Consider the following 142,466-nt stretch of genomic DNA (forward strand, 5'->3'; position numbering starts at 1 on the left):
TTTGTACCTGGCCGGACACAACAATATAGGGAAGGCCTTTTTTTCTTAATTATTTCATGAAATAATTAAAAAAAAAATACATGGGGCTTCGCCCTGTTTTTGTGTCCAGCCAGGTACAACTAGGCAGCTGGGGGGCTGGAATCCACAGCGCAGGGAGGCCCAAGCTTTCTGTCCCCCCCCCCCCCCCCCCCCGCTGAAAATTGCAGTCCGCAGCCACCCCGGAAAATGGCGCATTCATAGAAGCGCCATCTTCTGGCGCTGTACCCAACTCATCCAGGGCCCTGATGCGGTGGCTCACTGGGTAATAAAGGGGTTAGGGCCAGCTTGGCATTATCAGCTGGCCCTAAGCCCAAAATTCATGGGGTCACGCCAGTATTAGACATGACCACCATGAATTTCTAGTAAAGTATTTAAAAAAAAACACAACACCCAGAATAAAGTCCTTTAATTGAAATAAAGACACAATTCTTTATTGTTCTAAATTAAACCATACTTACCGTCACGCCCATTCCAGCTGAAGCCAACGATCTCCTGAAATAAAAGAAAAATAATAAAGCAACCTCATCCTTACCTTTCCATGGTTCCCATGACAGCTTCAGCTCTGCTACATCGAGATAACAGGCTGGACCGCAGCAGAACGCTGCCATCCAGCCTGTCATCCCGCAGACACTGAGAAGCGCAGGCATGCTTGTGCTCCTCAGTGTCTCGCTGTGACGGCATCCAGATGAGCCGAGGTCATGTCCAATGAACTCAGCTCACCTTATGCACCTCACTGACAGCGTGGGAAAATTCTCCTGCACTCAGCGCTTCAGCGTGAGAATTTTCCCACGCTGTCGGTGACGTGCATGAGGTGAGCCGAGTTCATTGGACATTAATTCGGCTCATCTTTATGCCGTCACAGAGAGACGCTGGAGCGCAAGCATGCCTGCTCTTCTCAGTGTCTGCGGGATGACAGCGTTCTGCTGCGGTCCAGCCTGTCATCTCGATGTAGCAGAGCTGGAGCTGTCCTGGGAACCATGGAAAGGTAAGGATGAGGTTGGTTTATTATTTTACTTTTATTGCAGGAGATCGTTGGCTTCAGCTGGAATGGGCGTGACGGTAAGTATGGTTTAATTTAGAACAATAAAGAATTGTGTCTTTATTTCAATTAAAGGACTTTATTCTGGTTGTTTGTTTTTTTCACTTTGACTATGGGGTTAGTAATGGGGGTGTCTTATAGACGCCTCTCCATTACTAACCTGGGCTTGATGTCAGCTGGCATTATAAGCTGACATCAACCCCAGCCCTATTACCCCACTGCCACCGCACCAGGGCAGCGTGGAAGAGCGAGGCTAAGTGCCAGAATTGGCGCATCCTATGGATGCGCCATTTCTGGGGTGGCTGACGGCTGGTGTTTCTAGCCTGGGAGGGGGCCAATATTCATGGCACCCTTCCTGGGCTATTAATATCAGCCCCCAGCTGTCTGCCTAGCCTTTGCTAGCTATTAAATTAGGGGGGACCCCACATCAATTTTTTTGGGGGGTCCCCCATTTTAATAGCTAGTAAAGGCTATGTATTCAGCTGGGGGCTGATATTAGTAGCCTGGGAAGCTCCGTGGGTATTACCCCCTTCCCAGGCTTCAAACATCTGCCCCAGCCGTCTGCTTAACCTCCGCTAGAGACTAAGATTATGGGGAACCCCACGCCAATTTTTATTTTAATAAATCCTTTATTTTAACACTAAATGACAAGTACAGTAATCAACACTGTCACTGTACTTCATATATATGTGACTGACATGTTTCTATCTATCTAATCTATGTGTGAAGCTCTATTCTGTCTGTTATAAATTGTCGGGTACCGATGCTGAATTGCCGGCCGGCTTTTTTAAAGAGACGGTGCATGAAAACACTAATATTTTTTTTATTAAATCCTTTACACTAAATGACAAGTGCAGTAACCAACACTGTCACTGTACTTCATATATATGTGACTGACATGTTTCTATCTAATCTATGTGTGATGCTCTATTCCTTCTTGTCTAAATTGTCGGGTACCGGTGTATGCCGCTGCTGAATTTGCCGGCCGGCTTTTTTAAAGAGAGTGTCTTCTGAGCAGTTTGTCAGCTTTTGGACACCTTTGCAGGTGTTTTCTATGTGTTTCTATGTGTTTTTGTTTGCCTGCCATTGGTTTTAACGGTGTTCGAAGGTGTTCTACGAACAGTTCGACGAACATCCCGGTGTTCGACGAACCGAACCGAACCCGAACACTACGGGGGTGGCTCAACACTAATCAAGACACCTCAGCCATTAAAATTTGTACTTTGTCAGTCGCTGAGATTCTTACATTTCCCCGGTTTTCCAGCTTGAACACTGTTTGCTGACAGATAAATCTGGCATCAAAGTCACCAGAAAACCAACGCCTTCATGTCAGCCAGCAGTGGTTGGCATATTATGGTCAAATGGTGCACAGGTTACAGCACCGTACAGGAGCATAACATGAAGCTCATGGGCCCCAATGTAAGAGCACCAACGGGGCCCCCAAATACTGCAGGTCTAATAGTATTAGGTCTTTTCATATAGGCCAAAGGGACTTACTGGTCCCCTTAGGCTCCAGGGGCAATTGTAACCCCTGCACCTATTGTAGTTCCATCTCAGGGGTGTAAGGTCAACCTTGTTGGGTGCAGGTCGTGGAGACCTCAGAATCTCCAGCCTTCTGACCCCACTATAATCCCACCTTGTGGATATCTCACCTCCTGGTGCAGGAGCGCATCCCAGAGCCAGAACCACAGATCCCAGCAGAATCAGAGACGACACAAGATCCATCCTGAGAAGAAAAGGAAAAGAGACCAAGGATGTTCAGTAACATCCAGAGAAAAAGATATCTTACTGATCCTGTGCAGACAATAGAGTCAACTCTCCCCTCATCTAGAATGGCTGATAACAGGGAGTAATAGATTGTAGGACAGGCAAGTACAGCTCTCCCCAGGTGCGATAGACATATGAAGGGCTCATGCTCCATTCAGGAAACCCACAGTCAGTGCTACACAAAGCAAAGCTAGAAATACTCTGCAGTCCAGCATGGCTGATAACAGGGTACAGTAGCTTGCATTTACCTTTTAGCAGTATAAGTGACTTGCTTGCACTCTCTTCACAGCTGCTACCACCACCTGCAGATCAGCAGCCTCACAGCTGGGTATTTATATGTTATTACTCACAGCCACGCCCCTCCTGTTCATAGCTCCTCCCCATGCCCCCCCCCCTCCCCCCTGAGCTCACTGACTGATGGTGTCCCAGCCTCCCTCCCCCCTTGGTGGGGTGCAGCTGGTGACCACCATTAGTCCTCATGTCTCGGTTCGGGGCTGCCTGTGTCTGCTATTCTCTGTGCTCCTCGCACTTCTCTCTTCCTGAGAATCTGTGTAAGGCTCAGTTCACACTATGAGTATCTGGCAAGTTTTTGATGTTGCAGGTTTTCTATATCTATTAGCTATATTTGATTGCTTGTGTTTCTTCTTTGTGTTTTTATCTCTTTTTGATGTGTTGCTTTTATAAAGCCGCTTTGTTTTTGATGCCTCCTGGTCTTTGGCGTTGTTCCTTCAGCCCTGTGCAGATTACGCTGTTTGTCTGCAGATTTTCTTCATTTCATTTAAGTCTATGGGGAAAATTTGCAAAAAAAAAACCCAGCACATTTACCGCAAGAAATATTGAGCTGTTGCAGATAACATGAATGATCTGCAGATTACACCGAGTGCAAGAAGCTCAGACGGCAGCGGATCTCCAGGGATCCATCCTCACTGCTGGAACTGTAAGGCTATGTTCACACATCATGTTTTTTTCTGAAGCAAAACCTGATCTCTTGCCAGGAGGTTGTTCAGGATTTTTGTTGAAGTTTTCTTGCTTTTTTTTGGTGCTCTATCTTGCAAAAAAAACAACCAAGGCACAAAATCCTGAACAAGAGAAAAAACAAGATGTGTGAACTAAGAATTCTGGAATCTCATAGACTTTGCTGGTTCTCTAAAACGCAGCGGAAAATATACATAAAAAACGCATCAAAAAACGCTGGAAAACCAAGATCTGTGAACATAGCCCTAATTAGACACAATGAAAATCCACAGCAACAAAATATCATGGCGCTCACTGCACCATCACTGCAAACGAGCAGAAAGGCAGTGTATAAAGGCAGGCAGCGTATATAGACAGGCAGGGTATATAGGCAGGCAGTGTATATAGGCAGGCAGGGTATATAGGCAGGCAGCGTATATAGACAGGCAGGGTATATAGGCAGGCAGTGTATATAGGCAGGCAGGGTGTATAGGCAGGCAGGGTATATAGGCAGGCAGTGTATATAGCAGACTGCAGTGCACATAGCACAAGAGGCTCCATTCCAGTTCTGTCTGCTGCAGCTCAGAATCGGAAGAGTCTCTTGGTGCTGGGAGTGTGCGCTGCTGTAGGTGTAGCGCCCCGAGGGCTCGGCTGCTACAGGGGTATTGCACCTCTGCCAGAGGTGTGATATTCCACTCCCGGGTAAGGATGGTCTGTGGACCAGGGCTCGGTAGGCTGCATGCATCACACACACCCCATTTCCGGGGGACAGCTCAACGGTGCTCCCACTATACAGTAATGCAGGCACAACAGCATCTGTCCCTGGCTGGAGTGGGGAGGGGGGAGGAAAACCCAGTGATGTAGGAGCAGGAGGGGACGGTTTCTGGGCATAGGTAGGAGCCCATTGGTTGCAAGTCACCTGGGCTCATACACAGAGAGGGAGGTATATAAGATGGGCACCATCTTAGAACAGTGTTCAATCTGAGAGAGGAAGTGACAGAGCAGGGCCTCTGTGGCGGGCCTAGCCTGTGAGGCCCAGCCAGCACTGGAAGAAGAGTAGAAGGAGTGCAGCCAAAGAGGGCTGACAGGGAGCTGCGGCTCAGTCTGGGCCCAGCTCCAAGAGGCAGGCCTGGAGAGAAGGAACAGAACACGAAGAGAGGCCCAGAGACACGAAGGCAGAAGGAACCCCAAAGGCCCAGGAGATTGCGGGTGACGGGTTGGCAGAACAGGGTACCGGATCCCAAGTTGGTAGAGGCGACTAATCCTTAACCAAGAACCGGAGGTCGTGATCATATCTTGGTGCAACCCCTCGCTACACCTACTAGAAAGGCACACCACATAGGGTCAGGGAGGTGAGCACAAAGCCCTCCCAAGAGAAGGCCCGTGGGAGCTGGACAGACGTAGTGTCACAGGTGGGGCACGGCCAGAGAAAGGAATAGAACGGAGTCCTGTGACACACTCTGGAATTGCCTGGGGGTTGACCGAGCCCCTTGCTTGGTGGACGCAGCACGGCTTGGGCAGTCACTACCGGTACCGAAGTGATTTGGAACATAAAGAACTGTGAGTAAAGCATTTGAACTGCAACCCCACGTCTCTGTGCTTCATCGCCGTACCAGCACTATTAGTGCTGGGACGCCCGCACCATCACCCCCACCATCTACTACACTGCCCTGGGGCTGCGCTCTTCCCGTGGGGAGTCACACTATCTTTGCTGCATACACCATCAGCCCCAGCGGTCTGCCCTTGCAGAGGCGGTTCGCACTGACCGCAATCCACGGGTGGCGTAGTCGGACATAAAACCATAAAATCCCATAAATAGACTGCCACTGGTTTGACCACCCTGAGCCACTGGACCAGGTCGCCGCCACGGAGACTACAAACCCCAGAGACCCGGTTCCGGGTAACCCACTACACGTGTACGCTAGGCCCAGGGGGCGAGTCATAGGAGCTGGGAAGGAGGGAAAAATATCTCCAGGACTTTTTCATCTGACCCCTTCCCAGCTACAGAGAGGTGAGCCTGGGACTGGCTTCCGGGGCTGGGCCCCCGGCTCCCAGCTCTCTGTCCATGCCGGCGGGGGGTGGGAGGGCTCCGAATCCGGCTAGGGTGACCACCAGGTCAGGCCAGTGCTCCGGTGCGAGGACCTGCAAGACCCCTGAGGCCATGGCCGCAGCGGCTCCTTCCCTGGGGGGGGGGGATACAAGCAGGGGTGCCGTAGCCGTGCCCCTTGACTGGGGCACTAAGGTGGTGGAGGAGTCTATTGTCAGATATGGCTCCCGCATACATGCGCACCTCTGCGAGTATGAGGAAACCTATAAACAGCTAAGGACCCTCTGGGGGGAGTTGACGGTATCGAGGGATAGAGCCAACAGGTACTCTAACAACAAGAGGGCCGCAATCCTGGTTAGGAAGCTGAAGAGGTCCATCCAGGCATTGGAGGCCAAAAGATGTGACATCCTCGCTGGCAGTGGCCCCTTTCGGGAAAAGTTGGAGAACGGCGACCGGTTCAGAGCCATGACCGGTGGGGCTCCTGGGGGTGTCAGGGAGCCCCGTCCAGGTGGAGGAGGAGAACAGCGAGCTGGAGTATGAGGAAGAGGACGCACCCTATCAACCTGGTGGCCTGGAAAGAGTTCTCCAGGCGTCTCATAGCGGGATAGCCCCCCAGCAAGTGGCTCTCCCGCCAGATTCCAGCCCCTCTGAGGGTAGCGGGAGCAAGGGGGAGGAGGAGGATAGTGGCAGCAGCAGTGAGGGGGGCTATCCAGCAGATCGAGTCCCTGGTATATTTTGAGAAGCTTATGTTCGGGGATGAGGTCTGCATGGATGAGGCGACCAGGAAGGGGACAAAGAGGTAAAAAAAAGGCACAAAAAGAGTAAAACATCGGCGGTTGAAAAACTTGTGTATGTCCCCCTTCCTGGGGCCCCCCGGTCCCACGGTGCAGCACCCGCTGCCCTCCCCGGCTTGGGCTCTGTGGTGGGTCCGCATCAAGGGAGTGGGGAGAGTGTTGGCTATCAGGTGCGGGGCGCCGTCTCTGCTTGTGTGGCACCCCAGGGGTCTGGTTGCCACAGTAATAGAAATATTATGTTTGAGAGCAAGTGGGAGGTTTCTCTGGTCAGGAGCCCTTAAGCATGCAACACCACCCGCCCAGACCTTGGAGGGGAGGAATCTGCCCTTAAAAACTGGGTCTGGGGCGGGATTAGAGAGTGAAGTCCCAGACAGAGACGCAGTCTGGTCTGGAGGACAGCAGACACAGGGAAAGGAAGACCTAGGAGCTCTGTAGGAGCAGCAGCGAGTGCCAGGGGCTGGAAGCTAGATAGCTTGTCCTGGCTGAGGACACTAAGACCGGACACGGAGTCCGAGGCTGTGGGGACATCCAGGTCCAGCAGCAGAATCCAACAGGCAGGGGATTCCAGGTCCTCTGGCCATAGAAGTCCGGAGGCACGGTCACAAGCAAGGGACCAGCACCGCCATCGTGGAGCGGAGGCTAACAGAAGGCCCCAAGTCACCGGCCATACGGGTGAGCACCACACGGTATACTCAGGGACGTGGGCTACTTCTACCCACATACAGCAAGGTAGCCAGGAAGAGTGCAGATAGACGGGGAGGCCTACAACTCCACCTGGCCAGGGGAGATCCTGCTTGCTCACAGACTGACCAGGCCCCTACTGCTAGCCAGTACTCTTTGGAGGGTCTGCTTTATAACACCAGTAAAGACCCTGAACTGCACTGCACGGACTCTGAGTTATTCCTGCTGCGCTCGTGCACCATCACTCCCATCATTCACACTAACTGCCCTGAGGCTATACTTCTTCCGTGGGGAGTCATCCCATTCTTAGCTGCACACACAACACCAGCCTCAGCGGTCTGCCTTGCAGCGGCGGTCCCCACTGACCGCAATCCACGGGTGGCGTAGTCGGACAATTATAATACTACTAAGACTGCAAATGGTTTGACCACCCTGGGCACGGACCGGGTCATCGCCACGGAGACTACAACCCCCAGTGATCCGGCTCCGGGTATTCCCCGCATACACGTGCACGCACGACACAGGCCCAGGGGGCGAGTCAACTTTGGCATAGTCGGCAGGATTCAAACCAGCCCGCTAACACCGGGTACTGCGTGCCTTCAGAGACTGAGATACTTACTGTGGTGAAGTTTCCCGCCATTGGACGTCATCTTGGGTCGTTTCCCGCCGTCTTCTGCCATCTTCCCGCCATCCGAAGCCGCTTCCCGCCATCAGACGCCATCTTTGGGACGCCGCGCGGGAAGAAGAGGGGCGTGGACGCCGAAAGCACGCGAGATCCGAAGCTCTGCCCCATGCACTGACGCTGCGTAAGATCCTGGTAGGATGAAGGAGCGACACTGACGTCACAGGAGCGCGACGCAAGGTCCTCAACCCCGACGATCGACTGCGGAGCCGCGGCCTACGGAGGAAGATCATCGCAAGGTAGGCCACGGTCCACTAGGGGGGAAGGAGGATATCGGATACAGAGGGGAGCTCCACCACCACAGCCACCGCCAGCGCAACCGCTGCTGCGGTCATGCCGTTCACCATGCCCTATATCCCGGGGGCAACCTGGCTACCCCAGTACTCAGGGGAGTCACATACCCTAAGTGACTTTAGGGAAAGACTGGACAGCCTCTTCCATTTATACCCCCTCACGGAAGAGCAAAAAGTAAGCATCTTCGTGGCCCAGTTAATTGGGGCAGCCCAAAGGGAGGTAAAGTCCTGGCCATCTGGGAAGAAGAGGACTGTCAGAGAGATACTAGCCCGTCTGAAATACACATTTGACACCCGCACCTCAGCTGAAATAAAACTCAGATTTTACGGGTGCAAACAGCGGGCACATGAAAGTATAAGGGACTATGCTCTAAACTTACAAGAGGCCCTGAGAGCCATTAAACAGGCAGACCCTGACAGCGTGAGGAATGAGGACGAACTGTTGACCGAGCAATTCATAGAGGGTCTGTTGTCCAACTCCCACCGAACCCAGTTACGTGCAATGGCCTTGCAGAACCCTGACCTAGACTTTGCAAAGTTCAAAGACAGGGCCATTTGGGTGCTCCGAGAACCGGCACCGGATAGCGCTGTAACCCACCGGCGCCCTGCTATTACCTATCCTCAGGAGGCGGTGCCCTTGTCTACGGAGGCTGTGGGAACTGGTGTGCAAGCTTTGGATACCAACCCGGCAACTGACCTGCACCATCAGGTCCAAGAGCTAACCAAAAGCGTAGCCGCGCTAACCAGAACCGTGCAGTCTTTACAGGTCTCTTCTCCAGGAAAGATCCAGCTGGCATCTGGACCTGAGGACGTCCCGTGGCACCGACAGAGGAAGACCCCACCGGCCAGAGGAAGACCCAGCGACAGATACAACGAGGACGGACGACCCATCTGCCGCCGCTGCAATCAACCCGGACACATGGCAAGGTACTGTCATTTAAACGGGCACAACCTGGGGTAGAGGGCCAACCCCCAGGCCTAAGATCATCAGGCCCATCGAACTGGCGTGACAAATACGTAGGGGGACGTCCGGTCTTGCCTGTGGTACTGGATGGTATTCCTATGAGCGCCCTACTGGACACTGGGTCGCAGGTCACCACCATCCCGTACGTGCTCTTCAAGCGGTACTGGAATGACTCGGACATAGCCTGCTACCCCGATGACGACCTGAGTATTATCGCCAGCAATGGTCAGCCCGTGCCGCAGATAGGATTTAAAGAGGTGACCATCAAGGTCGGTAAAGTTGAACTGCCGGCACAAGGACTGATCATTGTGGACATTGACCGTCGCGAGAGTCACCCAAAAATAACCCTAGGTACTAACGTAATTGAAAACTGTCTTGCAGAGGTGATTCTTATTTTGGTTGCCATGAACGCCAGTTCCAGCCAGCAGCGTGTGCTCCAAAAGGAGATCCGGGCACTGATGAAGCGGCAACAAGTGGAATTATCTGGTGGTGAGATAGGTAGCGTGAGAATGTGTGACCCGTTCCCTATTGCCATGCCCCCGAAGAGTGAGATGATGATTTGGTGCCGGGCAGCTATTGGTCTGAGAGGTAGAGACTACCAAGCAATGGTAGAACCCATCTACTCAGACAGTAGGCCCACCATTTTGACAGCGCGGGGAGTGGTAGATGTACGCCATGGGAGGGTACCAGTCCGCATCATAAACATCGGGGAGAGAGAAGTACACCTGCCCCGGTATGCCACGCTAGCCAAATTGTTCACCATAAACCAGAACTCTGTACAGGCCGTGGAACCCTTGCCTCCATCTCAACCAGATGAAGAAACAAATGGGGGACTGGTGCCAGCAACTGCATTTGGGTACTGACTCCACTCCCTCACACCAAAAACAGGGAGTCTACCGGGTGGTTCAGGAGTACGAGAGAGTGTTTAGCAAACACCCGCTAGACTTTGGGCAAGTAAAGGGGGTAGAACATCACATCCCCACGGGAGACCATCCTCCCATAAAGGAGAGATACCGACCCGTACCCCCTGCACACTATCAGCACGCCAAGGGGATGTTAAAAGACATGAAGGAGGCTGGGGTAATTAGGGACAGCTGTAGCCCCTGGGCAGCTCCACTAGTCCTAATGAAAAAGAAAGACAACACCATGAGAATGTGTGTAGACTACAGGAAGGTCAACCGTATCACACACAAAGATGCGTACCCATTACCAAGGATAGAAGAGTCCTTAGCCGCATTAAAATCCACTAACTTCTTCTCTACTTTAGATCTCACTAGCGGGTACTGGCAGGTTCCTGTAGCAGAGGCGGACCGGGAGAAGACCGCATTCACCCCCCCGATGGGTCTCAGCGAATTTAACTGTATGCCGTTCGGGCTCTGCAACGCACCAGGAACCTTCCAACGGTTGATGGAATGCTGTCTGGGACACCGGAATTTAGAGACGGTCCTGTTATACCTGGACGATGTCATCGTCTATTCCAAGACCTACGAGGACCAGCTGAAACACCTGGCCGAAGTGTTTGAAGCCCTGGCAAACTACGGCCTAAAGGTGAAACCATTAAAGTGTCATCTACTGAAACCAAAGGTGCAGTACATGGGACACGTGGTGAGTGCTGACGGAGTGGCTCCCGACCCTGATAAGATCACTGTGATTAAGGACTGGCCAAGACCCTCCAGCATAAGGGAAGTGCGGCAGTTCCTCGGGTTGGTAGGCTACTACCGAAGATTCATTCCCGGTTTCACCAGAAAGGCAGCTCCTATGCAGGACCTCCTGATAGGCCAGTCCAGGAAGGCCAAAAACCAGAAGCCGCCCTTCAAGTGGGAAAAGCTAGAAGAGGAGTCCTTCAGCCAGCTGAAGATGGCCCTCACGGGGGATGAAATCCTGGTGTACCCTGATTACAGCCAGCCCTTTATCCTCCACACGGACGCAAGCAACATCGGGCTAGGAGCCGTACTGTCCCAGATCCAGCAGGGGAGAGAACGGGTAATTGCTTACGCCAGCCGAAAACTGCGAGCCACAGAAAGAAACCCTGAGAATTACAGCTCATTCAAGCTAGAGTTCCTGGCAGTGGTGTGGGCAGTAACCGAACGTTTTTAGCTTTACCTTGCCTCTTCCAGGTTCACCGTGTACACGGACAACAACCCGTTGACACACCTGGACACTGCAAGGCTTGGTGCCCTGTAGCAGAGATGGATGGCCCGCCTGTCCAACTATGAATTCACGATCAAATACCGGGCAGGACGCTCCAATACCAACGCGGACGCCCTGTCCAGAATGCCAAACCTACTGGAAGAAGGGGAAGATCCAGAGGAATTGGAAGAGATCAAACTCCCTGCGATTCACCGTCATGGGATTACCCAGTATTCCCACCGTGTAAGGGGCAAGCGATCCGCTACGTTCAACCCCTTACCCCATTACAGCTGGGCGGAGACGCAAGACAGTGACCCCGCAGTCCGTCTGGTGAAGGAGATGCTGACCCAGGCCGATGCTTGCCTTGACCCAGATGCTCCGGAGGAGACCAAGCAACTATGGAAGGAGAAAAGTAGACTGTTTCTCTACAAGGAGAAGTTGTGCCGCAGAATGGTCAATTCCCAGACACATGAGCTGATCTGGCAAGTGGTGGTACCGAGACGAGATGCGGCTATGGTTCTGGAGGCATACCACAACGGAGCAGGACACTTCGGATGGAAGAAGCTGGAGTTCTTGATGTGCGAACGGTTCTACTGGATAGGCATGAGAGGAGCCATTGAGAGGTGGTGTAGAGACTGTGGCCCATGCAACCTAAGAAGAAAGGACCATGCCAGCCAGAGGAGCCCCCTGCAACCCATCGTCACCAGGCAGCCACTGGAACTGGTAGCCCTAGACCATGTGAAACTGGCTCCAAGCAAATCTGGGTACGTCTACGCTCTTACCATCGTGGATCATTACTCCTGGTTCCTGGTGGTGGTCCCGGTCAAGGACTTAACGGCTCAGACAGCAGCTAGAGCCTTCCAGCAGCACTTCTGCTGCCCACACGGGTACCTGGACCAAGTGCTGACGGACCAAGGACCAGCCTTCGAAGCGGAGGTCTTCCAGGAATTCTGCAATCTGTATGGCTGCAGGAAGATAAGGACAACGCCCTATCACCCCCAAACCAATGGACTCTGCGAGAAGATGCATCAGGTGGTGATAGATCTGCTAAAAACATTGCCCCTGGAAGAACGCAGTCTGTGGCCTGAGAAACTGCCCGATCTGGTGGACCTGTATAACCACATCCCTATAGGTTCCACCAACTGTACCCCGGCTTACCTAATGAGAGCAAGACCTGGTAAGCTGCCTATTGACCTGGATATGGGAGTCCTGACACCTGAGGACACCTCGCCAGAGGCAGACTGGGATACAGAACGGCAGCAGCAGTATCGGAAAGTACAGGAGAGCATCGAGCGAAGTCTGTCTCAGGCAAGAGAAGGCTTATAACCAGTATGCTCCCACTGTTCCCCTGGTACCTGGAGAGCAGGTCTTGAAAAGAAAGAGATGGCTCCACAAGTTGGACGACCAGTGGCAGAAGGACCCGTACACCGTACTGCCCTCAAGCCACAATAATCCAAAGGTGTACGTCATCAGCAGGGATGGAGGAGAGACCACAGCCACTGTCTCCAGAGACCACCTGAAAAAGTGCCCCGAGAAGTTGCAAAGCACGGATGAAGATCAGGAAGACCCTCAACCCGTAGAGGAAAAGGAGGAAATGATCAGCACCGTACTCGGAGACTTTCCCCGGTCCTGGACACAAGTAAACAACGCTATTGTGGTGCCCGTCCTCACCTTTCTCCAGCCAGCCCCTCGAGTGCCTACAGAAGACCAGGTAGAGCTGGAAGAGCAGCCGGCTCAGGAGGTAGAAGAGTCCACACCAGCAGTTCAGGAGGATCAACCCTCTGCTAGTAGTGAGCCTGCCGTGCCCCTAGTGAGCCAAAGAGTGCGCAGACAGCTGCTCAGCTTACCTATAGCATCTCCTACACCCTGTAGTGCAGAACAAGTTAGTGAGCTCCGCAGGTCCATTAGAGTCACTAGAGGTCAGATGCCCGCTCGCTGGAGAATATAAAGTAATGCACTGTAAATTTACCTGTTTATTGAGAAATGTTGATGGTTTTTGTTGTTGCCTGTTATTAATTATGTTTCTCAGTTACCCTGCAGGGTTCTTTGGACTAACAGGTTATGGACGCTGGATAACCGGAACAATTTTGTAGATAGTTGCACATTGTGCCTCTTGCGAAGACGGCCGCGGAAGAGAAAACCTGTCTGGCATGGCCTCCTTGCGGCCCAAAGTAGCTAGCTTCAGCCTTGCAGCCACGCCCAAGGCCAATGCAAGGGGTTTTCTTTGGACAGGTCCCCTACCTCGCTTAAAACTTCACCTTGGGTGACATGGACAACCTCTTGTTTCACAAACTTCGCCTTGGGTGATATGGACACCCGGTTACGGAAATGCCGTGACCACAAAGTGTACTTTTTCATGGTGTCTTGTTATTGTTATACCCTGCATTTATGTTTCTTTAAAAAAATGTGTTTAGTCCCGGGGTACTAAAATTTACTAGGGAGGAATGTGGCACCCCAGGGGTCTGGTTGCCACAGTAATAGAAATATTGTGTCTGAGAGCAAGTGGGAGGTTTCCCTGGTCAGGAGTCCTTAAGCATGCAACTCCGCCCACCCAGACCTTGGAGGGGAGGAATCTGCCCTTAAAAACTGGGTCTGGGGCGGGATTAGAGAGTGAAGTCCCAGACAGAGACGCAGTCTGGTCTGGAGGACAGCAGACACAGGGAAAGGAAGACCTAGGAGCTCTGTAGGAGCAGCAGCGAGTGCCAGGGGCTGGAAGCTAGATAGCTCGCCCTGGCTGAGGACACTAAGACCGGGCACGGAGTCCGAGGCTGTGGGGACATCCAGGTCCAGCAGCAGAATCCAACCGGCAGGGGATTCCAGGTCCTCTGGCCATAGAAGTCCGGAGGCACGGTCACAAGCAAGGGACCAGCACCGCCATCGTGGAACGGAGGCTAACAGAAGGCCCCAAGTCACCGGCCATACGGGTGAGCACCACAGGGTATACTCAGGGACGTGGGCTACTTCTACCCGCATACAGCAAGGTAGCCAGGAAGAGTGCAGATAGACGGGGAGGCCTACAACTCCACCTGGCTATAACACCAGTAAAGACCCTGAATTGCACTGCACGGACTCTGAGTTATTCCTGCTGTGCTCGTGCACCATCACTCCCATCATCCACACTAACTGCCCTGAGGCTATACTTCTCCCGTGGGTAGACATCCCATTCTTAGCTGCACACACAACACCGGCCTCAGCGGTCTGCCTTGCAGCGGCGGTCCCCACTGACCGCAATCCACGGGTGGCGTAGTCGGACAATTATAATACTACTAAGACTGCAAATGGTTTGACCACCCTGGGCACGGACCGGGTCATCGCCACGGAGACTACAACCCCCAGTGATCTGGCTCCGGGTATTCCCCGCATACACGTGCACGCACGACACAGGCCCAGGGGGCGAGTCACTGGCAGTAGAAGAGAGGGTGGTGGCAGGCACAGAAATATGGCAGAGGATTCTGGTAGCGATATGGAGTGCGGCTCGGGTAGTACAGGTGTTAACAACTTTGTGTCTGCTGGCGTGCAGGGGTCGGCGTGCGTGACTGTCACTGCCTCCTGTACTGCCGGCGGGGCACAGACAGCTGGGGCCGCATCTCTGGCGGTGAGTGCTGGGGTGTCTGGGTCCCCCACTCATGGAACCGCTAAAAAGGCTGAATCACCTTTGGGGACCCAGGCACCGAAGAAAAGCAAGGGAGCGGAGCCTGCTGCTAAGGCTGGGGTCGCTCCCCTGGCAGGGTCCGCGGCCGGTTCGGGGGCCCCCTGTGCGCAGATCCAGTGCTGGGTCGGCGCCGGGGACTCCACCGCCAGTGTACGCCGAGGGGAGTGGCCCAGCCTAGGGCCGGCTGCAACTGCGGCAGTGTCTGGCTCCCGCATGGAGGAGGCCAGGTCCCTGGCGGCCGGTGCGGCGGCCCCTGCACGCAGATCCAGTTCTGGGTCGGCGTCGGGGGCCCTGGGGCGGCTGCCGGTGGGGGGTGAGGCCTCAGAGCAGTCCGTCCGGGTGGGCGTGACTGCCTCTGTGGGGCCAGTGTCGGTTGCTGCGGTGGCGGCTGGCCCGCAGGCAAAGAATGGAGCCGTGTCCTCTGCGGTTGGTGCGGCTGCATCAGGGTCCCCCAGGCGCAGATCCAGCTCTGGGTCAGCATCAGGGGCCCTGGCGCTGCAGACTGCAGGGGGCATGGCCTCTGTGCAGTCCGCCTCGGTGGCCGTGACTTTCGAAAATGCTGACGGCGGCCGCTATGGATGTGTCCCCGCCTGCTTCAGCGGCAGGGAACGAAGATGGAGCCGGGCTGCTGGGGTCCCCTGCATCTGTGTGCTTACCTGTGTCGGTGGCTGCAGGGGCCCCAGCAGCTGAAGATACTGCGGTGATGGCAGAGGGAGGAGCAGGAGCTGCGTCCCTAGCAGGGGGCGTGCTGCTGAAGAAGTGCGGCGTCTCCCTTAAAGGGACAGCAGCGCTCAGGACCAGTAGTGGGAGTATGAATGGGGTGAGTGGAGTGGGTGCTGGCGGCTTGGATGAGGGTGGTATGGAAGTGTGTAGTGGTGGTGGTGTAGGGGAGGGGGCTGGCCCATCTGCCCTCCCAGCCGTAAGACCCTGGAACTTTTCGAAGGTTGTGGCTGGGGCTCTGGGGGGTTCTCGGGGGCTTCCTTGTCTCTGGACTCGACTCCGGGGACGGCGTTTTGCACTGTCGTCTCCTGGAGGCCCTGAGGAAAGGAGAGAGGTCAATCAATGTAGAGGGCAGGGAGGTGGATCTATCCTTCTGGACAGACAGGCATGGCCTGGCCGCCTTCCAAGAGAAAAGAGGGGGGGAAACCATATGGTCCCTCTCGACAGCGGGCCGGGGGTAGCTAGGAGGAATGTGGTCTGTCTTCGGTGGAGGGGCAGTGAAGCGTGCCCTCCAAGAGCTAGGGTGGTGGAGCTCCTCCTGAAGATGGACTTCAGGGCAGCTGACATCTTTGCCCTGATACATCCTTTTGGCACCCCATTTTTCGACATCAGCTTTGTTCGGCCAGAGGGCTTGGAGCTCTTCTGGTCAGACTATGAGCCGGCGAAGGGAGAACCCGGCTGGCGAGATTTTGCCATGCAGGCGATATCTCGCCAGAATGGTATCAAGAAGGTAACAGTTCTAACAAGCAACGAGTCACTTTCTGGGGTTGACATCTTGACGTGGTTTTCCCGGTATGGGGAAGTCACGGAGGTCCCCCAAAAAAAAACAGGACGAGTTTGGCATTTGGTCAGGGGGCTGGACCTTCATGATAAAACTGAAGTGTTCAGGTGGTACGGTCACCCACATCCCTTCCTCAATGTTCCTGGGGAGGGATAGGATCCTGATCTTCTACCAGGGGCAGCCGAAGGTCTGCCACAGGTGCGGTGATCCCCGCCACTTCAGCGTGGGCTGCAAGGTGCAGAAATGTGCCTTATGTGGCGGGGTGGGTCATCTCGCTGCGTCCTGTGGTGACATTTTGTGTCACCTGTGTGGTGAATTAGGTCACCCGTACATCCGCTGCCCCCGTTCCTTTTCCAACGCCGCCTCTGGCCAGGTGGGGGTGAACCATGGGGAGGCAACCCCCGCTGGTGTGTCCTCTGCTGAAGCTGGGGGTGGGGGCGGGAGAGGAGCTGAGAGGCCAGTGAGGAGTGGCATGGCTAGGAACACCAATCACCAGTGGCAGAAGGTATGGCGCTGCAGGGGCAGGGGGCAGAAAGAGCCTCGGGAAACTGGGGTGATGTCTGTCCCCCCTCCAGTGGCTGTGGCCTGTGTCTCTGAGGCCCCGGGGGAGGAATCGGTGTGCGAGGAGATCAGGAGGATGGAGAAGGAGGAGTCGGCTGTCTCCAAGGTTTCCTCTCAAGGTGACAGTTTGGGTAAGGAGGTTGTGGAGCAGCCTTAAAACACACAGGTTTCAAAAAGGGGGTTGAGAAATCTCCCCCCTTCCCTGGTCGTTGAGGTGCCTACGGAAGTGCTTACCGGCTCCCCTCTGATCTCCCTCTCCAACCGGTTCAAGGCCCTCGACGACTCTGCTAAGACGGAGGTCGGGGGTGGAGGGACAGGGGTAACACGTCGGGGGCTTTTGGGGATGGCGGGGTCTGTCCTCCAGGGGTCGTTAAGTCCTCTGGTGGAGGAACCTGTCGGGAGTCCAGAGACGAGGAATCCAACATGGATATGTTTGTATCCCTAAAAAGGAAGGGAAGAAGGTTGGCCTCTTCTGGGGCAGACAAGGATGGGAAGATTAAAAAGAAGGGGGGGGGGGAAGGCCGTCTATCTTAATCACTCATGATGGCGGAATCTACCCCTTTGACTTTGGCGTCAATTAACGTCGCCAGTATCAAGTCAGATGCGGCTAGATTTGCGGCCTTTGATTTTTTTCACCCGAGTTGAGGCTGATATTTTATTTTTGAAGGAGACCAGACTAACGGACATGGGGTCCGTCTACAAAGCAAAGAGGGAGTGGAGGTGTAGGCCCTCTTACTGGTCTCTTGCGGCCGAGCTGTATACCAGGGTAGCGGTCCTTTTTAAGGCCGCTTCGGTGGAATGCCGATGGGTGATTGAGGTAGAAATGGGGAGGTGCTTGGTCCTAGACATCTTCATGAGGGGACAGTAGCTTTGGCTCATTAATATCTATGGTCCACAATCCAAGTGGGACCGCAAATGTCTCTTAATGAAGGTTAAGCCCTATCTTTTTACAAGCCGGCTGGTGGTCTTCGGCGGAAACTTTGACACCATAACAAGATCCCGTAATAGGGGAGACCCCGAAGATCGGCTGGCTTGCGATAGCGTAGCCTTGAACAGCATAGCAAGTGAAGCTCGACTGGTCGATGTCCACGTCCGGCACACCCCAGGTCACGGGGGTTTCACCTTTCATAGAGGTAGCAGTAGGTCTAGAATAGATAGGTTTTTTTTTTCAAAGGAGGAAGCTATCTCTTCGGCAGTGTCCGCTGTTGAGGTAGAGTTCTCCAATCACTGTTTTATTTTCTTTACTTTGAGTGTTGCAGAGACTCCCTGGATGGGCAGAGGCCTTTGGAAGTTAAATTTGTCCCTGTTGGAAGAAGCGGAAGTAAGACAATCTTTTAAGGAATTCCTTCAGAGCCAGGTACCGCTCTTGAGTCTCTGTAGTAATAAGTCTGAGTGGTGGGAGATCTTCAAGAAAAGGGTGGCAAGCTTCTTCCGTCAGCTCTCGAGCCTTAGGGGCCTGAACAGGGATTGCCTGTATCGGGAGCTAGGGAGGAAACTCGAGCAGCTCGTCTTGACTGGGGGTGACCGTGAGGAGATCTCCAGGGTGAAGTCCTTACTCAAGGGGTGTCAGTATGATAGGCACACATCCTTGGTTTTTGAGAGGGATTTCGGGAGGTACTGCTCGCCCGACCCTTACAGGAACTATAGGATGTCAGTGAGTTGTAAGGTGGTAACAGGACTGATTGACGGTACAGGTTCCTTGAACCGATCCAAATCAGGAATCCTGGAAGTGGTCAGATCCTTATACTCACACCTCTTTGGTGGGAGGGATCCTGATCGGGATGAGATGTCGGCTTTCCTGGCTGAAACTATCCCTGTGCCAGGAGATGACCCCTCTCTTCATGTTTTGGCAGAGGTAATCAGGGAAGAGGAAGTGAGACTGGCAATTGATGAGCTCCGGCCCAAAAAGTCGCAAGGTCCGGATGGCTTAACATCCAAATTTTACAAGACTTTTATGGACTCCTTGGTCCCCCTCTTGACTGAGGTTTTTAATGAGTGTCTCTGTCTCGCCCAGAGGGATATAGGGGACTCAGTACCCTGGCCTTTTACCTTGCTTAGGATGTCACGGCAGTCGGCTCCCGGGCCCGTACTCTGAGGTCTCTCTTGAAAAGGGGGGGAGGGGTTTGGTTAATAACAGTTTTTGTCTCGTGACGCCACCTGTGGTTTCAGGTAATGGGTACCAGTGCTGCTGCAGACCTCTGGGGCAGTTTTTAGGGCAGCTGGGTTGGTGCAGCTCTCCACAGGTAGAGCACAGCCCCAGGGCAGTGTAGGTGCAGATGGTGATGCTGGGCGTTGTAGTGCAGAAGAGATGGCGCAGCAGGTGTAACTGACAGAGACAGGAGATTCACTTCAGTACCTTTACTGGTGTGGATGTCAGGTACGGTCCAGGGTATTCAGTAGGAAGGGTGCACTTCTGGACTCTCCCCAGTGAACGGGTATAAGGCCTCCTGGTCCGTTTCTCCCTCTCTCTAAGCTCCTGGCCAGACTGCAACTGGGCCTAGCTTCTATGCTGTTTCGTTCTCTCACCTGTCGCTTGGTAGTAGGACCTTGCTCTGGCAACCACTATCCCTGGACGCTGGGGCCTTCGTGATTCCTAGTCCTGTAAAGGGTTTAGCTTCAGGTTGACCAGGGATCTGTAATCCTCCTGGTAGACCGGTAATCCCTACTGGGTGTAGAGGACCCTGTAGGCGCGGACCCGGTGTCCGGTTTGTATTCTGGGGTGAGCCTGAAATGCTCCTCTGCCCCCTTAACTCCTCTCTCCTCTCCTCTTTGCCTCCGGCCACACTCGGGGCCCTCAACTCAGCAGCAGACGTGCTGCTCCTTCACTGGTCTCAGCGCCAGCACGCTCTCAGACTTTCTCTGACTGCCTAACTCCACCCTCCAGTTTATACATCCCTATCAGGGCTCCCTCTGGTGGTATGAGGTGGAAGGGTGGAGGTGTCTGCATGTAGTGAGGGCCTCTTGTGGAGAAGTCCGTCCATGCACCCTTTTGGGTCCTGTGGTACCTGTGAACAGCAGGGTGCCACATTCCCCCTAGTACAATTCAGTACTCCTGGACTGAAGCATTTTGTAACAGGTTACAACAATAACAATAATAAGTAATTAAAATAACAATAACAAAGTTACAGTAAGTCCCGTAACCAGGTGTCCATTTTACTGATGATGGTGTAACAAGAGTAACATGAGGGACCCGCCTGAAAACCCTCAACGTAGACCCAAACGAGTTTTTGTTCTGTGGTCTTTTTATAAAACAAATAAGGGGGCACTTTGATAAGTGCAACTATTTACAAGGGAAAGTTTTTGGCTGCTCACATTCCTCAGCCTACAAGTCTTTATACCCTCACGGGTAACTGGGCAACACACATATATAACTTTTTCAGTTCACACAATAAATACAGTAGGCAATACCCAACTGGGTAACTATTTATACTTTAGGCATTTTGTATTTTAATCCCTAAACCTGGCAGGGATTTGGCCTTGTGTGCTGAGTGTGGATCTTCGTAGCACTGGGGTGATACTGGTGTTTGTGTATACACTATCCGCTAACCTATCAGGTCTACGTGTAGGTAAGTCACTGCCTCAATCTCTCTATAGGGCTGGCAAGTACATTGATTACTGGGCCTTCAGGCTCTGCTTCAAAGGGTGATCCTCCTCTTACTGGGGACTCTTCCTGTTCCTGAGCAGGTTCTTCTAGGGCGCTTACAGGTTCTACTGGTGGTGGAGGTTCTTCTGGTTGCTGATAGAAGTGTATCACTGGTATGATAACTGCTCCATCAAGTTGAGGCCAGTCCACAGGGAAGTCTCCTACAACTGTATGAATTACATCTTCCTTGGGCTCTTCCGGTGCTATAAGAGGTACTTCTTCCTCCCGTGTCTTCAGTAGACCTGGGCACAATTTCAAGTGGTCTCTTGAGACTGTTGCGGTTGTCTTACCTCCATCCTTACTGATCAGGCAGGTTTTACTGTTGTCAAATCTGGAGTTTAACACGGTGTAGGGCTCTCTTTCGCACTGGTCATCGAGCTTGTGACCTCTTCTCTTCCGCTTTAGCACTATTTCTCCAGGTGCCAAGGGTTCTGCTGGTGCATGCTTATTGTACTGTTCTTCTGGCCTTTCCCTTACTCTGTTTAGACTGTCTTCGACACAGGCCTGTACTTTCCTGTACTGCTCTTGCCGACTCGTGTCCCAGTCTTCAGTGGACATATCTGCAGTAGGTTTTACCACTCCGAGTTCCAGGTCCATGGGCAATTTTCCAGGTCTTGCTCTCATGAGGTACGCTGGGGTACAATTAGTAGACCTCACGGGTATGTGGTTATACAGGTCCACCAGGTCAGGTAGCTTATCTGGCCACTGGTTCCTCTCTTCCAAAGGTAAGGTTTTCAGCAGGTCTATGATGATGTTGTTCATTTTCTCACACATACCGTTGGTTTGAGGATGATACGGCGTAGTCCAGATCTTTTTGCATCCATACAGGTGACAGAATTATTTAAATAGCTCGGCTTCAAAGGCAGGGCCTTGATCTGTGAGCACCTTGTCCGGATATCCATGGGGTCTGCAGAAGTAGGCTTGGAACGTTCTTGCTGCAGTTTCTGCTGTCAGATCCTTGACAGGGACTACCACCAGGAACCGGGAATAGTGATCCACCATGGTCAGGGCATAGGAGTAGCCTGATCTGCTGGGTGACAGTTTGACGTCATCCAGAGCAACAATCTCCAGGGGTTGGGTTGTTTTGATGGACTGCAAGGGTGCTTTCTGGCTGCCGTAGTCTTTCCTTCTGAGGCTACAGGGCCCACAATTCCGGCACCACCTTTCTATGGAGCTCCGCATTCCAACCCAATAGAACCGGTCCTTCAGCAGGGTTTCCAGCTTCTTCCAGCCAAAATTACCTGCTTGGTCATGGTAGGCCTCTAACACCATCTGGATATCCGTCCTGGGTACAACAATCTGCCACACCATTTCATGGGTCTTGGGGTTGACATACCTTCTGCACAGCTTCTCTCTGTAGATGAACAGCCGGTTTCTCTCATTCCACAGGTGTTTGGCTTGTGGAGGAGCATCCTTCTCCAGGTGAGAACCTTCTTGGGTTATCAGTCTTTTGATGAGGCTGACAACTGGGTCACTGTCCTGGGTCTCCTTCCAGCTGTGATGAGGTAGAGGGTTTGGCGTCCTACCATGACATCTTCTGGAGGCGTGCTGCTCGTGGACCATTCCATTTCTGTGGAAAGCAGGTAGTTCAACTTCTTCGAGATTATCTACTTCATCCTCGGTGTCCGACTGGTGGGGCATTCTTGACAAGGCATCAGCATTGGTATTCTTGTGACCTGCCCAGTACTTGATGGTGAACTGATAATTCAACAGTCTGGCCACCCAACGCTGTTCCATGGCTCCCAACCTGGCTGTCTCCAGGTGTGTCAAGGGGTTGTTATCAGTAAAGGCTGTAAATTTAGTCGAGGCTAGGTAATGCTTGAATCTTTCAGTGATAGCCCAGACCAAGGCCAGGAACTCCAGCTTGAAGGAACTGTAATTCTCCGGGTTTCTCTCAGTAGGGCGAAGCTTCCTACTGGCATACGCAATTACCTTTTCTCTGCCGTTTTGCTTCTGGGACAACACAGCTCCCAGTCCCTCGTTGCTGGCGTCGGTGTACAGCAGGAAAGGCTGGCTGTAGTCCGGGTAAGCCAGGATTTCTTCACCAGTTAGGACTTCCTTCATTACTGCAAAGGATTCAGCCTGTTCCTTACTCCACTGGAATGGGGGACTTTTACCTCTCTTGGACAGTCCTACCAGGAGATCTTGTAAAGGTGCTGCCTTTTTGGTGTAGTCCTTAATGAATCTCCTGTAGTTCCCGACCAGTCCCAGGTACTGACGTACTTCCTTGATGTTTCTCGGTTCAGGCCACTTCTGGATGGCATAGACCTTCTCCAGGTCATGTGCTACTCCCTCTGAGCTGACTACGTCTCCCAGGTACTGAACCTTCTGTTTGAGCAGGTGGCACTTGGAAGGTTTTAGTTTCATCCCATACCGGAACAATGCTTCAAATACCTCCGCCAGGTGCTTCAGATGGTCTTCATACATCCTCAAGTACACGATAACGTCATCCAGGTACAGCAGCACTGTCTCAAAGTTCTGGTGTCCTAAGCAACACTCCATCAGCCTCTGGAACGTTCCTGGGGCGTTGCAGAGCCCAACGGCATACTGTTGAACTCGCATAATCCCATCGGGGTGGTGAAGGCTGTCTTCTCCTGGTCTTCCTCAGCAACAGAGACTTGCCAGTACCCACTAGTGAGATCCAATGTGGAGAAGTAATTGGCAGATTTTAGGGCAGCCAGGGATTTCTCTATACGGGGCAAAGGGTATGCATCTTTATGTGTTATTCGATTAATTTGTCTATAATCTACACACATCCTCATGCTACCGTCCTTCTTCCTGACCAGGACCAGGGGAGCTGCCCAGGGGCTACAGCTATCCCTTACTACCCCTGCCTTTTTCATGTCACACAACATTTCTTTGGCTTTTTGATAATGTGCTGGTGGTATGGGTCTGTAACGCCCCTTAATGGGTGGATGGTTACCGGTGGGTATGTGGTGTTGTACCCCTTTAACCCTTCCAAAATCAAGTGGGTGTTTACTAAACACCTGTTCATATTCCTGAACCACTCTGTAAACACCGTGTTTTTGATGGACAGGAGTGGCGTCAGTTCCAACATGGAGCTGTTGACACCAATCCTCCAGCTGGGCTTCGGAGTCATTGTCCTCCACTGTATCCGGTGGGGTCAAGGATTCCACTGTGTGTATGGCATCATCATTCACAGTATACAATCTAGCAACAGTGGCGTATCTTGACAATTTGACTTCCTCCTCCCCACAATTTAGGAGACGTACGGGTACCCTCCCATTGCGCATATCAACTACCCCTCTAGCAGTTAGGAGTGTAGGTCTGTGCTCTGAGCTAATGGGCTAATAGTTCTGTCCTTTGAGACCTATTGCTGCCCTACACCAAATCAGCATTTCACTCATTGGGGGAATCACAATGGGTATCGGGTCTGTCACCCGTACATTACCAATCTCATCACCTGTTAGTTTTACCTGCTACTGGTACAGGAGGGCTCAAATTTCTTTCTGGAGCACCTTCCTGTGCCCTGGTTTGGCAGTGTCAGCCATCTGTTGGAGTAAGAACAACACTTCTCCCACACAGTTACCAACTACATTTGTACCTAGTATCATATACAAGTCTGTATCACCAGGGTTAGACTCCACTACAATCAGCCCTTGGTCCTTAAGTTCCACTCTCCCCACCTTCACTGTCATGTCCTTAACCCCTACTAGGTTAAGAGGAAGGCCATTGGATGCATACATAGAGAGATTTGGGGCTGGCGGATGGAGTTCATCTAGGGACCAGTACCTTTTGTAGAGGATGTCAGGTATGATGGTTACCTGTGACCCGGTGTCCAGTAGTGCAGGTGTTGCTATGCCGTCCAGCACGATGGACAGGAAAGGGCTTACTCCTACAAACCGGTGGTACCAGCTTGATGGGCCTGGTTGGTCTACTCCTGGGTGTCGGCCCTCGGCCCCAGGGTTTGCCCGTTTAAAGGACAGATCCGCGCGGTGTGGCCCACCTTGTGGCAACGGTAGCAGATGAATTCTCTTGGAGGGCGACGTTGGTTGTTGGTCCTCCCACGGGGTGGCGTTGTCCTTCTTCTCCTCATCCAGGGGACATCTTCAGGACTGTCGGCGAGTAGGATCCTTCCTTCCGGCTCGGGTTCTGTCTGTAGCTGCAGGGTGCTCAGGACAGTGGTCAGGGTTTTACTTAGCTGACGCACTTCAGAGCGCAGGCTGTCCAGCTCGCTAGGGGGCACTGTTTGCATTTTTGCTTCAGCCGTTAATGAAGGAGCAGTGGATGCTGTGGGCACTGGGGTGGACCCACCCTGGTAACGCTGGATAGCAGTATCTGATGGTTCCAGGGGCTGCAGACCCTTAATAGCCATGTCCTTCAGGGCGTCAAAGGTGGCATTTGGATGATCTAAGGCCCACCACCGTACGGTTCTGCTCTCCTCCTGGGACCTCAACCCCCGGATGAACTGTTCTGTCAGCATTTTGTCCTCATTGTGTATGCTGGCCGGAGTAACCTGTTTCAGGGCCCGAAGGACTTCCTGTAAGTGCCAGGCATAGTCCCGGATACTGTCCTCAGCTTTCAGGGTACAGTGGTAGAACCTCATCCGGAGATCTGTCTCAGTGCAGTTTTCAAAGACAGTTTGCAGTCTCTTAAATATAATGGATACTGATTCCTGGTCTGCGGCTGGCCAGGTTTCAACTTCCCGCTCTGCGGCACCAGCCAATTGTCCCAGCACAACAGCGGCTCTTTGTTTACCAGTCATTGAATACATGTCCAATACACCGCATATCTTTCTCTTGAACCCAGACTGGGTGTCTGGTTTACCATCATACTGGGGAAGCCATTTTGCTCTGGGGATGTACGGCAGGGCCATGGGTATGACTGGAATCGCGACCCCTGCTGGTGGGGCGGCTGCTCCGGCCTGAGCAGCGCTGGGCGCGAGTTGAGCTTCGGGAGCGTTAACCGGTGCTCCGGCGTTTTGCTGGTCGTCGGCCATGGTTGCGCCCCCCTAGTGAACCGTAGCCTACCTCCTTTACTTTTGATCGGGTAGGCCGCAGCTCCGCAGGCGACGGTCTCTTTCCAGGACCTTGCGTTTCCCTTGCGGCTGACGTCAGAGCGCACGCTTGACGACGGTCTCCTTCCAGGACCTGACGCTTCCTGGTGCGGCGTCGAGGCGGGGCCTGGGCTTCGCGCGCTACCAAGAGTCACGCCTCTCTGGTTCCCGCAGTTACGCCGCTCATCTTCCCGTGCCGCGACGCGGTAATTGCGGCGATGTTCACCACAGTTTAAACACAGTTCAATTATGGCACACAGTACCCGGTGGCAACGGGCACGAAATCCTGTTTGTGACGCCAGGAAGAGAGTGTCTCGCCCAGGGGGATATAGGGGACTCGGTACCCGGGCCTTTTACCTTGCTTAGGATGTCCCGGGCCCGTACTCTGGGGTCTCTCTTGAAAAGGGGGGGTTTTTGGTTAATAACAGTTTTTGTCTCGTGAAGCCACCTGTGGTTTCTGTTAATGGGTATCAGCGCTGCTGCAGACCTCTGGGGCAGTTGTTAGGGTAGCTGGGTTGGTGCGGCTCTCCACAGGCAGAGCACAGCCCCAGGGCAGTGTAGGTGCAGATGGTGATGCTGGGCGTTGTAGTGCAGAAGAGATGGCGCAGCAGGAGTAACTGACAGAGACAGGAGATTCACTTCAGTACCTTTACTGGTGTGGATGTCAGGTACGGTCCAGGGTACTCAGTAGGAAGGGTGCACTTCTGGACTCTCCCCAGTGAGCGGGTATAAGGCCTCCTGGTCCGTTTATCCCTCTCTCTAAGCTCCTGGCCAGCCTGCAACTGGGCCTAGCTTCTATGCTGTTTCGTTCTCTCACCTGTCGCTTGGTAGTAGGACCTTTCTCTGGCAACCACTATCCCTGGACGCTGGGGCCTTCGTGGTTCCTAGTCCTGTAAAGGGTTTAGCTTCAGGTCGACCAGGGATCTGTAATCCTCCTGGAATGCCGGTAATCCCTACTGGGTGTAGAGGACCCTGTAGGCGCGGACCCGTTGTCCGGTTTGTATTCTGGGGTGAGCCTGAAACACTCCTCTGCCCCCTTAACTCCTCTCACCTCTCCTCTTTGCCTCCGGCCACACTCGGGGCCCTCAACTCAGCAGCAGACGTGCTGCTCCTTCACTGGTCTCAGCGCCAGCACGCTCTCAGACTTTCTCTGACTGCCTAACTCCACCCTCCAGTTTATATATCCCTATCAGGGCTCCCTCTGGTGGTATGAGGTGGAAGGGTGGAGGTGTCTGCATGTAGTGAGGGCCTCTTGTGGAGAAGTCCGTCCATGCACCCTTTTGGGTCCTGTGGTACCTGTGAACAGCAGGGTGCCACATCTCTCCTCGGACACTCTGCCCAGTTCAACGTGAAAGTCGGCCTTGATTATCGTGTCAAAGGGTAGACACTCGTCCCGTATTGAAAATTGGCGTCCCATAGCGCTTCTTGATATGGACCGAAAGGTTCTGGCAAAGGTGCTTTTTAATGGGTTGGTGAAATTCGCACCCCGGCTCCTTTCGGGGGCCCAGCACTGCTCTGTTCCAGGCCACAGTACGTTTAGTGCTGTGCTCGGTGTCCGGGAGGCAGTTGAGCGGAGCAGGGCGGTCACTGAAAGGGGTACTTGCTGTCTTTAGACCAGGTGAAGGCCTTTGACCGGGTTAACCGTGAGTACCTCTGGTCAGTCCTTCTGAGGTACGGTCTGCCTGGGAGGTTTGTTGATTGTTTGAGAGTTTTATACAATGGGGCAGAGACTTTTCCGCTTGTGAATGGTTGGGTCGGACACCCTTTTGAGGTGAGGTCTGGTGTCCGCCAGGGCTGTCCTCTGAGCCCCCTGTTATACATGTTCGCGATCGACCCTCTTTTAAGGAGGATGGAGCGCGGACTGTTTGTGGGAGTCAGGATGGACCAGGCGGAGCCAGGGGCCACCTTAAGGGTAGTGGCGTACGCCGATGAAGTTTCCCTCTTTGTATCTTCGAGGGAGGAGGTAGATTGCATCATATCTGAGGTCGAGCGCTATTCGGTGGCATCTGGGTCCATGGTCAACCGGGATAAGTGTGAGAGTCTCTGGCTGGGAGGGGGAGATCCAAGTTTTGATCTCCCGGACACCCTTCCAGGGCCTCAGGCCACAGCAAAAATTTTAGGCATCAGTTTCGGCTTGGGGGACTATCCACAGCAAAATTGGGAAGGCTGACTTAAGATCGCCGCCAAGAAAGTGGATCAGTGGAAGGGTTGGTCCTTGACCCTGAGGGAAAGGGTTAGTCTGGCCAAGGGGTATTTGCTCCCTTTGTTAATATAGTGTCTGCATCTTGCCAGAGCCTCTTTGGACACGGGTCTACAGCCTGTTTTTCCAATTATTGTGGGGGAATAGACTGAAACTAATCAAGAGGGAGGTCACGTACCGCACGAGGAGACTAGGAGGATTGGGTATGGTCAACCCGGTGGTGATTTTAGTAAACACCTTTCTTAAAGCAAACATCGCCAACCTCTGGTTAGAGAGGGCTCCTCCATGGGTATTCTACTGTAGGGGGTGGTTTCGGCCTTTCTTCCAGGAATGGGAGATAGGAGGGCAGGTGAAAGACCTGCAAACGCCTCATGGATATCTTCCGGCTTATGCTAGCCTGGTTCTGAAGGTAATCAGCCGGTGGGGTCTGGGAGTGTGGGAGATCAGGACCATGTTGAGGAGATTTCTTGACAATAAGGTACTGTTGACCCACTTTCAGAAGCCCCAGGCGCTCAAGGATTACCCAAGCCGAGATCTGGAGGTTGGGCTCAGGTTATTAAACTCTAAACGGATCCCTTGAAGTTTTGGGACTTGGCTTGGCGCTGCTTCCATGGGAGACTGTATGTGAGGGACAACCTGAAGAAGTACAGGAACGCTGATGACCAGGATTGTCCCCGCGAGGAGTATGGCGGCATGCTTGAAAGCATGGAGCACTTCCTGCTTCAGTGTCCTTTTAATACAGAGGTCTACAACAGGGTGGGTACTTCCATTGGCTGGCCCAGGCTCGCAGGCCTTTCCTATGCAGAGTGGGCCTATGGGGCATTCAGGTCCCTTGGTGGCCGAGATCGGGGCACTGTTTTCTTAGTTAGTTTAGTGACTAGGTTCTATACTTGGAATGCACTGTGTTTAGTGTCCACCCAGCAGAAAGTCCTCCCCCGGGAAGAGGTGATTAGGAACATCCTGGGTGACCTGGCAAAAGTGTGCTCTCTGGAGTTTGAGAGGATGGGTGCAGGGAGGGCCTATGGAGGGAGTTCTCTTTTAATGTGCCCTAGGTAGTGTTAGGTTTCTGTGTGCTTGAGATAGGGTAAGTTTAGTCTTTTTTGTCTTTATTTTGGTAGGGTCAGATAGATGGTAGGGACAGACAGGGACAGATAGGGATAGTCTCTGGAGACAGGTAGTTAGTATTAGGTTTGGTAGTGAGGGCCAGTGAGGGACAGAAAGGGAAAGATATGGATACTTTGGTAGGGCAATAGGGACAGTTTTTCTTTTTCTTTGTTAGAGAGGGACAAGGTGATGTGCAGTAGATTAGGTTGAGAGCCTCTTTGATCTCCAGTTCCTAGTGGTGGGCTGTTACCCTCACTTATAGCTTTTTGTTTTGTAATATTGGAATCCTGAGTCCAGGATTTTACATTTCTGTATGAAATCACACTTTTAGTATGTTCAATAACATTTTAGAAGACATTTTATATATGGTAAAATTATAATTATATTTATAGTGTTTTAAGAAAAGAAAATGCTTTCTGTGTGAAGGAAGGAAGGAAAGGAGAAAAAAAAGAAAAAATTTGTGTGTAAAAAATTTTTTTTTTTTTTTTTTTTTAAAACTGTATGAAAGTCATTTAGGCTGGGTGCCCACGTAGCGTTTTTCAAGTGTATATGCTGCGGAATTTCCGCAGCGTAATCGCTTGAAAAACGCATGTATATCCGCACCCCATGGTCCCCAATGGCATTCCGCAATGTCAATGCCCATGCTGCGGATTTTTCCGCAGCGTATATGTTGCGGTCAAAAATCCGCAGCATGTTCATTAATTTTGCGGAAGCGCAGCGGAATCAATGTGCGGATGGTACCCAAGTCTGGATGAGAGGAGACTCTCATCCAGACCTGGGTACCAAAGAACCTGTAAAAAAAAGAAAAAATAAAGTTTATACTTATCTTCTGATGTTTTCCCTCCGTCGCGCTGTTGTCTGAAGGACCTGCCACGTCATTGAGTCATGTGACCCACCACATGACTCAATGACGTCACCGCAGGTCCTGCACACAACAGCGTGAGCCGCTCAAGCCTCCGGACGGGGCAGAGAATGCATCAGAAGGTGAGTATAAAGTTTATTTTTTACCATTCTGAACAAGTTGTCAAGCACTTTTCCAAGTGATGCTTATAATCACTTGGAGAAGTGCTTGATAACCCGCATGCGGAAATGCATGCAGAGACGCCTCACAAACGCTTCTACCTGGCGGGAAAACCGCATGTAATATCCGCATGCGATTTTCCCGCCAGGGAGAAGCGTAAAAAATATGCTTCAGGTCCGCAACGTGGGCACATAGCCTTAGTATATGGGTTTTGTTAGATTCCTCAGAGTGCAAAATCCTGCATATCTGAGTATCTGGGTGTGTCTGAAAAACAGATCTTTCAGTCTCCACCCAAAATGACAAGCAGGGATATCTGCTATAAAATGTGTGTAGATAGATCTGTTTATATGCATGATGTTATACCTGAGGAAGACTCAAAGAAGGCGAAACCGGTTGTATTTTAGTTTGAAATAAAAATTCTTTGAATCCGAATATCAAGTTCCATCATCATCCTTCAGGAGCGCATATCGCTGGGAAAAAACATTTACAAAGTGGTATTGCCTATGAAAGCTCTGTCCAGTGCTCTCATCAGCTCCCAGATTTCTGCAGCAAACTGAATGGAAAGAGGAATGGAGTGATCCACTGATTGGATTTACATGCTTTACCTCAAGATACCAAATAGGTGAGTGGATTTATACTGAGTATATACCCTTGGAATCTAACTACCACACTTAGAAGCCTGCGCTTCCTATTTTCTCTCCCTACAATCCCCAATTTTCATAGTCATGAAAATACAGAAAAATCTTTAAATGAGAAGGTGTGTCCAAACTTCTGGTCTGTACTGTATATATATATATACACTGCTCAAAAAAATAAAGGGAACACTTAAACAACAGAATATAACTCCAAGTAAATGAATCCAACTGTCCACTTAGGAAGCAACACTGATTGACAATCAATTTCACATGCTGTTGTGCAAATGGAATAGACAATATGTTATGGATTCGGGTGGTGGAACCTCTGTGCTGCGGTGCAAGGAGGGACCAGAGGGACGTAGCTATGTATCAACTCGGACTGACCAAGGTCGCACAGCGGCTCAATCAACTCCATGAACCAGGGAAGGACCGAGCAGAGGGACCAGGTGCAACTCTGGACCAGTCCTTGTATGAGAGCAGGTGACTCCCACAGGTCAGAAGGCAGGGACTGACCAGTACAGCAGATGAGCACGGCAGGCAGGCTGACGGGTGCTTCCGGGAAGACCGATTGGCAGACACCATGAGTAACTGGCAGGAGCTTCCAGGTAGGCTGGCTGGTAGGCACGGCAGGTAACTGGTACATTCTCCGGGTAGGCAGGCAAGCCTGGCCCATAGACAGACTGGCGGGTTAGGACCGTAGGCAGACCGTCGGGCTGGAGAGTGTACTTGGCTGGCGGACACAGGTAGACAGGCTGGCGGACAGGACTGGTAGTCTGGCTGGTGGACTGGACTGGTAGTCAGGCTGGCGGACTGGACTGGTAGTCAGGCTGGCGGACTGGACTGGTAGTCAGCGGGACCTGAGGACTGAAGCAGAGTTTAGAACACAGAGCTACAACCTTGCATGGGCACCTCCATTTTGGAGGAGGTGCCTTTTATATGAGAGGTACTCCGGCCATTGGCCGGGGACTCCTTAGGACGGCGCGCGCGACCCCTTTAAGAGGGTGGGAGCGCACGCGCGCTCTAAGCACAGTGCTCGGGAAGCTGCGCGCTCCGGCAGGAGGGCCGGAGCGTGGCGGTAAGAGGGACAGCGTCTCTGCCTGTCAGGGGGCAGAGACGTCGATGCTACACAATAGATGGAAATTATTGGCAATTATCAAGACACCCTCAATAAAGGAGTGGTTCTGCAGGTGGGGACCACAGACCACATCTCAGTACCAATGCTTTCTGGCTGATGTTTTGGTCACTTTTGAATGTTGGTTGTGCTTTCACACTTGTGGTAGCATGAGACGGACTCTACAACCCACAGAAGTTGCTCAGGTAGTGCAGCTCATCCAGGATGGCACATCAATGCGAGCTGTGGCAAGAAGGTTTGCTGTGTCTGTCAGCGTAGTGTCCAGAGGCTGGAGGCGCTACCAGGAGAGAGGCCAGTACACCAGGAGATGTGGAGGGGGCCGTAGGAGGGCAACAACCCAGCAGCGGGACCGCTACCTCTGCCTTTGTGCAAGGAGGAACAGGAGGAGCACTGAAAGTGCCCTGCAAAATGACCTCCGGCAGGCCACAAATGTGCATGTGTCTGCACAAACGGTTAGAAACCGACTCCATGAGGGTGGTATGAGGGCCCGACGTCCACAGATGGGGGTTGTGCTCACAGCCCAACACCGTGCAGGACGCTTTGTGTTTGCCACAGAACACCGGGATTGGCAAAGTCACCACTGACGCCCTGTTCACACTGAGCACATGTGACAGACGTGACGAATCTGGAGACGCCGTGGAGAGCGATCTGCTGCCTGCAACATCCTTCAGCATGACCGGTTTGGCAGTGGGTCAGTAATGGTGTGGGGTGGCATTTCTTTGGAGGGTCCTCCATGTGCTCGCCAGAGGTAGCCTGACTGCTATTAGGTACCGAGATGAGATCCTCAGACCCCTTGTGAGACCATATGCTGGTGCGGTTGGCCCTGGGTTCCTCCTAATGCAGGACAATGCCAGACCTCATGTGGCTGGAGTGTGTCAGCAGTTCCTGCAAGATGAAGGCATTGAAGCTATGGACTGGCCGCCCGTTCCCCAGACCTGAATCCGATTGAGCACATGTGGGACATCATGTCTCGCTCTATCCACCAATTGCACCACAGACTGTCCAGGAGTTGGCGGATGCTTTAGTCCAGGTCTGGGAGGAGATCCCACAGGAGATCACCCGCAACCTCATCAGGAGCATGCCCAGGCGTTGTAGGGAGGTCATACAGGCACGTGGAGGCCACACACTATACTGAGCCTCATTGTGACTTGTTTTAAGGACATTACATCAAACTTGGATCAGCCTGTAGTGTGTTTTTCCACTTTAATTTTGGGGGTGACTCCAAATCCAGGCCTCCATTGTTTAATAAATGTGATTTCCATTGATGATTTTTGCGTGATTTTGTTGTCAGCACATTCAGCTTTCTACAGAACAAAGTATTCAATGAGAAGATTTCATTCATTCACATCTAGGATGTGTTATTTCAGTGTTCCCTTTATTTTTTTGAGCAGTGTATATTTTTTTAACTTAATCCTGTTTATTTACATAAAAAGCAATCATGAGAACACCGTTTTTCTGTGCCATTTGCTTGTTGGCACTGCAGATTACAGCCAGGTCCTTTCCATATTACAGCGCTAAAAATCCAGCTATTTAAAACTGTGGTTTGTCCGTCACACAGATCACATATAATTGCGGTGAAAATACTGCCATTTCTGGCCGGCATTGAAAATTTGTTGCAGTTTGTCAGTGAAGTTATTGACACCAGTTTGCTGTTAAAAATAGTTACCTACAGGTCGGCTAATTCAAACTGTGGTTTCTCCGTCACACGGATCACATATACGTTCACTCCAAATTCAGCCATTTGTAGTGAGAGTGGAAGATACTGTCCTCCATTTAAAATGGTCAAGGCACGTGGCAAGGCACGGGGAACTGGGCGTGATGTTGCATGCAGAGGCCGAGGCCATGGGCAAGCTGAAATGGTGCCACAACAAACACTCTCTGAAGGATCCAATGTTGTCCTAAATGACTGGTAATGATAACTAGGATCCACCTGTGTGAAATCAAGTCTCCGTATAAATGCACCTGCTCTGTGATAGTCTCAGGGGTCTCTGCTCTGTGATAGTCTCAGGGTTCTGTTTCAAGTGCAGAGAGCATCATGAAGACCAAGGAACACACCAGGCAGGTCCGAGATACTGTTGTGGCGAAGTTTAAAGCCAGATTTGGATACAAAAAGATTTCCCAAGTCTTAAACATCTCAAGGAGCACTGTGCAAGCGATCATATTGAAATGAAAGGAGTATCAAACCACTGCAAATCTACCAAGACTCGGCCGTCCCTCTAAACTTTCATCTCGAACAAGGAGAAGACTGATCAGAGATACAGCCAAAAGGCCCATGATCACTCTGGACGAACTGCAGAGATCTACAGCTGAGGTGGGAGAGTCTGTCCATAGGACAACAATCAGTCGTACACTGCACAAATCTGGCCTTTATGGAAGAGTGGCAAGAAAGCCATTTCTCAAAGATATCCATAAAAAGTCTCATTTAAAGTTTGCCACAAGCCACCTGGGAGACAAACCAAACATGTGGAATAAGGTCCTCTAGTCAGATGAAACCAAAATCGAACTTTTTGGCCACAGTGCAAAACGATATGTTTGGCGTAAAAGCAACACAGCTCATCACCCTCAAAACACCATCCCCACTGTCAAACATGGTGGTGGTAGCATCATGGTTTGGGCCTGCTTTTCTTCAGCAGGGACAGGGAAGATGGTTAAAATTGATGGGAAGATGGACGGAGCCAAATACAGGACCATTCTGGAAGAAAACCTGTTGGAGTCTGCAAAAGAACTGAGACTGGGACGGAGATTTATCTTCCAACAAGACAATGATCCCAAACATAAAGCAAAATCTACAATGGAATGGTTCAAAAATAAATGTATCCAGGTGTTAGAATGGCCAAGTCACAGTCCAGACCTGAATCCAATCGAGAATCTGTGGAAAGAGCTGAAAACTGCTGTTCACAAACGCCCTCCATCCAACCTCAATGAGCTCGAGCTGTTTTGCAAGGAAGAATGGGCAAGAATTTCAGCCTCTCAATGTGCAAAACTGATAGAGACATACCCCAAGTGACTTGCAGCTGTAATCACAGCAAAAGGTGGCACTACAAAGTATTAACTCAAGGGGGCCGAATAATATTGCACGCCCCACTTTTCAGTTTTTAATTTGTTAAAAAAGTTTAAAATATCTAATAAATTTCGTTCCACTTCACGATTGTGTCCCACTTGTTGATGATTCTTCCCCCCAAAAATTTGAATTTTATATCTTTACAAGATGGTGGCCCGATTCTAAAGCATCGGGTATTCTAGCATATGTCTCCCGACCCTCCTTTATAATGCCCCATGCAGGAAGTCATATCCCCCGTATATAATACCCCATGCATATAATACCCCATGCAGGATGTCACATCCCCCGTATATAATACCCCATGCAGGATGTCACATCCCCCCCTATATGATGCCCCGGGGAGCGGCGCTGCCTGTGCGGATACTTCTGCTGTGAGAACCAGGGACATGAGCGAGCGCTCGCAGCAGAAGTATCCGGACCCGCAGCGCCGCTCCCCGGTCCTCCCTTCACACCCTAGCCGCTGATGTCCCCACAGTATCCGCATGGTGTTACAAAGGTCCGGACATTTGAGTTAAAAATCGCTGATTGGTCGCTGGCGCTGGCCGCGACCAATCACCGATTTGGGCGCCAAATTTAAATATCGGCCGCGACCAATCACCGATCTTGGCTCCACATTTAAACACCGCTGTACTGATTGGTCGCTATTTAAATGTGGCGCCAAAATCGGTGATTGGGGACATCAGCGGTTAGGGTGTGAAGGGAGGACCGGGGAGCGGCGCTGCGGGTCGGGATACTTCTGCTGCGAGCAGTCGCTCATGTCCCGGGTTCTCGCAGCGGAAGTAGCCGCACAGGGAGCGGCGCTCCCCGATCCTCACTAATACGATTCCGCTCCCCGCTCCTCAACAATACGATTGGTATAGCGACCAGTCAGTGATCTTGGCGCTAAAGTTAAACACCGCTCTGCTGATTGGTCGCGGCCGCTGCCCGCGACCAATCACCGATTTGGGCGCCACATTTAAATAGCGGCCGCGACCAATCACCGATCTTGCCGCCACATTTAAACACTGCTGTGCTAATGGGTCGCGGACGCCAGCCGCGACCAATCAGCGAGCTTGGCGCCAAATTTAAACAACGCTCTGCTGATTGGTCGCGGACGCCAGACGCGTCCAATCAGCGAGATTGGCGCCAAATTTAAACAACGCTCTGCTGATTGATCGTGGTCGCTGGCCGAGATCAATCAGCAGTATTGGCGCAAAATTTAAACAACGCTCTGCTGATTGGTCGCGGCCTTCAGCCGCGACTAATCAGCGATTTTGGCGCCAAATTTAAACACCGCTCTGCATCGCTCTGCTGATTGGTCGCGGTCGCCGGCCGCGACCAATCAGCAGTATTGTCACCAAATTTAAACACCTCTTTGCTGATTGGTCGCGGTCGCAACTTATCAGCGATTTTGGTGCCAAATTTAAACACGCTCTCCATTCCTCACTAACACGGTTCGCTGATTGGTCGCGGCCGCCGCCCGCGACCAATCAGTGATTTTGGCGCCAAATTTAAACACCGCTCTGCTGATTGGTCGCGGCCGCCATCCGCGACCAATCAGCGAGATTGGCGCCAAATTTAAACAACGCTCTGCTGATTGGTCGAGGCAGGCGACCGCGACCAATCAGCAGAGCGATGCAGAGCGGGGTTTAAATTTGGCCCCAAAGTCGCTGATTAGTCGCGTCTGATGGCCGCGACCAATCAACAGAGCGTTGTTTAAATTTTGCGCCAAAATCGCTGATTGGTCGCGGCCATCAGACGCGACTAATCAGCGACTTTGGGGCCAAATTTAAACCCCGCTCTGCATCGCTCTGCTGATTGGTCGCGGTCGGCGGCCGCGACCAATCAGCAGTATTGGCGCCAAATTTAAACATCGCTCTGCTGATTGGTCGCGACTAATCAGCGATTTTGGTGCCAAATTTAAACACGCTCTCCAGTCCTCACTAACACGGTTCGCAGATTGGTCGCGGCCGCCGCCCGCGACCAATCACCGATATTGCCGCCAAATTTAAACATCGCTTTGCTGATTGGTCGCGGTTGCCGAACGCGACCAATCAGCGATTTGGGCGCCAAATTTAAATGCCGCTCTGCTAATTGCGCCCCGTCGGCCGCATACCTATTCTAGAATACCCGATGCGTTCGAATCGGGCCACCATCTAGTAATAACAATAGCACACAAGACGGATATACAATTCCCAATTACCTAATATATTTTCCACCCACATTTCCTAATCACTCATGCAATATCAGCCCACCCAACTATACTAACTTTCCCTATATAGATACTGATACAAGGATATCAATATCTAGGAGGGTTAGTATAGGGTATGTAGGGCAAGTAAGTAAAGAAGTTACAGGGGAAGAGAGATACTCAGCCATGTGTTGTTGTGTCCATCCCCAAGAGTCCAAGAGAGAAGAGTCCTAGCACATGTTGGCTCTGGGGTTTTAAGTCCAGCAAGTGTCCAGCTTCATGTGACAGGAAATGATGTATCATTCCCCGCCCAATGGCTAAGGTCTTTGTTCATGTCCAACCATACTAGCAAAACCTGTTTTAGCACATGGCTGGACATTCTATTGAATCCTCCCCCAACAGCAGAAACAGATGGGGAGATGTGGGGCCAATATATACTGTAGATATATATGTATCTGCTCACATGGCTAGCATGCAGATACATATATACATGTACAACCTGGGACACTTCCCTTTACACACCCACATCTTGTAGCTCGACCTTCGTGTCTCAATTACTAGGGGACCGCAGAACACCACTATTGAACACAGAGCAGTGTCAAAAGGTTGTTGGTTGAATAGCAGATAATGCTTCCAGTCACTTAGCCACCACCACCACCACCCTGTCTTTGACTCGGTCAAGTCTCAGTAGCCATGAGTCTGGACCGCATATTCCTCACCCTGATCCTCCTTCCTCCCACCATGCTGAGTGACCGGAGAAAACTGATCTCACACTTGGACACTCAGAAGAGCTGTTCACTTTTCCATTTGTAGATTCGGGCCTCTCGCCCGGCCAGCTTTAAGCGAGTCAAGAGGAGAACGCGTGTAGCAATGCCCAAATATTTGAGCAGCCACGGTCACACGAAGGAGACGGTGGGAAAGTGCAATTACTGTCACAAGAGGTGGATGATGAAGAGACACAATTGCCAGAAAGTCAGGAGAAGGACCAGGGTGCGAAAGTGGAAGACGAGGTGGTGGATGATATAGTAACTGACCCAAACTGGCAGAGGGATATGCAAAGTGAGGACAGCAGCACACAGGGGAAGAGAGGCGTAGCACCACAACAGGCAGGAAGAAGTAGTGTGGTGGCCGCAGACAGAAGGCGGGAAAGTGTTCCCCGTAACGCCAACACAACGGAAGTTGCCAGTACAACTGTTTGATCTTCCCGAGTCTGGTTGTTTTTTAAAGACTCTGCAGATAACCCCAGAAAGGCCATTTGAACTAACCTGCCAGGCCAGTATCAGCAGGGGTAGCAAAACTAGCAGCCTGACCACCATCAGCATGATCAGACACATGGCAGCAAAGCACCCGACTAAGTGGGCCGAACCACAGAGTCCAGCAACAGTGTCTGCGGGTGACACCACTGCTTCCTACGCTGTTGTGCATGCATGCCAATCCCCTTTCTATGGCGCATGTGAAGATTCCTCTCGCCCTGCACCTCTCATTGCACACTCTCAACTAGCACCATCAGCAAGCACGTCCATGTCCTTGTCCCAGCGCAGCATTCAGTTGTCCCTACCCCAGTCCTTAGAACCTAAGCGCAAATACGTAGCCAACACCCCACAGGCCACACTACTAAATTCACACATTTAGCAAATGTTTTCACTCGAAATGTTGCCTTTTAGGCTTGTGGAAATGGAAGCTTTCCCCAACCTGATGGCGGCAGGTGTCCCTAGGTACTCGGTCCTCAGCCGCCACTATTTCTCCCAGTGTGCCATCCCTGCATTACATGAGCACGTTGTCAAGCTGTCTCTGTATACTGGAGGTAGGGAGCCTAAGCTGACCCTAAGCTGGGGCCCTGACTAATCCCTCAACCTGGAGGTACTGTTAAAGGTACAGAGGTCCAGGCCGCCAGCGTAACCCCTACCTCCTGAGGATCCCTGCACCTAAGTAATCTAGTCCTGAGAAGGACCCCGATCACAACAAAAGAGGACAAGTAATAATATGCCCACACACAGTACTTAGACGAACGAGACAGTACAAGGGAAAAACCAAAACCACCTTGCATACAAAAACTACACAACTACAACAGAGGGAACTCCAACGGGAAAGGAGATAAATGATAAAGCGAGGAAGGGAAAAAACACTCCAAATACACTTATCTCAGAAACTCCAAATACAACGATCCGCTCTGTAAGTCTGTGTGAAATGCTTTCACCGACACTTCCCAAACAGACCAGCAGGCATATGAAGGAGTCTCATTACAGCAACATTGATTGCAGCTGGGCGAGGCTGGACCTCGTCTAGCACAGAGAGAGAGAGAATTAACTCCCTCACTGCCGAAAACACCAAGCACCAAAAAGTCAGCTGCGAGAAGTCAGGCTGTGTAATCGTGACGATCTTCGTGGCGACACACCCGTGACAGTACCCCCCCTTCTACGAGGGGCCTCCGGACCCTCAGGGCCAGGTTTATCCGGGTGAGTCGTGTGGAAGGCCCGAACTAATCGGTCTGCGTTAATATCCGACGCAGGAACCCACATCCTCTCCTCAGGACCATACCCTTTCCAATGAACCAGGTACTGAAGGGACCGGCGATTAAAACGTGAATCGATGACCCTTGATACCTGAAACTCCAAGTTACCATTGACCACCACTGGAGGGGGAGGTAAAGGTGACGGTACCACCGGCGCCACATACCTCTTAAGCAACGATCTGTGGAACACGTTGTGAATTTTAAACGTAGGGGGGAGGTCAAGACGGAATGCCACCGGATTAATAATAGAACTGATTCTGTACGGCCCGATGAACCTGGGACCCAGTTTCCAGGAGGGAACCTTAAGTTTAATATTCCTGGTAGACAACCATACCCGATCGTTCACACTTAGGTCCGGACCAGACACTCTCCTCCTATCAGCCATACGTTTGTATCGGTTCCCCATAGTATTCAGATTCTTCAGCACCCCTCTCCATACTGAAGCGAGTGATGAGGAAAATCGTTCCTCCTCAGGAACCCCCGAAGAGCCCCCCCTACTGAAAGTACAAAACTGGGGGTGAAAACCATATGCCCCAAAAAACGGGGACTTACCAGTGGACTCGCTCCGCCTATTATTAAGAGAAAACTCTGCCAGAGGTAAGAAAGAAGCCCAGTCCTCCTGGTTCTCTGACACAAAACACCGGAGATGTCTCCAAGCTCTGGTTCATACGTTCCGTCTGACCATTGGTCTGAGGGTGAAAAGCCGATGAAAATGACAAATGCATCCCCCGCCATGCACAAAACGCCTTCCAGAACTTGGACACAAACTGAGACCCCCGATCAGACACCACATCGGAGGGTACCCCGTGAAGCCTCACAATCTCCCCAATGAACACCTGCACAAGAGTTTTAGCATTAGGGAGAGCCGGAAGAGCGATAAAATGTGCCATCTTGCTGAACCTGTCCACTACAACGAGTATGACCGTTTTACCCGAAGACGGAGGGAGGTCCGTAATAAAGTCCATAGACAGATGAGTCCAAGGACGCTCCGGGATCTTCAAAGGTAAGAGGGCCCCAGACGGACGGGTATGTGAGGTCTTAGAGCGCGCACAAACCCCACAGGACGCGACAAAAGTTACCACCTCCTTATGTAAGTTAGGCCACCAAAACCGACGCGAGAGGAGATCCACAGTTGCTTTACTCCCTGGGTGTCCTGCCAAAACTGAGTTATGGTGTGCCTCGATCACCTTTTGTCGCAACTGATCTGGAACAAACAGTCTCCCTGGAGGTCCAACAGGGGCGTCCCCCTGAGCCTCCAATACCTCCTCCTCCAGCTCAGAGCATACTGCCGAAACCACCACCCCCTCCTGAAGGATAGGAATCGGGTTGTCCGTATTCCCGGCCCCAGGGAAACTACGAGATAAGGCATCCGCCTTTACATTTTTTGACCCAGGACGATATGTAACGACAAAATTAAACCTGGTAAAAAACAATGACCACCTAGCTTGTCTGGGATTCAGACGTTTCGCGGACTCCAGATATAGCAGGTTCTTGTGATCGGTGATGACGGTGACCGAATGGACTGCCCCCTCCAAAAAATGGCGCCACTCCTCAAAAGCTAACTTAAAGGCCAAGAGTTCCCTATTGCCGACATCGTAATTCCTCTCAGCGGACGACAATTTTTTAGAGAAAAAGGCGCACGGATGCCACTTACCAGGGGACGAACCTTGTGACAATACTGCTCCCACCCCTACCTCGGAAGCGTCTACCTCTACAATGAATGGCTGTGACGCATCAGGTTGAATGAGTATGGGTGCCGAGGCAAAACATTTTTTCAAGGAGGAGAATGCTTGACAAGCCTTGTCAGACCACCTAGAAAAATCCGTCCCCTTTTTAGTCATGTCTGTGAGAGGCTTAATCATGGACGAGAAATTACGAATGAACTTCCGGTAATAATTAGCAAACCCCAGGAAACGTTGTAGTGCCTTAAGATTCTCTGGCCGATCCCACTCAAGAACTGCCCGCACTTTCCCCGGGTCCATACGAAAACCGGACGCTGAAACCAGGAAGCCTAAAAACTGGAGTTCCTGTACGGCGAACACACACTTTTCCCATTTGGCATACAGTTTATTATCCCGCAAGATCTGTAACACCTGCCTAACGTGCTCCTGATGAGACACCAGATCCGGCGAGTAAATTAAGATATCATCCAGATATATGACAACAAACTGTCCCACCAGGCGGCGAAAAATGTCATTAACAAAGTGTTGGAACACCGCCGGGGCATTAGTCAGACCGAATGGCATGACAAGGTTCTCATAATGCCCCTCCGGAGTGTTAAACGCCGTCTTCCACTCATCCCCCTCCTTCATCCTAATCAGATTGTACGCCCCCCTGTGATCCAACTTAGAGAACCATTTGGCGCCCACGATCTGATTAAAGAGATCGGGAATAAGTGGGAGTGGATACGGATCTCGGACCGTAATCCGATTAAGTTCACGGAAATCCAGGCAAGGGCGTAGGCCTCCATCTTTCTTCTTAACAAAGAAGAACCCCGCAGCCACCGGTGAAGATGAAGGTCTAATATGCCCCTTAGCCACACTTTCTGAAATATAATCCTTCATGGCCTGCCTCTCAGGACCAGAAAGGTTATACAACCTAGCTTTAGGTAACTTGGCCTCAGGGAGCAGTTTTACAGAACAGTCATACTCGCGATGAGGAGGTAGTTCCTGACACCCTTTCTCCGAGAATACATCCTCAAAGTCCGCCAGAAATGGAGGTAAGACCCAAGGAGTAACCGCACCGATGACCGTGTTCATGCAGTTTATATTACAGAATTTACTCCATTGGCTTATCTCTCTGGTTTGCCAATTAATAACCGGGTTATGCTTAGTTAACCAAGGAAGGCCCAACACTATAGGAGCGGGAAGACCCTCCAACACGTAGCAAGACAACAGTTCTTTATGTATCGCCCCCACTTGAAGTTTTACGTCATGCACAGCTTGCAAAAAACTTCCCTGACCGAGAGGCCTGGCATCGATCGAGAATATGGGGATGGGTTTAGCCAACTCACTCAATCGCATACCTTGAACCCGGGCAAACCGAGCATCAACCAGATTAGCCCCGGCCCCACTATCCAGAAGAACAGATATCCTCTCAGTTCTCGTACCCACCACCACCTCCGCCGGTACGAGAAACTGAGACGAACCTAGGGACGAAATACCTACTCCCAGATTGCCGTCCACCACACAACCTGGGATCAACAGTTTTCCGACGACTCTTCACTCTGCAAGGGACGGGATGGACACCCCCCAATAAAATGTCCCTTTCTCCCGCAGAAGAAACACCTTCCTGTCTTATGGCGCACCACCGGTCCCCTCCCCCGAAAAGATGTCCCTCCTAATTGCATAGGCTCCTCTGGACTGACCAGGGGAACCACCATATGAGGGGACCTTGTAGGAGGTGGAGTCATCACAGGGGGTCGAGTTATCCCGCACCTCTCCCGAAGCCGTCTGTCAACGCAAATAGCCAGGGCCATAGCGGCTTCCAGTGACGCGGGAGAGTCATACTGTGCCAACACATCCTGTAATTTGTCGGATAAACCTTGACAAAACTGGCTCCTAAGAGCCGGGTCATTCCACTGGGTGTCCGTGGCCCACCTACGGAACTCCGAACAGAATTCCTCCGCCGGACGATCTCCCTGCTGGATCCTACGTAACTTAGACTCAGCAAGGGAGATCCGATCTGGGTCATCATATACGAGTCCCAGAGCAGCGAAAAACCTATCCACTGACTGGAGAGCCGGGGAGCCCGGGGGAAGAGAGAACGCCCAAGATTGTGGGTCCCCTTGTAGGAGCGAGATGACAATTCCCACCCTTTGTTCTTCACTCCCCGATGACCGAGGCCGCAGCCGAAAGTACAATTTGCATGCCTCCCGGAAAACAAAAAACTTGTCCCGCCCCCCAGTGAACCTGTCAGGGAGAGCTACTTTAGGTTCTGGTCCGGCTTGCTCCAGAGGATGCAAAACCTTGGACCTAACGTCCGCCAGCTCCATGGACAAACTCTGCAACTGCCGAGCTAGACCGGCTACTGGATCCATGGTAGCTGGAGAAAAACTAAGTGGGTCGGTGAAAATGTCAAGCTGTCTCTGTATACTGGAGGTAGGGAGCCTAAGCTGACCCTAAGCTGGGGCCCTGACTAATCCCTCAACCTGGAGGTACTGTTAAAGGTACAGAGGTCCAGGCCGCCAGCATAACCCCTACCTCCTGAGGATCCCTGCACCTAAGTAATCTAGTCCTGAGAAGGACCCCGATCACAACAAAAGAGGACAAGTAATAATATGCCCACACACAGTACTTAGACGAACGAGACAGTACAAGGGAAAAACCAAAACCACCTTGCATACAAAAACTACACAACTACAACAGAGGGAACTCCAACGGGAAAGGAGATAAATGATAAAGCGAGGAAGGGAAAAAACACTCCAAATACACTTATCTCAGAAACTCCAAATACAACGATCCGCTCTGTAAGTCTGTGTGAAATGCTTTCACCGACACTTCCCAAACAGACCAGCAGGCATATGAAGGAGTCTCATTACAGCAACATTGATTGCAGCTGGGCGAGGCTGGACCTCGTCTAGCACAGAGAGAGAGAGAATTAACTCCCTCACTGCCGAAAACACCAAGCACCAAAAAGTCAGCTGCGAGAAGTCAGGCTGTGTAATCGTGACGATCTTCGTGGCGACACACCCGTGACACACGTGTCCCAGAACATTAGCCGTGCCCTCAACAACTCAGTCTCTGGGAAAGTCCACCTAACCACGGACACATGGACAAGTGCTTGTGGGCAGGTAGGTACATCTCGATGATGGCACACTGGGTTAATATAGTGGAAGCCGGGGTCCAATCGGACCTTGGGACTGAACACGTCTTTCCGAAGCTGAGGATTGCGGGCCCTGGATCAATCAGGGTTGTCCCCACATTCTACAGCTCCTGCACCTCCTCCTCCTCTTCAGCCTCCATCACCGAAATGACCACATCAGTCACAAGCTGGAAGCACTGCCTCGGCCAAGCAGCAACTGGCTGTGCTGAAGCTAATATGCTTAGGTGACAAACCGCACATTGCTGAAGAGTTGTGGACAGCTCTGAAAGAGCAGGCAGATCTGTGGCTGACACCGCTGACCCTACAGCCAGGCATGGTTGTGTGTGACAATGGCCGTAACCTGGTGGCGGCTTTGAAGCGAGGTGAGCTCACACACGTACCATGCCTGGACCATGTGCTTAACCTCGTGGTTCAGCAGTTTCTCAAAAGCTACCCAGATCTGCCGGATCTCCTTCTCAAAGTACACCACATGTGTGCCCATTTTAGAAAGTCACTTACAGCTTCCATCGCCCTTGCCGTGCTTCAGCAGCGTTTGCAGCTTCCAGCTCACCGACTGGTGTGTGATGTCCCCAAATGTTGGAACTCTACATTGCAGATGTTGGGAAGGATTTGTGAGCAGAAGAGGGCAGTTGTTGACTCCCAGCATCAACAAGGCCGTCAATATTAAGTTCAGACTCCACACATAAAACCTCAGAAGTGGACATGGATGTCAGACATCTGTACCATCCTCCAAAACTTTGAAGACTCCACCAAGATGGTGAGCGATGATGACGTCATGATTAGCGTCACCATCCCGCTTCTCTGTCTTCTAAAACATTCTCTGCTCATAATCAAAGAGGATGCATTGCAGGCGGAGCACGATGAGATGGAGCAAGGAACCATACAGGGTGATTCCACACAGCCCAGCCTCATCTCATCCCAAAGTGGATTGGGTGACAATGAGGAGGAGGAGGACGAACAGGAGCTTGTTTCCTGCGCTATAGACGGTGCTACCTTCACAACTGTCATACTGTCTGTTCAGCTTGGATGACCCGAGGACAGGGAGGAGGAGGAGAATGAGGAGGAGAGCATGGTCAGTCATCCTCTTGGTGAGGACACAGAAATCATGCCTGTTAGCAGGAAAAAAAAAATCACTTCTGAAAACGCTGGCGGCAGAGTTCACGGCTCGTTTGACAACCAAGGAGTACAGGCGAGAGAAAAAAGAATCCAATCCAGCAGAGTCAGGGGAACACTGTCAAAGTTCTGGGAGTTTGCTCAGACCCTCCTATCATACAGGCCCTGATGCGCGGGGTACTCTCACAAGGAGGGAAAAGTTTCGGAAGATGCTGAGGGACTACCTTGCTGACTATATCAACGTCCTCCGTGATTCCTCTGTGCCTTATAATTATTGGGTATCCAAGCTGGACACGTGGCATGAACTGGCTCTCTACGCCTTGGAGGTCCTGGCCTGCCCTGCCACTAGTGTTTTGTCAGAGCGGGTTTTTAGTGCCTCTGGTGGAATTATAGCCGATAGCCAAATCCGCCTGTCAACTGAAAATGCTGACAGGCTGACTCCTCAAAATGAACAAGGGCTGGATTGGGCCAGACTTCTCAACACCACAGAATGATAGCAGTGTAACATAAACTCAAATACAGAGTCTTTTTTTAGGAGGTCTAACTTTATTCCCATGTACCTCTGTCTTCACACCCAGACATGGGTATACGCTTCCTGATTTTGTCTATTTTCTCTTGTCCTCCCCTCCTCCTCATCCTCCACCACCATATCACCACCATATCACTATATCTATGTCTCTTGCAAGGGGCATTGGAGTGCCTCCAAATTTTTGACAGCCATTGCAGCCACTGCATACGCAAGAACAGTATGGGAGACCCACTTCTTTCTAATGGGGACATGTTGTTACTGTGGCCACCTCTATATCTCTTTAAATTGTTATTGGGTTTTTTCCCAAATTTGGCAGCCGTTGTACTCACTGCACACCCTATAAATGGATAGCAAAACCGCTCCTTTCTAGGAACATGACATTACTGAGGCCCACCTCTATGTGTCTTTAAATTGTTATTGTAGTTTTCCCCAAATTTTGGCAGCCCTTGCAGTCACTGCATACACAATAACAGTATAGGAAACGCACTTTAATAATGGGAACAACAAAGCATAGCCGGCTGATGGCTATCTAACAATAGCGAGGGCCCAATGCTGGCCATTTGAGAATAGTAATGGCCGCCTGATGGCCCTATAAAAATAGTCTTTGTGACTTTCAGAGTCCCTCCTTTATAAATGAAACAGGATAATTCTGATGATGTGTCACACACCACATGGCCAGCTAAGGTTGTAAAATGTTAAAATGATATTTCCTGTGAATGTATTTTTCACTATTGAAAGCGATGCAAAAGTGCAAAAATGCATCAAAAACCCTACGTGTGAACATAGTGTTACACGCATGCCGCTAGGTTCAGATAGGGTTACATGAATTGTTTGGAATACTGGGGGAACCGTTACTCAGGGCAACCATAGACCATGTGCTGCAGCTACTCTCAGGCACACAGGGGTATTGACCCTCAGGCACATACACGTACAGTAGGTTGTTTCACTTGCTGACCAGACACACTTGACAAGAGTCCTCATAAACGGTAGAACAGTAGCATTTAATAAGAAGCCGCACAGCCAGTGCAAGTTAAGTCTTATGAGCAACAGGCTCCAGTGACAAACAATACAGTTTCTTTAGCAGCACAGCAATTCACAGTCTTCCCAGTAGTACAGGACAGCAGAGTTCTAATGCAAATGCACATTAATGAACACAGCATTCCTTACAGCACAGTGAGATGGAGGAGGGGGAGAGTTTGCTGAGGGAGATGATCCCTGTGACACCATTTCTTCCAGTCCTTATCTTTCTGCCTGACAATACTCTGCACTGCTAGTTCAGGAACTCTACCTGACCTGTGCTTAGCTTCACTCCTGACTTGAATCTTTTTCACTTGCAGGGGCGCTTCTGTGAAATACAGAACACACACACCACCTTTCTCTTCTGCTCCAGCCAGACAGTAAACAACTTCCCCACAATCCCCCTGGGGCTCTGTTAAAACACTCCTCTTCTCATGTGACTGTGTTAACCCCTCTAGTTGCTGGATGCTTCTGGAGCACAACACTTCCTGTCTCATGTGCTTGTGTTACTTCTAATAGTTGCTGAATGCGTTTAAAGCAACAGCACTACTTCTCCATGTCACACTCTGCAACAGCACCACTTCTGTATGTTACACTCTGCAACAGCACTACTTCGGCATGTCACTGTCAGGCAAAATGTATTTTTGTCCTAGTTTTAAAAATGAGAGATGTCTTAAATCTCCACCCCCTGCTCATTTGGAAGAGGCTACATAGAACTCACTCTTTCTCCCCCCAAACAAGGAATCTTTATTACCGCCATAAAACCTCAGCCAGAGCAAGCATACTGGTGTAAACGGGAAATTCCCTCCAAAATCCTATTGTCTAACTGTACAAACTTTTAATGTCGATTTTAATAACCTTTTTACAATTGTGATGGTGTGGTTTTCGTGGCTGGAAGACCACCAGGAATCTGGGAAATGGGTTCTGAGCTTCTGAGCGTCATAGAGATATCATATTTGATATCCATCTTCATGAATATTGGTGACGGCAAACATGATGTCTCCATCTTGGATGTGGGACCCCCCCATAACAAGATATGAAATCTGAAGGATTTTTATGTCTTAGGCAGCTGGGTGGGTTCACAAAACCGAGCCCCCGTGTGAGGTAAACAACATGGGTGTCTCCTAGGGTTTTGGCCCCTTAATAAAAACCAAAACGGCCATTTTACTTCATTCTTTCCCAGGGACATCAGACGAATGCACTACTCGCTGCATGGAGGAATCACACCTAATTTCCGGGGAGCCGTCCCTCCCACAGAATCTAAGACCATCACCTTGTGGCGCAGGTTTTGCTATTACTTATCCCTTTTATTTTAATAACTGTTTTATGCATATATGTAAATTGTCTCTTTTATAATATCTTGCATATCTTTTGTAAACACTGCCCACCTTTCGGGAGTAAATCATTATTATTTGCCAGCTTTGTTCTTCTTGTCCTATGTCAAGCAAACACGTTCCTCACTGCTAATTCACGTTACCTAACGGGTACCCGATCCACCTGTTAAGCGATCGGTGGTGGCAGTATACCAGTATTTATGCGATATTGTGGTTTGAGGGTGGCTGGACGGAGGTATATATGCGTTCCTGGAAGGAACTGGTGGTATATATATGTCCTGTCACATCACGTGCCACAATAGTCAACATAAATTAGAGCAGCTGCGCCCGTGCTTATCCTCGGTCAATACCGTGTTTGACCAGCAGGATAAGGGGGTGCCAGAGGGCTGCAAGGTCTGACCAAGTGTCTTTTCGTGACAATTTGTGGCAGTGGTGGGATCATAGGACATTAGTGATCTGATTTGAGCAATCATTCCTCTCACTAAAAACTTGCACGGTTCTTACCTGGACCCTTCACAAAAGTTTTGAAGATCGAACTCAGTGTTCATTAGATCTGAGACAATACTGTATGTGTAGCAGTTACCCCTACCCTTCTTCGTTTTTTCTTTTCTATCTTTATTTTGGTGATCATGGTCATTGTTGGGGAGCAATGGTACAGCCAGCAGAAAAAGGACACTCTTACTGGAATATGTATAACCAAAGGCATTGACCCCCTCGGCAAAAACAAAGAACAAATGGCTGCTGCACTGGCGCAACTGGAGGCCGAGCAAGCCCGTCTCCAGTCCTCAGCAGGGCCAGGGGTCAGCCGAGATATGGACAGTACTGCTGCAGGGGTCCCACCGGTAGACGCACGCCGCGTCAGCGACCAGGGCAGCGTGGACCCCTATTTGCAGATGGCTCTACAGCAACTTCCTGCAGAGGATCATGAAGGACGGCTGAAAGTAATTCAGCAGCACCAGGAGGCCGAGAGGGCCGAGAAAGCCGAGCGAGAGGCCGAGCGAGCCGAGCAAGAGGACCAAGCTCAGAGGGCCCATGAACTGCAGATGGCCCAACTCTGGATCCCAGCATCCGCCTCACGGAACGGTGAGACCAACAATGTGACCCTGTTTAAACCCCGTCCAGAGCATTTTCTTGTGATGGAAAAGGACGGCGACCTCGACACCTTTCTGAGGGGTTTTGAAAAGACTTGCAGACTGTACCAGCTGCCTGAGGGCCAGTGGGCGCGGTACTTAACTGCAGCGCTGCGAGGCAAAGCTCTGGATGTGTTTGTGGCTCTTCCTCCGAGCCTCGATGGGAACTATGATGCCATTAAGCAGGCCCTAATCCAGAGGTTCCAACTGACTCCTGAGGTGTACCGTAAAAAGTTCCGGAACCTCCAACGTGGGCCGCACGACAGTTACAGCGATGTGGTGCATGGGCTCCGAACCAACTTTGAGCAGTGGATCCAAGGACTGTCAGCGACCACCTTTGAGCAGCTAAAGGACCTGATGGTGAAAGACCAGTTCCTGCATCTGTGTCCGACTGAGGTACGGCAGTTCGTGATGGATCGGGAGCCACTAGATGCCAATAAAGCAGCGCAGATTGCAGACACCTACGAGGCCAACCGGAGACCGGAGGTGCGGAAGCTGGTCGTCACCAGCTGGAAAGGGGGTAAGCCATCAACCACCATCCCTGCCCCTGCCAGCCGACCTTCTGGAGGCCTTTTCCCCGTTACCAATGCCCGGCCTGCATCTGATGTCCGCAGGTGTTATTTCTGCAACCAGACTGATCATCTCAGTGCCGCTTGCCCAGAGAAGCAGAGGAAGAACCCCCCATCCAAGGCCCCAGGGCCTAATGCATCAGTTCTTTTGGTGGGTGGGCCGGTTGGGAGGGCCTGTGAAAACTTGCAGTCTGTCATGGTGGGCGATACTGTTACTGTAGGCCTCAAGGACACTGGGGCCGAACGAACCCTCATCCGACCCGAACTGGTGTCGCTGAAGAGCTTATTCCGGGAAAGACCCTGACTGTCACCGGGATTGGGGGCGTCCGATGCCCCTTGCCCATGGCCCGGGTTTTTATTGATTGGGGTGCGGGGAGTGGGGTGAAGGAAGTGGGAGTATCTGAAAATCTACCTGCAAATGTTTTGTTGGGAACTGATTTGGGGAGGATGTTTGCTTATTATGTCTCTGACACCCCTCCCCGATCTGAAACGGTTGGTAAGGTTAATGCTGATACTGTGAATGTCAATGCTTTACATGATGATAATGATGATGATGATGTATTGGAAGGTACAGGAGAACTCAGCCATGTCACGCTGCGGGGTGATATTGCTGAGGATCCCCTAGCAGGAGCAAGTGTCAGTGCTAAGGGTGATGGGGAGAGGCACGGGAACCATGAAGCAGGTAGTGCTGTGCCAGTGACCAGTGTCACAACAGATGGTGACCTGGCTGATGGTAGCTGCCCCATACGTAGCGCTGTGCCTGAGGTAATGGGGGAGGATGGAACGGTGTTATTCCCCGGGGAGACGGCCTATATAGCCACTGTTACCCGCAGTCAGAGTGCCCAGAACGCAAGTAACGTCCTGCCTTCTGGACCCTCCTCGGACAGAGGAATAACAGAATCAGGTATGGACCCAGAGCCGGTCCCAGAGGGTCCCAGTGAGGACGTGGCCTTAACCTCACTTCTGGCTTCCTCCAGCCAGGAGTTTCAGGCAGCTCTGCACTCAGATGCTAGCCTATGGACATTAAGTAGCCTCTCTGAGAAACCCACTTCCGAGTCGGATAAGGAGAGGGTATTCTGGGACCAAGGGAGGTTGTACCGGGAGACAGTTCCCTGTACACCCCAACAGGAGTGGCTGAGGGAAAGACAGCTAGTCGTCCCCTACCAATTCAGGGATGAGTTGTTGCGGATCGCCCATGAAATTCCACTCGCTGGACACCTGGGGGTCAGCAAAACCAAGGCCCGGCTGTCTCACCACTTTTATTGGCCAAAAATGAGGATGGATGTGGTGAACTACTGTCGCTCCTGTACCACGTGTCAAAGAGTGGGAAAGTCAGGGCCGGCTCCCAAAGCCCCCCTGATCTCTTTGCCAGTGATAGAGGAGCCTTTCCAGAGGATTGCTGTGGACATTGTGGGACCACTGGCCATACCCAGCAGCTCTGGAAAACGTTTCATCCTTACCGAGGTAGACTATGCTACCCGGTATCTGGAGGCAGTAGCCCTGTCCTCAATTAGGGCGGAAAAGGTGGCAGACGCCCTCTTGGACCTCTTTTCGCGAGTAGGCTTTCCCAGGGAGATGCTTACCGACCAGGGGACCCAGTTCATGTCTCGCTTAATAGAGGCCCTCTGTAAGAAAATGCAGGTGCAGCATCTTGTATTGAGCGCGTATCATCCCCAAACCAATGGTTTCTGTGAGCGATTCAACGGTACCCTCAAACAGATGTTAAAAATGCTGGTTGAGACCCAGGAACGCGACTGGGAGCGTTACCTCCCACACCTGTTATTTGCTTACAGAGAGGTTCCACAGGCCTCGACGGGGTTCTCCCCCTTTGAGCTCCTGTATGGCAGGCGTGTCCGAGGACCCCTTGGGTTGATAAGGGAATTCTGGGAAGAAGAGCCAAGCTCCCAGGAGTGTCCATCGTGGAGTATGTCATGCGCTTCCGTGACAAGATGCAGACCTTGACGGAGTTGGTGTATGACAACATGGCGCAAGCCCAGGCTGACCAGAAGCATTGGTACGACCAGAACGCCCGAGAGCGGACCTACCAGGTGGGTCAGAAGGTGTGGGTGCTGGTCCCCGTACCAAAGGACAAGCTTCAGGCGGCCTGGGAAGGCCCGTACGTCATTCACCAACAGCTCAACCCGGTCACCTACCTGATCACTCTTGACCACCCGCGGGGTAGGCGGAAGGCTTTTCACGTTAATATGATGAAGGCTCATCAAGAACGTGGAGCCTGTGTCCTACCGGTCTGCAATCTGCCCGAAGATGGGGAGGACGACCCCCTCTTGGACATGCTGGCCCAAGCAAAGGCCAGCGGGTCGCTAGAGGATGTAGAGATAAGCGCTTGCTATCCGCAGACCAGAGGTCTCAGCTGCGAGCAGTGCTGAAACCCTTCCAAGCAGTGTTCACCAACCTGCCTGGCAGGACTGAAGTGGCAGTCCATGAAGTGGACACCGGGAATCATGCCCCACTCCGGCGGACAGCCTATCGAATCTCCGATGAGGTGCAGCATGTCATGCGCCAGGAGGTCGAGGAGATGCTGAACTTGGTGGTGATTAAGCGGTCCAAGAGCACGTGGGCCTCACCTGTAGTCCTGGTGCCAAAGAAGGACCGGACCACCCGGTTCTGTGTGGACAACAGGGGGCTCAACGCTATCACAGCCTCTGATGCACAACCAATGCACGCATTGAGGAGATGCTGGAGCGGTTTGCCAGCGCAAGCTATCTCTCCATTATGGATCTGAGTCGGGGATATTGGCTGATTCCCTTGAGCCCCGGGGCCCAGGAGAAGTCCGCCTTTATCACCCTCTTCGGATTGTATGAAACCACGGTCATGCCTTTTGGAATGAAAAATGCCCCTGCCACTTTCCAGCGAATGGTCAACCCCCTGCTCCAGGGACTGGAGAGGTACGCAGTAGCGTACCTGGATGACATTGCCGTCTTCAGTCCCACCTGGGAGGATCACCTTGAGCATCTGCAGCAGGTGCTCGGGCGCATTCACCACGAGGGCTTGACCATCAAGCCAGGAAAGTGCCAGATGGGCATAAGCGAGGTCCACTACCTGGGGCACCGGGTAGGTGGGGGTACTCTGAAGCCAGAGCCTGGGAAGGTGGACGCTATCATGTCCTGGCCTACCCCCAGGACAAATAAGCAGGTGCAGTCCTTCTTGGGCACCGCAGGGTACTATAGACGCTTTGTACAAGACTATAGTAGCCTTGCGAAGCCTTTGACAGACCTCACCAGGAGGAGCCTACCCCATTCAGTCAAATGGACAGATGAATGCGAGGTGACCTTTCGGGCTTTGAAGACTGCCCTGAGCAGCTCTCCTGTGCTAAAGGCGGTCGACGGCACACAGCCACTCTTCATACAGACCGACGCCAGTGAGTTTGGCCTTGGTGCTGTGCTGGCCTCGTGTTGTACCTAAGTCGGAAACTGCTGCCGAGGGAAGTGGCCTATTCCACCATAGAGAAGGAGTGCCTGGCCATTGTATGGGCCCTCAACCGTTTACAGCCTTACTTGTATGGGCGCCCTTTCACTGTCGTGACTGACCACAACCTCCTGAGTTTGCTGCACACCATGTCCGGTGCCAACGGAAGGTTGTTACGCTGGAGCCTCACACTGCAGCAGTACGACTTTACCGTTCAACACCGCAAAGGCAGCGAGCATGGCAATGCTGATGGGTTGTCCCTGCGAGGGAAGCCTCCAGAGATACGCCTGGAGGAGTACCAGAAGGTCCTACCTCCATAGCGCAGTCTAAAAAGGGGGAGGTGTCAGGCAAAATGTATTTTTGTCCTAGTTTTAAAAATGAGAGATGTCTTAAATCTCCATCCCCTGCTCATTTTGAAGAGGCTACATAGAACTCACTCTTTCTCCCCCCAAACAAGGAATCTTTATTACCGCCATAAAACCTCAGCCAGAGCAAGCATACTGGTGTAAACGGGAAATTCCCTCCAAAATCCTATTGTCTAACTGTACAAACTTTTAATGTCGATTTTAATAATGCCCATGACTTTCACAAACACAGGGACCACATTTTTGAGATGTTCACCTTTTTCCAATTGTGATGGTGTGGTTTTCGTGGCTGGAAGACCACCAGGAACCTGGGAAATGGGTTCTGAGCTTCTGAGCGTCATAGAGATATTATATTTGACATCCATCTTCATGAATATTGGTGACGGCAAACATGATGTCTCCATCTTAAATGTGGGACCCCCCATACCAAGATATGAAATCTGAAGGATTTTTATGTCTTAGGCAGCTGGGTGGGTTCACAAAACCGAGCCCCCGTGTGAGGTAAACAACATGGGTGTCTCCTAGGGTTTTGGCCCCTTACTAAAAACCAGAATGGCCATTTTACTTCATTCTTACCCAGGGACGTCAGACGCATGGACTACTCGCTGCGTGGAGGAATCACACCTAATTTCCGGGGAGCCGTCCACCCCACAGAATCTGAGACCATCACCTCGTGGCGCAGGTTTTGCTATTACTTATCCCTTTTATTTTAATAACTGTTTATGCATATATGTAAATTGTCTCTTTTATAATATCTTGTATATCTTTTGTAAACACTGCCCACTTTCGGGAGTAACTCATTATTATTTACCATCTTCGTTCTTCTTGTCCTATGTCGAGCAAACACGTTCCTCACCCGCTAATTCACGTTACCTAACGGGTACCCGATCCACCTGTTAAGCGATCGGTGGTGGCAGTATACCAGTATTTATGTGATATTGTGGTTTGAAGGTGGCTGGACGGAGGTATATATACGTTCCTGGAAGGAACTGGTGGTATATATACGTCCTGTCACATCACGTGCCACAATAGTCGACATAAATTAGAGCAGCTGCACCCGTGCTTATCCTCGGTCAATACCGTGTTTGACCAGCAGGATAAGGGGGTGCCAGAGGGCTGCAAGGTCTGACCAAGTGACAGTCACAGTGTGCAACAGCACTACTTCTGCATGTCAAAAGCCCAAGGTGTGGAATAACGTTTTTGCATATTTATTTTGCCTTATATAGCAAGTCATTAAACTGGAAAGGATGTTCCTTAACATTTTTCTCAGGAAAATCCATTTTGGTTTGATATGCTTTACATAAAAGTGTCCGTAAAAGTGGCGTAATACCTTTGAAGACCTGGGAGTCAGAAATGCTTCTAGGGGTCTTCCCCATGCTGTCCCCATGTCATTTGAGCACTGTTCCCATCGATTTGAGCAATTTTTAGGCCCTCTGCAGACCGCCGGGGGGGAGCCTCCTGAAAAATGCTGGAGTTTCCCATAGACTTCCATTGGGCTTTTTGCTCGGGTCGAGCTCCCGAGTATTCCAGCGTGCTCGACCTGAGCAGCGAGGCTTGCTCATCACTAGTCAGCAGCAACTGTGCAGATGCACCTGAAAGGCCCCCTGTATAGAGGTTAAAGGGTGATAACTGGTAGCTTCCAGACCCTGCTGGTGCAGTGGTTAGCATCGAGTCTAATCCTGAAAGCCTGCATTGAGCTGACAGATTTGTCACAGTTATCATTCCATTGCTTGTAAGGGTCGTGTGGGTCGAGCTGGTCGGTGAGTGTAGCTTGCAGGAGAGCTTATTGCGGTATCGGTGCATCTCATCTCAGCTCTCACGTGTTCCAAGAAGCTGCAGCTTTGGTGGTGAGTGCAGGAAATGTCAGCAGTGGGGATCAGTGAAGCTTCTCTGGACTTTACTGACTCCTCTGTCTGTTCCTCTTCTTTCCCCAGGATGGATCTTGTGTCGTCTCTGATTCTGCTGGGATCTGTGGTTCTGGCTCTGGGATGCGCTCCTGCACCTGGAGGTGAGATCCTGGGTGGGATTATAGTGCGGACAGAGGGGTCAGATGTCTGGAGCTGCATCTACTCAGTCCACTCCACCCCGTGCGAGGAAACTGATCCCCCCCAGCCTGAGGTCTAGCAGTCCGCGTCCTCTCCGCCCGCACTTATTCTGCTTTGTCTTCTGACCTCCTGGTAGTTTTCTGACTTTTCTCCTTTTGACATCAAATGTTAAAGTTTATACACAATTATGTTATTTATATAAAAAAAAAAAATCCCCAGATAAAAGATTGAGTGCGAAACGAGCATCCGGAGAGGGCGGCTGCCTTCTAGAAGGGATCTTGTGTAACAGTTGTGGTTTTATTTCTTGGTATCGTCTATGCTGTCAGAATTTGGCGACCAGAGCGACCGAGCTGCCCCTGCACACCCCCCCCCCCCACATCACCGCAGTCGCACGTTACACCCCTGTCACCACCCTGCACCAAACCAATGATGACCTTCCATTTTGGTGCTGTCAGTAGTGATTACACAGCTGTATTATGTGCACAGTTTGGTCATTATATGTCACCATCCACTGCCGGGTGACATGGATGACATTGGTTGTCTGGTGACAGTAGGCATCATGTGGCACCTAATTGCACAGCGCCCCGTACATGGCAGCGCCTCCTCCTGCAGACAGAGGCCGGGCAGGACGTCTTGTCTCCATGCTCCCAGATCTCGGTCTCCTTCCTGCGTCTCACGGGGCCGGTCACCATTTTCTGGGTGGTTCTTCTATTTTCTGGTTATGGTGTAATGGGCAGTGCCAGGATGAGATGGCGCCGGTGCTGGCAGCACCCACATATCTGCTCCATATAAGGGACCTCTTCTGTTCTCTCCTCAGCCACAAACCTAGCAAGGACCGGCGTGGCCTCCCAGGTGTCGGACTATCCATATTCCACCAGGAGCGGATTGGCTAAGAACGCCATTGATGGGAATAAAGACACCGACTTCAATAGTGACTCCTGCACTCACACCGACCTGGAGAAGGATCCCTGGTGGAAGCTGGACCTGGGCCAGAGCTACAAGATATCAACCGTCGTCATAACTAACCGGATGGACTGCTGTCCGGAGCGACTGATGGGGGCCGAGGTCCGAATCGGGAACTCCCCCAACAACAACAACCCGGTGTAAGTTCATACAAGAAAATCCTCACTTTTGGAAAAGCAAAGCAAGTTCCGCCTTGCACTTAATAAGGGGCCGCTGTGTGGTGATGTGTGAAGCCGCCATATTGAGTTCAGGCACGTTCCCATTTGTGCCCTGCAGATCCTGGTGCAGCCTTAAAGGGAACCAGTCACTGCAGCAGCCTTTTTAGAAGTCCTGTACAGTCGGCTGCTTTGGGTGCTGTTGGTCTTTCTGCACCTCCTCCTGGTTTGCTTGATGTGGATGATGCCTCCTACGTCCTCCACACAGCATCGCCGATCTCGCTCAGCGAGACTGACCGTATAGGTGTAGGATGCATCATCCATAAGCCGCCCCTCTGCATATTTAATGCAAGTAGTTGTTCTGTGTTCTTGTATTTTTTTTTTTTAGATACATATTGGGGAACTGGTCATTAAGTGTCCAGGAACCTGCACAGCTGGACTGTCAACTGTAGGGACGAACCTGCTGCTATAAAAGTGACAGGGACTTCTATGTTCTTGCTTCTGTATAACCGCTGGGCTCTGTGCCTCCCTGGTGGTGTACCTGCTGCGCTCAGGGCCTCCCTGGTGGTGTACCTGCTGCGCTCAGGGCCTCCCTGGTGGTGTACCTGCTGCGCTCAGGGCCTCCCTGGTGGTGTACCTGCTGTACTCTGTATCTCCCTGGAGGTGTACCCGCTGCTCTCGGGGCCTCCCTGGTGGTGTACGCACTGCATTCTTTATCTCCCTGGTGGTGTACCTGCTGAGCTCGGGGCCTCCCTGGTGGTGTACCCGCTGTACTCTGTATCTCCCTGGAAGTGTACCCGCTGCTCTCGGGGCCTCCCTGGTGGTGTACGAGTTGCATTCTTTATCTCCCTGGTGGTGTACCCGCTGTGCTCTGTGCTTTCCTGGTGGTGAACCTGCTACGCTCGGGGCCTCCCTGGTGGTGTACCCGCCGGGCTCGGAGTCTTCCTGGTGGCATACCTGCTGCACGCTGTGCCTCCCTGGTGTTGTACCCGCTGCGCTCAGGGCCTCCCTAGTGGTGTACTTGCCGGGCTTTGTGCCTCCCTGGTTGTGTACCCACCAGGCTCTGTGCCTCCCTGGCGGTGTACCTGGTGTGTCCCCGGTGGTGTACCTTCTGATCTGCACATGATATACTTGATCCGCTGACGTCACATTTGCTGCTTTTCTCTCCTCCAGGTGCAGCACTGTCATGAATGTCGCCTCTTCCACCTTGTCCTTCTGCTGTAAGGGGATGGAGGGTCGGTACGTCGGCGTTGTGATCTCAATTGAGCATGCATTTCACTTGTTAAAGACTAAACTTCAGACAGAAAGGCCCACAAACAAACAGCAACTGAAAACCACCGCAGTGAAGGCCTGGCAGAGCATCAAAAAGGAGGAAACACAGCGTCTGGTGATGTCCATGAGTTCAAGACTTCAGGCAGTCATTGCCAACAAAGGGTTTTCAACCAAGTACTAGAAAAGAACATTTTATTTACAATTATTTCATCTGTCCAATTACTTTTGGTCCCTTTAAAAACAGGGTGTCACATGTTAAGGAGCTGAAACTCCTAAACCTTTCATCCAATTTTAATGTGGATACCCTCAAATGAAAGCTGAAAGTCTGAACTTCAACTGCATCTGAATTGTTTTGTTTAAAATTCATTGTGGTAATGTCTAGAACCAAAATTAGAAAAATGTTGTCTCTGTCCAAATATATATGGACCTAACTGTATGTATCATCCTAGGTAAGGGGAGGACCAAGTGTACAACTATGGGAAAAGGGGGGAAGCCCAGCAACTAGGGAAAGGGATAGTGGAGACCCCTAGGCAGATCTTACAATACCCAGACTCCCCTATCAAGAATTAAGAAGATGTAAATATGCCGGGGCCAGGACAGAGACTAGAATAAACATGGGATACACTATGTACAGATGTCAAGGGAATATTCAAAACACCTGAAAAGCATCTATAAAGGATCAAAACATGTAACAATAAAGTGCATCAGCGCTATTAAATCATAGATCAATCCCCAAGCTCACATATTTATATATAGCAGCAGTCCAGTCAGATGAACGCCGAAACACGCGTCGGGACGTTTGTGGTGCCAAACCACAAGGAGGTCATGACACTTCTGTCTGTGTCATTTATGCATTCATTATTTTGATTGTTGTGCTATAGGACAGGCTTCTGCTTTATATGGGATACCTTACATCCTGCTTTATATAGGATTTCCTATTAGCAGTTGCATAGTTAACGTTTTGGATGTGATTTTCCATCTGACTGGACTGCTGCTACACTGTGTTCCAAATTATTATGCAAATAATATTTTCTCAGGATCGTCTTATACAGGGTCTCCCTCCAATGCGGCACTGCACTCTTAGGACTCTCCGTCCTCTCACTCTGCACTCTAGACCCTATCTAACCACAGGGAGATGAGTGAGAATAGGGGGGGGGGGGGGGGGGGTTAGTTGTCCGAAACAGTAATGCCTATAATTAAGAACCAGGATGACTGTTGCGCCAGGAGAACCATTTTTCTGTAAACTGCCTGTGTTTCTTCTCATCCCAGCTTGCCAGTTCCTCAAGCCTATAAATCTGTTCGAGGAGGAATTGCTTATTTTTTGAGTTGTCACCTGGAAACAAGTGTAAAAGACAAACTTCTGCAGATACAGATCGCTTGTAACTTAAGAATTTTATTTATAGCGTGAATTATCTTCAGCCAGAAGTTCTGGATTTTTTGACAGCTCCACCACATATGACACCATGTGCCCACCTCTGAGGAACATCTCCAACAGTTGGGGCTGAGTTCTCTGTTAAAATTGTGAAGTTTTGTGGGAGTCATGTGACACCTAGAGAGAACTTTATAACCGCTTTCTTGTACTCTAATACATTTTGAGGTGAGCTTTGGGGCCAAGAAAATACTCTTTTATTTCGGGAGGAGAGAAAGATCTATTCAAACCTGCCTCCCATTTGGTCAAGAAAAGGAAGTTTTCCATAAGCACACAAAGAGATTGTTTATATAAATTCGTCACAGTATTTCTTTTGTGGTTTTCTAAGGACAATAAGAGCTTCCAAACCCATGACTTTTCTAATGCAATCTATGATCCTTTGAAGATGGATGACCTGCTGAAATACAGGTGGGTCCAGTAGGTCAATACCTCCTCTGTAATGGGGGAAGGATAGTATATGTAGAGCAATTCTGGGCTTCTGTTTGTACCAACGAAATTGAGCAAACAATTTCTGTATGTCCACAAAGAGAGATTTAGGGAGATGGATGGGTATAGCCAGAGTCAAGTAAGTTATTTTAGGCCAGATAATACTTTTTAGCAATTTTTTTTCTTCCAAGCCAAGAGGTATATGGGATATTCCACATAGGAATGAGCTTAGCGATATTTTTGAGGAAAATTGAGTTTAAAGAGTCCTTGTAGGTTAGAAGAAATAGAAATCCCAAGAAGTCGAATGGAAGGAAGAGACCAATTAAATGGAGAGTTAGCCGCCAGCTGTTTCTTTAAATTAGTTGGAAGATTTATATTAAGAACTTGTGGTTTACTTAGTTTTACTTTAAAATTGGAAAGTGTCCCAAATTCTTCCATCACCGCCGGAAAGGCGGACAATTGGATTGGATTGTGCTCAAGTCCTCAATGTGAAGGTCGGAAAGACCCAAGAGCGTGAGCGCCTCCTTCAGGTCTTCTTTAGAGTGGATGGACAGTCTTTTTCCCTTCTGCCGAGAAAGAGATGCCGAATGGGAACATCCATGCATATAGGATTTTCTTCTTTCTCAGGGCGTCCGTAAGCGTTTTAAGATCCCCCTTCTTTGAAGAGTCTAAGGGGAGATGTCTTGAAAGATTAAGATTTGAGCATCTTCGAAGATAGTGTTTTTCCGAATTCCTCGATTTCCTGAGGATACCTTCTTTAACTTTATAATTAAGGAGACGGCATATTATATCTCTAGGGGGTTCGGAAGGTTTGGGTTTCCTCCTAAGTGCCCTATGAGCTCTTTCTAGAATGATCTCTTCCTGGTAATTCTCCCCTAGGATCTGGATGAAGAGCTCTTTGGTTGCAGAGGGTATGGATTCCGGGAGACTACTGATTCACAAGTTATTTTGGCGTCTTCTGTTCTCCTGATCTTCCAGGGCCTCAAAGGCAGAATTCAATTATTGCTGACATTTTTGAAGACCTCCTGCCGTCGCTACAGAGAAGCCAGACAAGGACTCGTGAGTTGTTTCCGGTGTTTCTAGTTCCTATTTTTTTGTGATTTCCTGTTTGATATCTTTTATTTCTTTCAAAAGAGGGTCTAATGCAGTAAGAAGAGCTTTTTGGATGGAAGAGCGGGGATGCTGGTCTTGGATCTCGTGTGGCATCATCAATGTCGCTATCTTGTTCCTCACTCAGAGAACTCTTTAGTGTTGCAATGAGATCTTTATTAGAGGGGTTGGTGTTTTATTAGATATATTTGCTTTCTTGACACATTTTTCCATCTCACCTTTTGCATTTTTTGAGCGTGTATCGGCTTCTCTGGAGGGCCTGACCCCTATTTTAACCATTTTGCAGAAAGTTCTATATGTTGAAGATTTATTTTAGAGTTCCGTGTTGTACGTTCTTGACGCACTTACATAGCAGCAAGTAGTTTAAGTAAGGCAACAAAAACAGAGAGCGAGACTTAAAGTGGATATTTAGAGAAAGGAGAAAATGAATTGTGTTATTCCACTCTCCACCACATGATGTCGCCAAAGTTTCAATAATAGCTAAAGCATAGCACTTCAGTGAATAGATAAGATTGTCCCCTGCTAAAGCCTAGCTGATGAAGCTAGAATATTATAGTTGTAAGAAGAGAGTGGGGTCTTGGTATCCTTTAATTCGTTTTAAAAGTAAAGCAAATTAGCAAGTGATTAAATGCTATAGGTGGGGGGAAGGGAATTTAATGTGATATCTGTGGCACCCCAGGGGTCTGGTTTCCACAGTAACGGCAATGTTATGTCTGAGAGCAGGTGGGAGGTCTCTTGGTCAGGAATCCTATGCATGCCACACCTCCTGCCCAGTCCTGGGAGGGGAAGAACTTCCCCTATATAAACCTGGGGCTGAGGCAGAGTTAGTGAGTTCAGAGGGAGAGATCAGCCAGGAGGGCTGACAGGGAGCTGTGGCTCCGGCTGGGCCCAGCTCCTGGGCCATGCCAGAAGTAGAGAAGAGAAGCAGCATAGGAAGAAACAACAGGAGCTCTGTGGGAGCAGTGTTACAAAGAGTCAGGGGCTGGCAGCTGCAGAGCTCGCCCTGACTGAGAAGCTTTCTTACCGGACCCGGAGTCCGAGGCTGTGGGGACTAACTCTTACCCAGCAGCAGAATCCGTCAGGCAGGGGATTTCAGGTCCTCTGGCCAAGAAACCCGAAGGCACGGTCACACGCATGGGACCAGCACCGCCGTCGTGGAGCGGAAGCTACTAGAAGGCCCCGAGTCACCGGCCATACGGGTGAGCACCACACGGTACACTCAGGGACGTGGGCTACTTTATACCCGCCTCTAGCAAGGTAGCCAGAAGAGTATCGTTAGTTTGGGAGGCCTACAACTCCGCCTGGCCAGGGGAGATCCCATCTGCTCAAGGACTGACCAGGCCCCAACCGCTAGCCAGTACTCCGGGAGGGTCTATCTTTGTCACCAGTAAAGACCCTGAACTACACCGCATCGTCTCTGAGTGGTTCCTGCTACCCCCATCATCCACGTCGGCTGCCCTGAGGCCATACCCCTCCCGTTGGGGGTTATACCATCCACGCTGCACCATCCTTCCACCGGCCTCAGCGGTCTGCCCTGCAGCGGCAGCTCCATAGCTGCATTCAACGGGTGGCGTAGTCGTCCATCATCTACCGCTGATACAGCGCCACTTAGTCTGACTCCCTGGGCACGGACCGGATCACCGCCACGAGACTACAACCCTCAAGAGATCCGGCTCCGGGTAAGCTCCCGCGTGCGCAACGCAGCGCGACACAGGCCCAGGGGCGCGTCATATCCCTTTAAACCCCTGTTTATTCTGTTTGGGGTCTGGAGGGAGAGTGTAGCTTATAAAAGTGAGCTGGCAGCTGTAGATAGCTCAGAGCGACTATGATGCAGTTTCTGTTCGCGGCCCTTGTCACAGGGGGGTTGCCTCCACTCGTACAACCTCGCACTGTCAAGATGGCGGCGGCTCAGTGTGCGCAGATGGCGGTAAAAACCCCAGGGCGTCAGCACCCACCCGGCAGAGACACTCCGGATCATGGGCTCTGCTCCGTCCGATACCCCGTCGGCAACATCACCGTCCAGGCAGGGACCGGAAGTGCTCCGGGGGCTGCAGGCGCTGGCACAAGGCAGGTGAGTGCTCTGCGCTCGGCTCAGCGCTTCAGGCGCCGGAGGTCCCAATCTCCCCCTACCTCCGATCCAAGGGTCAGGTCCTCTCAGGCCGTCTAGAGGTTCGGGTTGGGAGGAACGTGGTGGCGGCCGGTCAGGCTCGGGCTCTCGTCTCTCAGAGTGTCGATCCCCGAACACCGGTGAGTGCGCCACCCCGGAACTTGGTGTCTTCAGTTTTTAGAGGTTTCGCACCCACGCACCTCCGGTCTAGGTCATCGGCTTCTGTGTGTCTGTGCTGATGGGTCTCATTCAAGGCTCCACAGGGTTGCAAGAAGTCTTATAGGCTGCGGCTTCCATCCTCCTGGTAGGCCCAAATCTTTGCAGCAGAGGGATGGCTCCTAATGGGACTATATGGTCCCAGAACGTTTCTAGAGTTGTTTGGGCAGTGAATGGTGGGTATAATCCTGTATATTTTAGGAATTTTGAGGTTAGAACAAGGAGCTCACAGAAATGCGTCTCTCTCCCTCAGCAGTAGGACATGCTCCCCCATCTAACCTTCTATTAGGAAGGTCCCAAAAATGAACTGTATCTTACCCTCCTCACTGTCTCTTGCTGGGCAGAACACAGTACAGGGCAAAACATTACAATGCGTCACATCACAATCCACACTACATGTCACCATGACATAAAGCATGACATTATATACATTACACGTTACATTATATCACATAAGATTAAAACTCGTCTTCTTCAAGGGGGAAAAGCGGTCAGCCTGTCCATACCCTGACAGAAGAAAGAGTCGTCTCTTGCGATAACTAAGGGTCAGCGGCAGTTATCCAGATTTATAGAAAGTGTAAGACTCGAGGGATTAAAGTGTAAAAGGGCACTTCAAGGGTCTCGCAATGACGTACAGTACATGACTTTGGAAAAACGTGTGTAATAAGGGCGCTGAGGCTGATGAAGACCACCACAGCCCTCCTCAGAACGTTCAGATCTGCTCCACTATCAGAAAACCAGACTCTTACCATTAGTGATCCAGAAGATCCTCCATTGTAACGTCCCAGAATCCGACCGATGAGACTCAGAGAAGCCGTTAATATAGATCTATTCAGAACTAAAGACCCCAATGGGGTGGTCCTACCTGTGCACTGGTGGAGCTCAAACCACAATGGGCGGAAAAGAGGAAAGACGTGTACAACAGATCGGCAGCACTTCCGAACGTTTAATAATATTCTTACATTGCAAAAGCCAAAACAATACAAAAACTACTCTCATTGCGCCAAAACAGAGGGCAGGAATTGGCAATAAGATAAAACCCATATGAGTAGAATGATCACTGATAGAGCCGTGTATATATAATAGATATCGGAAATCAGTAGAAATAAACCCTACCCCTTAAGTGACCACAAAATCATAGAATCCCAGAATGTTCTCGTTGGAGGGGACCTCCAAGGTCCTCGTGTCCAGCCCCCTGCTCAATGCAGGAGACACTAAACCACAAGAAGGCTGGACAGACATCTGTCTGAGATGAAGACGTCCATTGAAGGAGACCTCACCACCTCTCGTGGCCGCCTGTTCCTCTCATTGATCACCCTAACTGTCATACAGGGTCTTCTAATATCTAATCTGTGTCTCCTCCCATTTAGTTTCATCCCATTGCTTCTAGTCTTTCCTTGTGCAAATGAGAATAAAGATGATCCTTCTACAATGTGACAGCCCTTGACATATTTGTAGACAGCTATTAAGTCTCCTCTCAGTCTTCTTTTTTGCAAGCTAAACATTCCCAGATCCTGTAACCGTTCCTCATAGGACATGGTTTGCAGACCAGTCACCATTCTGGTCGCTCTTCTCTGAACTTGCTCCAGTTTGTCTATGTCTTTTTTTAAAATGTGGCGCAGAGAACTGGACACAGTATCCAGATGAGGTCTGACCAAAGAGGAGTAAAGACCGATAATGACTTCACGTGATCTAGACTGTATGCTTCTCCTAATACCTCCCAGAACTGGGCACAGTATCCAGATGAGGTCTGACCAAGGAGGAGTAGAGGGATAATAACTTCACGTGATCTAGACTCTATGCTTCTCCTAATACCTCCCAGAACTGGACACAGTATCCAGATGAGGTCTGACCAAGGAGGAGTAGAGGGGATAATTACTTCACATGATCTAGACTCTATGCTTCTCCTAATACCTCCCAGAACTGGACACAGTATCCAGATGAGGTCTGACCAAGGAGGAGTAGAGGAGGATAATTACTGCACGTGATCTAGACTGTATGCTTCTCCTAATACCTCCCAGAACTGGACACAGTATCCAGATGAGGTCTGACCAAGGAGGAGTAGAGGGGGATAATTACTTCACGTGATCTAGACTCTATGCTTCTCCTAATACCTCCCAGAACTGGACACAGCATCCAGATGAGGTCTGACCAAGGAGGAGTAGAGGGGGATAATTACTTCACGTGATCTAGACTCTATGCTTCTCCTAATACCTCCCAGAACTGGACACAGTATCCAGATGAGGTCTGACCAAGGAGGAGTAGAGGGGATAATTACTTCACGTGATCTAGACTCTATGCTTCTCCTAATACCTCCCAGAACTGGAGACAGTATCCAGATGAGGTCTGACCAAGGAGGAGTAGAGGGATAATTACTTCACATGATCTAGACTCTATGCTTCTCCTAATACCTCCCAGAACTGGACACAGTATCCAGATGAGATCTGACCAAGGAGGAGTAGAGGGATAATTACTTCACATGATCTAGACTCTATGCTTCTCCTAATACCTCCCAGAACTGGACACAATATCCAGATGAGATCTGACCAAGGAGGAGTAGAGGGGATAATGACTTCACATGATCTAGACTCTATGCTTCTCCTAATACCTCCCAGAACTGGGCACAGCATCCAGATGAGATCTGACCAAGGAGGAGTAGAGGGGGATAATTAATTCACGTGATCTAGACTCTATGCTTCTCCTAATACCTCCCAGAACTGGACACAGTATCCAGATGAGGTCTGACAAAGGAGGAGTAGAGGGGGATAATTACTTCACGTGATCTAGACTCTATGCTTCTCCTAATACCTCCCAGAACTGGACACAGTATCCAGATGAGGTCTGACCAAGGAGGAGTAGAGGGATAATTACTTCACATGATCTAGACTCTATGCTTCTCCTAATACCTCCCAGAACTGGACACAGTATCCAGATGAGATCTGACCAAGGAGGAGTAGAGGGATAATTACTTCACATGATCTAGACTCTATGCTTCTCCTAATACCTCACAGAACTGGACACAATATCCAGATGAGATCTGACCAAGGAGGAGTAGAGGGATAATTACTTCACATGATCTAGACTCTATGCTTCTCCTAATACCTCCCAGAACTGGGCACAGCATCCAGATGAGATCTGACCAAGGAGGAGTAGAGGGATAATTACTTCACGTGATCTAGACTCTATGCTTCTCCTAATACCTCCCAGAACTGGACACAGTATCCAGATGAGGTCTGAACAAGGAGGAGTAGAGGGGATAATGACTTCACGTGATCTAGACTCTATGCTTCTCCTAATACCTCCCAGAACTGGACGCAGTATCCAGATGAGGTCTGACCAAGGAGGAGTAGAGGGGGATAATGACTTCACGTGATCTAGACTCTATGCTTCTCCTAATACCTCCCAGAACTGGACACAGTATCCAGATGAGGCCTGACCAAGGAGGAGTAGAGGGATAATTACTTCACATGATCTAGACTCTATGCTTCTCCTAATACCTCCCAGAACTGGACACAGTATCCAGATGAGATCTGACCAAGGAGGAGTAGAGGGATAATTACTTCACATGATCTAGACTCTATGCTTCTCCTAATACCTCACAGAACTGGACACAATATCCAGATGAGATCTGACCAAGGAGGAGTAGAGGGATAATTACTTCACATGATCTAGACTCTATGCTTCTCCTAATACCTCCCAGAACTGGGCACAGCATCCAGATGAGATCTGACCAAGGAGGAGTAGAGGGATAATTACTTCACGTGATCTAGACTCTATGCTTCTCCTAATACCTCCCAGAACTGGACACAGTATCCAGATGAGGTCTGAACAAGGAGGAGTAGAGGGGATAATGACTTCACGTGATCTAGACTCTATGCTTCTCCTAATACCTCCCAGAACTGGACGCAGTATCCAGATGAGGTCTGACCAAGGAGGAGTAGAGGGGGGTAATTACTTCACGTGATCTAGACTCTGTGCTTCTCCTAATACCTCCCAGAACTGGACACAGTATCCAGATGAGGTCTGACCAAGGAGGAGTAGAGGGGATAATTACTTCACGTGATCTAGACTCTATGCTTCTCCTAATACCTCCCAGAACTGGACACAGTATCCAGATGAGGTCTGACCAAGGAGGAGTAGAGGGGATAATGACTTCACGTGATCTAGACTCTATGCTTCTCCTAATACCTCCCAGAACTGGGCATGTCGGGGTAAAAGAGAATATATATATTTGTAACTTTTATATTTTTTGTAATTTTTATACGCTTTTTTGCTAATGTACTAACCACCATTTTGTGTCATATAACAATAAGCTTTCCTTGCTACGTAATACTCAAATCGAAACTTAAATTAAGACAGTTCCATTGTTGCCAAGACTTATTTCAGAGAAACGAAACAAGATTATAAGCTGACAGCTGCAATATCTGCCCAGAGACTGAGATAAGGAGATGTGGACCAATCAGGAGTGGCCAGACATTGGACTTTCATGGCTTACCCCGCTCCGGACAACCTCTTTCCCCTCCCATTATGTAGTGTATTTAGATTTGTGCATGTAAAAAATAAATTCAGAACATTGCTGAGAACGTTGTCTGTAGTAGCCTTCTGAGCGTGCTCTGAGTTTGAACCAGCTTGTTGTCTGACTCATTCTTTGAATGGTTGACCCATGCTCATAGTTTGAATTTGGAGTGACTGGAGGACGAGTGGAATGTCATCACGACCCCCCCAAATGGCGCCCAACGTGGGGCGTGGCTAGCGGTACGCCGCCCTCCCGGACCCATATTGCTGACTTCCCTGGTGGTGACCGCGGTGGCTGAATTTGAGGCCTGATCAACCTCCATCGAACACGGTAAGTTGAGATGTATTTTATATGTCTCACTTGCCTGTGTGTCAGCCGCAGCGGTTCCTGTTGGGTTATCAGGTTGGATCTGGGTGGGTGATCGGTCGAGTGGTGAGACCTCAGGCGTCCCGCACCACGTCCTGAACCAGCAAGTGTTAAAACGAGTGACGTCGCATGCCTGCGCGTGCTCGTGTGCACACCACCTCCTCCTCCTCCGGTCACTGAACTCTCTTTAGATAGCTGCCTCCCGTGATTGATAGTCGAGGTTTCAAAGCATTCCTGAATTGTAGTGTAAGGGAGAAAGAATCTGTGACGAATTGAGGAGTGCTCTTCGTCTAACACAGAGACTGCTGTAAAGTCAAGGTTAGGAAACAGTGTATTGAGGTGTCTCTACACTGTCGGGTGGTACCGTGGTAGGAAAGCAGATAGATTGAGGTGTCTCTCTATCTCAACAGTGTATTGAGGTGTCTCTACACTGTCGGGTGGTACCGTGGTAGGAAAGCAGATAGATTGAGGTGTCTCTCTATCTCAACAATGTATTGAGGTGTCTCTACACTGACAGGTGGTGACCTGTAGTCAGGGTGCCGTGGTGAGTCGCACTGTAAAGTCGCCATTCAAGGCTAGGAAAGGAGTTAGATTGAGGTGTCTCTCTATCTCATCAGTGTATCGAGGTGTCTCTACACTGAGGAGTGGCGACCTGTGGACTGCACCAGTGATCTGAGTCGCGACAGATCATTGCATTCTATAAGAAAATGTTGTGTATATTTAAATTTGAAAGATCTCGTAAGTTGTGGAATGCTGCTGTAGGAGTTAAGCCAATTAGTGGAGTTACGGGAAGGCAAGAAGGCAAGAAGAATGTTAGGAATTTGTATAACATGATAAGCTTATCCAGTACAGGCAGGCTTTAGTTTTCAGTGTAGAAAGAATGTGTGATACAGAAGTTGGGAAAGTTGGGTGAGGATTTTTGCACCAGACTCAAGCACATCTTAGAGTAGATGGTGCAGGGGGGAACAGAGAATGCCGAGCCTTTGTTCGGATACATGAAAGCTGCAGAATGTGATTTGTTATGTGCCCCCAAAATGGCCGTTGCACCTTTGATGCCTGTCACTACACTGAGCCCTCAGTCACCACCCTATAATGGCGCCGACGCCAAATTACCGGAGGGGTGGATGTGTCGGGTGTGTGGAGAGCAAAACCCACTCTGGGCGGGCCGCCCATGGCACGATGCCCAGCCTGCCCCCAAGAATAATCCCACCCCCACTCCCACCTCCTCCCTCCAACGGCCATCTTGCTACACCTCTTACTTGTTGTGGGAGGCCCGGAAAGCCCCAATCCGGCCTATATCCACTACTAGATCCGTCCGGTGCATATTACCAGCCACCAGCACAGGTGGAAAAGCCCGCAGTCCCAGAGCACCCATCTGAAACTAATGTGACACCCTCTGCTCCAGTCCACGATGCTGAGACGCTTCCCCTGTTTCCTATGGGAGTCACCCACAACCCTGGGGATATCCTCCTCAACTCCCCAGAATTTCAGGCCAGACTGCTCTCCCTCCGCCAACATACTGTTACTCAAGACGATACGGAGCCAGAGGAGGGATGGGCTCAAGATACTCCAGCCCCCCCTCCTTTACCCCATACGTCTCCTATGGCATCCTCCACCCCACATCCATTACCCGTACTCCGGCCCTTGCTCCAAGCAACTGCTGAAAGAACACCACCCCCCAGCCTCTCAGAAGTCTGGGACCCCTGCCGCTCCCGTAATCTAGTAGACCCATCAGGACGCCCTGTCACTCTGTCAATAGGCTATGGTGACATCCTTACACATCGGGTGGGGGCCATAGTCAACCCTGCAAACACCTGTATGAGCCATGTTGGAGGATTGGCTCGCAAAATTTCCCTTGCTGTTGGTTCTACTCTGGCTGCAGAATGCCAGGCTCACTTAGCCGAAAACGGAGAGCTTTCAAAAGGCCATGGTTTCCACAAAAGCAGGACCCCTTAGTACGTATGAATCCGGCCTAGAATACATGAAACAGTTAAAAGCCTGGGCTCAGGATCGCTTGTCAGATCAAGCTGGGTCTGTACAAGATGTTCAACAAAACCCTGATGAATCTGTGGAAAAATATGCTGCAAGACTCAGCATGCATTTTGAGGATCTCGGATACAGTCTTCACGTCAGGACGCAGGCCGCCCTGTTGGTTCAGGCCCTAGTAGATGGCCTACAAGACGCTCTCAGAAATGAAGTCCTGAGAGTACGGCCCGAGATTCGTTCTTCTTCTTTCAACGACGCGGTGGACATCGTTAAAGCTTTCCAAAAATCAATGCTAAAAATGGAAAAGGATACTAAGCCAAGGAAGAAAGCCGCTCCTGCTATGGTATATCAAGCTCATGAAAGCTACCCACCCCCTGGCAACCAACATGGAATCAAGTGGGTAATGGTTAAAGGCACAGGTGATGATACTCCTCCCACATATAGAAAACAAGACAGAAGAGATGACAAGGGATCATCTAGAAACAGAAGACAATCTCGTGATTCTGAAGGATGAATGTTATGTTGGGAGTGTGGTAGCCTTGACCACATCCTCAGAGACTGTCACTTTACAGGTGGACCATCAACCACTGGAGTTACAGGTGGACACTGGGGCGGCCACATCTGTCATTTCCTCTGCACAGCTCCCTCCTTCTGTATCCCTATCACCGGATACCCTCACCTGTGTTGGGGTAGAAGGCCAACATATTTCTTCTCCACTCACAGTCCCTGTGTCTGCAGGACCGTTCACCGGAGTACTCACAAGATTCTTGGTCTCTGAAACTTGCCCTGTCAACCTGTTGGGAGCCGATCTCTTAGAGCGGATGAAGGCAACAATTACCTTCGGAAACCATGGTATGGAGCTTCTTTTGCGGGACCCTCATTCCAAACAAGGGACTGAAGACCGCGGTGTTCTTAAAGCCTTCCCTCTCATGATGATGACCATACAACCTCACAGTTCCCTCACTCTCTGTGGTCCAGCGGGCCAGAGGACGTTGGCCTCCTGCAGGTTCCCCCGGTCCAGGTACACCTCAAGCCTGGACACAGGTACCCACGGTTGCCACAATACCCCCTCAAGGCTGCACAAGAACAAAGCTTGAGTACCCAAGTCGCTTCCCTCCTGGAATCAGGAGTCCTTGTCAGATGTGTATCTCCATGCAATACACCCCTCTTTCCTGTAAAAAGGAAAACCGCTCCGGGAGAGCCTCCAAGATACCGGTTGGTTCAGGATCTCAGAGCCGTCAATGCAGCTACCATTTTAGAAACTCCAGTGGTACCCAACCCAAACACCCTCTTGTCTCAGCTGCCTCCAACAGCCACTTTGTTTACGGTGTTAGATCTGGCCAACGCCTTTTTAAGTATACCCTTACATGAAGATTCGTGGTTTCTTTCTGCCTTCACCTTTCAAGGAGCACAGCTTACATGGACCAGGATTCCGCAAAGAGCCCAGAACTTTCCTAACCAATTCACTCATTCTATGAAGTCTATTCTGGAGCCATGGGTTCAAGAGAACCCTCAGGTCACCCTTCTACAGTATGTGGATGATCTTTTACTCTGTGGCACTGAAGAAAATTTGCCAGAGATGTCAGTATCCCTTCTCTGGTTTCTTCACTCAGCTAACTGTAAAGTCTCGAAAGGCGAAGTCCAATGGTGTCTGCCCAAGGTCATTTTCCTCGGACATTGTATATCACAAGGTGCTAGACATCTGACTGAAGAAAGAAAACAAGCCATCATGGATATCACCTTCCCAACCACCTACTCCGCTATGCAGACTTTCCTTGGCCTCATCACTTACTGCAGGCAATGGATCCCTGATGCCTCAAAGCTCATGCAACCTCTGTACGACTGTCTCAAGAATGAAGGCTCAGTTTGGCTTCATGCTGAAGATCCACGTGTTTCTCATCAACACAGATTATGTTTTGACCGTCTTAAACAGGCTGTTGTCTCTGCCCCGGCCTTGGGCTTACCAGACTATACTCAGCCATTTCACTTTTTTGTCTCGAAATCGGAAGGTCATGCCTCTGGAGTTCTAGCACAACGCTATGATCATAAGTATCGGCCTTTGGGCTACTACTCAGCCCGCCTGGACCCTGTCGCCCGAACTGCCCCCATGTGCCTTAAGGCGGTCCACGCTGCTCACATTCTCCTTGACAAGTCAGCTGATATCGTCCTTGGCCATGATCTCTCAGCTGTTCTGCAACAAACATCTCCGAAACATCTCACCAACCAAAGACACCTGCGGCTGCAGTGTTCCCTATTGTTGCCCTCCAATATAACATTTACCAGATGTTTGACTATCAATCCTGCCACTTTGCTTCCACCTTCTAGGGGGGAAGGTGAAGAGGGTGAAGATCCATTGGTGGAACCTCATGATTGTATAAAAATTTTGCAGGAAGAGACTTCTGCTCCAGAGAATATGGTGGCACATCCGCTCGCAGACCCTGCCTTGCACCTATGGACTGATGGATCCCGTTTCGCAGACCCTCAAGGGAAGTTCCACACGGGATATGCTGTCACAACGGACCTAACAGTCCTCAAGGCTGAAGCTCTACCACCATACATGTCTGCACAAGAAGCTGAACTTGTGGCTCTCACAGAGGCCTGCCACCTGGCAGCAGGAACAAAGGCGAATATGTATATACCGATTCCAGGTATGGACATGGAATTTGTAATGATTCTGGACTCTTGTGGAAGTCTAGAGGATTCATCACAGCTGCAGGTACACCAGTGAAACATGTCTCATGGATTAAGGCCCTAATGAAGGCCCTGGAACTACCCATTCAGGTTGCTGTTATCAAGGTCAAGGCTCATGGAAGACTAGAATCCAGAGAAGCCAGGGGCAACCACCTAGCTGACCAAGCAGCCAAGACTGCAGCAGTGGAGAATGTGTCATCAAAGTGGCAGGAAAAGGAAGAAGAGATGGTAGAGACTCTGCAAACCGTAGCTGTGGCGCTCACTAGAGCAAGAGCCAAGGAACAGCCGGCGGAAGACCATACAAGTCCAGCGGAGACACGAGTGGAATCCAGGGGGGTCAGGATGCCTAAAGAAAAATTGTGTGAGGAACAAAGGAAGACCCCCCACTGAAGAAGTCAAGCAATGGAAAGCGGCAGGAGCTGTGCTGGCAGGTTGCAAAGATTCAAAGGTCAACTCGACTCTTTACCAAGTGGATGGGAAGCCTTGCTTGCCTAGACGCATGTACTCAGCTGTGGCAGCATGGGCTCACGGGCCTACACACAGAGGAAAGAATCAAGCTTTGGCATGTATCAAGAAACTGTACTTTGCACCCGGAATCTCTTCCACTGTGACTGCGTACTCAAAATCCTGCTCTATCTGCGCTACCTGCAACCCAACGTGTACGGCACGGGTCCCTCTCCAACACCTGGCTAAACCAGACTCCCCTTGGCAGAGAATACAAGTCGACCATATCCAAATGCCTAAAGCAGGAAAATAGGAGTACGTTTTGGTAGCCGTGGATATGTTCTCAGCCTGGCCCGAGGCCTACCCGGTTGTCAACATGACTGCTAAAGTCACAGCCAAGAAACTGATCACCGAAATTGCCTGCAGATTTGGAGTTTCCCCAAGTCATAGAATCGGATCAAGGACCAGCTTTCACAGCAAATATCTACGAAGAACTCTGGAACATGTTGGGAACAGATTTGGGCCTCCACACTCCATACCATCCTGCCAGTTCAGGCAAAGTGGAGAGAATGAATTCCACACTCAAGACCCAGCTCTTGAAAATGACCTAAGATCATCCCCTCCCCTGGCCCGACCTACTCCCTATAGTATTGTATCATATCACACACACTCCTCAGGCCAAACATGGGCTGACTCCCTATAAAATTTTGTTTGGGACCCCACCCAAGATAGGAGAGATTAGGCCCCAAGAGTTGTCTGAAACACATGATAGAGTGGTAAAATTTGTGATTGCCTTGTCTAGAGAATTGACTAACACCCGCTCTCCAGTATCTGCTTCTCTCCCAGAATCTACAGGTGATGCAGTACATGATTTCATCCCAGGCGATCTAGTGTATGTGAAGAAGTTTGTCCGGAAAGACTGCCTCCAGCCGCGGTTCGAGGGACCGTACACTGTGCTTCTCACCACCCCGACGGCTCTGAAGCTTGAGGGCAAGAGCACCTGGATTCACGCCTCCCACTGCACGAGAGACAGAACGAGTCTATAAAAGATGACTACCTTCTTCTATATCCTTTCCATATGCTTACTGTCTGTCCCAGGGTGGACAGCTACCACACAGGGGTAGATACCTCCTTCTTCTCAAGTTGGTTGGGAGGGCTCAAGGGATTCCTCCAACAAGTTTGTCTAGTAATGGGAGGCCTACTAGTATTGGGCCTGGTGGTCCTGTGCTGCATAGTCCCCTTATATAGAGAAATATACTCCTTTGAACAAGCCTGACCAGACCCCCCCCCCCATGATAAAGTCCAATTGAAAGATTCAGTTTAGGATCAGTTGGGAGAACTCCATGTGTCATTCAGGATAGGGCTCGATTGTCTGGGGGCGTCCCATAAGGGGGCAGCTTCTAAGATGATTGGGTGAAGAAATCCACCTCCCCTCTCCCCACACATGGACAGTCTCAAAGGCCCCGAAGCAAAGGAAAGCTTAGTGTTTAGGGGGGAATGTCGGGGTAAAAGAGAATATATATATTTGTAACTTTTATATTTTTTGTAATTTTTATACGCTTTTTTGCTAATGTACTAACCACCATTTTGTGTCATATAACAATAAGCTTTCCTTGCTACGTAATACTCAAATCGAAACTTAAATTAAGACAGTTCCAGTGTTGCCAAGACTTATTTCAGAGAAAAGAAACAAGATTATAAGCTGACGGCTGCAATATCTGCCCAGAGACTGAGATAAGGAGATGTGGACCAATCAGGAGTGGCCAGACATTGGACTTTCATGGCTTACCCCGCTCCGGACAACCTCTTTCCCCTCCCATTATGTAGTGTATTTAGATTTGTGCATGTAAAAAATAAATTCAGAACATTGCTGAGAACGTTGTCTGTAGTAGCCTTCTGAGCATGCTCTGAGTTTGAACCAGCTTGTTGTCTGACTCATTCTTTGAATGGTTGACCCATGCTCATAGTTTGAATTTGGAGTGACTGGAGGACGAGTGGAATGTCATCACGACCCCCACAGGCACAGTATCCAGATGAGGTCTGACCAAGGAGGAGTAGAGGGGATAATGACTTCACGTGATCTAGACTCTATGCTTCTCCTAATACCTCCCAGAACTGGACACCGTATCCAGATGAGGTCTGACCAAGGAGGAGTAGAGGAGGATAATTACTTCACGTGATCTAGACTCTATGCTTCTCCTAATACCTCCCAGAACTGGGCACAGTATCCAGATGAGGTCTGACCAAGGAGGAGTAGAGGGGATAATGACTTCACGTGATCTAGACTCTATGCTTCTCCTAATACCTCCCAGAACTGGACACCGTATCCAGATGAGGTCTGACCAAGGAGGAGTAGAGGAGGATAATTACTTCACGTGATCTAGACTCTATGCTTCTCCTAATACCTCCCAGAACTGGACACAGCATCCAGATGAGGTCTGACCAAAGAGGAGTAGAGGGGATAATTACTTCACGTGATCTAGACTCTATGCTTCTCCTAATACCTCCCAGATCTGGACACAGTATCCAGATGAGGTCTGACCAAGGAGGAGTAGAGGGGGATAATGACTTCACGTGATCTAGACTCTATGCTTCTCCTAATACCTCCCAGAACTGGACACAGTATCCAGATGAGATCTGACCAAGGAGGAGTAGAGGGGATAATTTCTTCATGTGATCTAGACTCGATGCTTCTCCTAATACCTCCCAGAACTGGACACAGTATCCAGATGAGGTCTGACCAAGGAGGAGTAGAGGGGGATAATTACTTCACGTGATCTAGACTCTATGCTTCTCCTAATACCTCCCAGAACTGGACACAGTATCCAGATGAGGTCTGACCAAGGAGGAGTAGAGGGGATAATGACTTCACGTGATCTAGACTCTATGCTTCTCCTAATACCTCCCAGAACTGGACACAGTATCCAGATGAGATCTGACCAAGGAGGAGTAGAGGGGATAATTTCTTCATGTGATCTAGACTCGATGCTTCTCCTAATACCTCCCAGAACTGGACACAGTATCCAGATGAGATCTGACCAAGGAGGAGTAGAGGGGATAATTACTTCACATGATCTAGACTCTATGCTTCTCCTAATACCTCCCAGAACTGGACACAGTATCCAGATGAGGTCTGACCAAGGAGGAGTAGAGGGATAATTACTTCACGTGATCTAGACTCTATGCTTCTCCTAATACATCCCAGAACTGGACACAGTATCCAGATGAGGTCTGACCAAGGAGGAGTAGAGGGGATAATTACTTCACATGATCTAGACTCTATGCTTCTCCTAATACCTCCCAGAACTGGACACAGTATCCAGATGAGGTCTGACCAAGGAGGAGTAGAGGAGATAATTACTTCACGTGATCTAGACTCTATGCTTCTCCTAATACCACCCAGAACTGGACACAGTATCCAGATGAGGTCTGACCAAGGAGGAGTAGAGGGGATAATGACTTCACGTGATCTAGACTCTATGCTTCTCCTAATACCTCCCAGAACTGGACACCGTATCCAGATGAGGTCTGACCAAGGAGGAGTAGAGGAGGATAATTACTTCACGTGATCTAGACTCTATGCTTCTCCTAATACCTCCCAGAACTGGACACAGTATCCAGATGAGGTTCTGACCAAGGAGGAGTAGAGGGGATAATTACTTCACATGATCTAGACTCTATGCTTCTCCTAATACCTCCCAGAACTGGACACAGTATCCAGATGAGGTCTGACCAAGGAGGAGTAGAGGGGATAATTACTTCACATGATCTAGACTCTATGCTTCTCCTAATACCTCCCAGAACTGGACACAGTATCCAGATGAGGTCTGACCAAGGAGGAGTAGAGGAGATAATTACTTCACGTGATCTAGACTCTATGCTTCTCCTAATACCACCCAGAACTGGACACAGTATCCAGATGAGGTCTGACCAAGGAGGAGTAGAGGGGATAATTACTTCACGTGATCTAGACTCTATGCTTCTCCTAATACCTCCCAGAACTGGACACAGTATCCAGATGAGGTTCTGACCAAGGAGGAGTAGAGGGGATAATTACTTCACGTGATCTAGACTCTATGCTTCTCCTAATACCTCCCAGAACTGGGCACAGTATCCAGATGAGTTCTGACCAAGGAGGAGTAGAGGGGGATAATGACTTCACGTGATCTAGACTGTATGCTTCTCCTAATACCTCCCAGAACTGGACACAGTATCCAGATGAGTTCTGACCAAGGAGGAGTAGAGGGGGATAATGACTTCACGTGATCTAGACTGTATGCTTCTGTTAATACATCCCAGAATTGTATTTGCCTTTTCTGCTGCTGCATCACACTGTTGACTCGTGTGCAGTCTGATATCTATTAGTATACCTAAGTCTTTTTCACACGCGCTGTTGCTTAGTTCTTTTCCTCCCATTCTGTAGTTGTCATTTTTGTTTTTCTTGTGCAGATGTAGATTCTTGCATTGTTCCCTATTAAATACTGTTTTATTAGTCGCTGCCCATTGTTCAAGCTTATCTGGATTCTTCTGAATCCTTTCTCTAGTGTTAGCTATCCCTCCTAGCTTTGCATCGTCTGCAAATTTTATTAGTTTACCTTCAGTTCCTTTATCTAGATCATTAATAAAAATGTTGAATCAGAGCTCGATCAAGTATCTTGGTGCTCGAGACGTTTAGTACTCGATCTAGTATCCGGGTACTCGGGGGTCATGCTTTGTTCCCTGCTCCGCCTGTTTGGCAACTGATTTTCAGCCTCTAAACGTGGGGATTGCCTGACAAACACGGTAATGCCGTAGCCATGTTGGCTACTGGCATTACACTGATTGGCAGGCTGCATAGACCCGGTGACGCCATCTTGGATGCATTTTACCTGAAAATAGTGTAAGGAGAGTAGCTGATGCAGAGGGACAGTGTGTTATATAGCGTTCTATTATCTGCTGGTGCAACATTAAACCATCAGTCCTTTTTAGGGCTAATTCAATTAGATTCCATTCTATAATACCACTCTTAGCTAAAATTAGGGGAGGATTAGCTGCTGGAGTAGGAGTGGTGCATTAGAGGCACTTACAGCAGGGTGGATTGCATTACAGTCCTTGGTGCGGCCACGCACAAGCAAAACTCCTTTCAGTGACAATTTAAATGGATTATATTCTCTAATAATACCACTCTTATCTGCAATTCATTTATGGTCAGCTGGCGGAATAGGGATAACGTATTATAGGCATCTAGTCAGGAATTATTGCATTGCAGTCCTTGCTGCTGCAACCTAAAACCAACATCCTTATCAGGGTTACATATATTATATTCCCTATTAATACTATTGTTAGCTGCATTTAGTGTAGAGCTAGAAGCTGGAGGAGGGGTAGTTTGGGATTAGAGGAGGAGGAGGACAAGGAAAAGAAGAAACCATGAACTGTTTACCTTTTTTTTGGATGGGAAGGGGTGCATGGGAATCAGAAAGAAGGAACATTTCAATTGGTTTTATGTTACTCTGCTGTCATTCGGTGGTGTTGAGAAGTTTGGCTCAATCCAGCCCTTGTTCATTTTTATAAGAGTCAGCCTGTCAGCATTTTCAGTTGACAGGCGGATGCGCTTATCAGTTATAATTCCACCAGCGGCACTAAAAACCCGCTCTGATAAAACGCTGGCGGCAGGGCAGCCCAGGACCTCCAAGGCGTAGAGAGCCAGTTCATTCCAAGTGTCCAGCTTGGATACCCAATAGTTGTACGGCACAGAGGAATAACGGAGGACACTGGTACAGTCAGCTAGGTACTTCTTCACAATCTTCAAAAACTTTTCCGTCCTTGACGGACTACCCCGAGCATCAGAGCCTGGGTGGTGGGATGGTCTAATGAAACTGTCCCAGACCATTGATAGTGCTCCTCTGCCTTTGTTGGACCTGGTGTATGTGTCTCCCTCCTGTCTCCTATTGGGTTACCCAATGATCTATGACCTCAGCCCCTAGAATTGTCAGATGGGAATTTTTATACTAATTGTTCAACTAGGGTCTTCTTGCATTGCACTATTTAACTAGCCCTCTTCACCACAGGAAGGAGAGATAGAAAGTTCTCCTTGTAGCCTGGGTCGAGGAGGTAAACCAGTAATCATTGTTCGCCAAAATTCATATAACGTGAGAGTCAGGGGAAAAGCAGCGGGACATAAAGTCAGCCATGTATGCCAGACTCCCAACAGGCAAAACTTCCTTGTCCCCACTAGGAGGACGACTCTCCATTATCTCCTCCTCCTCCTCCTATTCAGCCCATCTATGCTGAACAGATAGGACAAGTGGGACAGCTCCTATCCTTACAACTGGGACATTCCCTGGTACTATCAGGATATGCTCAAGTTTGTCAGGAAACACCAACTGGAGTGACTCAAGACCGACTTGTGGAAAGAAACCAAAGACCAGCCATAAGCTTATCTGAGCAAAGGACTCAAGGGAGGAGTCTATTCCAGGGCTCCCTGCGGCCGCAGCTGAGACTTTGTTGAAAAACATGGCTTCTACCAGGTTAACCAATGGGCACAAAGACCTGGCATGGATGGCTATTCAGGGAGTCTGCCCCTGAGAAATTTCATGCATGCCCATGGACTGTGCAAAACTAGGTACTTCCCGAGATCCACTTTCGATAAGAAAACACCTTTGCATCTCTTCTGCCAGTGTGCCTGTTCACAAAAGCCCTTTTGGATGCCCTGGAAAATGACCTCAGAGTCTGTCCCCAAGAGCAATCTAAAGCACACTTCGGTGCAGAAGCGGGATGGTGACGCTCGCTGATCGTGGCATCATCTCCACTCACCATCTTGGTTGTAGCATAATCACCAAGCTCGATGCCTCCCTTGTAGTGTAACCGGTGAGCTCGGTGAATCCTTTGTAGTGTAACCATCAGGCTTGGTGCCTTTCTTGTAGTGTAACCACCGAGTTCGGTCAATCCCTTGTAGTGTAGCCATCAAGCTTCGTGCATCTCTGCTTGGTGAATCCTTTGTAATATAACCACTGAGCTCAATAAACACCTTGCTAAGCTTGATGCCTCTCTTGTAGTGTAACCGCCAAGCTCAATGCCTCCCTAGTAGTTTAACTGCCAATCTTGGTGCCTCCTTGGTAATATAACCACCCAGCTCAGTGCCTTTTGACCTGCATTTGATATATATGATGAAATGATCTGCTAATCATCACATTTGCTGCTTTTCTCCTTCAGGTGCCGAACTGTTACCTCTGCCACCTTGTCTTTCTGCTGCAATGGGATGGAGGGTAGGTACGTCAGTGTGGTGATCCCAGGACTCTCGCATTACTTGACACTGTGCGAAATTTAGGTTTATTCAGACTCCGTCACTGAAGAGAGTAAAGTGTGCTGGTAGCTGCAGTAATAACAGATCATTATTTTCCAGGTCCGCATTTCATAGGACATTTCCATTATATGACCTGTCAATTTATTAAAATGTCAGAATAAACCAGTCTCTTTAATTCATCCTCCATATTTTCTTTATTTATATTGTCAAAGATCATAGTCAGGGGGGTCACTCTGAACCCACCACACTATTATCTTTTTGTCACTAACAGCCCCCTGCTTCCCCCTGTCGTCAGGACAATTACACAATTGATTGACAATTAATGGAGCAGGCTGCAAGCTGTTTCCACTAATAGGCCAGTTATTGGAGAACTAACAGTGAGTGTATGGTATATATACCTTCGATTCCAATGCATGGACTATATGTATATACCCCTGGTACGGTCACTGCCAGCTCCGCAATAACAAAACTAACTACTCGCTGCCACCACAAATCATTTGCAGGCCAATTGGACACCTGACAGGTAGTGTACGGCTTTCAGGAGTGTAGTTTACAGAACCAAAGGAACAGAACTATTGCATTTTATATTTAATCCAGAAAGATAGGCAGTGTTTATAAAAAAATACAAAAAAGATTTTACAAAGGGGACAAAACAATACAGCATATATCATTAACATAAAATAAAAAGGATAAACAAAAGAAAATAACTAAACCTGATGTCACTGCAATGGCTTCAGAGATTAGCGATTGGAAGCAATCTGATTGAAATACGTCTGGTTAACGTGGATGAAGCCTACACGGTGATGTATCTTCCAGCATTGTAAAACAGATGATTTGCCTTGTCTTTTTTTCAGCACTTAAGTTATACCCAAACACCTCCCCTTGATGACTCATAACAGGGCTGGTCTGAGATATTGCTTTGGTTTCAGAAAATTATGAGATTCCCAACATTCACAATATCTTCACTTCTGATGATCACAGGCATTCGATATCACTGTCATATTTTTTATCATGATTTCACAGTTTCCTAGACAGGAAACATGGCATGGTTGTTGTCAGCTATCTGGTGACTATTGATTTGTGACTGATTGGCACGTCTCACAGTTATGAAAAATATGCATATTCTTCCGCTATTAGCCCTGTAGTTGAAAATGTATATTCCATCAATATCGGATTGACACAAACCCCAATATTCATAACTGTACATTGGAGACACAAAGTCTGGGGAAGTTCTTTCATCATAGCAGCTCATCCAGGAGAAAAGCCTACTTCTCCACATTTTATCAAACAAACCCCAGACTTCATATCTATTCCCAGCAAATATACCAGTCTTAATTACCTGTCAACACCAGGAAGCCTGGGATTCAAAAGGAGTTTTAATTAGTTTTGTCACTTCTTAGCTACCGCTAATCTCCTTTCTGCCCCATATGTCAACTGTGTAATTCTGTTTCAAGGAGGGATGCAGATTGTAAACTATTTCTCCTACTGTAGAGTCTGTGTGAGGAAGGGGTGGGGGGAGTGAATGCCCCCTCACTGGAGAGGCCTTTTAGGATTTACATTTTTTCTATGACTTATAGTATAAGTCTCTACCTACTGGTGATGATCGCCGGGCATTCAGGTCATGTTGCTCGGCTACTCTTTATCTCCTCTCTCTGAGTACACAGCTGTGATCGGTGACTACAGCTCAGATACAGAGTGCATAGGGAGTCTGCAGAAGTCTGAGACACGCCTCCTGTCCCGTCATTGGTTCAGACTGCTGCTCTCTCCCACTCTGAAGCTCTACCTCCTCAGATTTGCTCTTTGCAGCCCTGAGGATGTGATGTTAGACATTGGATTGCTTGTGATGACTGCACTGACATGCCCCCCAGGGCCCCTAAATTTGCAAACGGATTTTACAATAGATTTCCCATGACTGACGCATCGCAGCTTCATAAATAATGTAATAACTAAGTGTCTTTGGGAATAAAACATTGACATTTTGGGTCCACGTATGAAAGGCTCCCCAGATCTCATCCCACTGAGAATCTGCGATCAATCCTCAAAAGGCGACAAAACCCAGAAACTGTGATAACTCCGAGCTCTGATGAGACAAGAATGGCGGCCATCAGTCAGGATCTGCCCAGAATCTGATATCTAGCTGACGGGAGTAAGGCAGAAGTGTGGAGAATAAGGGGAAAAAGTCTGGAGAATAAGGGGCAGCGCTGGGAATACTGAGGAGTCACAGAAACTTCATGGATTTGTCACTAATATGTAACAACCTGCGGAATGTTTATAATTGTCCATCAGTAACCATAGAAACATCTGACTAAAAGAGCGAAAACTCTGAAGAGGGAAAATGTGAAAAACAGAATCTGCGTCAGTCTCAAAACTTTTGTTCATACTGCAGAGCCCTGTTCACACTCACCCTACATCCTCCCACCACACAGTCTGGCTCTCCGCAGACACAACACATTATAATCACTTATCAGCAGAAGAGCAATAAAAAAGTTACTAACTGCAAGGAGGGAGACGGGACATACATAGAAATATTGGGAGCCCATAACAAAAGCCCAATTTGTATCTCCCACAAAAAAAAAAAAAAAAAAAGATAAATAAAATGTGGTGGCTTCAGGCAGGGTCATTACGCGCAGTCAAAGAAATGAAGATCCAACTTCTAAAAAAAAATGTATCTATACACATAGGCGGATTATAATGCGGGCAATCTGGGCTACCGCCCGGGGCCCGAGGCCCGAGGCCCCAGGGGGGTCCATGGCCAGATTACCCTCACTATAATGTTTTGTGCACCATCATTGTTGGTGCAAGTGGTGTCGCGCCTCAGCCCCGGATCTCCTGTGCTGGTGCCAGATCAGCTGTTGAGTCTTAGCAGCCACCGGCCGGCACTGTACTCCTGCGTGCTGCGTGCCCCGCCGGCGGCATCACTGTATAGAAGACACGGCTACGTCATGCACCGCGCTATGCGCAGCCACCAGCCTTCATGACATAGAGCGCGAGAGATCCAAAGAAGGGCCCTGTCTGCGGTGCTGTGGCGGGCGCTGGAGGGACCTGTCTGCTGCACTGTGTTCCAGGCGGCGGAGGGCCCTGTCTTCGGCGCTGTGTCACGGGCAGCGGAGGGCCCTGTCTGCAGCGCTCTGTCCCGGGCGGCTTAGGGCTCTGTCTGCAGCGCTGTGTCCCGTGCAGCGGAGGGCCCTGTCTACGGCGCTGTGTCATGGGCAGAGGAGGGCCCTGTCTTCAGTGCTGTGTCCCGGGCGGCGGAGGGCCCTGTCTTCGGCGTGGTGTCACAGGCGGCGGAGGGCCCTGTCTTCAGCGCTGTGTCCAGGGCGGCGGAGGGCCCTGTCTGCAGGGCTGTGTCCCGGGCGGCGGAGGGCCCTGTCTGCAGTGCTCTGTCCCGGGCGGCGGAGGTCCCTGTCTTCAGCGCTGTGTCCCGGGCGGCGGAGGGCCCTGTCTTCAGCGCTGTGTCCCAGGCGGCAGAGGGTCCTGTCTTCAGCGCTGTGTCCCGGGCGGCGGAGGGCCCTGTCTTCAGCGCTGTGTCCCAGGCGGCAGAGGGTCCTGTCTTCAGCGCTGTGTCCCAGGCGGCAGAGGGCCCTGTCTTCAGCACTGTGTCCCGGGCGGCGGAGGGCCCTGTCTTCAGCGCTGTGTCCCGGGCGGCGGAGGGTGCTGTCTTCAGCGCTGTATCCCGGGCGGCGGAGGGCCCTGTCTTCAGCGCTGTGTCCCGGGTGGTGGAGGGCCCTGTCGGCAGCGCTGTGTCCCGGGTGGTGGAGGGCCCTGTCTGCAGCGCTGTGGCGGGCCTTGCATTAAACTCTACTCACCTGAGTCCTGACCAATCCCAGGGATCCACTAATGCACCTGGAGCTCTTCATCCTCCTCCATCTCAGGGATCTGGTGAGTGAGTGCCAACATGGAAACTTTTTTAATGTGTATATACTGCAGTTGCTGTATATTCAATATATAAATGATACTGCTTAATATATATTATGTATGTGATACTGCAATGGCTGTATATAATCACAGTATCACCTGTATATTGTATATACAGCAGTCTATATACATTATTTTGATGATACTGTGATTGCTGTATATATATTACGTAGTCGATACTGCTGTATATATGTTACATAGGTGATACTGTGATTGCTGTGAATAATTGCAATATCACCTATATAATATATTCACAGCAGTAGCACTATCACATACATAATGTATATGACTCGCCCCCTGGGCCGCGTGGGGAACACGGAACCGGGCCTCTGGTGGGATGCTAGGGGTGGTAGTCTCAGTGTGGCGGTGACCCAGTCCGTGGCTCAGGGTGGTCAAACCAGTGGCAGGCTTATTAGTACGATAATTGTCCGTCTACGCCACCCGTGGATTGCGGCCAGTGGGGACCGCTGATGCAGGGCAGACCGCTGAGGCTGGTATTATGTGTGCAGCTTAGAATGGGATGACTCCCCACGGGAGGAGTATAGCCTCAGGGCAGTTAGTGTGGATGATGGTAGTGATGGTGCACGAGCGTCCCAGCACTGGTAGTGCTGGTGCGGCAAAGAAGCACAGAGACGTGTAGTGCAGTTCAGGGTCTTTACTGGTGTTATAAAGCAGACCCTCCCGGGAGTACTGGTTAGCAGTAGAGGCCTGGTCAATCTGTGAGCAAGCAGGATCTCCCCTGGCCAGGCGGAGTTGTAGGCCTCCCCGTCTATCTGCACTCTTTCCTGGCTACCTTGCTGTAAGCGGTTACAAGTAGCCCACGTCCCTGAGTATACCGTGTGGTGCTCACCCGTATGGCTGGTGACTTGGGGCCTTCCTTTAGCCTCCGCTCCTGGATGGCGGCGCTGGTCCCTTCCTTGTGACTGAGCCTCCGGGCTTCTATGGCCAGAGGACCTGGAATCCCCTGCCGGCTGGTTTCTGCTGCTGGGTGTATATCAGTCCCCACAGCCTCGGACTCCGGTGTCCGGTTGTAGTGTCCTCAGCCAGGGCGAGCTCTGCTCAGCTCCAGCCCCTGGTCTTCAGCTACTGTTCCTACAGAGCTCCTGATGTATCTTTCCCTCTCCAGGCTTTGACTCTCCTAATCCCGCCCCAGACCCAGTTTATAAGGGCAGATTCCTCCCCTCCCAGGTCTGGGCGGGCAGTGTTGCATGTTTAGGGCTCCTGACCAGAAAAACCTCCCACTTGCTCTCAGACATAATATTTCTATTATTGTGGCAACCAGACCCCTGGGGTGCCACATTCCCCCCTAGTAAATTTTAGTACTCCGGGACTAAACACATTTTTAAAGAAACATAAATGCAGGGTATAACAATAAAAGAATAACATATATACAAGTAGCTTTAGTCTGTAGAGGTCACGGCGTGTCCGTAACCGGGTGTCCATATCACCCAAGGTGAAGTTTTAAGTGAGGTAGGGGACCTGTCCAAAGCAAACCCCTTGCGTTGGCCTTGGGCGTGGCTGCAAGGCTGAAGCTAGCTACTTTGGGCCGCAAGGAGGCCACGCCAGACAGGTTTTCTCTTCCGAGGCCATCTTCGCAAGAGGCACAATGTGCAACTATCTACAAAATTGTTCCGGTTATCCAGCGTCCATAACCTGTTAGTCCAAAGAACCCTGCAGGGTAACTGAGAAACATAATTAATAACAGGCAACAACAAAAACCATCAACATTTTCAAGAAACAAGTAAATTTACAGTGCATTACTTTATATTTTCCAGCGAGCGGGCATCTGACCTCTAGTGACTCTAGTGGACCTACGGAGCTCACTAACTGGTTCTGCACTACAGGGTGTAGGGGATGTTATAGGTAAGCTGGGCAGCTGTCTGCACACTCTTTGGCTCACTAGGGGCACGGCAGGCTCACTACTAGCAGAGGGTTGATTCTCCTGGTCTGCTGGTATGGATTCTTCTGCCTCCTGGGCCGGCTGCTCTTCCAGCTCTACCTGATCTTCTGTAGGCACTTGAGGGGCTGGCTGGAGAAAGGTGAGGACGGGCACCACGATAGCGTTGTTTACTTGTGTCCAGGACCGGGGAAAGTCTCCGAGTACGGTGCTGATCATTTCCTCCTTTTCCTCTACGGGTTGAGAGTCTTCCTGATCTTCATCCGTGCTTTGCAACTTCTCAGGGCACTTTTTCAGGTGGTCTCTGGAGACAGTGGCTGTGGTCTCTCCTCCATCCTTACTGATGACGTACACCTTTGGATTATTGTGGCTTGAGGGCAGTACGGTGAACGGGTCCTTTTCCCACTGATCGTCCAACTTATGGAGCCGCCTTTTTCTTTTCAAGACCTGCTCTCCAGGTACCAGGGGAACAGCGGGAGCATGTTGGTTATAAGTCCTCTCCTGCCTTTCTCTTGATTGACAGAGACTTCACTCGACGCTCTCCTGTACTTTCCGGTACTGCTGCTGCCGTTCTGTATCCCAGTCTGCCTCTGGCGAGGTGTCCTCAGGTGTCAGGACTCCCATATCTAGGTCAACAGGCAGCTTACCAGGTCTTGCTCGCATTAGGTAAGCCGGGGTACAGTTGGTGGAACCTACAGGGATGTGGTTATACAGGTCCACCAGATCGGGCAGTTTCTCAGGCCACAGACTGCGTTCTTCCAGGGGCAATGTTTTTAGCAGATCTATCACCACCTGGTTCATCTTCTCGCAGAGTCCATTGGTTTGGGGGTGATAGGGCGTTGTTCTTATCTTCTTGCAGCCATACAGGTTACAGAACTCCTGGAAGACCTCCGCTTCAAAGGCTGGTCCTTGGTCTGTCAACACTTGCTCCGGGTACCTGTGTGGACGGCAGAAGTGCTGCTGGAAGGCTCTAGCTGCTGTTTGAGCCGTTAAGTCCTTGACGGGAACCACCACCAGGAACCGGGAGTAGTGATCTACGATTGTGAGGGCGTAGACATATCCAGATCTGCTTGGAGCCAGTTTCACATGGTCCAGGGCTACCAGTTCCAGTGGCTGTCTGGTGATGATGGGCTGCAGGGGAGTCTTCTGGCTGGCACGGTCCTTTCTTCTTAGGTTGCACGGGCCACAGTCTCTGCACCACCTCTCGATGGCTTCTCTCATGCCTACCCAGTAGAACCGTTCACGCAACAAATACTCCAGCTTCTTCCATCCAAAATGTCCTGCTCCGTTGTGGTATGCCTCCAGAACCATAGCCGCATCTCGTCTTGGGACCACTACCTGCCAGGTCAACTCATGTGTTCGAGAGTTAACCATTCTCCGGCACAGCTTCTCCCTGTAGAGAAACAGCTTACTTTTCTCCTTCCACAGTTGCTTGGTCTCCTCCAGAGCGTCTGGGTCAAGACGGGCATCGGCCTGTGTCAACATTTCCTTCACCAGACGGACTGCGGGATCACTGTCTTGCGTTTCCGCCCACCTGTAGTGGGGCAAGGGATTGAACGTCACAGAGCGCCTGTCCTTCACTCGGTGGGAATACAGGGTAATCCCATGACGGTGGAACGCAGGGAGCTCGACTTCTTCCAGATCTTCTGGATCTTCCCCTACGTCCGGTAAGTTTGCCATTCTAGACAGGGCATCCGCGTTGGCATTTGAGCGTCCCGCCCGGTATTTAATGGTGAATTCATAGTTGGACAGGCGGGCCATCCATCTCTGTTCCAGGGCACCGAGCCTTGCAGTGTCCAGGTGTGTCAACGGGTTATTATCCGTGTACACGGTGAACTTGGAAGAGGCAAGGTAATGCTTGAAACGTTCGGTCACAGCCCACACCACTGCCAGGAACTCCAGCTTAAATGAGCTATAATTCTCAGGGTTCCTCTCCATGGGCCGTAGCTTTCGGCTGGCGTAAGCGATTACCCATTCTTTCCCCTGCTGGATCTGGGACAGTACGGCTCCTAGCCCGATGTTACTTGCGTCCGTGTGGAGGATAAAGGGCTGGCTGTAGTCAGGATATGCCAGGATTTCATCCCCCGTGAGGGCCATCTTCAGCTGGCAGAAGGACTCCTCTTCCAGCTTTTCCCACCTGAAGGGCGGCTTCTGGTTTTTGGCTTTCCGAGATTGACCTATCAGGAGGTCCTGCATAGGGGCTGCCATTTTGGTGAAACCAGGAATGAATCTTCGGTAGTAGCCTACCAACCCGAGGAACTGCCGCACTTCCTTTATGCTGGAGGGTCTGGGCCAGTCCTTAATCACGGTGATCTTATCAGGGTCGGGAGCCACTCCGTCAGCACTCACCACGTGTCCCAGGTACTGCACCTTTGGTTTCAGTAGATGACACTTTGATGGTTTCACCTTTAAGCCGTAGTTTGCCAGAGCTTCAAACACTTCGGCCAGGTGTTTCAGGTGGTCCTCGTAGGTCTTGGAAAAGACGATGACATTGTCCAGGTATAATAGGACCATCTCGAAGTTCCGGTGTCCCAGACAGCATTCCATCAACAGTTGGAAGGTTCCTGGTGCGTTGCAGAGCCCGAACGGCATACAGTTAAATTCGCTGAGACCCATCGGGGTGGTGAATGCGGTCTTCTCCCGGTCCGCCTCTGCTACAGGAACCTGCCAGTACCCGCTAGTGAGGTCCGAAGTAGAGAAGAAGTTATCAGATTTTAATGCGGCTAAGGACTCTTCTATCCTTGGTAACGGGTACGCATCTTTGTGTGTGATACGGTTGACCTTTCTGTAGTCTACACACATTCTCATGGTGTTGTCTTTCTTTTTCACTAGGACTAGTGGAGCTGCCCAGGGGCTACAGCTGTCCCTAATTACCCAAGCCTCCTTCATGTCTTTTAACATCCCCTTGGTGTGCTGATAGTGTGCAGGGGGTACGGGTCGGTATCTCTCCTTTATGGGGGGATGGTCTCCCGTGGGGATGTGATGTTCTACCCCCTTTACTCGCCCGAAGTCCAGCGGGTGTTTACTAAACACTCTCTCGTATTCTTGAACCACCCAGTAGACTCCCTGTTTTTGGTGTGAGGGAGTGGAGTCAGTACCCAAATGCAGTTGCTGGCACCAGTCCCCCATTTGTTTCTTAGAGCCGTTACCTTCCTCTGGTTGAGATGGAGGCAAGGGTTCTACGGCCTGTACAGAGTTCTGGTTTATGGTGAACAATTTGGCTAGCGTGGCATACCGGGGCAGGTATACTTCTCTCTCCCCGATATTTATGATGCTGACGGGCACCCTCCCATGGCGTACATCGACCACCCCCCGTGCTGTCAAAATGGTGGGCCTACTGTCTGAGTAGACGGGTTCTACCATTGCTTGGTAGTCTCTACCTCTTAGACCAATAGCTGCCCGGCACCAAATCATCATCTCACTTTTCGGGGGCATGGCAATAGGGAACGGGTCACACATTCTCACGCTACCAATCTCACCATCAGATAGTTCCACCTGTTGCCGTTTCATCAGTGCCCGGATCTCTTTTTGGAGGACACGCTGCTGGCTGGAACTGGCGTTCTTGGCAACCTGCTGCAAAATAAGAATCACCTCTGCAAGACAGTTTTCGATTACGTTAGTACCTAGGGTTATTTTTGGGTGACTCTCGCGATGGTCAATGTCCACAATGATCAGTCCTTGTGCCGGCAGTTCAACTTTACCGACCTTGATGGTCAACTCTTTAAATCCTATCTGGGGCACGGGCTGACCATTGCTGGCTATAATGCTCAGGTCGTCATCTGGGTAGCGGGTTATGTCCGAGTCATTCCAGTACCACTTGAAGAGCACGTACGGGATGGTAGTCACCTGTGACCCAGTGTCTAGTAGGGCACTCATAGGAATGCCATCCAGTACCACAGGCAAGACCGGACGTCCCCCTACGTATTTATCACGCCAGTTCGATGGGCCTGATGATCTTATGCCTGGGAGTTGGCCCTCTACCCCAGGTTGTGCCCGTTTAAATGACAGTACCTTGCCATATGTCCGAGTTGATTGCAGCGGCGGCAAATGGGTCGTCCGTCCTCGTTGTATCTGTCGCTGGGTCTTCCTCTGGCCGGTGGGGTCCTCCTCAGTCGGCGCCACGGGACGTCCTCCGGTCCGGATGCCAGCTGGATCTTTCCTGGAGAAGAGACCTGTAAAGACTGCACAGTTCTGGTTAGCGCGGCAACGCTCTTAGTCAGCTCTTGGACCTGATGGTGCAGGTCTGTAGCCGGGTTATTGTTCAAAGCCTGCGCATCAGCTCCCACAGGCCCTGCAGCCAAGGGCGCCGCGTCCTGGTGATAAGTGATAGCTGGACGCCTGTGGTTCACAGCGCCACCTGGTGCCAGTTCTCGGAGCACCCGGATGGCTCTGTCCTTGAACTGTGCAAAGTCCAGGTCAGGGTCCTGTAAGGCCATTGCCCGCAACTGGGTTCGGTGGGCATTGCACAGTAGACCCTCAATAAATTGTTCGGTCAACAGCTTGTCTTCATTTCCCACGCTGTCAGGGTCTGCCTGTTTAATGACTCTCAGGGCCTCTTGTAAGTTTAGAGCATAGTCTCTTATACTTTCATGTGCCCGTTGTTTGCACCCATAAAATCTGAGCTTTATTTCGGCTGAGGTGCGGGTGTCAAATGTGTCTTTCAGCCGGGCTAGTATTTCTCTGACACCTCTTCGTCCCAGGTGACCAGGACTTTACCTCCCTTTGGGCTGCCCCGATTAACTGGGCCACCAGGATGCTTACTTTTTGCTCTTCCGTGAGGGGGTATACCTGGAAGAGGCTATCCAGTCTTTCCCTAAAGTCACTTAGGGTATGTGACTCCCCTGAGTACTGGGGTAGCCAGGTTGCCCCCGGGACATAGGGCATGGTGAATGGCATGACCGCAGCAGCGGTTGCGCTGGGGGTCGGTGTGGCAGTGGAGCTCCCCTCGGTATCCGACATCCTCCTTCCCCCATAGTGGACCGTGGCCTACCTTGCGATGCTCTTCTTCCGTAGGCCGCGGCTCCGCAGTCAATCGTCGGGGTAGAGGACCTGGCGTCGCGCTCCGATGACGTCAGCGTCGCTCTTCCTCCCTTCCAGGACCTTGCGCAGCGTCAGTGCATGGGGCGGAGCTTCGGATCTCGCGCGCTTTCGGCGTCCACGCCCCTCTTCTTCCCGCACGGCGTCCTGAAGATGGTGGGAAGCAGCTGCGGATGGCGGGAAGACGGCAGAAGACGGCGGGAAACGACCCAAGATGGCGTCCGATGGCGGGAAACGACTCCGGACGGCGGGAAACTTCGCCACAGGTAAGTACAAAAGTCTTTTTCAGGCACGCAGTACCCGGTGGTTGCGGGCACGAAATCCTGCCGACTACGCCAAAGTTGACTCGCCCCCTGGGCCGCGTGGGGAACCCGGAACCGGGCCTCTGGTGGGATGCTAGGGGTGGTAGTCTCAGTGTGGCGGCGACCCGGTCCGTGGCTCAGGGTGGTCAAACCAGTGGCAGGCTTATTAGTACGATAATTGTCCGACTACGCCACCCGTGGATTGCGGCCAGTGGGGACCGCCGCTGCAGGGCAGACCGCTGAGGCTGGTATTATGTGTGCAGCTTAGAATGGGATGACTCCCCACGGGAGGAGTATAGCCTCAGGGCAGTTAGTGTGGATGATGGTAGTGATGGTGCACGAGCGTCCCAGCACTGGTAGTGCTGGTGCGGCAAAGAAGCACAGAGACGTGTAGTGCAGTTCAGGGTCTTTACTGGTGTTATAAAGCAGATCCTCCCGGGAGTACTGGTTAGCAGTAGAGGCCTGGTCAGTCTGTGAGCAAGCAGGATCTCCCCTGGCCAGGCGGAGTTGTAGGCCTCCCCATCTATCTGCACTCTTTCCTGGCTACCTTGCTTTAAGCGGTTACAAGTAGCCCACATCCCTGAGTATACCGTGTGGTGCTCACCCGTATGGCTGGTGACTTGGGGCCTTCCTTTAGCCTCCGCTCCTGGATGGCGACGCTGGTCCCTTCCTTGTGACTGAGCCTCCGGGCTTCTATGGCCAGAGGACCTGGAATCCCCTTCCGGCTGGTTTCTGCTGCTGGGTGTATATCAGTCCCCACAGCCTCGGACTCCGGTGTCCGGTTATAGTGTCCTCAGCCAGGGCGAGCTCTGCTCAGCTCCAGCCCCTGGTCTTCAGCTACTCTTCCTCCAGAACTCCTGATGTATCTTTCCCTCTCCAGGCTCTGACTCTCCTAATCCCGCCCCAGACCCAGTTTATAAGGGCAGATTCCTCCCCTCTCAGGTCTGGGCCGGCAGTGTTGCATGCATAGGGCTCCTGACCAGAGAAACCTCCCACTTGCTCTCAGGCATAATATTTCTATTATTGTGGCAACCAGACCCCTGGGGTGCCACATATATACAGCAGTCTGTATGCAATATATAGGTGATAATGTGACTGCTGTGTATACATTATATACATGATACTGCTGCATATGTGTTACAAAGGTGATGGTGCAATTATACACGGCAAACACAGTATCACTTATATATTATATAGGTGATAGTGAGACTGCAGTATATACAGTGTATACTCAGCAGTCACAGTATCACCTATATAATGTATATACAACAGTATATACATTATATTGGTGATACTTCGACTGCTATATATACACATAATATATAAGAGGTCAGCGACGCCGGCGGTCCATCCGCTGCTACCGGCCGGGAGATGAGCGCCTCGTGCCGCTCATCTCCCGGTTGCATCTCCGTCCCGCAGATGGGTCCGGCGGTCGGGTTACTTCTGCTGTTCCCGGCCGGGAGATGAGCGCCTCGCGGCGCTCATCTCCCGGCTGCATCGCCGCTCAGCTCCGTCCCGCAGAAGAGCCGCTAACGGCCGCCATCTTTTTTCAGAAATCCCGCGGCGCTGATTGGCTGCTGCCGGACCAATGAGCGAAGCGGGATTTCCTGGACTGACAGACAGACAGACAGACTGACAGACAGACGGGATAAGACGATTATATATATAGATATGTTGTGGAATACGTTTACTAACTATAAACAAGCAAATCTCTCCCTGATGCAGCAGCAGCTCTCCCTACTTAAGTAGACCCGATGACGCAGTGCGGCCAGCCAATCACTGTAATTCCCACCATCAACATGGCTACGTCATTACAGTGCGTGGCAAGCAATCCCTGCATGTTTATTGGCTCTCTAAAGAGCGCCAAACATTCAGGGCGAGGACCCGAGCTCCCGCCCGAGCAACCCAGAAATACTAGTTGAGCACTGAGCTTTTCGAGCACCATGATGCTTGGGCGAGTACCGAGTAGTGGCGAGCACGTTCACTCATCACTACTGCTGACCTTTGGAGTGAGGCAAGCAATTCAATCTAACAAGCAAGGTTGGTATCAATGCAGTGAAACCAAGAACAAAACTGAATTCAGATGCAAAGTTATTGGAAGCCGGGTCAGAGTCTAGGAGGTCGCATGAAGTAAAAGGTAAAAGAGGTAACAGGAAATCCAAAGGTCAAACCAGTAAGGGCATCCAGGAGGCAATCAAGAGAATGGTCAGGAATGCAGAAATTTAATCTAGAAAAGATAGCCCGGCAGGTATCCAGTTGCAGGCAGAAGTGACGGAACAAGAGGGATTTAACTGAGCCACCAAGAGCAAGGAATGGCTACTGATTGCTCCGTTAAATGAGTTCTATGATTGGCCAGTCAGCCAGACATATTTGGATCAGATGCCTAACCAATCATATGCTGCTCCATTGGTGGCGCCTGACAGGTGATTGGTGCGGGAGCAGGGCGAGATGAGGAATATAGGGGGATTTAATGGCAGATTCAGTATGTGTAGCTGTAACAGGATACCTGGCTCAGCAGGTGGTCCAGCCTCATTAGCTTAAAAGTGAAAATTCACACCCTCACCAGTTTATCTAGTATCCACAGGGGGTCATCCTTTTTAACTGCTTCATCCAGTCAGATAGGATTTCATAAGGAGATTTAAGAGGAATATGGAGTTATCGTACGTCCTAGCTGTACACGGGTTACATTTTCAAGAGCTCGGGAATGAGTCGAACACCTTCCAGTGTTTCGATCCGTTCTAGCACGCCAGGGTGGGTAGATACGCAGAACGGCTAGTAGAAGCCAGGTAGCGAAGCCATGTTTGGTCTCCATGAATAACTGGGGCCCAGCCTGGAAGTGATGGCTCCAGAGCCGCCACCCTATGACCTTCCATTGGGAAATTATTATTCTTCATAGGTTTTTGAAGCTTTAGTTCCAAACACCCAGGGGAGGAGGATAAGGACTATTCTGCGGGTGGAAAAGGAATGACTTGCCTAGAGGTTAAAGGCTTGTGTTCTCTCTCTCTTTGTCATACTTGCTGTTCACTTCTAAAGGGGGAGTCACATCAAGTAACATGCTGGAAGGAACTGGAAACAGCTGGCACCTCACACCCCCATGTTGTCCAGCCCACATAGTATCATATAATGTTAGAGTTGGAAGGGACATGGTCAAACATTAAACTGGTAACTGACAAGTTTCATCTTCTTATATTTTTTGTACTACCTCCTGTATCTGCATATCTGACCATTGTATTTATATGATCGTTTATATAGTGTATTGTCTAGTGTACCCTTAAGGCAATTATATCTATAATTTAACCTTGGGATGATCTTTTATCTCGATCCATGATTCCACACGTCCGTGTTCTTGGAATTGACTTCCCATGCTACAGGGGCTGATTTCTGGCCCGATATAATCCCGGCTGTGTAGGCCACATCTTCTCACTCCCCATGGCTCCCTGAGGCCCGTGTGGACAGGGGGTATCTGTATAAAACTGTGCCAAGCTGACCTTACGGGTCAGCAGGGAGTGCAAAACGTCACGTTGGTGAAAGTGGGGAGCTCGTGCCGTGTGATCCTTCCGACGTAATAGTAACGTCAAGCGGGGAGGCAAGGTGCGGGTTCATCATAATGGCAATAACCGCCTCTTTAAGCAATCCTGAGCCAGTGAGGTTTGGTAACAATGGTAATAAATGCAGTGCACATTTAATTACAGAGGTTTTGAATTGTCAGCCAGATGATTGCAGTTCAGCCTGCTCCGCGGTTCAGAACTTCTCTTGTGGTCATGTCCCTCCCAGGAATACAGGCTGGGTGTGAGGCCTGTGTGTCCTGGGTGATGTTGCTGTTTCTAGATCTCCATTATCAGGCCTAGTCAGGACACTTTAATCATGCCTCACGTGATCTCATGAGACCTAGTCAACGGCATCGCCTGCTGGATGACCTGAAGAACAATAGAAGATCAGAATAACAGGTATGAGGGGAACCAAAAATAGGCGAGTTAATAAGTTTATTGGGTGGGGGGAAAATTCTTTCCTGACTTTAGATTCAAACCGAATGTATTTGATACAAATCAAATCTCTTCCCTGAATTGAGCAAACAAATTTCAGGAAACTTTCTCTACTCTGTTGGAGTTAGGGGCTTTCCTCCCTCTCTACAGATCGCTTCTCTGTCCTCCCTGAGAACATAGATGCTTTCTCTTCTCTCCACACTCTGATCAGCTGCATACAACCTCCTCCTTGCTGATATCTCTGTAGCAGTGTCCAAAGAACACCGAAAGGCAGGATTCAAGTACAGCACAGCAGATGAGAAGACTGAAACAAAACTCCGGCTTTATTATGTACAAAGGGATTATATGCCGGAAGATGAAAATAACAATATTTAAATAACAATGTTATCAATATGAACAGAGGAAGAAATAGCTGGAGTGAGTCACAAACTATGCTCCAGCTATGGCAAAGAAAGCTCAGAACAAACAGTGCACAACAACTTTCACAAAGTACTCTGAGCTAATTCTCTCCCTGGCTTTTCGCTAGTCAGGCCACGCTGCTACAGCGTCCTCAACATTTGAAGCAGAGTTCGATTAAAGCGTACACAGGCCCCATTCCCTTGGGGGTGATGTGGGGTTGTTCGGGACCTTTCAATGCCGTACAGTCGGTACTGTTCCTCCATCACTTTACCCTGAAATCACGCTCTTTGGTCTGAATGGATCCGCTTCGGACACCCATAGACTCGGATTAAATCCTGACAGACAGCTCACGCAGCAGACTCAGCCGTCTGGTCCCGCATCGAAGTGACCACCATAAACTTGGAGAAGTGGTCGGTCATTACTAGGCAGTACTGTGGGCCTCTAGTCGATTGTCCCACTATGAGGTAATCTATCTTCAACACTTCAGGAGTGGCTCTTTGGTCCATATGGTCTGTATGGGTGCCCTCTGTTCTGTTCAACTATCTCCTCCTGTCAGGGGCAATATACATAACTCTGCAGCCACTTGTAAGTTTTTCCCAGGCCAAAGTGAGCTCCAAACTCATGAGCTTCTTTGGCAATTTCTCATGCCACTCTTCCAGGGACTACTACCTGCCATCTCGGCTCTAAATCAGCAGGTTGCTGCCACTTGCGGTATAGAATGGCTTCTCGAACTTTCAATCTATCCCACTGGCGTATCACAGACTTCGTTTCGAGATCTAGGGCAGATCTTTCTTCCTTGTCAAGCCATTTTACTTGGACTACCCAGCTTTTCACTTGCTGCAACCCTGCATCCTCATCTTGAACCCGACCCCATTCTTCGTTAGTCTTTCCCAGTAACTTGGGTAGAAGTCGAGCCTCTCCCCTTGACTGTGCCGCTACCGCGATGGGTGTGAATTTGCGGAAATCTGGGATCTCCTCTTCTTCTATGTGCTGATCACAGTCTTCTCCCGGAGTTTCGAAGGTTACTCTTGACAATCCATCAGCATTGGTATTCTCCGTGGCAGAGCGGTAGCGAATCGAGAAGTCAAATTTCGTGAGACGGACAACCCAACGCTGCTCCATGGTCCCCAGTGTCCAAATGGGCCAACGGGTTGTTATCCGTTCGCACTTGGATCTTGGCTCCCGTTAAGTACTCTACGAATTTCTCAGTCATGGCCCACACTAGGCCGAGGAGTTCCAGCCGGAAGGAGCTGTAGTTATGGGGTTCCGCTCCGTATCCCTCAAGGACTTACTGGCATAGGCGATGACTCTTTCATGCCAGTCTTGAATCTGCAAGAGGACTGCTCCTAGTCCATGAAGACTGCCATCCGTGTATAAGAGGAACGGTCAGTCGAAATCTGTGTAGGCCAAGATGGGGGCTGATGTCAGGGCGTCTTTCAGTGTCTGGAAGGTCTCCTCCTGTTTCTGTTCACAGGGTAAGCCCTGGTTTCTTGGCCCCCCAACAGTCACTCTCAGCAGCTCATGCAGCGGGCCCGCTATTTCACAAAGTCTTTGATGAAATGGCGGTAGTACCCGGTCAATCCAAGGAAGGCCTTTAACTACCGTATGGTTCTAGGTGCTGACCCTTGTTGTATCGCAGCAACTTTAGCTTGGGAAGGCAAGACTCCATCCTGAGACACCTTGTGGCCCAGGTACTCGATCCCTTTCTTGAAAAGATGATACTTCTTCGGCCTTATTTTCAGGCCATGGATCCGCAATCGTACGGGCACCTGCCCGAGTCTGTTCAGATGTTCCTGAAAAGTAGCAGAGTAAATGATGACATCATCCAGGTATATCAGAGTAGCTTCAAAGTTTAGGTCACCCAAACACTTCTACATCAACCGCTGGAATGTCCCAGGCGCGTTGGATAATCCAAATGGCATCATATTAAATTTAAACAGTCCCATGTGGAATATGAACGCTGTCTTTGCCTTGTCCTTTTCTGCCACCGGTACATGCCAGTACCCGCTAGCCAAATCCAGAGTAGAGAAGTACTTTGCTTTTCCCAGGGCCATCAAAGATTCTGCGATACGAGGCAGGGGGTATGAATCTCGCACAGTGCACACATTCAACCGCCTGTAATCCACGCAGAAACAAAGGGTCCCATCCTTTTTCTTGACAAACACAACTGATGCTGCCCATGGGCTCTGACTACTCTGCACCACTCCCAAATCCAACATCTGTTTCAGCAGGGACTTCACCTCTTGGTACAGCTTAAGGGGTATCTGTCAATATCTTTCTCATATTGGAGGAGGGTCCCCCATCGGTATCTCATGGGTGATGGCGTCAGTGCAGCCAAAGTCGTCAGCATGACGGGAGAACGCGGCCTGATTCTCCCACAGCATTGCTTCCACTGCTTGTACCTGATAGGAATTTAGGGCTTTCACATCCACCCCCATCTGCATCAGGAGGGCACACCCATTCTATTCTGCAGTCGGTGCCCCCTTCTCTTCGGCCGTGATGGCCAGAGTTCAGACTGCATCATCTACTGGGGCCAGGGTCATTTCTTTTGAACTCAACACTTCACTTCGATGTAGGTACACCCGGGCCAGCTCCACTCTCGGTGGTAAATGGACTTCTCTCTGCCCCATATTCACGACTTGCATGGGTACTCTCCCTTCTCGGACCACTGCCAGGGTCTGGGCCACCAGGACATTCTGGTCTATTTCACCTAGGCCCACTGGTTCAATAGCCATTTCCATACCTTTAAGGTTTGCGGAAAGTTCCCACGGGCAGTAGGAGAATGGTCTCCTGACCAGAAGGGAGGGTGAGGGATGCCCTTCCCAACACTCGGATAATTCCCACAACCTGGTGTATCGGGACACTCTTCTGAGTCCCACAAACGTGGATCAGCCATTGAAACGCTTTCTGAGTGGGTTTATGCAGGGTGGCCTATTTCCAGTAGCAGGCCCCCGTTTAATGAACATGATCTGGTCTAACTCCTGCAGAATATTCATATCCATTATCACCCTTTACATTTCTTTGAATGGTTCAGGGACCAACAGGATACTTTTCCTTCCCACATCTTGTCCACATAACCTCATGTTCATCCACACAACCCCCGTGACTGGGATCAGTTGCTGATTAGCCGCAGTCATCCGAAGTAACGTCTCCCGCTCTGGCTTGGTCATCTCCTGGAACTAGCGATTGAAGCATGACTCGGGCATAGTCGTCACCTGTGATCTGGTATCCACCAAACAGTCCACTGGGATTCCTTCGAACTCAGCTCGCAAGATGGGACAACCTGCAACCAGATGTTCAGAATTGTGCTGGGTTGTTTGTCCTTCAACCCCCCTGCAGTATGCCCCACTGCTGCAGGTGCTGGAAGTTTAACGATGGCGCTGGACATCCCTGAAAATCACTCAGACACTCTCTAGCGAAATGTCTTTCACATCGCCAGCACTGTGCAACCTGACGTCCCTCTCTTCATCCGCGTGTGCGGGGCCCTTGACATCCAACCGGCTGGCCGCTGTGAAGAGTGCTGGGGCCTTGGGTAGACTGGCTCAGTCCGGGGGACTGCTGGTGGAGGATATTGAGGACCTTGATAACACGGCCAACCCACAGACATTGTAGGCGGGGGACCATAAGAGTTCAACAGACCAGTGTAGAGAGGTTTAGGTTCAGGGGCCTGAGGGAAAGTCTGATAAGAATCTGTTAGGGCCGGGTATGTGATCTCATCCCCTTTTACAAATCTGGATAATCACTCAGCCGATGACCCTCAGTTATCACAAGAGACGACTCGTTCTCCTTCCGTCTTTGAGCCCCTGTCAGTAATGACAACGCTGCACCGGTGGAGAAGGAAAGAAGACTCTGCCCCCAGCCCCGCCTACTGCAGAACCAGCTGCTGCTCTTTCTTACACCAGCACAGCGCCCTCTGCTGTCCACATACAGAGCTGCAATCCTGTGAAATCTTTCTTACCATCATACAGAAGTTAAAGTCCTCGGCTGCTTCTATTACCATGGCAGCCCTGATATAAGAATCAGTGAAATCCCAGCACTCTTGCAGCATGTGCCATTAGTGAGGAAAGACTGCCATCTACTGGCCATGACGAAATCAAGGTGGAACCAAATTGTGCAGGAAACTTCCAGGAAGAGTACTTTTGGGTGCTGGACCTGATCAGGTGACTCAGGAAGAACTTCCTGGATATAAAATCCCTGTGAACCAGACCGCAGGCAGATTTGGCGCCAAGTAGGATAGTGGAGCAAACGTGCTCCAGAGATGCTGCCGAGTCCAGCGAGAAGCCTGCAACACCCGGGTGCCAGCCGCCACCTCAAAGGCTGCAGATTCCTTGCAGGAGAACTCCAAATCCCACTTAAGTTGGTCAGAACCAGAAACCGCTTGTGAAGACCCAGGGTCTTCCATGGGTATAATAAGACAACACAGGGTGAGGCTAAATTGTGTGGCAATAGTTTATTGAACCACCAGCAATAACATTGAACAGTCCCAGCATTGCAATAAACATCATTGTGCCCAAACACTGAGTCACAGTCCTTGACCAGACCAAAACTAAATATATATATATATACACACACACATATTCACAAATCATCCTATACACAATAGTGTATTTCTCTTGTCTTAACAAATCTAGATGTCTGGCTAATTAAGATAAGAAGCTGTTTCATCATACCGCTCCCTGTGCTGATTGGGGCCTTCGAGACATGGCGTCGCCTGTCAAGAGCCGAGGCCTAGTCCTCTTCACCCCAAACCTAACAGACTGAGAAGCTGACTGACTGGAGAAGCACTGCCTGCGATTGCGGAGCAACTGCGCGAATGAGCAGGGCCGTCACTTACAACTTGCACCTAAAGTATCGGGGACAGTTGGGATTAGGGTTCAGGTTGGGAGGTGACTGGTTGGTGCGTGGAAGACTCAACGGGACTTGGTTGATTACATCAAGAGGAGAATTGTGGACTACTGGGAAAACCGGTGACCCCCGCTAGGGCCATAGAGAGAAAGAACTAACGTGGTGCACCACAGTTGGGAAATTAACTTTACTGTTACCTACTGAAAGACTCCAAGTTTACTGTTAATTTACTTTGTTACTAACCCTTTAAACCCATTGTTCTATACATAAAGTATCCTGACTTTCTGCTTCATGGTCTCTGTGCGTTGCATTCCAGCACCTTACACTTTACCTGGCTAGGTGACTCCCAAATAGATGGGGCATGGCCCAAACACTGTTCTGTCCTTAGTTATGGCTGACCGGTGGGGTCCAGCACTTCTCCAAAGAAGCTTTTAGTTTAGATCCATAGTCACATGTTCTGGATCAAAACTAAGAGCTATGAGCAAGTTCTCATAATACTGGGGAGTCTCTGCTTAGCAAAAAAAGATGGCCACTGAGGTCCATTTGAAACCACCACAATTATATCTTTATTGAAAATACATATACATCTCTATACACAAACGGTCCACATTGTAGGAACACGATACTGGGGACCAAGATTAGAGTTAAAAAATTACACCGTATAAAAACATGTGACACAGCGGCCGCAAATAGCTAGTCTATTTCTCAGAGTATATAGTTGGTAACTTAGGGGAAACTGGAAACAAAGTGTCTAATCCTCATTATGAATATCACACCATATAGAAAATATCATCTTGATGTAATGTCCTTCACCCTCACAAATAAATAGATCTAATCATGCCATCCAGAATGCTCATAGATCACTATTATTCAAAACATATATCATGCATCAGATAAAATACATTTCTACATTGTTTACCTGGATAGCCACTGACCGCTAAAGCTCCGCTGTATACATCACCCCGACGCACGTTTCGGTTAAAACCTGTCTCAAGGGGTACTCATGCACACTGACCACCCACCCTGTGCCAATATCAGGACTCCACAAAGTTCTCATGTAGAAGCAGAGCTGTGCAAGTCCTCATCCCCTCAATAAAAATCATACCTTATTTGTCAGTCATAAGAAATCTGGTGTACAATATATATGGAAATGAGTCAGGGAGTGCACTGCGAGTTTCATTCCCACGTTAGTTCTTATTCATAAGCAATCACTTTGAAACGCGTCAACCAGCACCTTGAAAAAAACTTCCCTTGGGACTTTTTCGATGGTACATTCTTCTATTTTGAAGATGTGGATTCACCTTTGAATTATGTTTTTATTGATGGAACACTAACAGAATAAAGTTTGCATTTTAATGAATCAACTACTTTTTTTTGTAGACAACCTGGAATGAGGAAATCAAGCACACCGACACCTCCATGGCTGCAGACCATAGCCAATCTGAGGAGGCAGAAGCAGCCTGAGCCAATGATAGGACAGAGGTGGGTCTGAGACCACCACAGAATCCCTGGGGGCACAGTAGCTGAGCTGTAGTCACTGATCAGTTTTATACTAATGGAAGGAAAGCGGCCAAGCAACAAGATATAAGGACAATAAGATCCTACATACAACTCATGTCTGAGCTCCTGATTGGACGCAGAGTAGAAATAATGAAGACATGGGGATGAGCTAGAGACCGGTTTATTTTGAAGTTTAAACAATTCACAGGTCGCACAGTGAAAACCAGCAGCAGAAAGAAGGATCTGATGTCACAGCCTCTACCAGCAGACACTGTTCTTCTCCTTATCCTTAAACGTGACGGAGTCTGAATAAACCTCGAGCTCGCACATCGACAGGTACTCCGAGCGTCCTGGGATCACAACGCTGATGTACCGACCCTCCATCCCCTTACAGCAGAAGGACAAGGTGGAAGAGGCAACATTCATGACAGTGCCGCACCTGGAGGAGAGAAAAGCAGCAAATGTGAGAGTTAGTGGATCAAGTATATCATGTGCAGATCACAAGGTACACCAGAGAGGCACAGAGCCCAGCAGGTACACCACCAGAGAGGCACAGAGCCCAGCAGGTACACCACCAGAGAGGCACAGAGCCCAGCAGGTACACCACCAGAGAGGCACAGAGCCCAGCAGGTACACCACCAGAGAGGCACAGAGCCCAGCAGGTACACCACCAGAGAGGCACAGAGCCCAGCAGGTACACCACCAGAGAGGCACAGAGCCCAGCAGGTACACCACCAGAGAGGCACAGAGCCCAGCAGGTACACCACCAGAGAGGCACAGAGCCCAGCAGGTACACCACCAGAGAGGCACAGAGCCCAGCAGGTACACCACCAGAGAGGCACAGAGCCCAGCAGGTACACCACCAGGGAGGCACAGAGCCCGGCAGGTACACCACCAGAGAGGCACAGAGCCCGGCAGGTACACCACCAGAGAGGCACAGAGCCCAGCAGGTACACCAGAGAGGCACAGAGCCCAGCAGGTACACCACCAGAGAGGCACAGAGCCCAGCAGGTACACCACCAGAGAGGCACAGAGCCCAGCAGGTACACCACCAGAGAGGCACAGAGCCCAGCAGGTACACCACCAGAGAGGCACAGAGCCCAGCAGGTACACCACCAGAGAGGCACAGAGCCCGGCGGGTACACCACCAGAGAGGCACAGAGCCCAGCAGGTACACCACCAGAGAGGCACAGAGCCCAGCAGGTACACCACCAGAGAGGCACAGAGCCCAGCAGGTACACCACCAGAGAGGCACAGAGCCCAGCAGGTACACCACCAGAGAGGCACAGAGCCCGGCAGGTACACCACCAGAGAGGCACAGAGCCCGGCAGGTACACCACCAGAGAGGCACAGAGCCCGGCGGGTACACAGAAACAAGAACATAGAAGTCCATTCCATTTTTATAGCAGGTTCATCCCTACAGGCATCAGTCCAGCTGTCCAGGTTCCTGAACACTTAATAACCAGTTCCAAGCATTTCCAAATATATAAAAGCCTTTAATATAACAGTTAGTAGTGTCTGGTAAAAGGAGTTACATATGCAAAGGGGGCAGCTTATATACAAGTGTTTTCCCCCATACACCATGGTCCTGTCTGAATCATTGCAGGTCTGGTCAGACACCACCTCTCCCTGAAGTCACAGTCCTCCTGCCTTGCTTGATGTGGATGATGCATCCTACACCTATACGGTCAGTCTCGCTGAGCGAGATCGGCGATGCTGTGTGGAGGACGTAGGAGGCATCATCCACATCAAGCAAACAGGAGGAAGCGCAGAAAGACCAGCAGCACCCAAAGCAGCCGACTGTACGGGACTTCTAAAAAGGTCATTTTGGATATGCAGAGGAGTTGGGGCTTACATCCCGGCTTCTGCAGTTTATATTGGAAACTCCTGGGGACTGGTTCCCTTTAAGGCTGCACCAGGATCTGCAGGGCACAAATGGGAACGTGCCTGAACTCAATATGGCGGCTTCACACATCACCACACAGCGGCCCCTTACAAAGTGCAAGGCGGAACTTGCTTTGCTTTTCCAAAAGTGAGGATTTTCTTGTATGAACTTACACCGGGTTGTTGTTGTTGGGGGAGTTCCCGATTCGGACCTCGGCCCCCATCAGTCGCTCCGGACAGCAGTCCATCCGGTTAGTTATGACGACGGTTGATATCTTGTAGCTCTGGCCCAGGTCCAGCTTCCACCAGGGATCCTTCTCCAGGTCGGTGTGAGTGCAGGAGTCACTATTGAAGTCGGTGTCTTTATTCCCATCGATGGCGTTCTTAGCCAATCCGCTCCTGGTGGAATACGGATAGTCCGACACCTGGGAGGCCACTCCGGCCCTCGCTAGGTTTGTGGCTGAGGAGAGAACAGAAGAGGTCACTTATATGGAGCAGATATGTGGGTGCTGCCAGCACCGGCGCCATCTCATCCTGGCACTGCCCATTACACCATAACCAGAAAATAGAAGAACCACCCAGAAAATGGTGACCGGCCCCGTGAGACGCAGGAAGGAGACCGAGATCTGGGAGCATGGAGACAAGACGTCCTGCCCGGCCTCTGTCTGCAGGAAGAGGTGCTGCCATTTGGGGGTGCAATTAAGTGCCACATGATGCCTACTGTCACCAGACAACCAATGTCATCCATGTCACCCGGCAGTGGATGGTGACATATAATGACCAAACTGTGCACATAATACAGCTGTGTAATCACTACTGACAGCACCAAAATGGAAGGTCATCATTGGTTTGGTGCAGGGTGGTGACAGGGGTGTAACGTGCGACTGCGGTGATGTGGGGGGGGGGGGTGTGCAGGGGCAGCTCGGTTGCTCTGGTCGCCAAATTCTGACAGCATAGACGATACCAAGAAATAAAACCACAACTGTTACACAAGATCCCTTCTAGAAGGCAGCCGCCCTCTCCGGATGCTCGTTTTGCACTTTGTTTTCTTATAGCAGAATAAGTGCGAGTTAGGGAGAGGATGCGGAGTGTTATACCGGGGGGAGTTCAGGCAGAAAAATCACTGGGTGGTGTAGACTGAGTAAGATGCAGCTCCAGACATCCCACCCAGTGTACAGATAAAGGACCGCCCTGCCCTCCAGAATCTCACCTCCAGGTGCAGGAGCGCATCCCAGAGCCAGAACCACAGATCCCAGCAGAATCAGAGACGACAGAAGATCCATCCTGAGGAAAGAAGAGGAACAGACAGAGGAGTCAATGTCCAGAGAGAAGCTTCACTACTGACTTTTCCAGTCACAACCAAAGCTGCAGTCAGCTACTTATTGCTTCTAGGACCACATGAGCGCTGAGAGGAGATGCACTGGTACCCCAATAAGCTCTCCTGCATGCTACATTTGCAAGTGTTAATCAGAGTTTACTGTATTGGAGATTTGTGATGCAATATGATCTGGCCAATAGAGGGCAGTGGAGAGGCCAGAGTTGCAGCACAGGGGTTTGGCATATGGTGACTTGCTAGAGTTAAAGGACAGTGAAGCCGCATATCATTGGAAAAAGGTCTGGATAGAGCGGTGTGACTCTGGATCTGTTTTTGGTGACTCTGGAACGCTTTGTTCGGCTTGACATGAGCCAAATCGATGAGGACAACCAAAGACACAACATCTTGGGCTAGGCCACGTGAGGCCTTATTGCTGAGCACTTAGAGAATGACAATCTCTTTAATGCTGGGTTTCTCTAAGATTCCAGTCAGCATTTGATTTTTGAACGCAGCCCAACAAGGACACTTCAGTCTCAGGATGTACTGGTACCATTTACAACAGAAATATATAATATATATATATATATATATATATATATATATATATATATATATATATATATATATATATATATATATATATATATATATATATATATATATATATATATATATATATATATATATATATATATATAATTTTATAGGTCTAGTTAGGAGATAAAGCCTCTTCTGTAATAGACACTTCAAAAACTGCTCCGAGTAGGCGATTACTACAGGACTGGCATGCGGTTTTATGCCAAGAAAGGGTGAATCGCATGTACTTTTGCTGGCATATAACTTAGTTCTGTCAGCTGTACCTGTTTCCCCTTAGTCAGTTATTGAGAGGAATCGCTGTCATCGTATTTGTTATTCATTCATTATTTTTCTATAATCCTTATTTTTATAAAACAAAACAGTTCAGTAATACTTAAATATTGGTCAGTGCCAACCTCGGCTCTACTCCTCACCCTGTGCCCGCTCCTCTCCCACATTTCACACTCACCTCCCCAGCCAAAGTGGCTGATAACAGAAAGATTGTGGCCACCTGTCCTAGTGGCTGATAACAGAAAAAGCTTTTAAAAAAAAAAAAAAAAAAAAAAAAAAAAAAAAAAGGGACTCCGCACAGGAAGACTGCTCAAACCAAGTCCTGCGGCTCGATGCTTCATGGCATGGTCATGTAAATCCACCTGCCTTTTCCATCCATCTCCGCCATCTTTGATTGACAGCTCTGGCTTCATAGATACGCAGGACGGCAGAGAGGGGGAAACGTGCAGGTGAGGAGCGGCACTGAGCCGTTTGCCCACCACAATGCACCAATCGCCTAGACTTGGTGTGACCATTCTGAGCAGACAGAGGCCCTATAATCACCTGGTGTAGAACCGTACAATCAGGCATGGCTGATAACAGGGGACAATAGCTGGCATTTACCTGCAGGAAAGGTAAGTGAAGGTCTTGTGCAATCTCCACACCTGATAAATGCTGGTTTACTTGTAGCAAGTCTGTACTCACAGGAGCAGCTCCTGCACAATCTGGGACCTCAGAGACCTCAGTGCTGGGTATTTATACCCTATTACTCTCCAGCCACACCCAGCTCTGGTCAGAGCCCCGCCTCCTCTGTCCATAGTCACACCCTTCATGTTATAAGCTCCACCCCCTCTCCATAGCTCCTCCCCCTGAGCTCACAGACTGACAGCCTCTCAGTGCGGTGCAGCCGGTGTCCTGGAGTGGCCATTCTGCTGGCTCAGGGCTGCCCGTGTCTGCTGTTCTCTGCGTTCTCTCTTTTTGTGTGAATCTACTGTATAAAGTGTTTTCTGTGCCAGCTTTTTGTCCGACAGGTCGGAGATTTTTAAAGAGTTCAAAAAGTGCAAGTTTTACAAGCAGAAACAGGTTCAGCAATTGCTTCTTTTCAGACCATGAGCACACAGCGCCATCAGACACCGGCGCAGCCGCAGGGTTTTTCCAGGCAGAGCGGCGGTGATCGTCTCCTGCTAAATGTTGGTAATTATAGAGAACGGGCGTTTTCTCAGTGAACGCCGCCCCGGGAATCAGCGTCACTTCTCTTAACTGCTGCAAGATCTCCAACTCCTGAAGCCGGGAAAAGAAGCGACAGAAGATGGCACAGGAGCGCATTGGTTTTGACATTGCTGAGCACTATGATCATCATAAGGGGTGGAATTAACCTGAGAAAGACGCAGTGTGCACACACCCCAGAAACTACGCCAAAGTTTAGAGATTTGGAGGCGGATTTGGAACGTTTCCGCTCAGATTCTACTCCAAAAACTGTTCGAAAAACTCAGTGTGCACACAGCCGTAGGGAGCTATTGGGGGAGTTTTTATTTCCCTGAAGAGTTTTGGAGGTTTTATCCCTGCAGTGTTTTTTGCAGCTTATTGACTGGGCATTGCCTGGTTTGGGGAGGTTTCTTTCAGGCTTCGCTCCCTCGAAGCGACTTTCTTTATTCCACTAGGAGTTTTTCAAAGTCTCTTCAGTAAAAACAAAAACTCATATGGAAAGCAAAGTGTATTTCCCATAGAAATGAGTAGGAAGAGTTTTCCGAGAGTTTTTGAAGCCTTTTTTTGATGAGAATCTTGGAGAAGCGCCGCTCCATAAAACGCCTCAAAAACTGTATGTTAACAAAGCAAAAGGTTATGGTCACACAGAATTTTTTACGCTGAAAAATTCACACCTAAGGATTGGTGCACACTGAGTGAGTTTTTGGAGCATAGACTGACCAGTGAAAACTGACCAGAAACTCTCCAAATGTAAAAACTCTGCTCAGTTTTTTATTTGAAAACTCAACAAAAAGACTCCATGTGCACATGGCCTAAAACCACTTCTTTAAGACATGTTTTTTTCCTGCTTGGGTTTTGGTGCATTTTATATTATAATATGAGAGGTAACACTAAGGGGTTTCTCTGTAAAAATCTTACCAAAAAGCTTAAAAAAGTGCCATAAATGTGCAAATAGATTCACTCAAAGGGCCTGAGTCATCCAGGTTTTCCACCAGCTTCTTTGCTTTTTTTTAAATCTTGATGCCAGTTCTAGACAACTTCTCCAAAGTGGAGAGAACATGGGCAAGATGTGGCGTGATGAGGCTCTTCTGGTAAATTCTCGTCAAAATGTATGTCATTTTGATGGCGACACTTGTAGAGTACAGTTTTGTAAGTAGATTTTTGCTTGGAATCTGCGCAATGTCGACATGTCGCACCCTAAGGTTTAGTTCACATTGAGGTTTTTGTTTGTTGAGTTTTCAAAGCAGAAATTATGCAGTCAAAACCTGTTGTTTTTTAATTCCTTGCAGTTTTGGGAGAGTTTCTCCTAAGGTTATGTCTCCATGATTTGTCCATCAACCATGACAAAGTAGCCTCCGCATGATGGGTAACTAACCTCCTGATTTCTACCTTTTAAATTTGTAGGCTTCTAGCCCAAGAGAGGCATGTTTGCCCATTTATACTGTAGGCTTATAGCCAAGAGAGGCATGTTTAGGAGGTTAGTTACCCATCATGAGGAGGCTACCTTGTCATGGTTGATGGACATACATGAATTGGCCAATTTATGCGCTAAGAGACTCAGTGTTCTCAGTGTTTGCATATGTATTGGCCCTTACAGTGTGCTGCTGTGCTTTCTTATTGTATGTTATGTAGTCATTGCAGCGTGCACCTGTTTACACTATATGGAGGTGCTGGTCAGGCTTTTTGTTCTTTGCAACTAGTAATTACTGTCAGCCAAAATGTGTACAACCCAAGTGTCACGAAAGGCAGAGAAACATAAAGTTAGCCATGTGTGCCAGACTGGTAACAGCCAAGTCTTCCCTGTCCTGACAAAGAGGATGACTGTCTATGCTCTCCTCCTTATTATCTCTCTCCTCAGGCCATCCACGCTGAACAGACGGTATGACAGTTGTGTGGGTAGTTCCGTCTATAGCACAGGAAAACAGCTACTGTTCCTCCTCTTCCTCCTACTCATCCGTGTTGGCATGAGATGAGGCTGGGATGAGTGGCATCACCCTGTATGGTTCCTTGCTCCATCTCATTGTGCTCTGCCAGAAATTCATCCTCTTTAATTGTGAGCAGAGAGCGTTTCAGTAGACAGAAAAGTGGGATGGTGACGCTAATTATAGTGCCATCTTGGTGGAGTCCTCAAAGTTTTGGAGGATGACACAGATGTCAGACGTTCATGTCCACTCATCAACTCTTATGTGCAGAGGCTGACCTAAATAATGAAGGGCGTGTTGAAGCTGGTACTCAACAACTGCCCTCTGCAGCTCTCAAATCCTTCCCAACACCTGCAACATTGAGTTCCAACACGTGGTGACATCGCACACCAGTTGGTGAGCTGGAAGCTGCAAACGCTGCTGAAGCATGGCGAGAATGACGAAAGCTGCTCAGGCAAGGTTTTGAGAAGCCGTTGAACCACTAGATTGAGCACATGGGACAGGCATGCTACATGTGCGAGCTTGCCTAGCTTCTGAGTCGCCACCAGGTTACGGCCATTGTCACACACGACCATGCCTGGCTGTAGGTTCAGCAGTGACAGCCACAGATCTGCCTGCTCTTTCAGAGCTGTCCAAAACTCTTCAGCAGTGTGCGATATGTCACCTAAGCATATTAGCTTCAGCAGTGGCTGTTACCGCCGAGGCAGTGCTCCAGTGCTTCCTGCTTCCGACTGATGTGGTCATTTCGGAGATGGAAGCTGAGGAGGGGGAGGGGGAGGAGGTGCAAGAGCTGTAGAATGTGGAGACAACACTGATTGACCCAGGGCCCGCAATCCTCGGCATTGGGAGGACGTGTTCCGTCCCATATTCCGACTGGGACCCGGCTTCCACTATTCCACTATATTAACCTAGTGTGGTGTCAGTGATATGTACCGTCCCTGGCCACAAGCACTTCTCAATGTGTTCGTGGTTAGGTGGAACTTCCAAGGAACTGTATTGTTGAGGGCATGGGTAATGTTCTGGAACACGGGCTTGTGTAATTTGGGGATGACACACCAAGAGAAATAGTGGAGGCACGGGACCGAGTACTGAGGAACGGCCGTCGTCATCAGGTTGCGAAAAGATTCCGTCTCAATGAGCCTAAAAGGCAACATTTCAAGTGAAGCATTCGAGAAATGTGTGAGTTTAGTAGTGTGGCCTGTGAGGTGTTGGCTGCTTATTTACGCTTGTGTTCCAAGGAGTGGGGTAGGAACAACTGACCTCTGCGCTGGGACAAGGGCATGGACGTTGTTGCTGATTGTGGTGGTTGCGAGTGTGCAATGATAGGTGCAGGGCAGGAGGCATGTGCCATTGACAGGGGGATTTGCATGCACGCACAACAACGGAACAGGCAGTGGAGTCACCCACAGACACTGTTTCTGGACCCTGGCGTTCGGCCCAAGTAGTCAAGTGCTTTGCTATCATGTGCTTGAGCATGCTGGTGGTGGTCAGGCTGGCACTTTTGCTGCCCCTGCTGATGCTGGTCTGGCAGAGGGTGCAAATGGCCTTTTTGGGGTTATCTGGACAGTCTTTAAAAAAGAGCCAGACTCTATAATACCAAACAGTTGTACTGGCAACTTCCCTCGTGTTGGTGTTCCGGGGAACAGTTGCCCACATTGTGTCTGTGGCCACCCCACTGCTGGTTTCTGCCTGTTGTGGTGCTACGCCTCCCTCCTCCTCTGTGCTGCTGTCCTTGCTATGCATTTTACCTGGCCAGGTTGGGTCAGTGACTTCATCGCCCACCACCTTGTCTTCCACATGCACACCCTGGGCCTCCTCCTGACTTGGTGGCAATTGGGTCTCATTATCATCATCCACCTCTTGCGACAGTTTCCCACCATTGCCTTCGTGTGACCGTGGCTGCTCAAATATTTGGGCATCGCTACACACATTCTCCTCTTGCCCCGCTTGAAGCTGGCCGGGCGAGAGGCCCGAATATATGAATGGAAAAGAGCTCTTCGGAGTGTCCAAGTGTGGATAAGTTGTTTCTGGACACTCGACATGGAGACAATGGAAGGTAATATTTGGCCCGCTCCAAAAAATGTCACGGTTATTACCGCAGTAATATGGGATCACGTCTGATGACCACGGTTTTAGGAAGTGGCCATATAGATATGGTATTGGTCAATGACCAAGTGTGAATAGCATGAATAACACACAGCCGGCAGACTTTAAATGTATATTTAGCACGCTGCACATAATGTCTGCATTATTACCGCAGTAATATCAGATCACGTCTGATGATGGACAAGTTTCTCTTCTTCCACAATACAGCAATGCAAATAAAATTAAAAAATCTGGCTGTATTCTGCTAACAAGCAAGGGAGCAGGAAAATGGAGTACTGTATTGCTTTTGAGCAAATAATCAGGATTAAGAGCAAACAAAAAAATAGCCCTGATATGTAGGGCTATATGGATATCTGTAACAGCAGCAGCAGACGGAACGTGCAATGGACCCTATTTTGCTGATACACTCTCCACAAACTCTGCCTGCCTAACTCCTGCTGTTGTAAGACAGGTGCCGGGATGCAATGTACAGAGACACAAGACGGGAACAGTCAGGGATATATATATGATACCACTTTATATGTATAACAAATAGTGATGAGCGAGCGCTAAAATGCTCGGGTGCTTGTTGCTCGGGTCAAGCACATTGGAATACTCGAGTGCTTGACCTGAGCAACGAGCCCAATGTAAGTCTATGGGAAACTCCAGCATTTTTCAGGCGGTTTCCCCCGGCGGTCTGCAGAGGGCCTAAAAATTGCCAAAATCGATGGGAACAGTGCTCAAATGACATGGGGACAGCATGGGGAAGACCCCTGGAAGCATTTCTGACTCCCAGGTCACTTCTGTCAACAACGTTGTTACAGTATTACGCCACTTTTACGGACTCACAATAAAACATTCAAAAACTAAACCGAAATGGATTTTCCTGGGAAATATGTTAAGGAACATCCTTTCCAGGGTAATGACTTGTATATAAGGCAAAATAAATAACCAAAAACAAAAATACTCCTCCACACCTTGGGCTATGTTTACACATAGCGTTTTTGATGCGTTTTTTCACTTTTGCATTGCTTTCAACCGTGACAAATGTATTTACCAGGAAATGTCATTTTAACATTTTACAGCCTTATCTGGCCATGTGGTGTGTGAGATATCATCAGACACATCGTTTTTCATTTATGAAGGATCGACTCTGAAAGTCACAAAGCCTATTTTTATAGGGCCAGGAGTCGGCCCTTGCTATTGTTATAGAGCCATCAGCCGGCTATGTTTTATTGTTCCCATTACTAAAGAGTGGGTCTCCTATACTGTTATTGCGTATGCAGTGAGTGGCTGGGCTGCCCAAAATTTGGACGCACCCCAATACCACTTTGAAAATTTGGATGCACCTCAATACCCCTTTGAAGAGACTTAGAGGAGGGCCTCCTGAAAACAATGTTCCCATTATTAGGAAGTAGGTCTCCCATTGTGTTTGCCTATGCAGTGAATGCAAGGGTTGCCAAAAATTTGGAGGCACTCCAATGCCCCTTGGAAGAGAAGTGGAGGTCAGAGGGCCATCTGAAAACAATGTTCCCATTATTTTGAAGTGGGTCTCCCATTGTGTTTTCCTATGCAGTGAATGCAAGGGCTGCCAAAAACTGGGAAGCACTCCAATGCCCCTTGAAAGAGATGTGGAGGAGGGCCTCATAAAAAAATGTTCCCATTAGAAAGGAGCAGGTCTCCTATACTTGTAATGCCCATGCACTAAGTGTATGGGCTGACAAACATTTACCCCTGGGGGGTATACATGAACATACTGTATAAAAAAAAATTTTTACGGGCATCATAAACACCCTTAAAAATATTATGTGGGTATTGCATCATGGACCAGGGTCACCCTGGTGATATGGTGGTGGAGGATGAGGATGAGGAGAAGGAGGAGGACAAGAGCAAATAGCCAAAAAATGGAAGCGTATACTTATGTCAGGGTGTGAAAAGGTGCATGGGAATACACCTCCAAAGAAAAGACACTGGATTTGAGTTTATGTTACGCTGGTATCATTCGGTGGTGTTGAGAAGTCTGGCCCAATCCAGCCCTTGTTCATTTTTATAAGAGTCAGCCTGTCAGCATTTTCAGTTGACAGGCAGATGCGCTTATCAGTTATAATTCCACCAGCGGCACTAAAAACCCGCCCTGATAAAACGCTGGCGGCAGGGCAGGGCAGGACCTCCAAGGCATAGAGAGCCAGTTCATTCCACGTATCCAGCTTGGATACCCAATAATTATAAGCCACAGAGGAATCACGGAGGAAGTTGGTACGGTCGGCAAGGTACTCCCTCACCATCTTCCCAAACTTTGCACTCCTTGTGAGAGTACCCCGCGCCTCAGGGCTTGTGCGATGGGAGGGTCAGAGAAAATTCTCCTAGAACTTTGACAGTGCTCCCCTGCCTCTGCTGGATTGAAGTTGTGTCTCTCTCGCCTGTTGTTCTTGGTTGTCCAACGAAGTGTGACCTCAGCCGCCAGCGTTTTCAGAAGGGAATTTTTTTAATAGTTCCGCAACAAGGGCCTTCTGGCACAGCCCCATTTTTGTAGACCTGCCTCAGGAATAAGAGATATAAAGTTCTCCTTGTAGCGTGGGTCTAGAAGTGTCACCAACCAGTAATGACTGTCACCCAAAATTTTGAGAACGCGAGGGTCATGGGAAAGGCAGCATAACATAAACTCAGCCATGCGTGCCAGACTACTAACAGACAAGACTTCCATGTCCTCACCAAGGGGATGACTAACCATGCTCTCCTCCTCCTCCTCCTCTCTGTCCTCTGGCCCTCCACGCTGAACAGACGGTATGACAGCTGTGCAGGTAGTACCATCTACAGCGCATGAAATTAGCTCCTGTCCTTCCTCCTCCTCCTCTTCTTCATTATCCCCCAATCCACGTTGGGATGAGATGAGGCTGGGCTGTGTGAAATCACCCTGTATGGTTCTTTGCTCCATCTCTTCATGCTCTGCCTGCAATGCATCCTCTTTGATTGTGAGCAGAGAGCGTTTCAGAAGACAGAGAAGCGGGATGGTGATGCCAATTATGTCGTCATCGCCGCTCACCATCTTGGTGAAGTCCTCAAAGTTTTGGAGGATGGTACATATGTCTGACATCCATATCTGCTCCTGAGGTCTTATGTGTGGAGTCTGAACTGCATACCGACGGCCTTGTTGATGCTGGTACTCAACAACTGCCCTTTTCTGCTCACAAACCCTTCCCAACATCTGCAGTGTAGAGTTCCAACGTGTGGGAACATCACACACCAGTCTGAGAGCCGGAAGCTGCAAACGCTGCTGAAACACGGCAAGGGCGGCGGAAGCTGTAGGTGACTTTCTAAAATGGGCGCACAGGCGACGTACTTTGACAAGCAGATCTGACAGCTCCGGGTAGGATTTGAGAAACCACTGAACCACGAGGTTAAGCACATGGCCAGGCATGGTATGTGTGTGAGCTCGCCTCGCCTCAGAGCCGCCACCAGGTTCCGGCCATTGTCACACACGACCATGCCTGGCTGTAGGTTCAGCGGTGTGAGCCACAGATCTGCCTGCTCTTCCAGAGCTGTCCACAACTCTTCAGCATTGTGTGGTTTGTCACCTAAGAATATTAGCTTCAGCACAGCCTGTTGCCGCTTGGCCGAGGCAGTGCGGCAGTGCTTCCAGCTTCCAGGTCATTTCGGAGATAGAGGCTGAAGAGGAGGAGGAGGCTGAGGAGGATGAGGTGCAGGAACTGTAGACAATAGGGGCAACCCTGATTGACCTAGGGCCCGCAATCCTTGGCGTCGGGAGGACGTGTTCCGTCCCAAGGTCCGACTGGGTCCCGGTTTCCACTATGCTAACCCAGTGTGCCGTCAGCGAGATGTACCGTCCCTGCCCACAAGCACTTGTCCACGTGTCCGTGGTTAGGTGGACTTTCCCAATTACTGCGTTGTTGAGGGCACGGCTAATGTTTTGGGACACGTGCTTGTGTAATGTGGGGACAGCACACCGAGAGAAATAGTGGCGGCTGAGGACCGAGTACCGAGTACCGAGCCTTTAGGCTTCCACGAGCCTAAAAGGCAACATTTCGAGTGCAAGCAGTTGTGAAATGTGAGAATTTAGTAGTGTGGCCTGTGGGGCATTGGCTGCGTATTTGACCTTGCGTTCCAAGGACTGGGGTATGGACAACAGAACGCTGCACTGGGACAAGGACGTGGACGTGCTTCCTGATGCTGCTGCTTGAGAGTGTGCAATGACAGGTGCAGGGCAGGAGGCATCTTCGCATGCACCATGGACAGGGGATTGGCTTGCATGCACAACAGCGGAAGAAGCAATGGTGCCACCTGCAGACACTGTTCCTGGACCCTGGGGTTCGGCCCACAAAGTCGGGTGCTTTGCTGCCATGTGCCTGATCATGCTGGAGGTGGTCAGGCTGGTCGTTTTGCCACCCATGCTGAGGCTGGCCTGGCAGGTGGTGCAAATGGCTTTTTTGGGGTTATCGGCAGAGTCTTTAAAAAACAACCAGACTCGGTATTACATGGAATGGTTGCCTGCCTTCTGTCTGCGGCCACCACACTGCTTCTTCCTGCCTTTTGGGGTGCTCTGCCTCCCTCCCCCTGTGTGCTGCTTTCCTCGATCTGCATGTCCTCCTGCCAGGTTGGGTCAGTTACTATATCATCCACCACCTCGTCTTCCACTTCCGCACACTGGTCCTCCTCCTGACTTTCTGGCAATTGTGTCTCATCATCGTCCACCTCTTGTGATACTTTCCCACCGTCACCTTTGTGTGACCGTGGCTGCTCAAATATTTGGGCATCGCTACACACGATCTCCTCTAACCTCGCTTCAAGTGGAACGGGCGAGAGGCCCGAATCTATAAATGGAAAAGTGAACAGCTCTTCAGAGTGTCCAAGTGTGGGATCATTTGTCTCTGGGCACTCGGCACGGTGGGAGGAAGGAGGATCAGGGTGAGGAATATGCGGTCCAGACTCACGGCTACTGAGACTTGACCGTGTGGAAGACAGGGTGGTGGTGGTGGCTAAGTGACTGGAAGCATTATCCGCTATCCAACCAACAACCTTTTAACACTGCTCTGGGTTTAATAGTGGTGTGCTGTGGTCCCCTAGGAATTGGGACAGGAAGATCAGGCGAGAAGATGTGGGTGTTTGTTGTGGCACAAGTTCAGCTTGCCCACAGCCTCGGCCTCTGCATGCACCATCACCATCACGTCCAGTTTCCCGTCCCTTGTCACATGCCTTAAAGTCTATCAGATCCCGTTTAGCCTCCCACGCACCAAATGGCCACCTCCCAACCTGAGATCCTAATCCCAGCTGTCCCTGGTACCGTGAATGGAAATTGGAAGTGACGGCCCTGTTCACTTGCGTGATTCCTCCGCTGCTTCTGGCGTGTCTCTCCTCTCGCAGTCGTCTCTCATCTCTTCCCGGCTTGACCTTCGATGATAGTCTTTCACGCTTGGGTTAAAGAGATCCAGACCTCAGCTCTTGACAGGTGGCATCGGGTCCCGGGAACTTACTCTGTGTGGGGCGCAGGTCCTGACTCTGGGCCACACGTGCAGGGCTCAGGGTGCTTCTGTAAGCAGTCCAGAACTTCTCAGGTGGTGCCTAACTCTGATGTAGCGCAGGCCTCTGGCTGGAGCCTGCCGTGCTGGGATCTGCGGTCCCTCTGGAGCACGTCCGCTCCACTCTGCAGCCTGCAGCCAAATCTGTCTGTGTCCTGGCATACTGGGCTTTTATATCCAGGAAATCCTTCCTGGAGGTCACCTGATCAGGTGCAACATCTGAATTTGTTCCCCCTTCAACTCTTCTTGCATAACTTGATTCCGCTCTATTTCATCTGGCCAGCAGATGGCAACCTTTCCTCATCTCTGGCACATCCTGCAATAATCTTCCATTGAACTCTACTACATTCCTCCCCCCTTTTTGCTGGCCATTCCTTGGGCGAGTGGATTTCTTGCAGGATTGACGTCTGCTTCCAGGCAGCGCAAGTTCTGGCAAGAGTTGAGCACACTCTTCTGTTTTCTGTTGAATCTGAGACAAGAAAAACTCTTCTTGGGCAAACCTTTTTGGGGGGATTTTGGCATTAGCCTGCCCAGTCCTGTGGAGCTCCTCCTATAGAGGCGATTCTGTAGTTCCTGAAGAATCAATCACTGGGGATTTGCCTCCAGATTCATTCTCTGTCCCTCTTGAGGGTAGCACTAGCAGCTCTGACAAACTCAACGGTACTGTAGCCCATCCTTCTTAATCCCCCAAGGCCCCTGTTTGTGGCACCTCAGCCACCTCAGTTGGAGATTCAGTCCTGTGACAGTCCTCCACTTCAGAAGAGCAGGGACGCAGCATGTTATGGTGCAACACCCTAGTTGTCGCGGTGTCATCCCCTTCGGGTCGGACCTCGTGGACCGGGTTATCAGGGTGGACCTTCTTCACCACTCGATAAGGTATTGGCTCCCAATGGTGATCCAGCTTACTCCCGAGATGCTTGGCTCGCACTAGCACCCGGTCTCCTGGCTGGAGTGGTCCACCCGAGGTTGGGGGCCGACTTGAATGTTCCACTTCACAGAACTTCTGTTCAACCAACCTTCTCACAGTGTGAAGTCGGCGTCGGTGCTCCCGAATCCAGGTACTTGGGCTACTGCCTGGACAGGGGTCTTCTGATTCTAGCTCCAGTTCAGTGATTTCTCGTCCATTCCTTCCAAACAGCAACATGTAAGGGGTGTAGCCAGTAGTCGCATGAACGCGATTATTATACACCCACACTAGCTCAGACACAAATTTGGGCCACTTCATCTTCTTGTCTTCTTCCAAAGTTCGCAACATCTGCAACAGGGTTCGGTTGAAGTGTTCGCAGGCTCCTTTCCCCTGGGGGTGATATGGCGTGGTTTGGGATTTATCGATTCCATAGATATGATACAGCTCATCCATCAATCGCCCCTGGAAGCAGGTCCCCTGGTCGGAATGTATTCACTTCGGGCACCCATATATTCGAATGAAATCTTGGCAGATGGCTTTAGCTGCAGCTTCTGCTGTCTGGTCTCGAGTAGGGGTCACCACTGTGAACTAGGTGAAGTGGTCAGTCATCACCAAGCAGTTCCCGCAGCCATTGTATGAAGTTCCAATCATCAGGTAGTCAATCATCAGGACCTCCAAGGGTGCAGAAGTTCAGATGGTCTGAACAGGGGCCCTCTGTTCTGGGGGCTTACTTAGCTCACACTGGCGGCATTTTCAGCAAACACCAGCCATTGTAACCACCGGAAGGTCTTTTCCACACCAAAGTGAGTGCCCCTCTCATGAGCTTCTTTAGCCAGCTGTACTACTAGCGCTTCTGGAACCAATACTTGCCAGGTAACATCGAACTCTCAAGGTAGTTGGATCCTTCAGGATAGCAAGCCATCCTTCAGAAAGAGCCTTTCCCATTTGGCCCAAGATTTGCAGGGTAGTTGGGAGCGAAGCAGTCCTGGCCTCTTGATTAGGCTTTTCCCCCAGGACGACCCACTCTCTCAGCTTCGCCAGTTCTGGGTCAGACTGCTGTAGATGTATCCACTCGTCTCTTGATCGTCCTAGAATTTGAGTGGATCTAGGCTCTTCTCCGGACTCCTGAGCATCTACTACAGCAGCAGCAAGCTGACTGAAATCCGGGATCTTGTCACCTTCAAACTGTTCGTCTATATCCCTCTTTGGCCCTGCATGGGTGACTCAGGACAAGGCGTCTGCATGTGTGTTTAGGGCCTTAGACCGATAGGCGATCTTGTACTGGTACTTAGACATCCTCACAACCCTCCGCTGTTCCAATGCGCCCAGCTTCGCATTCTCCAGGTGGTCCACGGGGTTGTTGTCTGTCTGCACTTGTACTTCTGATCCAGACAAGTACTCCGTAAATTTCTCGGTCATGGCCCACACCAATGCCAGTAGTTCCAGTTTGAACGAACTGTAGTTGTCTGGGTTATTCTCTGTATCATGCAGTGACCGACTAGCATACGCGATCACCTACTCTCTTCCTTCCTGTACATGTGCCAACACTGCTCTCAGACCATGCAAGCTCCCGTCAGTGTACAACACGAAGGGCTGTGAAAAATCAGCGTAGGCCAGGATTGGAGCAGCTGATAGTGCCATCTTTAATACTCGGAAGGCTTCCTCTTGTCGTGGGCCCCACTGAATAGGTTGTCACTTAGCTCCCCCTGCCGTTCCTCTCAGCAGCTCATTGAGCGGTACCGTAATCTTAGCAAGGTCTTTAACGGATTGCCGGTAGTATCCAGCGAGCCCCAGAAATGCCCTCAGTTCCCTCAGGCTGATAGGTGTGGGCCTCTTCTGTACTGCAGCTACTTTCTCTGCAGTGGGGTGTACTCCTGCACTGGACACAGTGTGTCCCAGATATTCAATCTCCCGCTTGAATAAATGACACTTGCGAGGCTTGATCTTCAATCCATGTCTCTGAAGTCGCTCTAACACTTGTTCCAGTCAGCGGAGATGATCTTCAAACGTTGCAGAATAGATAATTATATCATCTAAGTATATCAAAGTGGCTTCAAAGTTAAGATCCCCCAGCCATCTTTCCATCAGTCTTTAGAAGGTCCCTGGCACATTTGTCAATCCGAACGGCATCCGGTTAAACTCGAGCAAGCCCATAGGGAGAACAAACGCTGTATTCAAGCGGTCCTTTTCAGCTATCGGGACTTGCCAATAGCCACTAGCCAGGTCGAGGGAAGAGAAAAATTTGGCGTTTCCCAGTGCTGATAGAGATTCTTCGATCCTGGGTAAGGGATAAGAGTCCTGCACAGTGCATGCATAAAGTGTCCGATATTCTACACAACATCTCAAAGTACCGTCCTTCTTCCAGACCAACACGATAGGGGCTGCCCAGGGGCTCTGACTCTCACGTATCACGTCATTTCGCAACATGTGAGCCAACAGTTCTTTCACCTCCTGATACATCTGATGTGGGATTTGCCGATACCTCTCTCGAAAGGGAGCAGCACTCCCTGTAGGTATTTTGTGCTGAATGTCCTGGGTGCACCCAAAGTCGTCTTCATGCTGTGCAAACACCCCCTGATACCACTGTAGTAACTGCTCAACCTGTCTGACTTGGCTTGCTGAGAACTCAGTGAGGTTAGCCTCCATTTGCTCTAAGAGATGGCGTCCAGCCAGTGGTTCTCTTCCATTCTCTTGGCTGTTGAGTGACACCTCTAGAGTCCATGGTTCTCCTTTCACAGGTGTCAGTACTATAGTGTCAGCTCTGGTGATGTCCTCTGGCATTATACAAATTCGAGCCACCTCTTGTCAGGGCGATAACTGTAAACTTGCTCCACTTAGGTTGATGCAACGTACGGGCACCCGCCCCTGCCGCACGGTGGCTAGGGTGCGAGCAATCAAGAGTCCGGAGGGCGCCTCCTCTCCCTCTATTGGCTCAATAGAGGGATACATGAGCCAGTACTGGTGTAGCGAATACAGTCTGTCTCACTGACAGTGTCAATGTGGCTTTGGGAGGTATTGTTACTTTACCAAGATACTGGGAGGCAGCGGGCAGCTTCTGAATTTGGTTGACTCGCATGAGATGTTGGAATACTTTCTTGCTGGCTGGACCACGAGTGGCGCGGGTCCAATTGTTTTTGTCGGGGCCCTCAGCTAAAAACTGTCCTACCTCCCTCAGCACATTAATGCCCATAGTTACAATAGGTCCTCCGCCTGCAGACCCCGTGGTCAACACTATCCCTTTTCGACCGATATCCTTTCCGCACGCGAGGACAGTCATCCATACTACTCCCGCTACTCGAATAGGTAATTGATTAGCTGCCACCAGCCGGACAGTGGGTTCTTTCCAGGAACGAGCAACTTCGGGGAAATGATTTTGAAAATGCTCCTCAGTCATCGTGGTCACCTGGGACCCTGTGACCATTAAGCAACAAATCCGTCGTCCCATTAAATTTAGACCAGATGATGGGCCTGTCGGAGACAATGTCCTCAGAGCTCCCCCACTCCTTCCACTCTCAGAACCCCACTGCATTCTGCATGACCGTGGGGCACCTTAGTTTAACGGTTGCCCCCATCTTCTTTCTCAATTTGGGCAGTCTTTGGAGATATATCCTCTACCTCCACAGGTTGAACACTTTGGCCCTCGCTCCTCTGACGGGCTGGGTACACGACGTGGTGAAGTATGGTAGGAACTCTTCTCTCACTCTCATCCCCGTCCATGTGGGGCTGTGCAGTCTGTCAAGGAGAGGGCAGTGGCGGTCCCCTTAATATTGCGCAGCTCACCTCGAATATCCCGGATCTCTTGACGGATCTCATGACGTAGCACGCTCGCTCATCACGAGCAAGCCCCATTTTTTTACTCTGGCTGTGATAGTCTCCTGATTGCCTGCACTAGATCATAAGATGTGATAGCTGCAAGGCATAATGGGTACACCTACCTGGCAGTGCCTGGCATCATTAGCTCGCTCCATGACTCTTCAGCATTGTGTAAAATAACACCAGGCATTTTTTTGTGTCTAGTCTGTGTGAATTGAATCCGCGTGCGATGGGAACCTGCCAAATTTCATGAAATTTGACTCGAAATCGATCATCCACAGATTAATCAGCTCACCTCCGGTCATTAGAACAAATCTTCCGTGCTCTTAACTCTTGTCCCACTGGGCTGCGATCCTGTAATGGAGCAGGATGTGAGGCTGGTGCAGGGAGTATGGAGTTAACTGCTGGGACTTTCCTAAATGTCGTAGTTTGACAAATACAATCTTCCCTTCTAGAAATGAACATGTCCAAAAAATTCATCAGCTTGTTGGCCGTAATTGCCCATCAGCCCGATGTTCTTCTTGTTGAGTCTAAACAAATAACTTTACATCTTCTGTTCCTGCCAAATCATCATCATTATATCATCTATATAATGTGGCCATAACAGAAGCACAAGGCGGCCCCCAGAGCTGTCCCCGGGGGCTGTGGGTGGCAAAGTGCAAGTTAGAGTCAGCAAGAATTGAACCAGACTTCAATCAAAGACTAAAAGACTAAGCATTAACCACCTCAATGCCACCAACATGTCTGATGGAGGGACGCACGGCGTCCACGTTTAACAACAACCTGTCCGGTATCAGATTTGTCATGCAATGCTACGAATTTCTCAAAATTAATTGAATTGAATCTCTCATCTCTGCTGCTGACAATGGATATTTATGCCCTCATAAAGTTTGTGAACACTTTAACATGTTCTGTATTTCTGCATTCATTTGATCTAAAACTACATCAGATTTTCTTAGAAGTTCTAAAAATATATCAAGAATCAAATAACATAATTTAGTCAAATATATTAGTGTCTGGTGTGTCCTTTGTGCAGCAATAACGGCATCTAAACGTCGCCAGTAATTGCTGATTGTTCTTGCCCATCGGATGGAGGAATTTTAACTTGTTTCTCCCGGCAAAGCAGCTTCACCTGTGATCTTGGTGGTTTCTCCATGAACACTTCTATAGGATGAAGGTCAGGACTGTTACTCGACCATTCCAGAACTTTACCTTTCTCCTTCTGTAACCATTCTTTTGTATAACGACTTGTGGCTTTGGGTGGTCGTCTTACTGGATGGACCAACGATCTCTTAAGATTCAGCTCATGGACCGATGTCCTGACATTTTCCTTTACAAAGTTTTTTATGAAATTCAAAATTCATTGTTCCATCAATGATGGCGGCCGTTCTGGTCCAGATGCAGCAAAACTGCCCAAACCCTGATACCACCACCACCACCGTGTGTCACAGATGTTGGAGGTTTTTATATTGTAACACCTAAAAGCTCTACTTTGATCTCATCCATCTACAAAACATTGCTTTGATGGCATTTTGGCTTGGCTGGGTGATATTTAGCACATTTTTGATGGGAAGCAATCTTCTAATTGAGAACCTGCCAAGTACACCTTTGTTGTTCCATGTCCTCCTGATGGAACACTTATGATGAACATTAGCATTAGCTAATGTGAGGAAGGTCTTTAGTTGTTTAGACGAGACCTTGGGTTCCTTGTGATTTTACTGACTATTATACTCTTGGATTGAAATCTCCTTTGTTTATGTCCACAAATGTGTGTTTTACAGAATAAAACTGTTAGGAATTGTGGTTCTGTGCTCTTACCTGGGAATGGTTGAGGTCCAGCACTACGCTACTCCAGTCGCTGGCTCCTCCATTGTCCTGACCCTGGAGGCAGAGCTACTACGTGAGCAGGAAAACCGTCACAGTCTTATGGAGCATCACGTTCTGGTGTTGTAGGATGTGTGAGGATGAGGGTCGCCGTGTCTCAATGATTTCCCCAGTTGCCAGATAATGCAGGATAATGCCGTGTCTGGCACTAATTGAGACAAATGGATTCTGGAGGCGCTCCCGTGGATGAAAGAGGAACCAAAAAATTGTTGAATCTTCCAATTGTGGTGCAATCACACGGAGGATATTCCACCAGGGATTAATATTTGTAGGTTTATTAAAAAAAAAACATAAAACCGTGAATACACATAAGGGAAATGGATGTACAAAAGGGGAAGAGAGAAGGGAGTCTTTAAAAAGGATCACACAACGCGTTTCTGCTCATAGAGCCTTCATCAGGTGTGTATGAGACCTTAGGTTTGACTGAACTCTTATACCCAGCATCTTTACTTCTGGGTGGGGTCACCCTCAGAGGTAACACCCAACTCCAATCTACTCTTCCTCTCTGTTGTGGAGTCTGGAGTCTAATTGATGAATATAGGTGGACTCATGTGTACATATATTTCTTACCAATAGTGTCATTGGTCAAATTTTAAAAATCGTCACCCAAATGTGAGCAGGAAGCCTATGTTAACCAAATGACTATTTTGTCAAAATCTATAATTATCTACCATGTGGCGTTCCTACGAGAAATCTAAAAATTGATTTAGGGAGGCATTGGACTGATATGATGGGTAGCAAAAAAAAAAAAATAATAATAATAATAATAATAATAAAAAAATAAATAAATAAATAAAATAAATAAATTAAAAATAAAAAATAATAATAATAAAATAAATAAATAAATAAAATAAATAAATTAAAAATAATAATAATAATAATAAAAAAATAAATAAATAAATAAAATAAATAAATTAAAAATAAAAAATAATAATAATAAAATAAATAAATAAATAAAATAAATAAATTAAAAATAATAATAATAATAAAAAAAAAAAAAAAATTAAAAAAAAAAAAAAAACATCCCAGACCAGACACATAGATGCATGCTCACTCCTGGAGTCTCACCCCTCCGCCAGAGTCCACAGAGCGGCCCCGAACCGGGGCGGTGAGTGTTATTGTAATACAAATTGTTGTTTGATGTGTCAGACTGCTTATATTTTTTCTTTGGGTTGTTCCCCACACATATATATACATTCACACATACATATACATATATATATATGGATTGGATATCGAATATAACATGATAATATGATGCTTTAGCATCTGCTGGATAATAATTGGGGCATGTGTTGATAAAAATAAAGGAAAGTGATTTGATGGCATATTTTCGATTGTCTCATGAATTTTGGATCTATAATGATTAAAATATATGTATGTGCTGGTGATAAATTCAATGTGAATGGGTGAATTATAGGGGGGGGGGATAAAAACCAATGATGCTTATATTGATGTTACTTGCCACTACAACGATAATGTTAATTCTCAGATGGAATGATTTGCACGTATGAACAGGTTATATGAGAAGAAGGTCAAATGAGACCAACTGGTCAAAGACATATGATGTATTGGAGAGATATCAGGGATTGCCAGATAGATGCCCCGGGTCCTTAGTTCTGATACAGGACTTTACTGTGAGTGTCATGATGTTAATTGCCATGGAAAAAGTGGTGTTATTCAGCTCACTACATATCCCTTACACTGTCTCAACTGTCTCGTTTAATGCATCTGGATACAGACTACCCCGTCTGAAGATCCAGTAGGATTCTTTCGCATTGAGGACGGGTTTTCTGTTCTTGGTGAGTGGTGGGATTTGCTCTACGGGTGTAACGGGTGTAACTATTATAGAGTCAAAGTTCTTGTTGTGCACAAGAGTGATGTGTTTGGAAAGGCTCTGTTTGAGAAACCCCTTTTTAACGTTGTGCCTGTGGCCATTCATACAGCTTCGTAGTGTTTGGGTGGTCCGTCCTACATAATGTAACCCACAACTACATGTTACCACATAGATGACAAATTCCGAGCTGCATGTGAGCTCTTGGGTGGGTTGGAAGGTGATCTTGGGATTCTTAGTGTGGATACTCTTCCTCATATCCCAATTGATAATCTTACAACAGTGACATCTTGTATTTCCACATTTAGATATTCCCATTTTCTCTTTTGTCTGATGTTTAGCATTCCTGTCGTTTACCTCCTTATCTCTTAAAAGACTGGGTGCTATGTTGTTTTTTAGAGTCTTACGTCTTCTGGAAACTATGCTGGGTCTAGAGGGTACCATCCCTTTCAGAATTGGATCTTTTTTGATGAGATACCAGTACTTGTTTAGTATTCTACGGATGTTTGAATTACCCCTGTTGAAGGCGGTGATAATACTGGACCTCCACTTTGATATATCCTTTACCGAATCTTTTTGTGATTTTTCTAAGCAAACATTTTGTGTAATTGTCAGGTTTTTTCGGTAGGAGGACTGGATAAATTCTTTTGGATAACCTTTATCTTCGAATCTGGATATTAAGATTTTAGATTGTTCAACATAATCTATTGTGGAAGTGCAGTTGCGCCTGATCCGGCGAAATTGACTGGATGGAATGTTGCGTTTCCATCTGGGGTAATGAGCGCTGGAGAAATCTAAATAACCATTGGCGTCAACTGGTTTAAAATGGGTTTTGCTCTGAATGGTTTGATCTTTGGTAAATAATTCCAAGTCCAGAAAAATAATTCTTTCTCTGGACAAATTGCTTGTGAAGGAGATTCCCCAGTTGTTCTGATTTAGTTCGTGGACGAAGGAAGACGCTTCCTCTTCTGTACCTTTCCATATGAGGAATAAATCATCGATATATCAACGATAATAATATATATGTTCGGTATATTTTGGAAATGTAATAGGCGATAGGGACTCGAATCGCCCCATAAAAAGATTTGCAAAACTGGGTGTGACCCGAGTCCCCATCGCGGTCCCGAACTGCTGGAGGTACATCTTATCTTGAAAGGAGAAAAGGTTATGCTCCAAAATGAATCTTACACCTTTCAACAGGAATGTTTTTTGTTCCGGTGGTATATTTTTGTCCCCTGATAGAAAGTGGTCTACCGCATCAAGACCTAAACTGTGTTCTATGTTGGAATATAGAGCACATACATCTAGGGTGAGAAACATATAGTTTTCTCCCCATTGTAGATCCTTTGTCTCCAGAATGAGTTGGGATGAGTCTCTTAAAAAGGATGGTAATTTAAGGACATAAGTCTGAAGAAAACGATCAATAAAATGGGATAGAGAGCTAGTGAGAGAGCCTATCCCTGATATGATGGGTCTTCCGGGGGGATTCTTTGTGTCTTTGTGTATTTTTGTGTCTGACACTAGGCAGTGGTGGAATGTTTTCCATTCTACAGTGCAAGCTGGCAGGGAGTGGTTGTCTGGGGATAATTGGAAGGTATTCAACATCTGATCATTAGGTGGGCTATTTAATCCTTTTCCCCGCTCAGTCCTTTGCTATTTATTGTAGTTCCTACGTGCTGTGGTGGTGAGTGGTGCTAGTGACGCGCCCCCTGGGCCATATTCTTTTAGGGGGAATATCCGGAGCCGGATCAGATGGGGGTTGTAGTCTTCCGAGTGGCTGTGACCCGGTCCGTGCCCAGGGTGTCAAACTGAGTTGTATGTGGCAGTCATACAGATGTTATAAGTTCTTTATTGTCGACTACGCCACCCGTTGTGTTGCGGTCACTGTGGCCGCCGCTGCAGCAGGGTCCGCTGAGGCTGGTGGTGTAGGTGCAGCTTTGGTGATATAACCCCCAACGGGTGGGGTATAGCCTCAGGGGGATCAGGTGCAGAGGATGGGGGTTGTGGTGATGCAGTGTAGACGGCAATCAGAGACAGAGTCGGGTTATGCAGTTTAGGATGTTTACTCACTGCTGATGTTCTGGTCACTCCAGCTTCGAGTGACCTCCCGAGCCGTGCTGCGTCCACCAGGTTCTGGATCCAGCCAACTCCCAAATAAGTCCGGAGCGTGACCCTGAGCTCTCCTTCTGTCCTTTCTCTGGCCGTCCCCACTATTGATCCACCCAGGTCCAGCTCCCTCGGGCCTTCTGTTGGGAGACCCTTGGCCTTGGGTTCCCTGACCCTCCTCGTGGTATGCCTTCGTGGTGGATGTGGTGGGTGACCGTGGCAAACGCTGCCCACGGTCTCCGGTCTCTGGCTGGGGAGTGTTTTTGCCCCCACCAGCTTGGGTTCCGGTACCCTGATGCCGACTCTTCACCCGGGGATTTAATTTGGGGTCTTAGAGTCCTTTCTTCTGTTTCCCCCTCTGGGTCTCTCTCTCTCCTCTCTCACTCTGGGTCTCTCTTCTCCTCCGCTCGCTGACTTTCTCTCTGCAACTGACTTGTTCTCTGCATCTGACCCTGTTCTTAGTTGGTGCCCACCTTATATACACCCTCTATGTGTGAGCTCAGGTGACCAGCACCCAATGAGCTCCTAACTTTACCCAGGCTGCTCCCCCTATCTGCCCCTACACTACTTGGGATGTACCACCCCCCTCCCACTCCAGCCAGGAACAGACTCGGTCGTACCTGCACATTTCTAAGTGGGAGTACCGTCGGTCTGCTCCTCGGAAATGGGATGTGTGTAGTGCATGCAGCCTACCGAGCTCAGTTCCACACTCCTTCCCTACCCGGGAGTGGAATATCACACCTCTGGGTTGAGGTGCAATACCCCTGTAGCAGCCGAATCCTCAGGGTGCTACATTCCCCCCTGGTAAATCACAGCACGTCCTCGGGCTGTAAGACATAAAACATCACCAAAACATACAAATTTTTCATATGAACATATAAAACATATAAAACATTATATATATATAAAACTTTTCATATAACATTCTCGTCGTCTCTTGTTTCTGGTTCCTCCTCCGGACACTGTGCAACGTGTGTCCGGGAAAAGTGCGACAGTCTCTTAGAAAAACTGGCTTTCCTATAAAACCGGTAGGGGGCGCTTTAGGACGCGCAACTATATACAGGGAAAGTTGGCCGCTCTCAGTCCTCGGCCAGGTAAGGAGGGAAAGGGAATGGCTGCTCACAGTCCTCAGCCTGTGGGATTAAGGGGTTAACGGGTAAACAGTTCACACTTGCTGGTCCCAACGGGGACTATATTTAGCAACAGTTACAGTTTCAGTTTCAGTTCACGGTGCCCCGACGGGCAACTATATACAGCTTCTGCTTCGCTGTACTTAGCGACGGCGTCCTCCTGCTCTTTCTTTATGGTTACCTCTAACTCTAGTTTCAGACCCGTCCGGGTCCTCTTGTTCTTCCTCCTCACACCGCAGCTCTTCCTCCGTCAGGCGATGTACATGGAGGGCGTAGGGTCCTTTGGCACACTTGTGCCGGGTGAAGGTGACCTCGTCTCCGATGTAGAGGTCACGACCTCTGTGACCCTCCGGCAGATGGGACTCAACGTCTCTCCTCGTCACGAAGACGTCGCCGGGGGTGTTGTGGTCTCTGATGAAGCCCCACCCATGCTGCATGTTGAACTTAATTACAGTCCCGGTGGTGCGGGGACTGTGCGCTGCACGGGGGTCCCTCCTGGTTCGGCTCTTCTGCTCAGCGCTCCTTATTTGGGCCTGTTGTTCCCGGACCCGCCTCTCTCTCCGCTCCCTCGCAAACTCCTCGAGCTGCTGTCGGCAGCACGCAGCACGCTCCGCTGCAGCTGCCCTGGTTTCTTGAGTGAACCCCATTAGGTCTTCTCCGGTGGGGTCCCACTCAAATTGGGTCTCTTCAAGCGGGGGCGAGATCCTTATCACGGGCTTCGGAGCCGGAATCAGGGGTGCACACATGGCCCCAACTCTCCTCTGGTGCTCCAGTTCATAATATCTCTGGGGCCAGATGAAAGGCTGTCCGTCCGGCCACGTGTGCTGGGCAAACAAGTCCTCTCCCAGACGCGGCACCCTTGGTTTTACGGGTGCGGGCGCGGTGGTGGTGGCGCCCGGGTTGCCCAGGCCTTGCGGCCAGGCCTGGGGCACCTGGAAGGTGAAGGGCACCGTCAGGACGGCGGCGCCCTGGGCTACCTGGCCTTGCGGCCAGGCCGGAGGCTCCGCGGAGGTAGGGGGCGCTGTTGGTGATGCGACGCCCGGGAATTCTAGGCCCTGCGACCAGGCTGGTGTTACTTCCTGTTTTGCCACGCTCGGGGTCGGTGCGCATGGCGTCACAGGGGTCGCGGCGGCGGCTTCCGGTTGGGGCCTAGTCTGCGTCGGTGACATGACGTTTTCGGGCACAGCAGGGGGACTTTCGGGCTCTGCGACGGGGAGCTGGGGCAGGTAAGCGGTGTCCTGGTTTGGGGTATAGACGTCCCCTTTACCTGCCTCCATGCGTTCGGCTCCCTTCTCGGCGCCGTCTCCGGCCTTGGGTCCTCCCGCGCCATCCTCAGAGGCGGTCTGTCTCCTCATCTTGGCTGGCGTGCTCCGGGTCTTGGTTTGCTGGGCCATCTCTCGGCTCCACTCCGCCAATGTCTCTCGCTGTACCCGGGCCATCCTCCGTGCGAGGCCCTCCAGGGCAGTCTGTGCACACTCCCGGTCTCGGGGGAGCTGTGCGAGGACCTCCACTAGGCCTAGTGGGGTCGTGGTTTCCAGCAGGCTCCTGACCAACGGGTCGGTGCTGCTCTGCTCTTCTTCCAGCAGGCTCCTGGCCAGCGGGCCGGTGCTGCTCTGCTCTCTGGCCATCTCCGGGTGAGCTTCTCCGCTACTCCTCTCCAGGCTTCTTGCCTCCGGGTGCGCTCGCTCCAGACTGCTCCAAGCGACACCCATCTTTGCTCTCTCCTTTCGTCTCCTCCCCCTTCGAGGGCGGTCCCGGGGCCACTTGGTGACTGTCAGCTCCAGGGGCAGTTCTTTCACGCTGACAGACACCTCTAGCATCACAGTCTCTGTTGGTGGGGGCGGTTTCCACTTTTGGCGCCATTTTCGGTCCTGGCCCACGATGGGAGGTGGCCTCTTGCCATCCTCTGGCACGCCCATAATGGCGTCCGCTCTGACAAGGCGGGAAACCTTTGGAAATGGCGGGAACCACTTCCCAGTGGCGGGAAACTCTGCAGATGGCGGGAAAAAGCTGTTAATGGCGGACAACCGGCGGGAATCGACTGGTGATGGGGTCCGATGGCGGGGACCCTCCGGAACCGGCAGGAGACTTCTTTTTGAGGTAAACTCGCACTTTTCTTCAGGCACGCAGTACCCGGGTGTTGCGGGCACGTAATCCTGCCGACTACGCCAAAGTTGACGCGCCCCCTGGGCCATATTCTTTTAGGGGGAATATCCGGAGCCGGATCAGATGGGGGTTGTAGTCTTCCGAGTGGCTGTGACCCGGTCCGTGCCCAGGGTGTCAAACTGAGTTGTATGTGGCAGTCATACAGATGTTATAAGTTCTTTATTGTCGACTACGCCACCCGTTGTGTTGCGGTCACTGTGGCCGCCGCTGCAGCAGGGTCCGCTGAGGCTGGTGGTGTAGGTGCAGCTTTGGTGATATAACCCCCAACGGGTGGGGTATAGCCTCAGGGGGATCAGGTGCAGAGGATGGGGGTTGTGGTGATGCAGTGTAGACGGCAATCAGAGACAGAGTCGGGTTATGCAGTTTAGGATGTTTACTCACTGCTGATGTTCTGGTCACTCCAGCTTCGAGTGACCTCCCGAGCCGTGCTGCGTCCACCAGTTTCTGGATCCAGCCAACTCCCAAATAAGTCCGGAGCGTGACCCTGAGCTCTCCTTCTGTCCTTTCTCTGGCCGTCCCCACTATTGATCCACCCAGGTCCAGCTCCCTCGGGCCTTCTGTTGGGAGACCCTTGGCCTTGGGTTCCCTGACCCTCCTCGTGGTATGCCTTCGTGGTGGATGTGGTGGGTGACCGTGGCAAACGCTGCCCACGGTCTCCGGTCTCTGGCTGGGGAGTGTTTTTGCCCCCACCAGCTTGGGTTCCGGTACCCTGATGCCGACTCTTCACCCGGGGATTTAATTTGGGGTCTTAGAGTCCTTTCTTCTGTTTCCCCCTCTGGGTCTCTCTCTCTCCTCTCTCACTCTGGGTCTCTCTTCTCCTCCGCTCGCTGACTTTCTCTCTGCAACTGACTTGTTCTCTGCATCTGACCCTGTTCTTAGTTGGTGCCCACCTTATATACACCCTCTATGTGTGAGCTCAGGTGACCAGCACCCAATGAGCTCCTAACTTTACCCAGGCTGCTCCCCCTATCTGCCCCTACACTACTTGGGATGTACCACCCCCCTCCCACTCCAGCCAGGAACAGACTCGGTCGTACCTGCACATTTCTAAGTGGGAGTACCGTCGGTCTGCTCCTCGGAAATGGGATGTGTGTAGTGCATGCAGCCTACCGAGCTCAGTTCCACACTCCTTCCCTACCCGGGAGTGGAATATCACACCTCTGGGTTGAGGTGCAATACCCCTGTAGCAGCCGAATCCTCAGGGTGCTACACTAGCAGTGGTGCTAGCAAGGGTTTTCTCATTTTCTTTTCTGGTAACACTTCCTGGAGTTCTTGCAGAGGTACTCACCTGGTCCTTGACTAGACACCGACCGCATCACCAAATGCCAGCTGTCCGGCTGGGAGCTGGGTGAAGAGTATTCCCGGCCCTCTAGTACTCGCCTATTTAGTGGACACCGTGAACTAGCACAGCCAGACCGTGGCTCAGACGGTCCCCCCAACACATGTAAGTTCTAACCCCAGTCCTACAGCGGGGGTCATTCCTGTAGAACCTAAGGTGCCACTTCCTGATTTTTTGGGGGGAGATCGGAAACAATTTATTAATTTTAAGGTGGGGTGCAAATTATATTTCCAACTTTGCCCTGTTTCCTCTGGGAACGAAGGTACTCGGGTGGGTCTTGTTATTACCCCTCTTAGAGGGGATTCCGCGTATTGGGCATTTTCATTACCTTCGGGTTCACCCATACTCTCATCAGTGGATGAATTTTTTAAGGCTATTGGGCAGATTTATGACGAACTGGACCGGGTGGCTTTGACTGAATCCCATTTAAGGCATTGTGTCAGCGGGACCTCACTGCGGAGGACTACTGCTCCCAGTTTCGTAGGTGGGCCATATAGACTGGGTGGAAAGATATCAATCTTCATAGTACTTTCCTGTCTGGGCTTAATGACCATATTAAAGATATGATAGTGCACCTATCTCCTCCCTGGTCATTGGAGGCCTTTATGACTTTAGCTGTGCGACTTGATTGGAGAAAAGGGGAGAGATGCCGGGAGAAATTGTCCCTCGGGCTGAGTTCATCCATACCCTCTGCTGGTCCTGAGGCTAAGGGAAAACCCATGCAGCTTGGTGGAGTTGGTACTTCTCGGGAGTCAAGGCAGCAAAGATGGTGTCGGCTATAGCGTCTTCTACGCAGTTCCTTAATCTATCTTCTACGCGGTTCCTTAATCTATCTGGTTTGTGAATGTCCACGTCTGGAGCCGGCGGGAAGCGACCACGCCTAGCTGTGTTCAGGGATCCCCAGTTTAGCGGTAAGAGTGTGGAGGATTATGCTTTTATTGATTGCGGGGCTGAGATAAGTTTGAATGCTGCCGTGGCCTCTTATCTCCTTGTATGCTTCTATGACATTATCTTCTTTTGATAATTCTCCCCTTGCTCATAGTATTGGGTATCACACTGCTGAACCGTATCTATCACCACAGGTTGTCTGTATAAGGAAGAGGCATGCTTTTTTATTTTCCAGGATCTTCCTACCGTTATGGTGTTAGGTCTCCCTTGGCTTCGCATTCATAACCCTATTATTGACTTACAAAGGATGGATATTGTTAAGTGGTCCTTCAACTGCCAATCCCTTTGTATTATCAAGCCTCCTAAGGTAGTAGGTGCCACCTCCCAGGTCCCGTGGTATGAGGCAGAATTCCTACAGGTGTTCTCTGAAGAGGCCTCCCAGAAATTACCACCATTTAAAACTTATGACTGTTCCATCCAGCTCATTGAGGGGGCAAAGTTACCTAAGGGCAAAATTTTTAACCTGTCTGGACCCGAGAGGCAAGCCATGAGGGAGCGTAGTCGGAAAAATTTGAAAAATGGATTTATCGGCCCTTCTAAATCCCCGGTTGGAGCAAGGTTCTTTTTTGTGGCCAAAAAGTTTCTCCAAGACCGTCTTTTTGCCTTTTACCACCGTTTTACAGTAGTGTATTGTTTCTTTTTGGGCCAGCCAGCCAATCTTGTCAGCTATTTGCCTTTTTGTCTATGTTTCTTCTTCCCCCCTTTTTCTGTGCCCAATTTATTGAAAATAATTAGTGATGAGCGAAAGTGCTCGCCACTGCTCGGTACTCGCCCGAGCATCACTGTGCTCGACAAGCTCGGCGAGTATTTCCTGGTTGCTCGGCGGGAGCTTGGGTCCCCTCCCTGCATGTTTGGCGCTCTTTAGAGAGCAAATAAACATGCCGGGATTGCCTGCCACTCACTGTAATGCTGCAGCCATGTTGGTTGTGGCATTACCGGGATTGGCTGGCCGCACAGCGTCATTGGGCCTATGTAAGACCTGGCGCCTCCATCATCGTCACAGTCTACCCCGGAAACAAGCAAAGTAAGGAGACGTGCTGCTGCGTCAGGGAGAGTTTTGCTTGTTTATAGTTAGTATACGTATTCCACAACATATATACAGTTAGGTCCATATATATTTGGACAGAGACAACATTTTTCTAATTTTGGTTCTAGACATTACCACAATGAATTTTAAACAAAACAATTCAGATGCAGTTGAAGTTCAGACTTTCAGCTTTCATTTGAGGGTATCCACATTAAAATTGGATGAAAGGTTTAGGAGTTTCAGCTCCTTAACATGTGCCACCCTGTTTTTAAAGGGACCATACACTGCCTGCCTGCCTATATACACTGCCTGCCTGATATCTCTGCAGATGGATTAGTCCTCAGAAGGACTGTTTGTTAAGATGGATATGTGTAATGTACAGTTTTTCTCTCTACACTACCTAATACAGAAGCAAATCTCTCCCTAGTTCAGCAGCAGCAGCTCTCCCTACACTGCCTGATCCGGAGTGACTGTGAGGAGCATGGCGGCTCCAGGTCTGATATACACCTGATGACGCTGTGCGGCCAGCCAATCACTGTAATGCCCACAAACAACATGGCTGCGGCATTACAGTGACTGGCTGGCAATCCCTGCATGTTCATTGGTCTGTAAAGAGCGCCAAACATGCAGGGAGGGGACCCGAGCTCCCACCGAGCAACCGGGAAATACTCAGCGAGCGCCGAGATTGTCGAGCACCGTGATGCTCGGGTGAGCACCGAGTAGTGGCGAGCGCGTTCGCTCATCACTAATAGACTCCGGAAAATGATGCATGACAGAGCACACGCTCGTTCTCCCGCCACCATTATGGTCTATGGCTCCGTCAGCGCATAGGTCCGAATCCCGTTTTGCGGAGGGCTTAGGCGTAAACCCCGAAGGGGCCACTGAATGGGTGCAAAAACATGATGTGAAAGAATCCTAAAAAAAAATACTATGCATGGACTATCAGATAAAACAGCAGCGTCATAAAAATACCACAATAATTATAGCACCAAGCGGAATTCCTAAAAATAAAAGTGCTAAAAATGAGTGTGGCACATAGTTCCAATAATAGTTTTACTGAATGTTACTCCCCTGACACCCAGGTGATATAAAGCTTAAGTGTCCTGTCGCCTTCAGGCGTGAGTAGCGGAGAAATGTTCGGGGAATGTGCCCACGACCCTCAGGACAGCGCGGCGGCTTTGAAGATAATTGCGGCACTTCTAGCGTCTGTTTTGGGTTTGCCTTTATACGCCGCCACTCATGTCCAGTGGATGCCGTCCCGTCACTCGCGTATCTCCTCCGGGACCATCAAGTTTCCATCTTACCTGATAGAAGTATCATGGTCCACATATCATGGTGCTGCACCCAGCTGGGAGCTGAGGGGTCCCCAGCATGAATAACTGATGTATATGGACCCCAGAGAACTCACTGACATCCTACAAATGGCCAGAGTCAGAGGCGTCCGGGAGAAGCTTAGACATTAGATTCTGACAGATGTCATCCGTTCTAAAAGTATGATGAGACAATAAGTACTATGACCTCTCAATAAGACGATCTCCAGGGCAGGGGAACGGGTCTGGGTGGTTTTGTTATTGGTAAAAACATTTCCATTGTCAGTAAATTCACAGGAAAATACCCAATTACAGGGGCAGATTTGGGGGGGGGGGATAGAGCGTAAAAAGGTATAAATGTCCAGCGCTGACACTGCTCCGTCACAGAAGCCGCAGGACCTGATCGTGTGAGTACACTGCGGGAAGTAGTCACTGACTATTAGAGGGGCTCCATCACTCATAGGAACGTCCCCCACACTCCATCCCTATCTAATATATAGAGGGGCTCCATCACTCATAGGAACGTCCCCCACACTCCATCCCTATCTAATATATAGAGGGGCTCCATCACTCTTAGGAATGTCCCCCACACTCCATCCCTATCTAATATATAGAGGGGCTCCATCACTCATAGGAACGTCCCCCACACTCCATCCCTATCTAATATATAGAGGGGCTCCATCACTCATAGGAACGTCCCCCACACTCCATCCCTATCTAATATATAGAGGGGCTCCATCACTCATAGGAACGTCCCCCCACACTCCATCCCTATCTAATATATAGAGGGGCTCCATCACTCATAGGAACGTCCCCCCACAGTCCATCCCTATCTAATATATAGAGGGGCTCCATCACTCATAGGAACGTCCCCCACACTCCATCCCTATCTAATATATAGAGGGGCTCCATCACTCATAGGAACGTCCCCCCACACTCCATCCCTATCTAATATATAGAGGGGCTCCATCACTCATAGGAACGTCCCCCACACTCCATCCCTATCTAATATATAGAGGGGCTCCATCACTCATAGGAACGTCCCCCACACTCCATCCCTATCTAATATATAGAGGGGCTCCATCACTCATAGGAACGTCCCCCACACTCCATCCCTATCTAATATATAGAGGGGCTCCATCACTCATAGGAACGTCCCCCCACACTCCATCCCTATCTAATATATAGAGGGGCTCCATCACTCATAGGAACGTCCCCCACACTCCATCCCTATCTAATATATAGAGGGGCTCCATCACTCATAGGAACGTCCCCCACACTCCATCCCTATCTAATATATAGAGGGGCTCCATCACTCATAGGAACGTCCCCCACACTCCATCCCTATCTAATATATAGAGGGGCTCCATCACTCATAGGAACGTCCCCCACACTCCATCCCTATCTAATATATAGAGGGGCTCCATCACTCATAGGAACGTCCCCCCACACTCCATCCCTATCTAATATATAGAGGGGCTCCATCACTCATAGGAACGTCCCCCCACAGTCCATCCCTATCTAATATATAGAGGGGCTCCATCACTCATAGGAACGTCCCCCCACAGTCCATCCCTATCTAATATATAGAGGGGCTCCATCACTCATAGGAACGTCCCCCACACTCCATCCCTATCTAATATATAGAGGGGCTCCATCACTCATAGGAACGCCCCCCAGACTCGATCCCTATCTAATATATAGAGGGGCTCCATCACTCATAGGAACGTCCCCCACACTCCATCCCTATCTAATATATAGAGGGGCTCCATCACTCATAGGAACGCCCCCCAGACTCGATCCCTATCTAATATATAGAGGGGCTCCATCACTCATAGGAACGTTCCCCACACTCCATCCCTATCTAATATATAGAGGGGCTCCATCACTCATAGGAACGTCCCCCACACTCCATCCCTATCTAATATATAGAGGGACTCCATCACTCATAGGAACGTCCCCCACACTCCATCCCTATCTAATATATAGAGGGACTCCATCACTCATAGGAACGTCCCCCACACTCCATCCCTATCTAATATATAGAGGGGCTCCATCACTCTTAGGAATGTCCCCCACACTCCATCCCTATCTAATATATAGAGGGGCTCCATCACTCATAGGAACGTCCCCCACACTCCATCCCTATCTAATATATAGAGGGGCTCCATCACTCATAGGAACGTCCCCCCACACTCCATCCCTATCTAATATATAGAGGGGCTCCATCACTCATAGGAACGTCCCCCCACAGTCCATCCCTATCTAATATATAGAGGGGCTCCATCACTCATAGGAACGTCCCCCACACTCCATCCCTATCTAATATATAGAGGGGCTCCATCACTCATAGGAACGTCCCCCACACTCCATCCCTATCTAATATATAGAGGGGCTCCATCACTCATAGGAACGTCCCCCCACACTCCATCCCTATCTAATATATAGAGGGGCTCCATCACTCATAGGAACGTCCCCCACACTCCATCCCTATCTAATATATAGAGGGGCTCCATCACTCATAGGAACTCCCCCCACACTCCATCCCTATCTAATATATAGAGGGGCTCCATCACTCATAGGAACGCCCCCCACACTCCATCCCTATCTAATATATAGAGGGGCTCCATCATTCATAGGAACGTCCCCCACACTCCATCCCTATCTAATATATAGAGGGGCTCCATCACTCATAGGAACGTCCCCCACACTCCATCCCTATCTAATATATAGAGGGGCTCCATCACTCATAGGAACGTCCCCCACACTCCATCCCTATCTAATATATAGAGGGGCTCCATCATTCATAGGAACGCCCCCACACTCCATCCCTATCTAATATATAGAGGGGCTCCATCATTCATAGGAACGTCCCCCACACTCCATCCCTATCTAATATATAGAGGGGCTCCATCACTCATAGGAACGTCCCCCCACACTCCATCCCTATCTAATATATAGAGGGGCCCAATCACTCATAGGAACGTCCCCCCACAGTCCATCCCTATCTAATATATAGAGGGGCTCCATCAATCATAGGAACGTCCCCCACACTCCATCCCTATCTAATATATAGAGGGCCTCCATCACTCATAGGAACGTCCCCCACACTCCATCCCTATCTAATATATAGAGGGGCTCCATCACTCATAGGAACGTCCCCCACACTCCATCCCTATCTAATATATAGAGGGGCTCCATCACTCATAGGAACTCCCCCCACACTCCATCCCTATCTAATATATAGAGGGGCTCCATCACTCATAGGAACGCCCCCCACACTCCATCCCTATCTAATATATAGAGGGGCTCCATCATTCATAGGAACGTCCCCCACACTCCATCCCTATCTAATATATAGAGGGGCTCCATCACTCATAGGAACGTCCCCCACACTCCATCCCTATCTAATATATAGAGGGGCTCCATCATTCATAGGAACGCCCCCACACTCCATCCCTATCTAATATATAGAGGGGCTCCATCATTCATAGGAACGTCCCCCACACTCCATCCCTATCTAATATATAGAGGGGCTCCATCACTCATAGGAACGTCCCCCACACTCCATCCCTATCTAATATATAGAGGGACTCCATCATTCATAGGAACGCCCCCCAGACTCGATCCCTATCTAATATATAGAGGGGCTCCATCACTCATAGGAACGTCCCCCACACTCCATCCCTATCTAATATATAGAGGGGCTCCATCACTCATAGGAACGCCCCCCAGACTCGATCCCTATCTAATATATAGAGGGGCTCCATCACTCATAGGAACGTCCCCCACACTCCATCCCTATCTAATATATAGAGGGGCTCCATCACTCATAGGAACGCCCCCCAGACTCGATCCCTATCTAATATATAGAGGGGCTCCATCACTCATAGGAACGTCCCCCACACTCCATCCCTATCTAATATATAGAGGGGCTCCATCACTCATAGGAACGTCCCCCCACACTCCATCCCTATCTAATATATAGAGGGGCTCCATCACTCATAGGAACGTCCCCCCACAGTCCATCCCTATCTAATATATAGAGGGGCTCCATCACTCATAGGAACGTCCCCCACACTCCATCCCTATCTAATATATAGAGGGGCTCCATCACTCATAGGAACGTCCCCCACACTCCATCCCTATCTAATATATAGAGGGGCTCCATCACTCTTAGGAATGTCCCCCACACTCCATCCCTATCTAATATATAGAGGGGCTCCATCACTCATAGGAACGTCCCCCACACTCCATCCCTATCAAATATATAGAGGGGCTCCATCACTCATAGGAACGTCCCCCACACTCCATCCCTATCTAATATATAGAGGGGCTCCATCACTCATAGGAACGTCCCCCCACAGTCCATCCCTATCTAATATATAGAGGGGCTCCATCACTCATAGGAACGTCCCCCCACACTCCATCCCTATCTAATATATAGAGGGGCCCAATCACTCATAGGAACGTCCCCCCACAGTCCATCCCTATCTAATATATAGAGGGGCTCCATCAATCATAGGAACGTCCCCCACACTCCATCCCTATCTAATATATAGAGGGCCTCCATCACTCATAGGAACGTCCCCCACACTCCATCCCTATCTAATATATAGAGGGGCTCCATCACTCATAGGAACGTCCCCCACACTCCATCCCTATCTAATATATAGAGGGGCTCCATCACTCATAGGAACTCCCCCCACACTCCATCCCTATCTAATATATAGAGGGGCTCCATCACTCATAGGAACGCCCCCCACACTCCATCCCTATCTAATATATAGAGGGGCTCCATCATTCATAGGAACGTCCCCCACACTCCATCCCTATCTAATATATAGAGGGGCTCCATCACTCATAGGAACGTCCCCCACACTCCATCCCTATCTAATATATAGAGGGGCTCCATCATTCATAGGAACGCCCCCACACTCCATCCCTATCTAATATATAGAGGGGCTCCATCATTCATAGGAACGTCCCCCACACTCCATCCCTATCTAATATATAGAGGGGCTCCATCACTCATAGGAACGTCCCCCACACTCCATCCCTATCTAATATATAGAGGGACTCCATCATTCATAGGAACGCCCCCCAGACTCGATCCCTATCTAATATATAGAGGGGCTCCATCACTCATAGGAACGTCCCCCACACTCCATCCCTATCTAATATATAGAGGGGCTCCATCACTCATAGGAACGCCCCCCAGACTCGATCCCTATCTAATATATAGAGGGGCTCCATCACTCATAGGAACGTCCCCCACACTCCATCCCTATCTAATATATAGAGGGGCTCCATCACTCATAGGAACGCCCCCCAGACTCGATCCCTATCTAATATATAGAGGGGCTCCATCACTCATAGGAACGTTCCCCACACTCCATCCCTATCTAATATATAGAGGGGCTCCATCACTCATAGGAACGTCCCCCACACTCCATCCCTATCTAATATATAGAGGGACTCCATCACTCATAGGAACGTCCCCCACACTCCATCCCTATCTAATATATAGAGGGACTCCATCACTCATAGGAACGTCCCCCACACTCCATCCCTATCTAATATATAGAGGGGCTCCATCACTCATAGGAACGCCCCCCACACTCCATCCCTATCTAATATATAGAGGGGCTCCATCACTCATAGGAACGTCCCCCACACTCCATCCCTATCTAATATATAGAGGGCAACTATTACCTCTGTTATCAGTCACTTCAGCCTGGGGGGCTAACGTGAGACCAGATGAACGCAGACTATTGCTTTCTGTTATCAGCCATTCCCAGCTTGTGGGTCATTGTACGATAGGGGCATAAGAGGAGCACATAGTAGAGATGTAACAAAGAGGACAGCAGAGATAATGGAGGACAGCAGAGATAATAAGTGAGAGCAGAGCCAAGAGAGGACAGCAGAAATAATGGAGGACAGGACAGCTAAGGGAGGACAGCAGAGATAATGGAGGACAGCAGAGATAATGGAGGACAGGAGAGCTAAGGGAGGACAGCAGAGATAATGGAGGACAGCAGAGATAATGGAGGACAGGAGAGCTAAGGGAGGACAGCAGAGATAATGGAGGACAGCAGAGATAATGGAGGACAGCAGAGATAATGGAGGACAGGAGAGCTAAGGGAGGACAGGAGAGCTAATGGAGGACAGGAGAGCAAAGGGAGGACAGGAGAGCTAAGGGAGGACAGCAGAGATAATGGAGGACAGGAAAGCTAAGGGAGGACAGCAGAGATAATGGAGGACAGCAGAGATAATGGAGGACAGGAGAGCTAAGGGAGGACAGGAGAGCTAAGGGAGGACAGGAGAGATAATGGAGGACAGGAGAGCTAAGGGAGGACAGGAGAGCTAAGGGAGGACAGCAGAGATAATGGAGGACAGCAGAGATAATGGAGGAAAG

General features: G+C 49.9%; 3 protein-coding genes across 3 annotated transcripts in view; 1 reads left to right on the top strand and 2 right to left on the bottom strand.

Annotated features, from left to right (window-relative positions):
* LOC141266092 (fucolectin-6-like) overlaps nucleotides 1-3,178 on the bottom strand; it is an 8,280-nt gene extending 5,102 nt beyond the window's left edge. Inside the window, exons 1-2 of the mRNA XM_073680003.1 lie at nucleotides 3,094-3,178; nucleotides 2,731-2,804 (exon numbers count right to left, since the gene is read on the bottom strand). Coding sequence (XP_073536104.1) covers nucleotides 2,731-2,803 — 73 coding nt within the window. The 5' untranslated portion in view covers nucleotide 2,804; nucleotides 3,094-3,178. The remainder of the gene's footprint in view (nucleotides 1-2,730; nucleotides 2,805-3,093) is intronic.
* A 52,602-nt stretch (nucleotides 3,179-55,780) lies between these two features.
* LOC141266095 (fucolectin-6-like) lies at nucleotides 55,781-80,938 on the top strand. The gene is made up of 3 exons (XM_073680006.1): nucleotides 55,781-55,914; nucleotides 56,769-57,054; nucleotides 80,824-80,938. The coding sequence occupies exons 1-3, from the start codon at nucleotides 55,842-55,844 to the stop codon at nucleotides 80,936-80,938; spliced, it is 474 nt and encodes a 157-aa protein (XP_073536107.1). The 5' UTR covers nucleotides 55,781-55,841.
* Nucleotides 80,939-103,050: 22,112 nt separating this feature from the next.
* LOC141266094 (fucolectin-like) lies at nucleotides 103,051-117,728 on the bottom strand. Its single transcript, XM_073680005.1, has 4 exons — nucleotides 117,540-117,728; nucleotides 105,887-105,960; nucleotides 104,851-105,136; nucleotides 103,051-103,231 (listed from the first exon to the last, which is right to left on the bottom strand). The coding sequence occupies exons 2-4, from the start codon at nucleotides 105,957-105,959 to the stop codon at nucleotides 103,051-103,053; spliced, it is 540 nt and encodes a 179-aa protein (XP_073536106.1). The 5' UTR covers nucleotide 105,960; nucleotides 117,540-117,728.
* Nucleotides 117,729-142,466: the final 24,738 nt, after the last annotated feature.

Source organism: Phyllobates terribilis, unplaced genomic scaffold, assembly GCF_046119375.1.
Source record: "Phyllobates terribilis strain yellow unplaced genomic scaffold, ASM4611937v1 Scaffold_4__5_contigs__length_816908805, whole genome shotgun sequence".
Taxonomy (NCBI): Eukaryota; Metazoa; Chordata; class Amphibia; order Anura; family Dendrobatidae; genus Phyllobates; species Phyllobates terribilis.

Excerpts from the sequence above, each read along its gene's own strand:
- LOC141266095 (XM_073680006.1), top strand. The coding sequence starts at position 55,842 with ATGGATCTTGTGTCGTCTCTGATTCTGCTGGGATCTGTGGTTCTGGCT. Across the intron at positions 55,915-56,768 it reads ATGCGCTCCTGCACCTGGAG|CCACAAACCTAGCAAGGACC; the intron begins GTGAGATCCTGG and ends TTCTCTCCTCAG. Across the intron at positions 57,055-80,823 it reads CCCAACAACAACAACCCGGT|GTGCCGAACTGTTACCTCTG; the intron begins GTAAGTTCATAC and ends TTTCTCCTTCAG.
- LOC141266094 (XM_073680005.1), bottom strand. The coding sequence starts at position 105,959 with ATGGATCTTCTGTCGTCTCTGATTCTGCTGGGATCTGTGGTTCTGGCT. Across the intron at positions 105,137-105,886 it reads ATGCGCTCCTGCACCTGGAG|CCACAAACCTAGCGAGGGCC; the intron begins GTGAGATTCTGG and ends TTCTCTCCTCAG. Across the intron at positions 103,232-104,850 it reads CCCAACAACAACAACCCGGT|GTGCGGCACTGTCATGAATG; the intron begins GTAAGTTCATAC and ends TCTCTCCTCCAG.